Source organism: Thunnus albacares, chromosome 10, assembly GCF_914725855.1.
Source record: "Thunnus albacares chromosome 10, fThuAlb1.1, whole genome shotgun sequence".
NCBI lineage: Eukaryota > Metazoa > Chordata > Actinopteri > Scombriformes > Scombridae > Thunnus > Thunnus albacares.
The window spans coordinates 20,822,703-20,936,393 of NC_058115.1; the positions used below are offsets into that span (position 1 = coordinate 20,822,703).

Consider the following 113,691-nt stretch of genomic DNA (forward strand, 5'->3'; position numbering starts at 1 on the left):
AACACATAAACATATTAGCTGTCAATCCATATCTCCCCACATGTAACTTATATGCTTGTCGCTGCATATGCAGCCTCTCTGAGCTGTGTTGGAATGCTGACAGCACAGAGATATGAATCTTGATTTGATTACGAGTCAGAGTTGAGGGTGTCTAAGCGCTGGAGCCAATATCTGTTCGAGCGGGTGGGCAAGGAGACTGTTGCGAAGGAGGTGAGGTGGAGGGGAAGGGGCAGAGTGTGATGGCAAGGGGGTGGCAGTGGGGGGGGGTTACCTGTGGCCCTGGCTCCAACTGGGAGTAATTTGGAACAGACTGCTCCCAATGTGTTCATTAGGTTGTGATTGGACTGAGTGCAGGTGGGGAGGGCCTGCCCAGCCTGACGCTGAATAGTCCTGATTGTGCCCAGCATAAAACACCATCTGTTTCAATGAGGGAATGAGGGAGAGAGAGAGAGAGAGAGAGGCAGGAGGAAGGAGGAGGGAGCTACCGGTGAAAAGTCATGTTTTATGATGTCTGGACAATTTTGTGTACTAACAAGGGGACAAAAATTAAGAGGATGAAAAATTAATGTACAGCGACATTTGCAACTCTCTTGCTGTCTTAAATTCATTTTGGGGTAGAATTAAAAAATCGGCCATTCCCTTGAATACAAAACAAAGTCAATAAAGTAAATTAATGACCAGGTGTTGAAATTGTTGCCCTGTAACCAAACTTTGTGTGAAAACACAAATGAGCCAAATGAGACTTATTCTAGAGGAGAGGTAAAATGGCGCCCATTTCCAGTCTAAATGGCAGGTTTGAGTCTTGCTGTGGCTTGCCACTGTGAGCAGACGGCTGAAGAGACAAGGGGATTGGAGATGGGGCAGCAGAGTTTATTTATGGGCCGCCTGCTTCAAAGCTGGGATGTTTTTGGTTAATCCTGTACTCATACCGAAAGCAGACGTGCAAATGTTAATCTAGGTGTTTACACGCAAGTTTACACTGTCTATTTCACTGTAGACACAACATTACCCGAAATCACATTCACAGGTCTCATGCGGGTGAAAACACAGAAGACAAAAATATCTTTTTACTCGGTCAGCCTCTCTTTCTCTCTTATTTTTTTCTCTCACTGCAAGGCCCTGGGAAGAAAAAGAGGAGAGCAGAAGAGAAGAAGGCCACTGTTTGCTGCTCGACTTTTGAAGCGTCTTTATCGGGCTTGGCAGCGTGGTCCTGCGTGTCCAAGCCTCGTCGTGCTTTTCATCCTTTGTGCTGTCCAAGGTGTGTCCAATGCACTGGGGCTTTGTGTGGGGAGGGAGACGACACATCACATTCTGTCTTCTGTCCTGAGCTGGGGGATGGGGGGATGTGGGGGGGGGGGGGGGTTGTACAACAGAGGGGGGACAAAAAGCAAACTTATAGAAGGCCGCGGCTCTTCAAAGCTGCGATGCACAAAGGCTTATAAAGCGTTACTTCATGCAGAGTTGTGCCAGATGTAATTGCGGGGTTCCTGGAGATAGAGAATCACATGCAATGCTTAGCTCCGCCCCTGACACCATGAAAGGGCTGTGGCTAAGAAGCTTCAACTGCAAAGGGGGGTGAGCAGAAAACTTTGCTTCACTTTGATGCACAATAAACAAATGAGCAAATAAGTTATCTTAAAGGTTCTGGGACAAATCCACAACTTGCTGTCTCGGAAAGGGTAATTTCATGCGTGGAGCTTGATAGATGCAGGCGGACTGGTTGTCTCCATTAGAAATCAGGAAGGGTGGAAACTGCACAGAGCGACAAGTGAATGCCCTCCCCTTTTTCGCTCCGCCATCAGCTTCGTGGTATAGGCTCTTTCAAGTCTGAATGCTGCTTTCTACAGAAAATTATCTTGATTCATTGTTAATAAGCCCAGAGGTTGGCAGGGTGAGCACAGTGCATGGCAGGTATAGGTAGGCTGTAGTTTTTCTGATCAGCCTGACTAGTCCTCATCTGTTTCCTGTGACCTCCTGCTGAGATGGGACGGGTGTTGAGTGTGCATTGTTAAATATGTTTCAGGGCACAAATGCTGCCACTGTCAGGTACATTTGCACAGCCTACTCCTCTTTTCAGTGTGTGTGTGTGTGTTTGTGTGCGGGTAGGTACGTGCATGTGTGTCTCTTACTGACAGTGAATAGTGATTGCTGTGGAGGAAAGGGTGGTACCATCACTTTAGGCCTGCAGATGGGGTTCCCACAGGAGGGACACGCCCCGGCATTTTCCAAAACAGAGACGAAGGCAAACATGGCGGCAAATCTGTCTTCGCATCTTAAAGGTTCAGCACATACTTGTAGTCTAGTTAAGTTCTTGTTGTCTCTTTATGTGTCATGTGTCACATGTCAAGGCCTCCTGTTAGGGCTGTGGAAACTCAGCTGCCGTATCCACAAGGTTAAAGCTTAGATGTCTTGTATAAAGATATTCTTTTGCAGGCCTCATTTTAAATATAACAGAGAAAACTAAATCATGTAGTGCTTCATCAAGCTGACATAGCACAATAATAGCATATAAATGTACCTCGGTGGCTCTCATCTTTGCAGGATGGGTTTACTCAGGGACCTGTGTTTGTTTTAGACCTTTTTCTTACCACTATGGATCAGACCTTAAGTTTACTTTACATCTTCATTGCAGTAAAAGGGCCTATGTTTGTTCTATACTAGCAGAATTACAATGGCTGTTCATGGCACAGTGAAATCTTACCTGTGATTAGAGTGGAAATGAAGGATCTTGTGTATATCCAAGTAATATTAAATGGCACCTGGCAGAGCAGGGGCGCTAAAGCCTCACCCGGTACTCCTTTGCATATCAATAAGGAAGCACTAGCGCGAAATGGAATAATTCAAACACCAGTATATTGGAGTATAGGAATTGGTTTTGACGGCAGGTCCACAATTTACTTACTGTATAAAATAATCACCAAAAAAATGATTTTTTAAAAAGTGGAACAAATGGACAGAGAGCTTCCAAAAATATTGCCACTTCTTGGCTTTGTCTAAAATCATTCAATCAATCAATCAATCATTCACTCATTGATTAGTTATTAATAGCTCACTTGATAGGGAGCAGTAAATTAAGACACCGACACTACTTTTTTCATTCCATTATTGGATTTCTGCACTATATGGTGGATACATTTACATACTCCGACATATTCAGAGACTGGCAGACAGAAAATATGGTGCACTATATAGGCTGGTGAATAGGGAGTGATTTCAGACACAGCTTTTGTTTCATTAGTGCAGATGACATTGGAAAGAGGTAAAACATTTCATGCAAATACAGAGAAACATACTGTAACAACGTTCATAATAGCTCTAGTAATAATGCCAAGGTAAAGTGAACAAAGGTGCGTGTTCAAGAATCATTTGGTGGCTCACCACTGCAACCTGATGAAACTTTTGGATTAGCTTTAAACTGGCCTGTATCTCTCCACATGTACGCACCATTCTCAGGTCACAGAACAAAGCACAAGGGCCAGCGAGCAGGTGTCAGGGGTCACGGTATCCCAAGGGTACCTTGAGTCTCATCCCAAAACCTCTAACATTTTTCAAAGCCCTCCTGCAGCCCAGCCCCTCATCAGAGAGTGCCCCCAATGGCCCCTTGCACATATGCACTACCCCACACTCCTCTCTGGTGGGTGAAGGGGGAACCTGAGTGCATCACCTGAAGCCCCCAGTACGTGACGAACAGGCTCAGTCTGTCCAAAATCAGCCTGAGACCCGGTAGGGGGGGCAGTAATGATGCTGAGGGGGCAGAAACACATACAGGGGGCAGATTTCATTTTCTCCATATTTCACAAAGGCTTTTCGCACATTCTTGTTGGACTCAAAGCCTAGCTAGAAAGGGTTTCACCCCACGAGAGGTAATTACTCATAACCTACATGGCCCTGTTAGCTTGGGTTCATATACACATTCACTCAAATTTCAAATGTTCTATCACCTTATAGCTAGCTAGGTTTACTCAAGCAGAGTCACAACAAAACAACTTCTCAGTTTGCTTGGACTTAGAGAGTGGTCATCTCTTCCATTTCAACTTTTAACCATAGACTCACATAAAAATAAGCCAAACTTTAACTACCACGGGCTTAGGGAGCAGGGAATAACAAAGGACGATCATTTCAAAAATACAGGAATACTACTCATACTAGGCCTGCATTCATTTGATATGTCTGTGAAAGTGTCCACTCGGCCTTGATAAAGTGATGTGGTTGAAACCATTGATGCAGTAAATCTAAACCCCCATCTCCTTGTCTGCCCAATCAACCATCAATATAATCTCTACTCATCACTACAGCAGACAATTACAATACAGGCCAAGCCCCACCTTACATAGGCTAAGAGACTCCATGGCACGTTATGTTACATGCAAGAGGCTGGAAAAAATGAAGGTGTTATATCTTGCAGCAGATTATACTTTATCCGAGATGAAGGGTTGAAAAAGAAGGAGTGTAGTTCAGTCAAACTAGCTAAACGGGTGAGAATTAAGATGTTGTAGCGTGGGATGAGGCAGTTATGCATACATAACATGTTGAGGCTGAGACCCCCTACTGGGGAGAGGCACGACAAAGCCTCTCTAACAGCAATACCTCTGGGACAGCTAATGATTAATTAGCTTGTGTCATTAAGTGAGGCAAATGTCACCCGAGCTTCCTGGGGAAGCTGTCACACCATGTGTAGGCTACTCACAAGTTTCCCCCTCAGGTGCTGGTGAAGGTGGAGGGTGGGGGTTAGTACACTGTTACTAGTCAAATCCTGACATCTAGTGGTCAAATGCAAAACTACATCATTCTCCAGTTGCCATAATATAAGTCTATCCAGAAAACTTTTTTCCTTTTTCTTGAGCAATATAGATTAATGATATAGAAAAAATACTTACATACAACTTATTTTTAATATTTCTAACAATAGGCCTACAACAAAGAGATTATCCAGATTCAGCTTTGGGATTACTCGTTGATCTCTGATCCCTGATCACTAAATTAGGTGAGGTGACCTCTGACCTTTAAGTGTCATTCACCTCATTGACCGTGTCACTGACGTCAAAATTAAAGAGCTAATACTTCCTCACACTCAAGTTTCTGAGGAGGCATGTGCTGGCATACAGGCATGCCTGGTGAAGCAGGCATTTTTCAATTGCCCAACCTGGCATCGCAGAAACACAATCTTAAAAATATCTTTCTCTATGTTAAACTTATAGTTTGTGGTGTTAAAAAACTAAAAGCAAAGTTGTTTCAAATGTAAAAGCAGAAAATTTAATTTTTCTTACCAAAGATCCATGATGTAAGCTGGGTTTGACGACTTTCTTGCAGAGTTTGGGACTAATCCAGACATGAGGGACAGCAGAAATGGTAGTTTGAATCAAGTTACTTACTTTACTTGCGCTATTTTCTCTATCATCTACCACTGGCTTTTCACTGCACACATTATTTCTCTCTCTCTTCATCCCAGGACCAGTTAGTCTGACTCTTGTGAAGGTCAGTACTGAATCCTGGCCTGCTATAAGACCAGACCAAGAAGAAGTGAGAAGGCCCCTCTCTTTACCAGGGAGTGGCAGCACAACGTGGAGAGGCTTAACACACACTCACACATAAACGCACACACATATGCACTTCATGTCTGTGATTATTCACATCCGCAAGCATGCGCACATGCACACACACACACACACACACACACACACATACACAATCTGCCTCACCCTCACATAGACATACGCATACAAAAGCACACCTGTCAGGGCCTTTCCACTATGTGAGCAAAAGCAAAGAAGTCTGGCCCCCCCTCTGTCTCTCTGTATGTGGTATCCCATGTCTGTTATATTAAAGCAAATCTATTCAGTTCCCACTTTCTCATCTGAAATAATGGCATGAGCAATTTTCACATTTAGGCAAGCAAGGCCACATGCAGTCTCTCTCTCTCCCTCTCTCTCTGTTTCCCTCTCTCTCTATCTCTCTCTCTCCCTCCGCTTAATGAATGGAATCGGATCTGGGCCCCTGTGGCTGCAGTCTAATCTGCCTTTGAAGATTTCTACAATTTACCGATAAAAAATAAACCCACAACTCCTTACACAATTGTATTGTTTTGCTTAATACACAAATAAATAAGTCATCTACTCACATCTACTTATACATTTACTCATATCTATAAGTAAATGTGATTTTTGGGTTATTTACAGTGGCCTAAAGGGCCCAAGGCCTTGCCAGGAGCCTCCCGATTGTGCCAGTCTACTGGTGTGTGACGTCCATTTGAAGGGTCTGAAGGAAAGAATCTGTCAAATAGAATGATTGAATTAAAGTGCACTTTGGTCAGGAGTGCTCTCTCTTTGCCACTTTGCACCATAACATGTCTTGTCCTAAAATAATTAGATTGAGGCCTTGGGTGGTGGAGTGGCCGGATCCTCAATGGTCAAAAGAAGGAATGGCCTGGCTTTGAATGGAAGCCTCCCATCTTAAAAAACACTTTATTTCTTTACACTTGAGGTTTGTTGTCTTTTGTGACTATTATCCCCATTCACCATTTGCTTTCATGCAGCTGTGCCCCTCTTAAAAAAGCCTTTGTGCCAGCACGATGAATACAGGGAATGTGTCCATGGCAGGTAGCCCTTATTGCAAGTTAATCTCCTGAAAGAGCCTCATACAAGTACTTTTAAATTCTCCCCGAGCCACAGAGGGCTCATCATCAATCGAGCACTTCTCCCCTTTGTAGGACTGATGAGTGTGGTGCGCGGCCGGTGACAATGGCTGCCAAGTGTGGCGAAGTAATCACCTTCTGGGGAAAACACTAGTAATTACTTCTAAACTGTTTGGGCTTCAGAGACAACTACTATTGTGCAATAAAATGAAAGGCTCTCTTTAGAGACCAGTGCTGTGATGGTTGCTCTCAATCTGTTTGTCATCTGTTTGTTTACAGAGATTTCTCTTTGCAGTTGCCCACAGCAACCATGCTTTATCATATATGTGTGTGCGTGTGTGTTAGTTTATGTGTGTCCTCATGCCAACACACTTTTATGCCTGAATTCCCTACCAGAGAAAGGACGTACTGACACTCATCAGGCATACAAAGACACTTTACATTGTAGAAGCTATAACGTGAGGAAGAATTCATTACAGTTAGACAACTGAACAAGTCTATTTTCCCTCCATTCCTAAAGAATATGTTAATTAAGCACATTCCTGCATTCAACCAGACACATATCCTCTATTGAGCTCTGGATAAGAGTGATGAGAGAATGTCTACGACTATTTCCTGAACTGCACTGGGGAGACAGTATAGTTTTTGTTGATCAAGCATTACTTCTGTTATCACATGACATGTTCATTCTGTGTCCATTTGAACTCATCTGGATGAGAGCACAACTGGACAACGGCAGTAAGACAGAATATAAGGACAAAAACAAACAAAACAACAACAAAAGACCAATCTGAAATTTCAGGCTACTAAATGATGGATTGTACTTTAGCCTTTTTGCAGTTGAATTACTGTTTATGCCCCTGCCTAAATGATCTAAATATTTACCTTGCTCATATTTTTTCACTATGATTTTCAGTAGCACCAATGGGCAACTCTAACTCTGGTCTAATGCCAAAGATACAGTCACCTTGATGGTTACTTAAACTGCCATACCATAAGAATGTGAAAGTATTGCATTATATCCAGGAATGTTGCTAATTTTGTTTTGACCAGGTGTGATTACAGCTTCTGACCAAGTGGGATTTATCGTACTAGTAAGATTTAGGTCCATAGCTGATAAATAACCACTGCACCCTAGATGGAAAATGAAGTCTTGAGCCCACATTATGCTGTCACAGAAAAGTAACAGAGCATTTATAGATTCAGGTGCATGCAATGCAGGGACTTGCCTCAAAGGTTTTTTAGTTTTAGTTTGCTAACACTGCCATATTCTTCAAACAACTATATATTACACAGCATTTTAAGAATTGCTTAAAGCTTCAGTAGTAAATCTACATTTGTTTTATTCACCTTATTTTGAACAGTCAATTTAATTAATAATTTCCTCCTTAGTTTATGGAGAAGAATACTCTCTTGTGACATCATTAGTGAAATATCAGTGATGACCATGACATAACTTGTTGACCTTCTCTATATATCTTATTAAAGAGTGTTTCACTGAATTATTTAATTATTTAAAATTATTTAATTTACCAGTAATAAAACATCTGTTTATTGAATCAGTAAGGGAAATTGTTAAAATAACTGAAACACTAAGACACAATCTTTTTTAAAAGAAACTGCTCCTATAACCAGAAACTGACTTTAATGACAGGAACTTTATGTTTATTGTGATTCTTTTAATTCCTATAAAATAATCACTCTGCAAATATCTTATTACTTAATTAACTCAAACATTACGTCATATTCACGTTTTATATGTGTTTGTGTGTATGACAGAGAGAGATAGACAGAGAGGTTCAATGAATACAGGGATAATCAATAAATACAGAGAAACTACTTTTCAAATATGATCCAGGTCTTTGTACGGTAACTTTCATTTCACTGTTGAAAGAGAGACACTCTCACACACACCACGAGCTTTTACCTTAGCTTCATTTTAAGCTCATCTTGACAGTTTGACCCAGCCATGCAGGGCCTGAATGAAAAGGCACACTAGGCCATTCAATCTACCAGAAAAATAAATGTAAATAAAATAACCAATAAGAATTTTGGTTTTAATCTATTTTAGACAGCAGTGGAATTTTACAAAGTCTGGTTGAAAGAGTGGTTGCCTGCCAGAGGAAAAATATGCAAACATCATCAGTTAGAACAACATAGAGGATGAGGAGTATTTTACCCCTATTATTGATTATGTGCCATTTGAATCAATGTCTGATTTATGGTTGCTCTCATTTTTTATTGTCATAATGTTTTCGTATATTTGCTCTTGCAACAATGGTTAATGGTCATTCAGAGACAGAGTTGGGACAGAGTTAATGTCTATTTCCTGCTGTAGGTTGAAAATGATTGGTAAATGGGTTAGTTAAAGTCTGTGTCCCTGCCACTAATAAGATAACTAAGAGGGGCTAATTACTATGACTGGCTGGCAGTGGCTGTGACTGTGACTGTATCTGTAGCTGTGATTAGACTACTGGCATGCCTAACGTTAGAGCTATGGGCATTGCTATTGCTGTGGCTGTTATGATTAGCAAGGCAGCAATATACAGATATTGAATGTGTAACACTACCTAACCTACAGTACATGCTCCAGTGTGAACTGATGTGGTTGTGTTGACTATTGTGTATCATAGTAAAGCTATTCCTGAACTCCTGTGGTGTACACATCTGTCATATCTGATAAAGAGCCATTCCTGCCAGGATTTGAACCTGGCAGGAATGGCTTTTCAACACTGTTTTGCTGTCCAGTGTCCTAGGTGCAGTAAAGAGTAGCCAACCAGTCACAATCACAGCCACAGCAATAGCCATTAGCTTCAGCTACAACCATAACCAAAGCCACAGTATAGCTACAGAACAGCCACAGCCACATTCATAGCCCATGACAATGCCAACTACAGCCATATCCACAGCCACAACAGTAGCAGTCACATATGAAACATTGTGTATCTATCAGTTTATTTTGTTTTTCTTCTGCTCCCTAGTTGCCAAACATCACAAAATGCAAAAAAAAAAATAAAATGGCTAACATACAAGCAAATAATTACTTTACTGTCACATTCAGCAGACACAAAGCAACATTAGCATTCATTTGGACTTCTGTTTCTGGTCACTTGACAAATGTAAGCTCAACATTTACTCACCTTTTAGCTCTGTTTTTGATCTCCACCAACTCCAGAGAAAAATATCTGGCTCTTTAGCTGGCAAGATACTAGTTGTTGTGTTCACCGGGCACTGGGTAACTGTATGGATATATAATAAGATATGAAATACATCCATGGGTAAGTGTCTGTTGTTTTGTGCTGACCAAGTAGCAAGCATACAGTGAGTTACTTACTTTCTTTTTTGCTGTTTTCTCCATACCAGCAGACACAGGGGACTGTTTTTTTTTAGCAAATTCTCTGATAAACCCACTGTACACTGAGCCAAACAGCAGAAAATAGAAAGACTGGTTGAAGACCCAGATATTTTTCTCAGGAACACACTTTATTTATTTATTTATATATTGGCAGTGAGTACGAGACAAATGTTTGCTAATACATCAGCCATAACATATTTATCAGGCAATATGCCAGGGCTATGTACCTATCAGCTTGTTATGTGGTTCCTCTGCAAATTCTAAATGGCTAACATGCTAGCAAACAATTACTTTCAAGTTCAGTGGGCACAATGTAGTTTTAGCATTCATTTGGAGTCCTTTTTCTGGTCCCTTGACAAGTATAATATGTATAGTTCAACATTTCAGTGTTCAACATTTGAACTACTTTATATACAGCTAGTTTAGTCTAGTGGTTCCCAACCGAGGGGTCGAGCCCCTCCAAAGGGTCACCAGATAAATCTGAGGAGTCTTGAGATGATTAATGGCAGAGGAAAGAAGAAAAAAACAAAGTTGATACACAAATCTGTTTTCAGTTTTTGGACTTTTTCTCTAATCTTTTATTTTTGGTGAAATATTGGATCATTTGAACATTTATTGAAATGAAACCATGTGAGGAGTTTATAGGGAGAAATCACTATTTAGTGGAGCAGTTAACAACTCATAGACATCTGAAATGTGACCCCAACTACACACTGCTTTTTGTAAGACATCAATAGCCAAAAAGGTTGGAAACCACTGGTTTCAGCTTTAACAATGTGTTGTATCTTAAAAGCTTGTTGTATTATCCATTGTGTCAAATCTTCTGAAAAGTATCTAAAGCTGTAAAATAAATGTAGTGGAGTAGAAAGTATAATAATTCCTTCTGAAATGTAGTGGAATTTAAGTATAAAGTAGAATCAAATGGAAATACTCAAGTAAAGTACAAGTACTTTAAAATTGTACTAAAGTACAGTACTTCAGTAAATATACTTAGTTACTTTCCACCACTGCCTTTTAGGTCTGTTTTAATCTCCACCTACAACTGTGAAACATGTATGGCTCTTTAGCTGGCTGAATACTAGTTGAAATGCTCAGCAGGCACTCTGTAACTGTTACTGCTGTTTGGAGCTGGGAGGTAGCCAGCATAAAGTGAATTAGAGCTTTTTGCTGATACCCTGATTATAGTCACAACATGGAGCTTTTTGCAGGAAGACTGACAGTAAGACAGAGCTCAAGACCCATATTTTTCTTTGGTGCAGACAGTTTTTAGGCAATGGGAACAAGGCATTTGTTTACCAACAAATCAGCTATAAAATATTTACGAAGCAATAGGGATGTAAATCTCTTAGCTTGTTTTATAGGCCTTCTGCCCCTAGTGGCCAATAATCAACAAAATCAAAAAAAACATCTTTATCTAATGAAGAAAGGAATTACTGCATCAGCAGCTACAGTCAGAGCTCAGCTTTCCACCAGGCTAAAGGCTAAATGAGTTATACAAAGTATGACTGATGATCATTGTCACTACGAGATTGTTCTAATAACCTTTGTAGCAATGACTGTGGTAAAGAGCAATTTTATAAATTTTTTCCATTGCCCAATCTATGAAACAGCCAGAGAGAGACAATTTAAGAAATTCACAGTACTTGATCTCAAAAAACTGTATTTCTTGGAAAGAAATCCAATTTATGTCAGTGCTTAAACCAACATTAGATCTATAACTGTATTGTTTATACGCAATATTTTATCTTCATAAAATGAACAATAATTAAAAGCAATGAAAAAGATTCATATGTAATTATGTGTACTACTTTAGCAAATTGTACATTTACAGTCATGTCACTAAAGCACCCATGAACTGAATTTGAAAAGAAAGAGAAGGTTACGCATAGGTTGTGAGCTTGCAGAGCTGGTCCTTCCTGCCCATTGTGTGCTTCATTATGTTGGCCCATAGGTGTCAGTGAGTGACAGCAAGTGAGAAAAAAAAACTGTGCTGCCAGTCTGATAATTCCATGAGGCAGCAGGCCTGTGGGTCTCCCTTTGAACCACAGTCCATTCAACAGAAGAACATGGAAATATCTCCCCACCCTTTTGTGGTCACCAGCATTTCATTTGCAATCTAAATCTAAAACACATGAGTCACATCAAAGGGCTTTTTGATAGCTCGGATAGAGCAAAGACTTGAAATAAAACGGCTAATTACGAGTGTTGATTAGGAGGCCATGTAAGCTACAGACTAATTGGATTGCACAATGCAGTACTGCTTTACTTTTCTGTGCATTTTAATTAAATCTTTTTGCTATAAAAACTGAGATATTCAACCCATTTCTGTGTTTCCAGCAATAAACATTATAGCGTATATGAATATGTATATGATAGACACATATACAAGATATGTAAAGTCTGAGGTTGTGATTTGTTTGTTTTTTACATCAAATGTAAAAGTCTTTTTATAAAAAAAAAAAAATTCCATGTATATACATTTTACCTCAGTATAAGTTCCTCTTTACCCATTCAGTGACTATGGTTAGAGCATATCAAGGTCAGGTTTACAGCTTTATCCTGTCGGAGGTTAAAGACCCCTCCCTGCATGTTTCAAGACATATAAAATACTCTGCATTGAATAATAATTTGTGTCTAATGTGTTTTTTCCACAAAAGTGAAAAATCTAATTGCTTGTATGCACACATGTTAATATGAGATCTTAGGTTAGCACAGAAAAATGTTCTTCCTTCAGCAAATGGATATGAAAAGAACCTTCTAATGTCAAATACATCACTCTGCACAGTGAAGGTCAAACATCCAAGTGAAGTATCAATAAGAAAAGCACACTTTTTAGTGCCTGTAAGGGCTTGCAATAATGAAACATCAAAGAGTTGTAATTATGTGATCTGAAAACAGTTTTCTTTATTTTCTCATTAGTAAATGAAGATTTTAAAGTGAAGACTAATTGCTTGCTTGCCAAGTGCTTCTTAAAAGGGTTTGAAATCTATGAATGAATATGACCTGAAACCAAATCTGTGTATTGATGTGTAATACATGTATTACAGGTCAGAACAGCAGCCAAATGACTAAAACAGTAAATGTAGAGTTAAGATGTGCAGAATGATAAAGTACAGTACTGTGGGATTATTACTGTAACAGTATAGGGAAGGTAAACCAGTGCAATAAAGTACAAAATTTAAAAAAAGTATTCTGTCCTCTTCTGTGTGATTCCCAGGGAGGACAGGAGTTTATCTGGAAGGGTGCAGAGAGACAGATAAAACAAGCATGAAAAATCTATCCTCTGATGAAGATCATATGATACGACTGGAAGGACCACATCAGCTACTAAATGGACTGTGGGGTAAGTTTGTTTTGTCCACTGTTGTTTCCAAAGTCAGTAATAGAAAGGCAACATGGGCATGGAGTCCTTAAAGTGCTCAAAAAAAAAGAAAAGAGAAACTGAACATACAATTCCATGAGCTAAACTCAACCTTATGTGATATACTCAAAAGCTCCAGAACAACTACTAATTGGACCTTGAGTTGTGAGAGATGAGATTACTGTCAACGACTATGTTACTGCTGCTCACCCGAGACTTGAAAAAGAGGAGCAGATGTCATTAATGGCGTGTTCCAGGACTTTTTGAAATAGGTGATTGCTCAAAACAATATAGTAATATGGGATTTTGATATATTGCCTCTGGAGTACAGTAAGGTTTTGAGCTTCAAAGACTGTTTCACCAACCGGGATGTTAAAGCACTGGTACTCTCCTTACTCACATGACATTATAATCTCAAACATATTGCGTAGTATTCTGCAGAGATGCCTGCAATGGAGGTTGGCTTGAGTCCTAATTTGTTCTCTGCCCTGAGAGCCACCCATTTATTCGAGGACCACATAAACAGCCATCTGATTGAATCACTTGTTGTTACTAAGGAGACTGGCTGAGATAGGCTATGAGTAAATGGAAAATCAAGCCTTTTATTGGGGAGAAAATAAAGGACACAATTAATGATATTTATTATTAACTGTTTTCTGCAATGATATAAGCAGGAATATGGTTGCTGAAAGGAGCAAACATTAGGATACATAAATGTAATGGACTATGGTTTTTTTTCCCTTTTTTTCCACAATATTCATAAAAGAAAATGACAGATTGACACAATAAAGACATGGGGATAACGTCTGTATCTTATGATTCTACCTTGTAAAAAAAAGTGTCAGACAGGATCGTGAAAAGCACTTGCACATTCACAACAAAAGAGGATAACGGTATGGGAGGGGGTCGGTGACAACCTCCTGCGGGGGGAGATTTCAGCGCAGGTGTCCTTGGTTTTTTCTGACACCTCGGAGACAAGACCCGACCGTAAGTAGCCTAAGACTGTTGAGGGGAATCAGAGCTGATAAAATAATAAATGTCTGATCTGCCATGAAATCCGAAAAAGAGCAGCAAAGGAGAGATACGCTCGTCTGGATGAGAGACCCCCGCTGGGCGAAGACACGCAGCGTCTGTTAGCTGAGCCGTGAAAGCTCGCTGCCATTGACTGGAGCTGATGGGAGCAAAACGATGAAAAACCGAGCGCAGGAGAGAGAGAGAGCATCCTCAGGCTAGACATCGCATCACTGGTCATTTTAAGGTATAATACATCATTTACAGATTAGCAGTCCGCAATATTTGCCACTGTCTGGACGTTCACAGTCGATGCTGACGGCTTGCACGGTGGCATTTATGGTCGCCAGACAAATTCTTTTTTTTTTTTTTCATTCTGCAGATGTGGGCTGCAAGAAGAATAAGGCCTGTTCGGTGGGTGAAACGTTCAGGGATTAATCACAGATCACGATGATCATCAGCGAATCAGTGTTGATAATCTCCAGCTTTGCAGGTTACTCATGGATGAGTCTGCTGGACTGTTTTCACATGTTATGGATGATATGCATGTTTGCATTTAAAAATAATGTTAGATGCATGTTGAATTTTGCACATGAGATTCACTGAATAAGGAGCACCCATATCTTATTGTTCTGTCATCCTGAAAAGCAACAACATCTGAGCTTGTTTTCTCTCCTGTCATAGCTACCGTTGATCAAGATGAGATTAAACTGACTTCATGTCAACACTGCTGGATGTGAGGTCACACATGCACTCACTGGCACTGGTTTCGGACGAACAATGCCGAGCTCTCAGGTGCAAGGTATGGGCAGAAATTTCAGTGATGATCCCTGGGAGTCTGGCCTCACTGGCTCCAGTCAGGACTCAGTCTGGTCCTCCACTGCTAACAGCGTGGTAAAGATCGTGCTCATATCTCTGATCGTGTGTGTGTCCTTGTTTGGAAATGTGGTAGTTCTCCTGGTGTTCCAGAGAAAGCCTCAGCTTCTTCATGTGGCCAACCGCTTTGTTCTCAACCTCCTCTTGGCAGATCTACTCCAGACCATATTAGTCATGCCCTTTGCCATCGCAGCCACTGTGCCAGGTGTGTGGCCTCTAGATGCCCGACTATGCCAGGCTTTGGTGGTGCTCATGCACCTTTTTGCATTTGCTGGTGTCAATACCATTATAGTCGTTTCTGTGGACCGCTACCTGGCCATCATCCACCCTCTGTCCTATCCTACCCGCATGACCCCTCACCTGGGCACCAACCTAATCATCTGCACCTGGGTGCTCAGCTTCCTTCAGAGCACACCTCCCCTCTATGGCTGGGGGGCCATTGACTTTGACCACCATCACAAGGTGTGCTCAGTGGTATGGTCCTCGAGCCTGTCCTACTCTGCGGTGGTGTCCACCTTTTCTTTCTGGCTGCCAGTGTTTGTCATGCTCGTATGTTATTGGATGGTGTTCAGAGCAGCTCGGAGGCAGAATGCACTTGTGCACCCCATACAGACACAGGCCTACTCCCAGCCCTGCCCACAGGACTTCCAGGCACCTGGCAGCCCACAGCGACAGCCACAGCCCCAGCTCCAGCTCCAGCAGGCAAGTTCACCTGATGGCCCCTACTCGGCCAGGGGGTACCCTGTTCGAGTTAGGCATCGACGTTTCCACTACCACTGCAAGGCAGCACGTGTAGTTTTTGTGATCATGGCCTCATATATCCTCAGCATGGGGCCTTACAGCATACTAAATACTATATCTATGAGCGCCAGAGCAGCTGTACCCCCCTGGTTGTCCTCTCTTGCCCTTGTGCTCTTCTTTCTGCAGTGCTGTCTACACCCCTACATTTACGGATACATGCACCGTAGTGTGAGAAAGGAATTCCTTGCTCTGCTTTGTGGGCTGTTCTGCAAACAGAACCGTCCCAGCCAGAGCTCCGCTGTGGAGAGCTGCTTCACCACTACCGAGGGACGCTCCGGTGCTCATCCTCACCTGCCCAGCCTGGCCGCTCGAGTCTTCCCCCTGCGGACGTGGGAAGAGTGCACCACATCCTCCTCTCCCACTTTTGAGAGGAAGTCAAGGGACAGCCGTAAAGAGACCACATCGACCAGCGTCAGCTCTGAGAGGGAGCTCACAGTCCACAGCAAGCAAAGCACATAAACTGAAACTGCCTTGAGGATTCACTGGATAGTTTAATGGTATTTGCTCTTACTTCAAGAGCTTCTCATACAGTATGCCTTTTTGACAACAGGGTTATTCATTCTGATGTTGCTGGCATTAGGAATAGCTGTATTACCTACTTGATCATCTACATAATGATCTTTTTCTATTTTGTCATAAGCTTGATTAAATGATTAACTTGACATTGAATATATCTCTTTGAAAAATGACATGGTCCATCCATTGTTGCATTATGAATGTAAAGTAGAACTGACTGTGTGAAAGAAATCCTAAACAATGAATATTACTTTGATTTCACTTTATCAAATTTTGTATGTAAATGGGTTTTATATGTAAATGCAGTTTTAAGAGTTACCACATGGGCCAGATAAGTCCGAATGTGTGCAGCTGTTGTATTTTGTCTCTACAAACCATCTGTACTGTTTTAGATGTATGCAATTATTGTACTAGCCACTGTTACATAAAATGGGCATTTAAATCAATCTCAATTTTAAAAAGAAAAACTGAAGTAAAACCAGAAACTACATTTAATTTGTATTTTACATATTTGCCTGCAGGTCTATCATAAATGCCACTTATTTTCAGTGTAGGATTGCTGTGTTAAGATAGAATTTGTTATGCTGGATTAAAAATATTGGTGTTCTGACTACTTTGCTCTAATTATGGGCCATAGATGTCTCTGATAAGGTATTGATATGCAGTATCTGCACAATACCTTGATCTCCTTTAAACTTTCTGTGTGTTGTATTCTGTGTGATCCTGTCTGAGGGTACAGGATCTACTGTCATTGTGTTAGTGCGAGCAAGCTTTGCCTGCAACTAATGAACTCAGGGTATGTTTGTGGAAGAATTTGTAGTGCCCATTTTTGGACAAAATCTTGTTGAGCAAGTGAAAATTACCATGTCTATGTGTCACTGTCATAGTAACTATTCTTAGTCTCAAAGCGCCTTTTAAATAAATGGATAGTATAGTGATATTGTGCCTGTCTGTACAGAATACACAAAGGGTTGGTGACATCCCTTTCCTTGATGGGATGGTCACACATTGAAGTTTGTCTTAGCCTGTTTCCTTTAACTCAAGCTTAACAGAGGTGGAATTTGTTGCCTCTTATTTCAGTGTGCTACTGTATATTTGGATTCAGTATTTGCTGCCTTTGTAAATTCAGTCTTTCTTTGAGAAAGTACAGTATTTCTGTTGAAAAATACTGTCCATAGAGAGCAGGTTGTGATAAAAAAAAAAAAAAGAAAAAGAAAAGATAACTCTAGCGGACTAGCACCAGTTATTCAATGTAGGCTTCATGCCGCAAGATCTTATGTAACAAATTTCTTATATTCCACTGAACACATGTAGGTTTGTAAAGATACCTCCTGATACAGTATTTTCAATGGAAACTTTGTCTGCTTGAAGCCAAGTAGAGGGTGGGTATTTATGCAAGTATCATGTGCTTGCCATGACTCATCTTAGAGAAAGGCAATCAACCGAGTTGATGGGGTGAATGAAGTGTTGCCAAAGGATATCATAGGTGCGTCACATCATTGTGAGCATTATTTAAGTGTGTGAAGTCCCTATTTGTCAAGTTTTTATAATCTTTTAGGAGATAGAAGAAAATGTTTGGGAGAATGAGCCAGAGTGCTCCTGGTTTATTATTATTATTATTATTATTGTTGACTGTGATATAAGTTTTCTGAGAAACCACTCACAACTGATCGCACCTGACCAAACTGGTGTGGACTTGAGCCTTGGTTTATTCAGCTGGTCACTTGTGAGAAATCCATGCTACAGTATTATAATTGACAATCAAACTTGTATAATAAGTTTGTCGGTGTTGCTCTGTAAAGGACAAAGGGGTACGGTTCAGTATGTAATACAATTTATCATCAAATGAGAGAAAACTATGTTTTCAAGTGCTTTAAAACTACATATTTTTGTGATTTCTATTGTGCTTTTGTATTATTTCTGGTTTCATTATCCAACATCAAAAATGTATGTTGTTTAATAAAAGTTAATTATATTTATTGTGCGTAAAAGTGTCAAATTTTCTGTTAAATTTAACAAGTTTTAGCAGGAATATGCTAAAAGTTGCTTGGGACTAAGTCGACTACAGGAAAGCATGTGAGTGTCAGAGTTCTTCCTTGTCCCCATCAACCAATAACTTCATAAATGACAACTAAATCAGCTGCTGTTAGGACTGTTTTAGTTTTTGAATTTTCAGCTAAAAAAGTCATGCTCGGCAGAAATGAAATAATAATCAAACAAAAGCCTGATTTTCTTGAAGGTTTTGCAGTTATAAAGTTCTACATTTTCATAGCCAGGACAAAAAAGAAGAGCTTCTCTTGGGAGAAATTCATGAGCACTAAACTGAAAATGTTTAAAAAGTATTCCTGCTTGTCATCCCTGCCCTCATCAAACTGTAATCCCCGTTAAAATACAAACATCTGGGTTGTGATTGTTATATACAATATGCAGGTGTGAATACTTCTGACTGAGGGAGAATAAGATGTGTGCCCTGCATTTATCTGCATTAGGTCAACAACACTGTTTCCTTACATACTCATCTTGCTTTATGTTATGGTTTCAGCCATGAAAACCTATAGGTATGAACAGAAAACTGAATCTTATTGTATTATGTTGAGACAAAAGTAAGGAACAATATGGTTAAAAGTATTGTTTCAGTATGCGTTCCAGTGGCTCCAAGAAAAAACATGTGGCCTTCATTTTGGAATTAATTGCATTTATTTGTAAAAATGTTATCACCTCGGGTGATGACGCCACACTGCTTGAAGCAAAAGACAGCAGTGTTTTATGTAGTTACAATTCAGCAAACCGCTTATTAACATCTAAAAGGGTGCATCTCAACGGTGCATATGTACTTCATCAGTAAATTCATGGACTGCGTTATGATTAACTAGGTGAGAATCTCCTGTGGCCGAAAAAAAATCAGGCATGTCACTGAGAGATCATCCTTAATGTGCAACATACTGTAGCTGTAGCATATTCATCTATGATACAGATGTGCTTTTTAACCAAGGATACCCTTTGATTTAATTCAAACTTAAATGTAGCCATTAAATACAAGAGAAGGGACATGTATCAGAGCAATGTCAGTGTTTTATATCATTTATGAACTACAATACAGGCTGATATTTGAGGATTTATAGCCCCATCTTTACCTAAAAAAGAAAGAAAAAAAAACTCCTACAGAAGGTTTCATAATGGTGACAATCTTTAAGTAGCATTCTCTCGCTCGCTCACTCTCTATACAATATATGTACACACACATTTTTTTTCATCATTACAATACAGGTAATGAAAAACAAAACCTTTTGCCATAAGGGAATAGAAAAGCAAAATAGACAACATTTTACTTTCTTTAGAAAATTAAAATAAAAACATTTCAGATTTTCTTGTTAAACCCACCAAAACAAATGGTTCACGATGACAACTAGATCACAGGAACCCACGATGATGTTCAAGGTCCCACTCAAAAATATTACTGGTCAACAGTGAACACAAAATTATACATATATTTAAAAAAAAAAAAAAAAAAAAGAAAAATATAGCAACATAGGTTTAAAGCACAAACGAGGACGGGCTCTGCTCTTCAGGTCTTTTCTATGATAAGTGATGGTTTCAGTTCAGGACCGTTCAAATCACTTTCTCACACAACCAGCACTGAGGAGGTCAGTACTGTGACAGCAAGGAGTCAGTCTTTCCCTCAGTCCTCTAGTCCACCTTGACCACACTGTAGATCTTATTTACAAACCAGAAGCAGGCAAAGAAGCCAATTGTACCTGAGAAGAAAAGACAGGTTAAAGGAATGACTTGACAAACACCTAGGTGGGACTAGCTGCGTTTAAAATCTGTTTCTTAATTCGTGCAGCTCAGTTCAAAATGGAGCAACGAGACATTTTAAAACTAAAAAGTCCACAAAGTCCTGAAAGTAATGTATTTCAGGAGCATAGACACACATACACACACAAAAAAAAAAACTGTCAAGTGCCAATTGGTGCAGTCAGCTTGCTGTTGCTGCACAACCAAACTTTATCCACTAAGCTTGACTTTTGACAGTGTTGCGGCTGCAATCTCCACAAGACCGCACAAACACCAGCAGCAGTGCTTCATTTTGTCAAGGAGAAAGTATATTTTCCCCGAGACCCCCTAATGTTGAGAAGCCAGATTGGTCAAAATCCTGGATCAATTCATCTGGGTATAAAAGTCCTATCTGACTGCTCAATGGGGGCCAAGCAGCCCAATCCCGAATTAAGTTGAGATCAAAGTTGGGGATGAGGTGAATAAGTAAGACAAGAATATAAAGACTTTAAAAATGGGAAATGAGAGAGATTAGGATTATTTAGTTCAAAACTGGAAGCAAGGAGGGAATCTGATAATCTTTTCCTTGAATCCTTGGATTATTTCTTGGTGATAATCTTTTGACATCTCGTCCCCTTGCTACTTACAGCTCTGTCTTAAGATAGTGTCAAAAAGTGCTGCAGTGACAAGCAAGGCTACAGGCTAACTTTTATCTGGCCTAATGACAGTGTAACAGCAGAAAGTATGTCATCAACTGACATCATGGTGAGCCCCATATTTCTGGGCGGCATAAAGACTAGGCGTGTATTTGCTTGTTATCTAGTTCTGTACTTTATCCTCTTTCTGCATATATCCCTAGTCTCATCTGAGTGGGTGTGCAATAGAGCAGGTCAGGGCCAGGGAGTGCTGTTACCATGTCAACATGTGTCAATCTTTGTCTCTCTTAACCTATAGAAAAAAACAAGGATCTTATGTTCAGCCCTGTAATGACGCGTGTGGTAGACCTGTACACCCTTAGTCACACGGCTAGATTTTAAGTGCAAGCACAGAGAAATCGCCTTAATAGCAATGGTCAGGAATGCAGGAGTGCATATGGGCTTATTATCAGCCATGGCAACGAGTGAATGTGGTGTCTGTGTCTTTTGATCGACAGAACAAAAGAACAAAAAAAGGAACTCCCTGATAAAACTAGGCTGTGGCTTGTCAGACAGCAAACCACAGACAGTAAAATTGACCCAAATAAGTCTGCAAAACTAGATCTGACCAAGAGGGACTTTGAACGTTCTAGTCTCATTTCCCATAGTCTCTCTGATTTCCATTAAACTTCAAACAGACTAAAACATGACAGTTCAAATGGGACCCTTGCAAATAAATGCTCTTTAACTTCATTTGACACAGTGCTTCGTTACTGCCAGTATAGCAAATGGCCAAGGCTTGGCTTTAACTATATGACAAGCAAACAAATCTTGCGCAATTTCTGAGAACTACTTCCTGGTGTTTCATTTCACAAGATGTATGAACAGGACGGAGATCCTGAATCTACAGACAACTGAATTCATGTTAGGTGTCATTTTACAAATACTGAGCAAACAATGACTATGACTTCAAACTACACACCCCTCTGATGTACAATAACCTATTGAAGCCTCTTCACTGGTCATAAAAAACGTGATTGGATATAATATATTTAACAACCACATGTACAGTGTGCAGTGGTTAATTTTGATTTTCACCTTATATGTTCCCACGACCGACCTGTCTGAAAATACTGGCTGTGCATAGGGAGTTCTGTCCTTGGATATAATATATATTAATGATCATTTGTAATTTTCATGATCTCACCAATAAAAATAAGCACTTACGATATGATGTCAGTGCATTATCAAAATATGCCAAGACAAGTAAGAAATCCCTGTGGATGCTAAAGAGCTCACATGTCACATAACAAAAGGCCTCACCTGTGAAGAGGAAGAAGATGAGGACCATGATCATAGTGTATCCAAAGTAGAGGAAGGTGCTGGCTGCTCCAATTATTTGCAGCTTTGAGAAGAAGTAATGCACAGCATAGATAAACAGATAGACTGCTGTGAAGCCGCTGGTCAGGAAGGAACGCCACCACCAGTGATAGTCCTGGACACATTACAAATGAAAGGTTAGGATCCAGTAATGAGGATATATGAACTGAATTCTGAACCAGATGGGAAAATACAGAAATAAATAAGCTTAATTGATGTTGATACAGTTTTAACCAACACAAAAATAATAACAGCTTCACACACACAATATTTAGGAGCATGATCAAGACTGAAGAAGCTTTTGCTTTTTTTTTGATTGTCTGACATTAACCATAGATCTTTGTTTAGACAAGTACATTGGTATTATAAAAATATAGTATGTGTTATTAATAGTGGATTAATTTTTAAGTGAAAGTTATTCATTGTTGTAAAAAAAAGTTTGATAAATGAGACAAAATTCTCAGAACATTCAGGTACCTCGGCACATAGGTGGAAGTAGCAGAGCAGAATGGTGGCCTCAGAGCAGGTGATGAGTAGAATAATGAAAACCAGGAATAGGAACCCAAACATGTAGTACATCTGATGAGACCTAAGACACAAGCACTCCATGTTAGACACGTGGCTTAGATCACAACTCCTCCTTGCTGTAAAGGCCACAGGTTATTCAAAACTAAACCAGCTAGCCAATCAAGAAAGACAGCATTCCTTTCTTCTTACCAAATGCTGTTCAGGATGAAGAAAAGCTGGATGAAGATGCAGCCAAAGGGCAAGATTCCACCCATTACTATACCAGGGATAGGCTTGGTAAAGAATGACTGCTCAGGAATCTGACGAGGGATCTGGTTTGTTCGCACTGGTTGCTCAATTGCCTATATAGGAGCAGAAAAAGTGATTAAATGATTACAAATTCACATGCGCGCATGCACACACAAACACATCTGCAATCAATTCATTTCAAGTTAGACACATTCCTAAACTAGTGGAGGCTGCACTTACAGGTTTCTTGAATCCAAAGTAGGCACCAATGAAGGTGAGGGGCACAGAGATTCCAAACCACAGGGCCAAAATGGCAACTAGGGTACCAAAGGGGATTGCTGCTGACGAACCCTCCACCCAAAGGATCAGGTTCATCAGGAAGAAGTCTGCAAACACAATCCTAGGGAAGAGTGGTGGATAAAGGACAATGACAGAGAAAGATAAAACAAATGAGAGCGTTAACAGCAGTTTGACAGGCAAAAGAAAGGGCATTAACGTGTCATTCTAGTTCTCCAGGGTAGAAATGAAGTTTGAAAATGACACAGATAAAACAAACTTAAGCAAACATGGTCAGTGAACGTACCCTGGGCACAGGAGTGCTGTCAGCAGGACGTTTGACTTCCACTTTTCACCTCCAAAAGCTGAAAACACAAACACAGATGGATGAAAATATCATGATAAGAAAGACGACACTGTCTGTGTCGACTCTTAAGACTATAATGAACTTTCCTATAAAGTTGTCACAGGACTCTTACTTTTGTAAAGGCGAGCAGACACGTAGCCAGCAGGGGTGCCCAGGAGAACCCAGAGGACCACAGCACACGTCATGAGAGCTCCTCTGTTGGCCGGTGACAAGAAGCCCAGACAGGCCAGGACTACGGTAGAAAAACAGTCATCATCAGTGCACTCATTCAGACATGCCAGCGCTACTGCTCGTGGAGTGCTGAAATATCAACACAGAGGCTGCTTTTAATGCGACTCCATTCAGCTGGGTAGCACTGCTGTCAAATAACTTCAGACCGCCAAACCTAAAATTCAAAAATCTAAACTGGCTTGAAAATGTAAATGCCTTTAAATGTGTCTTCTTGTTTAATAGTGTAGTTTGCTATAATTTGGAGGCTCCAACAGATGAACCCTCAACCTTGTTGTTAACTTTGTGGAAATACTTTGACATAAACTGTTCTACTGCCTTGCCAGCTATAGGGATGTACATTACCATAATGAAAAAAAACTGCTATAGGAATTAAACAAAGTGTGTTGGGGAAGATAACCAGCTAAGCTAAGCTTTATTTTGGAACTTTCAAATAATTTGTTTTATGTTAATTCATTTAATTATTTTAATCTTTTCATAATCACTATTTTGGTTAACAGCAACATGGCAGCCACTTAGTGTAACACTGACAGCAGTTTGTAAGAATGAAACTCTGATTCACTATGTGTAACTAATTGTGATATCGCATATTAGAGCATAGAGCAAAACAATCCTTACAGAGTGTGATGAAGGTCATGATGAAGATCTGGGTTCCCTGTCCGAGGAACACGGACAGCAACATGCCTTTCCTGGGGGGACGGAACACATCTCCGTGCACTTGCTTCCACCCCGACTCCTCCTGAGCGTCCTCCTGTGGAGGTAGCCAGACAGCAAATACAGTAGCAGTCACAATCAAGGAAGTAGGTCACGTTTGCAAATGATAAAAGTAAAAGGTTAACCAACCACCACGCAGTAAATACTACCTCGAAGTCTGACACCTACTAGCAAAGCAAAATAAAGTGAAGAATGAAAACACTTTTACCAAGATTTGTAAAATTTGGTGTGAAAAACTCCACAGTCAATTCATAAGTATAAGCCGTTTTTTTTTTTAAACTGGCAAATTAAAAAAATATCCACACCACATTTTACATTCTTCTCTAACGTGCCTGTTTCCTGCAATCACACACCCAAACCCCTGATTGAATTACCATAATAGGTTTTGCTTAAAATGGCTTTCAATAAGCTTACATAGGGTAGAGAGGATTTTTCCTTGGTCGATGGAAGCTTTATCAAGTCTGCCTGTGAAATGTAACAAAACATTTATAACTCTGGGTACTTTACACCCAGTGTGCTGGGTGACATTTCACACTGCAGATTTAATGCATCAATATAACCCAAATAATATATGGTTATCTAGATAAAAATAAGGATGCTTTCAAAGTTCCCTGGGAAGCTGTTGGCTTTTACTGTTTTATTGCTGGAAATATGACACCTTTACCTTACGACAGAGAAATGGCACCGGCTACTTTGAATAGCTCATTTGGATTGTGACAACATGGTGCTCTCCAGTACACAAATGACACAACTAAGTAGATTGAAACTGTACCCATAAGAGTGTTATCTATTTCTGGTATATTCCTGCACTGCATCTTCAGGAAATCTTCACTAGTGTGCATGTGTATGCAGTGAATTGTATATACACATCTGGATGAGCTCCAATTGAGCTTAAAAACGCCTTTACCTGGTCCACCTGGTTGTATCTGGCAATGTCCTTGTGCAGAGTTCTCAGCATGATCATGGCAACCATGCCAGACAGGAACAGAACAATGACCAAGGAGTTCATGATGCTAGAAAAACACAAAAAACAAACCCTCAGATCAACTAACAAGCATCAAGAGCCAGAGTGTTTCATTATTTTTATGCCTCACAATGTGAAAAATGTCCTCATACCTAAACCACTGGATGTTGGTGTGAGGCATGGAGACCAGGATGTAGTCCCATCTGGACGCCCACTTGATAGCATTGTTTTCCTGTTAAAGGAAGCAAAATTATTGCAAAAAAAAATCACAATTAGTATATTATATCTCACAGTAACATAGAAATGATTTTATATTAGTTAAATACAATTTTTCATATAGTTTGGAGGCCTACCTCAAATGTGACCGAGTAGCTGTAAACTACAGACACATCGCTATCAAACTCCCCAGGGACCTCCATTGGGTTACCTCCTTCACAATTTGGGCTTTTCTCGTCCGCATGTTTGATACTGTTATGCACAAAACACACAAAATCCTTCAGGTCAATTATTCATAATTATGGTGATAGTTTGAATGGGGAGTTGTCATTCTACTGAAACATGTTGAGGGAGATTAGGCCTAAGTCAAAATCATAACTATCATCATCATAACTATCTACTACCAACCGACATTTACCTCTTCGGCTCCAGAGTGGCTGCGACCAGCCGAGCTCCTCTCCATCCTTCTGACGCACCACTATGGTAAGTGATCTTGATGTCTACATGGTTGAAGACGTAAAATGTATTCTTCTTGTTGAACTCAGACTGAAAAAAGAAACCGTATTCAATACCAGGTACAAAAAGATTTGTAAACACACATCTGTATGTTGTTGAGCATTGTCTATACTGTAATTATTGAATGCAAAAAAACAGCTTCACCTTTATCCTACTAATGTTAATTGTACTGTTGTGTATTTGTATGGCCTGGGCCCATCAATTCTGATAGCCATATTTTTAACGATCAAATACTGTTTGAGTTTACTTTATATTTACTTAAATGACAGTAAATTAGCTACTAACTGTAAATTATACTATGTATTAAAAAAACCGAACAAGAATCCTATAAATTCTATAAATATTCACTAAAATAAGCAAAAAATATTACCATTATCAAACTAAAAATTCTCAACTTCCAATTTTATGACTTTTAAGACCTTTTTAATACCTATAAAAAGAAAAAAATAATACCATTTCCACTGAAAAAAAGTTAAACTATAATACAGTATACAATGTTGTTGCATTTCATAAGTTAATTAGGAATGCACTGCTGCCGACTTGAACATACTTGGCTAATACAGAAACTGATTGTTGACGGTATAGGCCTATATATTTAAAAAAGAAAACAGGCCTATATCTGCCAATACCGATAGTTGGTTGTTTATGTCTATGTTATTTGATTTCTTTTTCATCTGCCTAAATATCTGAAGAAACACAATTTCAATGAGGCTACACAACCTCCAAGTGATGTAGCTACCACTAGTGCTGCATTTAGGCTTTATGGTTTACACCGTTTACACCTCCACAATCAAACTTTTGACTCAAACAACGAATAGGGGTGATAGTGAATTTGAAATTATTTCCAAAAGATGTTCAGCTAATTTGAAAAGATGATGACAATGTAGGCCTTGCCCCATACAACTATACAAGCCTAACCATAGCCCAAGGTAATACAAATGTTCTCACTACAGGTCGTTATGTTAGGTATGATGAATATAACATAAGAGATGGCTTCTGCTCAATATGAACATATCTGCTGAAACAGTGGAAGGGTGCAAACAGTCACATCCCTCTTTACATAGGCCTACTTGTATTTTTCCCCCTTGAAATCTTCACAGAATAATTTATAGTTACATAATAGCGCATAGAATCACAATTGTTTATGGTTAGAACAGCTGTTTTGTCAATCACATTTCTATCAAACCATGAAGAAGAGATGCTACGATTATAGACTGTGATGGTATGATTATGGTCTGGGAGGAAAAAATCACAGTTTCATGATTATTATGCATTAATTTACTTCACAAAACTACAGCTGGGTAAAATCACATGAGCATTTGTTCAACCCACTGTTGAAGTTCAACCCACTGTTGCAGGATTCTGCAACAGTGGGTTGAACTCCAACAGTACCAGAGGTAGTCTTAAGTTAAAAGTAAATAAGAAAAATGAAAATAAATAATCCATGCCAAGATTAACTTTTATTGGACATTGCAGTAATGACTTTAGTTGATTTCTAATATTTAAAATATAGTATTTTTTACTATTATTATTATTAATATAAGATTAAAATGTACTTTATTGATCCCCGATGGAAAACTATTACTAAGTTAGGTAATAAACTGAAGTGTTTTTATTATGAACTGTCATCCATGCTTATTTTTAATTCATTTTTAATAATTTATTTTACTAATGAATCTACTTTAAATGTGGCCTGAGAAATTCCTATTATTGTTCTTTTTTTTTGCAGTTTTAGTAAAAACAAAAGAAATACATTTTTATGCAGGTGTTATTAATCACTGAATGCAATTAATTAGATCCCATGGTACAATGCTGGAAGTCTACAAGATCCTAATGTTAAGTTAGTCTTTTACACCGAGCATATTTACCTACCATACCAGTGTTTGCTCAGCACAGATAGAAGAATGCAACAGGATGTGAATGGTCACACTGAAGCCCACTGCTTCTCTTCTGCTGATTGTGAGTGACACGTTTATATTTACTTCCCTACCAACTCAATGTCTCATTAAAGTAATGTTTGCTAACTTAGTTATTACTTAGTGTATCACCTTCACTTAGAGCATGCATAGCTGGATGGTGATCTCAAAGTTAAGTTTGAGGTGTTGAATCCTTTAGCAGTGACTTCTCTTCGGTAAGTTTTAACATTGGGGATCTATCCTCCTGAACAACCCTCTGGCCATTCTTTATGTATCCAAAATACTCCCACACTGACAATTTAAGGTCTTTTAGTGAATACAACGCTACAGTGTTGGGTCCCTCAGCCACTGCCAGGACACTTCTCATCTGCTTTAGTTAATGTAGGCCCCCTCAAACACAAATAAAGGAGTTGCTCTCGAGACAGCTTGTCTAACTTTGCGTACCTGAACTTGTTGCAGCACAGCATTTTAAGCTGGTAAACCAGGTTTGTTTTGGCTCCGCCTGCAGTCAGTTGGTTGCGCCTATGGACTTTTTTTTTTTTTTTTTTACACAACTGTCTAGTTATAATTTTCCTCACAGTACAACTGTTGTTCTGGAAAAATAATGAATCATAATGTCCCTTTTTTTGAGAGTGAGAACAGAAACACTCGGTGTAGCTGAGCCTTTACGGTTACAGAACTGTGACTTTTAAAGAGCGGTTAATAGTGAAATTAGTTCATCACTGCATCCCTACCATGGAGTGCTATACCTCGATTTGTTCAGAAGAATGAGGCCTTTCCAGTCAAATTAATCTTACAAGTAAGTTGAAATATCTAAGAGCATGACAGCTGAAATAAAAAATGCCTGAGTTTTGCTGAATTGGGAGATTTCCTGGGTAAACAAACTTCACCTCCTGCTCCAATGAGCTTGCATCTAGGTGTTATTTTTACATGTCCAGACACGCCTGCCTTGCCTTCAGGTCTTAAGAGGAATAATGAATATATGCATAATGATCATATAATGATAATGGTTGTATAGGTGCGGTCTGATATTCTTTGACATGTAAGCTCTAATAGCTCTGTGAGAGGGCTAGACTTTGTCTTTTTTGTTTTTGTGCTACACTGCTGTTTGGACTCTCTTGCTTCCTCTAGTTGGATAACTGACGACACATTCACAGGTATTTGTTACACAAAATTATATAGGTTTGTCCCTGGTATTATTGGAAATGTTAATATCTATCCTCATTGTTTTTATACCGATCAAAATTTAATGCCACCCCTCCTATAAATTAAGACCAAAAAATTATTAACACGATTTAAGACTTTTTAAGGATCCACAGGGACCCTGAGTGGATATAAAACTTCTAAACTTCACAAGAAGCTGACCAATTAGGTCAAACTTAACATGTGAATTAGAGAACAAATTTGAAGACCAAAACTCACATTGATAACACAAGCATCTTTAGATCTGCCATCTGAGGTAACGAGGCAGCCAATGGGAAAGCCCGGATTGCAGTACTTCTGACCATCTTCCACATCATAGCACCATGTGACCGGCATGTTGTCAATGATCCTGAAAAAATAATTTGTTAACCTCAAAAAGTTTCTTGATAAATAATATCTGAGAAGACACCTGCTTGCTAACAAGTCTTCCCTGCTACTTCCATCTATCTTTCACTCAACGGCTCCAGGCTAAAAATAACTCACTAATGAATAATTACAGTACAGAGCAGTATATTTGTTACTAACCAGTGGTGCTGGTAGTTCAGCTGCATTCCCATCTTAAGAAAATCCAGTTTGGTGGCATCCTCCTTGTTGCCTTTCTTGTAGGTTTTTGTGCATACTGCCTGACATTTCACATCTTGTTTGAAGTTGAACTATAAAAGGCAGATGAGAAGCGTGTTGCATTAATAGAGCACATTCAACATAGAGGGCTGAAATGGAATCTAAAATATGCAACAGAACAATCACCATGCATACTTAGATTTACAGATACCTTGTACGGTGAAGACTCAATTCGTTCACCAAACAGCACCTGTCCAAGGTTCTCAGAAGGCCTCTTTTCCTTTGCATCTTTGCAAAAGTCGAACCTTTAACAAATTCACATTGTCACACACAATGAAAGGATGATTTTGAGCTGGACAACATATATCCAGACATTAAACAACTGACTTCAGACATAAACTAATTGTTACTTACACGTCATACTCATAAGGCAGGACTGACTCCACAGAATCCAAGCGATTGACGAACAGCTGGATCACTGTCTGTAAAGACGCAAAAATAATTTGTCTGTCATTCTATATCTGCCTAAATTAAAACAAACCGGACTTTCAAGCCCAAATTGTGGGCTACAACCAGCCAGAAGTTGTGCAGTTAACAGGTTGTGCATGTTTCGTGTCGACTGATGTAATATAAATAGGGAGTAAATGACTCAGTTGTAACCGAAGATTTGATGATCTGTCTCTCAAAGGTGAAGGAGTGGATCCAAACTTACCTGGACCACGTAGCCGAGCAGCGGCCAGTCAAGCTTACTACAGTGATGGCTATTAGCGTCATCTGTCATCTTTCATTATTTGAATCAGTGTTAATTTGCTAACAATATCGTGCTAGGCTGGTGAAAAAACCCGACAACTCAGTAAGAATGAATATATATTTATATATATGCCCCCTGTCAACGAGGGCATTTACATTTAGCAAGCACTAGAATATGATGCTAGTCCTCCGGCTGCAGGCAATGGAGGAGCCGGGGCCTAAAGAGAGTACTGGCTAGCTAGCAAGAGTGAGTATAACAAAATAACATGCCAATTACATTTTGGGCAGAACATTTACAACACTACAGAGGAACTGTGAGTTTTATTAACTAACCATACCTGGCAATCTTCACCACCTTTGTTATCTTCACAGAAACTCACTGGGGCTAAACCCGGAAGATAAAACGACGAGCACGGACAGAAATGTGAGACCAGCAAGTAGACCAGCACAAAACCAAAGTGTATCCGCCTCTTCATTTTAACGCGGACACGGTTAATCGCAGATTTTGTCTTCTTATGTCAAAGGAGAGTGCTCCTTCTTGTGAGGGAAACGGTTTCTTGACGTTAGCTGTGCACGGTTAGCTAGCTCTTTCAACTCGAGACGCAGTGCCTGACCTGTCTGTCGCAACTAGCTCTGCCAAGCTATGCGGAAACGGATACATATTCACCGGAAGTCAAGTGTTTTGACTTTCAATAGAAAATATGTAGTGTTAAGTATATAAAATAAATACATTTATAGCTGGTGTAGATATACACACAGTCATTGTATATTTTTTTATGATACTCGTGCATACATTTGTATAACAAAAACGGTTACAAACTATTGCATTTTCAAACTGAGCAACACTTACAGTTGCAGTGATTTTATTTTGAAAAGAAAAAAATCGGATGTCATATTGTGTTCTGACCGACTTGACGCCGTCGAAGTAACACTGACGTTGCCTATAGGCTACCTCATTACACCATGGATCCTTGTTTTCTTTATATACATATATACATATAAAATAGTGGAGTTTTGCACCGCACATTAGTAAGACACACGTTTTGTAATAAAAAGAATAGCTCGTCAAAAGGTGGCAGTGCACGAAATGAGAGATAAAAGTATGCGAAGAGAAACTATTTTTAGATAAAAGAGATTATTGTAAGAGGCGGCTGGACAAACCAGAAAAACAAGATGCAGCAAACAGCTGTTGTCATGAAAGTTGGTAGAATTGCATATTTTCGTCCACATCGTCTTGTCCTAAATTCATGTTGGGATATAGTTTACTGTGTTTATTAAAGACTGTACAATAACATAAGCAGGAAGATGTCATAAGAACATACAGGACTAAATACAACAGGCTGAACAAGGAAGAATCAGATGAATGCAAAGAAACTGTTGAAGGAGTGCCTAGTTTAGTCTGTATGGGAGTGGAGTATTGAAAGGTTGCTGTAGATGGCGGATAAACAGAGGTAGGTTTTTTCTTTATTGACATTAAAAAAAAACAATTTTATTCAAAATTATTCTACAGTATAATATACGTCATAAAGTTTTTTGATTCCGGGTTAGTGGCTGTCAGTGTACTTACAGACAACGCAACAACTTCAGAAATATACATAAGGAATGTCTGTAAACAGAAACCGTTTCTGTGAACTGTAAACAGGATACAAATAGTGCAAAGACGTGAGGAGTGCTGAGATAAATATTGGATGATAAGAAAAAAGTGACATGTTACTTTATATACAGAAGGTGGTTATGCACGGTTTATACAGCCTGTTCAAATATACAGCAATGAATGTAATATATTACATTTACAGAAGAAGAAAAAAACTCTGAGTTAGGGGGACTTAAATTCATACAAAGATTTTAAACAAAGAGAAAAAAACGAATCGAGTCAATGTAGTGTTTGACCTCCTTTGTGAAGAAGTTTTTTGTGTTGTTTTGTGTTGACGAAGCTTTTTACCTGTAAATTTGCCTTTATGAATATGAAATTGTCAGCCAATAAAATTAAAAGATCAATGATATACAAATTCTAATGAGTGTCATCTTTTAGTATGCCAGACAGTACATGTTTCCGTACAAATAAAAAATGATAACAATTTTCAATCAATATAGTTGTTGATAAAAAATACACGTCATCCAAAAACAATACTAAAATAAATTAACCGCAGTCTCAGGGATACTATAACAAAATGTACAATTTATGTTCAGTGATATATTTGATCAAATCAATGAATGCGTTTGAAACAGGTACAACATCTAGAAACAGTTCTTGAAGTCATGATGATGTTACACTCCGGTACAGTAGGTGGCGACATGCGCGTTTCGCATTAGTCTGTAGCCCGCCATTAGACAAAAAAGAAGAGGAAGAAGCAGAAGAAGAATACGAAGAAGAAGAAGACGAGGAAAAGAAGAAGGGGAATAGGAACCGTTGTTGAGTTTATTACGGCTGCACCCATCCGCGGCATAGCGGTGTTAATGCAAACTACAACAGTACTATTGTTTTTTACGTTTTAACGGGTGTAAAGGCAAAGTCTCCCGTTAACAGCTGGAATAATAGCGTTAGTCAAGTAACTAGCTAACGGTACAACCGCTGGCACGTTTAACGCCATTTTGCGCATTCAACAGCCCAAGACTTTCGCCAGCAGCAGGTAATAATCACCACAGAAATGTCTGAGTACCGAGAGCAAAATGAGCGCCAATATTATGTATATTCTAATATTGCATACGACCTTTTTTCTTGTTGTTGCAGGTGGGGCGTTTTTGCAGCATGGCAGAAGCAGACCGACCAGGGAAGCTTTTCATCGGCGGGCTGAATACCGAGACCACCGAGAAGGCCCTGGAGCAGTACTTCAGCAAATATGGCAGGATTGTCGAAGGTGTGGATGGAAATTGTTGGCCATTTTCACTTCAGGTCGTATCTTGGTTAAGTGAGGATACAATGTATAAGAAAACAGATATTTAAGAAGGAAAGAAATGCGTTATCAGTTAATGTTACTTCATAAATCACTGTGTGCGGATCCGTGCTATTGATGCACATCAAATATGTATCAAGCAGTGTTTTCAGTTTCTAATTATCAGTTAATGGAATGAATTGTTAATTGATATGAGTATTTTAAAACGTGAAACTGAAAAAACAAACAAATCATTGAAGTAATGTCAACTATCAGCACGATTCTGTGGTCGATTAATGTAATTCATTGTGTCTTCATTCACTTAAATGGGCCCCATTTGTTTTCACGTTCGGTAACGTAAAGCATATTTTGAGCTGGCCTTATTGCTCCTTACTTGCTGTAAAATGTAAGTTAGTGTCTTGCAGCAGGAAATAAGAATATCTTTTGAACCATGAAGGGTACATATTGGTTAAAACCGAAAACAGTGAGTCACAGCTGTAGGTAGCAAAATGGGAGTAGCAATAAGAACACTTTGTTTTCTCCAGCTTAAATTGTTGCAAAAGAAGCTATATTTATACTTTTTGTGAAGCAATTCTGTAAATAGATAAAACCATCAGTCACAAAGCTCATGATCTGTTCTTTCCTCTGTATTTCAGTTCTTACACTATATTTCTTCATTTCAGTTCTTCTGATGAAAGACCGTGAAACAAACAAATCAAGAGGTTTCGCTTTTGTGACATTTGAAAGTCCGGCTGATGCAAAGGATGCAGCACGTGAGATGAATGGGAAGGCAAGTCCTCTCTTTAATCAGGCATAATTTAGAAAAGATCTTTTTTTTTTTTTTTTTTTTTTAAATCATCTTGAATTTGCATTTGTAACGGTGCCTCTTCTACTGTAGTCCCTTGATGGTAAACCTATCAAAGTGGAGCAAGCTACCAAACCTCAATTTGAGAGTGCTGGTAGGCGAGGACCACCACCCATGCACTCCCGCAGTCGTGGTCCACCCAGAGGCCCCCGTGGGTCCAGGGGAGGTCCTGGTGGTATGAGGGGCCCACCATCCAGAGGTAAATTACCAAACTTATTTGCTTAGTTGAGTTTGTGGAATTGTAATAGTAAAATATATTAATTTAATGTATTTTTTGTAATACATCCTTTTGAGTTTATTGTGTTAATATTTGCATTTCTTGTCTGTTATAAGACTACTATGATAATTCAGGGAATGTAGAACCCTTCTTTAAAGGGATGTCATCCAGAGGTCCCCCTCCGATGAAGAGAGGACCCCCTGTCCGTAACGGAGGTCCCCCACCCAAGAGGTCAGCACCATCTGGTCCCATGAGCAGAGGTAAGTGGGAGGGAATTCTGTTTGTACTTATCTCAATTCAGATGCAAGTAATTTAACAAAATTGTACTGGCACAATACCCACTGGTTACCTGCTTGGAAATCCCCTCCAGCACAATATTGTCGAATCAAATGTTTTCATTGTTGTTGATTGTATTTTGTTTCTATATTTATTTCTTTGTTACGCGGACTTAAACTTAAACTAAATGCAATTAGATGGGCTGTGTTCATCTCAGGGTTATTTGGAGATTAATAAGACTGTTTGCCATTACCTTTTGTGTTCCAGCCCCCATGTCAAGGGACAGGGATCCGTATGGTCCACCCCCTCCTCGCAGAGATTCCATGATGTCCAGAAGGGATGATTATCCATCGCCAAGAGATGACCATTACTCATCAAAAGATAGGTAGGATCTACAATATTGAATTACATTGTACAGTGGTGTGAAAACAACCAAGTTTTTATACAATTAGTTGAGCCACAAACAAAGTATTTGTAAAGTGTGTTCTGCTGAATGTCTGCAGCGGTTATGTGAGAAAAGTTCATTTAACTTTAATACAATTACAACAATGGATATGTAAAGTATGTACAACCTTTTTACAGGGCTTAACTTTGTCTTTGTAAAATATTTTCTTCATAGTCAAACTTTATTTTGCTTATGTCTCAGTTGTCCTCTTGCTTTATATGAGAAGGCACAGGGTGGACTTTTACATGAGTCTGAGCTGTCCTATATCTGAGAAGATAAACTCCACCAATAAGTGTTTCATTTTAATGACTTTAATGATTAAATTATTTTGTAAAAAAATGTTCAAAATCACAAGGGACAGTAGACATTAATTGACTAAATTCATGTGGCCCATGTAACTTTGTTTTTGCAGCTCTGAGGTTAATTGTGCTATTTTTGACAGCTACTCCAGTCGGGATTATAACTCCAGAGATTCGCGGGACTATGGACCTCCTCCCAGAGAATATTCATACCGAGAATACTCAAATTCCAGTTCTCGAGATGACTACGGCTCAATGTCAAGGGGATACAGGTAGGAGTTTGCATCGATACAAAAGGTTTAAAAACTTGGATCTGATTTCACCTGGTCACCAAGTAACAACTGTCCTTATTATGTAGTGACCGCGATGGCTACGGCGGAGGCCGGGAACCACGAAGCTACATAGACCGTCCAAGTGGTGGCTCCTACAGAGATTCATATGATGGTTACGGTAAGATATGCCTACATGAGTATAATGAGGACAGATAACCACTGTGGCACAAAGAAGAGCTGCATTAAATAACCAACCAACCAACTAAATCATAGCATTGACTACCGCAACCTCCAGTCACAAGAAGCTGCAGTTTTTCCCCTAACCCAGAGGAAATGGCATTTCAGGCTGCCTCTTAAACTTTTTGTCATTCCATTTGCTGCAACCCTGACCTGCAAACCAAGTTGCAATTTTTCCATCTATTAGAAATGTATACGTATTGGCATCTCAACTGAACAACAGAAATATATTGGAAAGCTGAGCCCACATATCACAATCCATATTACCGCTGTGTTTGTGACAGTATTCAAAAGCATTCAAAAATAATGCAGACTACTTAATGTGCCCCAGAGAGTTGGCAACCATAAGGAATCCCCAAAAATCCTTGGAAACATCCGTTGATCACTCCGTATATGTTGCCTATCAAAGCACTCCCTCAAGGAGTAACCTTCCAAAAACCATCAAGACAACTCTGAATACCTCGTCCTTACCTGCAGTTCTAACACATGGAGCTCTAAAAGGAAAAATGGCTACACAAAAATCAATGGCATGCTGAAACAAATAACATTGCCCTCTTATTCCCTGTACTTGGATATATTACTGCCCATATCAACTAAATATCCAATGTTAAATTTTAAGATTTATTAAATGACGGGACATTTAAACATGTCGTCCATTAAATTTATTTTTTTAGGTTGAATTCTATTGGCAAAAAAATGAGCACTTGACAGTGCAAGCAAATGTGTAAATTGAACCTTGCCAATTACCTGACCCATTGACCCTGCAGGTAACTCTCGCAGCGCCCCACCTTCACGGGGCCCCCCACCATCCTATGGTGGGAGCAGTGGAAGCAGTCGTTACGATGACTATGGCAGCAGTTCCCGGGATGGCTATGGCAGTCGTGACAGTTACCCCAGCAGTCGGAGTGACCCATACCCACCTAGCCGTGGTGAGCGAATGGGCAGGCAGGATAGGGGCCCAGCTCCCCCTGTCGAGAGAGGCTACCCTCCTCGTGATTCATACAGCAGCTCAAGTCGTGGAGGGCCACGTGGTGGCCGTGGCAACAATCGAGCCGATAGAGGAATGGCTCGCAGCAGATACTAAAATGGACATGGAAATCACGTTAAAGCAAACGTTAGTGTTCGTGCACAGTTAACACGTGTTTTGGAAGAAATCTGACAACAAGACAAACTATCCATGTCTGAATCTGTGGAATATGGAGCATAGCTTTGAAATGTATCTTGAGTTTCCCATTTTTTTTATGTGTAAACTTTTTTTTTTTATTAGTATTTCTATTGCTCATGTAACAGTACAGTTACCAAGTGAGTGTTAGTTTTTGTACATTCAGTGCTGTTGGAATCTGCAATGCCCTATAAGTCTGGCTTTCCTACTCTAATAAAGATTTTAGTTGTACCTTGACCACTTCTCATCGATATTCAAAAGGAGACCAGAAACAGTGACATGAATGTTAATTAACAAAATGATCTCCTTTACAAAGTTCTCTGTAAAGCTTAGGTGAGTCTCTGCTCGTGCTTTTATAGTCGAGTGACTTGAGTTCATTCTTAACACAAATGTGCTTCCAACTGGTCACTACTGTCTTTAAGGGTTAGGCAAATGTTACTGTCAAAATGTTCCAATATAGTTTCCTTGGAAATGGATCCATCACCCTAGAGCCATTTGATGGCATGCAACGACAAAACCAAAGGCAACAACAACCAAATGCAAGAGTCTTTTCAACTCGACCGATAGTCAACAGCTGGTAAGCAAAGCAAACCTCTTTGTTTCTCATCTGTAAATGAGTTTCTCATTGTCCTGTATTGCAATCTTCACTCAAAGCGTGATATTCAAGACAACTTTTGCCTCAGAGGACAAAAGGAAAAAAATGGAGGTCAACTGAATGTGCCCTTTTCTATTTTAATCCGTTTTCATCAGCTAAAATTGTCAAAGTGCAGCAACATCCTAAGAAGTTTCATCCCTTGTCAGCAATGAAAGTTTGCCATTTTCCCAGCTGAGCCCTCAAAACGATGGAGAACCTTTTTTCCCTAACCAATCGTCCAACCTGAGTAAGAATGATTGGCAACAGTGCTTTTTAAAATCATAGGTAAAGCTCTCTAGTTATTTGTAAGATTTTTTTCTCAGTAAAATTAAAAGCCATTTTAAAATTAATAGCCATTTTCTCAGTATCGAAACCTTTTCCACAAGCATGCCAATTCAAACACTGGAGACCTCTGGAAGAACCCCACCATCCTAACTGCCAAACTGGAAACGAGCGCTAAAGCGAAATCGCAGTCGGATCAAGGACTAAGAAGATCATTATCAAACATTTTATGAATACATAATTAAGAGAAGGACAGCACGTTAATATTATGTTCTCATTGCAGGATGAACACCCCTTCAAGGCAACTGCTCTTGCAAACGTACCTGAATTGTGTCCTCAGTTTGTTGGACCAAAGAAACCACAGCGCACCAGTGCAGGTATGTACATCAGACAAATTATCATTGAATTATCTATACATACAGAAAAACTTGGGAAGTATTGGTGGTATGAAAGGAAAGGACCATGGAAGCAACTGAAGTTCTTTTGCATGAGTTTTTTCACATACAAAGTGCTGAGAAAATGTACTTTTAAATGACCATCAAGGTTCTGGTATAATGGATTTATATTGCTGTAAAATCAAACTCTTGATACTGTATGTACTCAGTTGTTTTGAATGCGTTCTGTCTTTCAGATGCTGGCGCAGGCCACTGTGGAGGCTGCTGGTTGAATCTTTTCAAGCGGAACATGTTGAAAGTGGGAAGAACACGGGCTGAGGATTTGCTCAAATCAGTTTCTGGTGTTTTCAATAAAGATGAGAAAAATATGTTGTTTACTGTTTTTTTTTTGAGTTGTCATGAAAGATGTTTACTGAAGATTATTTTATTGTAGTTGTATTTAAAGTGAGGTTGAGGTGTTTTTGGTACCTTGTTGCTTTATCACAATCAGTGCAGTTTTTACTCAGATGTACTTTTCAAATGGTCATACATAAGAATTTATCCAGGCGTTTAAGTTCTCAGGCATAGAGCAGTTTTACATTACATATATAATACTTAATTCACTACATTAAACACATTTTGTCCTTGAGAAGTTTTTAGGGTCACATTTTCTCGCTTTTAACCCGTCTACCATAATAAACCCTTACCTTAAACAATCTCATGACTCATTTCCTACTCCAAATACCACTAGGCGTGTATTGCTATCAGGAGAATCTACATGACTAATTTTCAACTCAATAAAAAATGTAAACAATATACATGCAAGAAAATTCAAGGCTTGTATGATAATGAGTGTCCGCAGAGGGCATGTCAGTTTATTACTAACACCCCACGTTAATCACATAGTAGACGGTACATTTTTCTCTTGCGAAATATGCTGATGCACAAGAGATAAGCTCACTGGCGGAGTTTCCTGATCCTTGCTGCAACTTGACTTGTAATGCAATATGAGAAAAAAATGCCCTCTGCCAGCATATGCTACTTTTCAGAGGAAAAAAAAAGAGTGCTGCCTATTGTTGAGGTTCCTATTTGCCAGTAGGGGTGATCATCAGTTTCGCGTGTAGAAACAGCGATCGTCCTTCCCCCCACCGCCGCTTTTTTTTTTTTTAAACTTGTAGCAGAAGTGCGGATGTGAGTTGCATATTGATACGGAACAGGCCGCCAGTTTTTTTCAGCAATGCGTGCTTAGGCAATGATCATTTATTGGAGCTATGAATCCAGAGGAGCAGACGGTAACGTGGTTAATATCACTGGGAGTGCTCAGCTCGCCTAAAAAGAATATAGCAGACCCGGAGGAGTTTTTGAAAACATCGCTGAAGGATGGGGTTGTCCTCTGCAAGCTCACGGAGCGTCTCATACCTGGCTTCACGCCCAAGGTGAGTTGTTGATATAAGTTAACTTAAGTCTACAAATGCCAAATGATCGACGGCTCTTGGTGAAAAGTAGGGAGGGGTTTGTTGAAAATGATACGGACAAGAACTTCCCCTGCAGCAGGCCCTTCATTTTGTGTAGCTAGAAACTTGAGCCGTGAAGTTTTAAGCCTGTTTTTTTTTTTCTTCTTTTGTGTCACGCGGAATGCTGCACATGAAAGCAGTAATTCGCGAACTTTCAGATGTGAGATTTCAAGATGTGGTTTCCTGTGAAGCGAAGAAAAAGCGTTCCGCATTCTTGACATGAGTGAGTCGGTGTGGACACCCACCAAAAACAGAACAAATTGTGTAGCAAGAGTGCCTAAAGTATACATATGGACCCCACATGAGTGCCCAAGCAGGGGATTTCACCGGACTCAACTTTTCTTTGCAGCTCTTTTAACGTGTTGAAACACAACGTGAGTGTAACAGATGCTTAGTTTGAGATGACAAAGTTGATAATGATAAATAACAGTTGCAGAAACTGTTCGTCACTTCCTCCTGAAAGGGACGGTTCTTCCCGGTTGTGCGAATTTTTTTTTCCTAGGATGGCGAAGTCATGACCCGTCCTACTCTGCCTCTGATTGGCTGACCGTGATATTCTTGCCCTATTCTTAACCAATTACATTCCTTATACCTAAACCTAACCAACCCAAGCAACGAAGGCAGCGGGGAGTAGCCAATCAGAGGCAGAGGAGGGCGGGTCTTGACTGTGCGACGTCCTCTCTCTAAAAACTAGCTAGAATAATACAGGAAGTAGTAACTTCCAATTGGTATCATTACTTTTTCTGTCTAGAGTGCCACTTTCTTTGAGTGGCTATCACATGTAACTCTGAAAAGAATAATACGGACTTTGCCTAAAATCAACAAAAAAAAGCCAAAGGTCTTCTTCGCGACCTTTTTAATAAGGATTTTATATTGAAAGATATAAAAGTAAGCGGATGTCTGGCTTAAATGTTGCGAGTTTGACACTTCAGTGCCGCTAATGGTTATGTATGCATGAAGGAGACGCAGGAAGACTCCACAGTTATTTTGTAAACTGTAGGTTATCTCATTCGGATCACTACAACAATGTTACTTTACGCCTTTTCATGTGTAGCTTAAATGACAGTATAGCTTCGGTCCGCAGCGTCTGATGAGTGCTTGTGTCAGATGTCTATCTGACATTACTAAGCTGAGGTTTATATATTTATTTCGCGTGTTTGTGTGTATGTGTGTGTGCTCAGTATTGCCAGGATCCGAGAACTGAAGCCGACTGCATTTCCAACATCAGAGAGTTTTTAAGAGGATGCTCGTCCTTGAAAGTGGAGGTAAGTTGCTTCAGTGTTTCTGTCAAGTTTCATGTAGTAACAAACGTGCAATGTTTTGACATGGGCCGACCTTTTTTCTATCATTATCTCATTACTTAGCCTTCTTCTTAGCCCACTGCAGTTTACAGAGAGGACTTACATAGAGCCTACACTCTTGCTTGTGTTGTGATCTGCTTACCCTGCTGGCATATGTTTTCCTCACACGTCCATGTGGAGTGAGCCACATAAACAGGCATGCTGTCAGTCACTCCCACTGAGCAGACAGGAACGAAACTGTTGTCCTCTGTGACTAGTACCTCTGTTGTCAAAACTTAGTTTTCACGGTGTTTACTTCCTTGAAAATTCCCCATCTCTCTTGTGCTGCAGTGACACTGATATTAGTTGGTTGCTGCAGGTTTAAGATTCTCCCCCAAGGCATACACTACTGGCCTGTATCGCCAAGATATCCAGATGTTCGAAAGGGGCAAATGATTTGCAGATGTTGGGAGTGTTCTCTGTCTCTCTGCCAGCCTGTTTTTGACCGCCACACTGGACAGTAATTTCTCCTCCCGCTTTATAAATAATCTTTTCTGGTCTTGAGTCACATCACTTGGTTTCTTTAAACAGCTAATTGAGTCAGCAATCCTGGCTCACTGCAAATTCAAGCGGTTCAATACTTATGCCCAGCTGGCTTGTTATGTCTGGGAGGTCCCCTTGCGCTTTTATCCACCAATCCTGCTGTAGCCCATAATTAGACCTTTTGCGGCCAGCCAGTAGCTCATGGGCAGCAGCTTTTGGAGAGCCACTGTCAAATGTATCAGCCAGGGGATGTCTGTGGTGCTACAGTGAGCCCAGCCCATCCTTTGGTCAGTGATGTGATCATGTTTAGAGAACTTTTTCTCTCTTTTTTTTTTGCCATAGCAAATAGTGCTTGTTTGTCCTGTGACTGTATAAAGAAAGCAGTCATACTGCTTTCACTTCTGCCCTGAGATGCAGAAAGAGGAAGCGTCAATAACTGCTCAAGGCCTCTGATTCTTTCTGCCGCGTTATGAACTGAGTGAGATGATTTGTGTGCTCAGATTTTATATACCACAGTCATTTTAGAGTAGCATGTATTCATGATCATGGTCAATGTTAGTTATCACTTTTACTTTCTGAGGTCAATAATGTGATGTAAGAGTCACTCAATCTTTCATTTTAATTTATTAATACAAATGTTTTTCTCCAGTATTTTCTACTTTTAAAAGTAGTGTTACAAAATCATTACACATAAAGCTAACATTAAATTCTAGCTATTTTTTATGTGCTGAAAAGCAACCTGAGTAAATCTTCGTAGTCATGTATAACCTGAGCTGATCCCATACCTAAAGATGTGATGGTCACACTTGCTTTAACTCTGAATGAGGCCGGACACATCGCATGAGGCTGTACTACTCAAACTCTATATTTAAGATGTTTTATTTAAAATGCGAAACCTTATCTGCTGAAGGAAAGAAGATAGCTGTCTGACTCTGTGTGTGTGTGTGTGTGTGTGTGTGTGTGTGTGTGCGTGTGTGTGTGAGAGAGCATCTGTGTGTGTGCGCAAGTGCACAGCGAATCGCAAATGAGTCTGGCACTGTCCGTTTTATTACAACCCACTAAGTCACAAAATATGGGTCACGCTCAACATGTCAGTTTTTATCTCTGTCTTGTTATAGGCTTATTCAAATCCCTGTGTGTCTTTCATTGTCTGTGTTTGTGTCTCTCTGTTATTTGTGCTGCAGCCTGAATTGAGTGTGTCTCTCTGTCTGTGTGCGATCAGTAGAAATATTTTTAATTCTGACTTGCTGTCTTGTATGAACAGATTTTTTTTGGGAGGGGATTGGTCTGATCTTATCTCTTCCTTTTCCATCCAGGGGTTTGAACCAGAGTGGTTATACACTGGTGAGAACTTTGGCAAGGTCCTGACCACTTTGCTGGCAGTCAACTTTGCTACTCAAGGTAAGAGTTGTGCTGTCACTCCCTGAACTTCCAGGTTCTCATTTTGGGGACTGCTTGATAACAAGGCCACATGATGGTTTTCATCATCCATTCATCTACCAATTGTTTCCTCAAGTAATCAATTATTCGTGAGGTCTGTAAAATTTCAGCCAATTGTGAAAAAATGTCCAATACAAGTTCCCAGAGCCCATGGTGTTGTGTGTTGTCCAGTCATGTGTTCAACAAAATGATGTTGAAAACTTAAGGAGAAATAAGAGCTGCAACATTTAGTTGATTAATCGATTAGTCGATCAACAGAAACGTAATTGCCTATTTTGATAATCGATTTATCGTCATTCTTTAAGAAAAAATGCTAAATCTCTTGTTCCACCCTCTTAAATGTGAATATTTTGATGATTTTTTTGAAGTGATTGACGTTTTTCGCCATTTTTCGACATTTTATACATCAAATGACTAATTTGATTTAATTTAATCCATTTTTTATTTTAATTAAGAAAATAATCAACAGATTAATTGATAATGAAAATAATTGTTAGTTGCAGCTATAGTTGAAATCTGTATATTAGGCTACGTACTGCATGAAATGTTTCTTCAGTGTTCAACCCTCCACTGTCTTTGTGTAAACTTTCCATTAAAGGCACTTTAAATATCGAATACACTCTACATGTAGCTACATATCAGGAGTGGCCAGGTGAGGCTTTTTGCCTTGTGTAAGTACCATGTTGAAGATGGGTGTCGGTCTATGTCCTTTTTCTCTGGTTTTGTACATTGAGCCCTTCTAAATCGTGATTGGGTGTGTTACCCGTGGGCAGCTGGTATGGCAGTGTGTGTTTGTGTCATGCTGGGTGCCATATTTACTCATGTGCATCCATTGCTCAATATATCCTGACTAATATCCTGCTTAGTAGTTTTTTTTTTGTATTTTGTACAGTCAAATTAAGCTCCAGTATATTTATTAATATGAGTTTATCACTTTTAGACAGGCACCCTTTTACTCAAGTGCATGTCTTCAATAAGGACGCAGCATGAAATGGTTCGCAGTGCAGCAGCTCTACAGCAGTTTGGGGCTAACTGCTTTGCTGGAGAGTCCTTGTTTGAGGGCACTGAAAAGTCTCCCTTCAGTTTCCAGCTCACAGCTGCCAGAGAACCACCAACATTAGAATTATTTAGTCAGCGTTCTGAGGCCAATCCGCTGCCTCTGCATGTTACTGAATGCTTGATAATAGATGCATAATGTTCAGAGCTATATGAGAACATTTATTTGTGACATTCCTGTCCTGACTAGTGTGCCTTAGGTTATGCCAGCGTGACAGCGGAGATGAGCTGTAACTAAACATTATTTCCATTATCATTTAACCTGTAAATTATGTGTCTGATTAATATATTAGTCTATAAAATGTCCAACAATAGTGGAAAATGGCCCGAGGTGCAGCAGATCCTCACAATGTTGGAAACAATCTTTTTCCAACACTTTTCTCTGACTTTTGTTAATGCGTAATCAACATCTTGAGTGAGCTTAAATGAAGGGGATGATGTGTGTCACAGTGTGAGATGTGGACCTGAAGTCTTTGTCAGCGCTGGGCTCTTCTGCTTGATATGCAAATCTTTCATAGGCTGGCTATACCCAGCAGCTGTTCAGCGGTCGTCAGAAGTGAACTTGATTTGAAGTGGATTAGTCACAAGTTAGTAGATGTGTTTAAACATAAGAGGCCTCTGTACTTTCACTCGTGACCCTTTTGCCAGCCTTGCTGTGCTTCCCCGCATTATGTGTGTCTGTGAGTGGCTGCACAGCAATTGTGTTTGTTTAGGGTAAATGGTTCGAGCATAGCCTGCATACAAAAACAAGCAACGGTGCTAACCACAGAGCGTAGCAGACAGAAGGGCCTGTTACAGTAGGCTTGTGTGTGTGCATGTGTCTTTATCATATCAGTTAGCCTTCAGTGTGATGCACCCTGATGTCTCAGCATATGGGAACCATCTCCAGGCTGCCTCTCAAGGATTTCATCATCATAACATACAGTACATAGATTCCAGATGATTTGCTGATAAAACAAGATCACGCAAAAAAGTTTTACCATTGCATATTTCACTGCTTGTATATGAAAGTGCTCTTAAGTGTTTATTTTAAGTGTCAATTTAAGTGTCAATTGTATGGCTTCCAAGTTGAACTCCTTATTGGATTTGAATGAGAGGTCATGAAGGCTAAGGGCGCATATTACACAAGAATTAGACAGTGGACCTGGCTGGCATCCAGCTGGCACTTGTTAGGGAGTCTTCACAGAGAGTGTGTTCCTGCTGCCATGTGTCACCAGTCAAGTGAGTGCTGGCAACAAAATTGATACCTCTGTCAGTGCATCTCAAGGCCTGCACTCACAGAGCAAGACAGCTGGCAGCTACTGACCCTAAATCACTGTTCCTCTGCTGCAGCGGCTCAGCGTTGTAGAGAGGTTGGATGTTAGTGACATAAATATGAATTTGATTTTCTCCACAAGTCACTCGCTGGACTGCATTGCAGATCAGAGACAGGGTAGGAGGAAATTATGTTAATATGTGTCAGTTAGTCAGGGTGGACGTATTTGCTAGGACCAAGAAATTGACTGGATCTGTCATCACTGAGATATACTGTATATTACTTATTTATGTATTAGTTTGCATATTATAAAAAAATACATCTTTTTATGAAAGATTTACTGATTTGATATGTACACAAACACAATATTACCCGCATATACTAAGCAATACATGACTTTAAAGTGAGGAAATGCTTGTGAAGGAGAGGTAGGACACTAAGAGTGTATACAAATACTGTATTATCTGAAGACTACATGTTACCTTCCTTTTTTGCAGCTGCTTGGTGTTATTTTGGAGCAGAGTGCCAGTTTTGGTTAAATCAGATGATTCTATCAGGCATTTAAAAAGTGTAGTCTGTGTGTGCGCGCATCTGTTCACTGTCCTAGGGCTGTGCAGAGCAGTGGACCATACTTGCATGAATTATCATCAGGTTGTCAGCCCCTGTGCACCTGCGTCAGTTGTGATGTGTGTGTGTGTGTGTATGTATGTGTGCGTTTTCAAGATGATGTTATGCTGTTCACCTGATGAGGACAAGACCAGAGAGTCGTAAGTTCCAACAGCATTGAAACCTAGATAACGGAGGCTCCGTGTTTCCTCTGTGTGTGTCCATAGACTGTGCTGCTGAGAGGTCATGTTCGCAGTCCGGTGCCTCCTCTCCTAGTCAGTCGACGTCCTCACACACGCTCTCCTCTGCCAAATCCAAAGGTTCTCTGCGTAGACAATCCAAATCAGTGGTATGGTCTCTTCTATATATATCTAGATTTTCTGTCTTTCTGTTTTTTACACTCTTACATGCTTGAAAATATGTTCACCCCCTTTTGCACATTTTTTTTTTACGTTGAATTTGATCAATTTGTGGGTTGCAGTAGTTATTTTACTCAAGAGGACAGGATATTGCATTCCCTTGCACAAAAATATGTTTATAAAGAGAAGCACAAAACATTTTTACTATTTCTGTCTCATGCACACTTTTATAAGGATTTACCCAAATTTAAATGAAAAATGTGCAAGTCAAAAAAGGGGATAGTTATTTTTTTTTCATTGCACTGTATGTATGCACATCCATACGGATATTCTTTCTGATACTCTCAATGATGTTTGACCTGCTCTAACAGGAGATGTCTGAGAACGGTGGGGGTGGGCAGCTGATGGTGAAGGCCCGCTTCAACTTCAAACAGAACAATGAGGACGAGCTGTCGTTCAATAAAGGTGACATGATCCTTGTGACGCGGCAGGAAGAGGGAGGCTGGTGGGAAGGCACACTCAACGGCAAGACGGGTTGGTTCCCCAGCAACTACGTCCGTGAGGTCAAACCCTGCGGTGAGTTCGGGTGCATGATCGTGGGACTTTTGCTAAAAGTTCACTTCAATCTGCTTTTCACAGTATTTTGGGAAGTGAAATGATGGTTTTATAGTAAGGTATGATGATGCCGTTGTTTCTAAATTGTTCAAGAAAAGCTGCTGTCTTTACAACATTGGATCAGTATCTGGATAGTCAACATAAATGTTATCGTTTTGACAATGATTCCGAATTTGTTATCTTAACCTTGTCACTCATCTCATCTACAGAGAAACCAGTGTCTCCTAAAGGAACTCAGCTGACAAAGAACTACTACAGCGTGGTGAGTGAAAGTTTTGCAGAACATAATATATATTGTTTATGGCACTTCACTTACACACTGTGTGTGTTTTCTATACAGTTCGTATTAATGCTTGAAGCAGAAATCCATATATTTTCATCATATATCAGTTTCTTTTATCTCAACTGTATGATGGAGTTTCTCAAAAATGCAGGTTTGCTTGCTAATCGGAGATTTTGGTTGTTTGAAATCAATTGAAATCAATTTCTTTGGTTGATCATTTAGCAGAGTAAAATGAGCTGAGATTATCAAAAACATTTCAGAGCAGGAGAGCAGCATGTCCTCTTGACATATCCGTTTTCTTCTTTTTGTACATTTTATAGAGTTTTCCTGTTTTTAACTTCAACAAATGAGTAACTTCTCTATTTTAAATCACACTTGATCATCACTTGGTTTTCTCACTGTTTAAATGTACTAAAAATACCCAGAATACTGATGTGGAACTAATAAATCATTCAGATTTTTTTTGATTATTAACAAGTTCTCTGTCCTTTCTTGGAATCTGACCACATCAACATTATATATTCTGCTGATCGTGCTGCTTTTGCAGGTGGTACAGGACATCTTGGAACATGAGCGGGAGTTTGTCAAAGAATTACAAACAGTACTGAGTTGCTACCTACGACCCCTGCAAGCCAGCGACAAGTAAGAGCGATGACAAGGAGAAAAGACAAAGCCATTAATATGCAAATCACATATACATCACCAAAATATATCACTTCAGGAAGAGGGGAAATTGGATTACCTGGAAAATCTCTTTGGTTCACTGGATGATCCAAAAATCTTGAATTTGAATGTATTAAAGGTCCAGTGTGTAGAATTTAGTGGCGTCTAGCAGAACAGACTTGACAGAAATTGAATAAAACATTCATAAGCATGTTTTAGTTAGTGTATAATCCCATTAAAAATAAGAATCGTTTTATTTTCATTACTTTAGAATTAGGGCTGGGCAATTAATCAAATTTTATTTTCAATTTCGATTTTGGCTTCCAATGATTATGAAAACAAGATAAGTGAGATAAAATATGCCACATTCCGTTTCGCAATGATGCTCTCATTTTGTCTTGTGTTAAAAGTCCCTTTACAGCGGTGTACTTTTGCCCTTCCCTAAAAGCCCAAACTCACTGTCAGCCAGGCTGTGGCATGTTTAGTTCAGCTCAGGTCATGTGAGCCATTGTTTGTGAAAACCTGGTCAAGTCAGCTGCTGCATGGAGTTTGATGCGCGGCCATCCGTGCTGTTGCTGTACCAGTGCTGGGAGTGGCCATAAAGGACGAGAGTAGTATTTCAGCAATCCTTTCTCACATTTTGTATACCAAATAAAAATTACATTATAATACACACCATATATTAAAAGTCTTTATAGTATTATTATTATTATTATTATTATTATTATTATTATTATTATAAGACATCAAGTTTTTTTTAAAGTTCAATAAATGCATGATGTTTCGGAGGTCAACGAGTAATCGTGTTAAATAATCGTGATCTCAATCTTGACCAAATAATCGTAATTATGATTTTTGTCATAGCTGAGCAGCCCTCCTTAGAATGAACCCTTTATATCTACATAGGGAGCGGGTCTTCTTCCACAGAGCCCACCGTGTTGCACCGCCATGTTTCTATGGTAGCCCAAAATGGACAAACCAAACAGTGGCTCTAGAGAGGGCTTTTTGCATTTTTCACAAGTTTTATGGCCACTGTAGGTTCTTCTACACGCTTGGATGGGGAGGGTGAGGCGTATTTAGTTGGTTTCTCACCACAAGATGGCACTAAATCCTACACACTGGTCCTTTAATTACTATCACTGCTGCTACTATTACTACTACTACTCTCATCTCGAAAAACATCTTCAGGCAAAGGTGTTGATTTATTTACATTGTAATTAATGATAATTCTTTACTTTATTATCAACTTTCTCTCTTCGTGCATATCATAGAACAGTCATTGTCTTCTACGCTTATTCAAAATGTTTCTATCTTCAGACTGAGCAGTGCAGACAGCGCCACCCTGTGTGGAAACCTGGAGGAGATCCTCACCTTCCAGCAAGGCCTGTGTGTTTCTTTGGAGGAATGTACTAAGTAAGTCATTCTGGACTCGGCCCCCTTTGAAAACATCTGTAGTTTGGACAGTAGAATTCAACCCAGTCTTTCTATTGTAATTTAATCATCTCATTGGTTGGACAGGTGCATCTATGTGTGTGTGTTCTGCAAGACATAATTACATGCTTTTAGAGGACAATTCTAGCTTTCATTTATGTTTTAGGTCTGTTGCAAAACTGCACACACACTATACAGTACATTATTGCTATGTGTTCCTCAAGGCACACCATATTTGATTATATCTCTGCAATCATTTCCTTCCTCCCAGACAACCACCTCTTTCTACAAATTTCTTCATGGTAATAAATAATCTTGCAGAGACTTAAAAAATGCTTAAAATGGTACCTTTAAATTGCTTTTTCCAAATTTCAATTTGCACACATTGATTTGAAAAATCTCCATGTCTTTTGGTGTGTTCATGCACTGGTGGTGAAACTCTGACATCAACAACTGTAGGTAACAAATGATTGCCCTGGGGCAAAGAAAATACATTCATGCATCTTAGCAGGTGTGAGACGTTTTGGAAAATGGCTAATCGAAATTTAAAGTGTGTTTTGTGTAATAATTGCCCTTAAATTCTTAAAATATCTTAAACTATATCATTTGAGCTTGAGGCCTTGAAACTTCATATATTTGTCTTAAATGTTATGTTTTGTGGTGCTCTGTTAATCATGAGAAATCAGTCTGGTGTCAAAGTCCTGCATTCTGCCAGGTTTCAAAATTGCAAGAATGGTCTTTTAGTCCACCTGCCAGTAAAAAGGTCTTCAACAGGATAAAACTCACAGACACCCTGAATAATGACAGTTTTTCAGTTTTAGGGAAACGATTCAGTTTATCATCATTACAAACCTTTCTCTTAGTCTCTTTCTGCATCTCTCTCTCTTTTCTTTCCCAAACCCTTTTCCTCTTTCTTCACTCCTACCACCTCTCTGACCTTGTCTTTGTCTCTCTGGCTTTGCAGAGTCCCAGAGGGCCAGCAGCGAGTGGCAGGCTGCTACTTAAACATGATGTGTCAGATCAAGACTCTGTACCTGGCTTACTGCTCCAGCCACCCCTCAGCTGTCTGCATCCTCACTGACCACAGGTCAGCACCTGCACACACAACAGCACAGCACAGCACAGCCACTCACCACCACAACAAAGAAAGGTCTGATTCTGAACCCTGAAGGTATTTCGGAAATTGGGTTGAATAGTGCAAACGTATTGCAGTGTTGTCACATGACAACCGAGTTAACTCATTTAGCTTAATTTTTCAGGCAGAGATTTCTGTATGCGTTACCAAGGTTCTTCCAAAACAGAAACATCTTTCAACATAAAATACTCAGTCTCAATTCAGTGGTTTCCAACCGGGGGGTTTGTATCCCCACAAGGGGTCACAAGATGAACTGAAGGGGTCATGAGATGATTTCCTGGGTAAGAAATAAGAAAAAACTCAATTCTGCTACACAAAACTTTTCTCTAATCTTTGCTTTTTTTCTTGTGAAATTCTGTATAGTTTCACCTCTTCAAGCCTGTAAAAATTATTCAAATTAAACTATCTGAGAAGGGAAAATCAACCTGAACATTCACCCTCACCAGTATAAATAGTTTTGTTTTAAAGGACAGGTTCACAATTTTTCAACTCTGTCTTAAAACAACAGTCAGGTGCCCAAATGAACATTGAAACAGGTTTTCTTGTTGTAATCATTCCTCCTTTTCATACTAGCTATTAGATGATCCCTTCATAATGCACTTGCAATGTAAGTGATGGGGGGCCAAAATCCACAAGATTTCAGTCATCCAAATTATTCAAAGTAGATATCTCTCAACGTTACAGTCTTATTAGTGCCAAAGTCCCTCTTTTTGTTACTATATTTCCACCATAGCTCAAAGGGAATCACTGTCCGAGGAAACACAAAGAAGGAATGTGATGTTTAAAAAGACTATAAATGTGGCAGAGATCCTCTTGATATGACTAACTCAGACTACTGAAGCCTCATATAAGCTTCAGATTAACTTTTAAATACATTGAGAACCAATAATATAACCAATCTAATGACCTCATAAGTTGCATACTTTGTGAATTCATACCCATGTATTCACAGTTGGGTTCTTTTTTTGTTACAAGCTTACATTGGTCTTTGCTGTGGGATTTGTTTGTTTTGTTTGCAGCTGATGAACTGTAGTTTAGCTTTGAGCCACGAGGTGTCAGGCTTCCCATCTGTAAATGACCAGGAGGCTGAACTTAGTCTTGAGCAGATACACTGAACACAGATACAGTTCCTGTTTGCTCCGAGTTCTTCTTCATCGAAGAAACTATTCAAACGTATCATCCTCATTGAGTGGGACCTGTCAATATTTCATAAATCACAGTGAAATAGCAAAATGTCTATGGTGCAGTTAAAATTGTAGAATCTTGAGTGATGTGTGAGGTGTCTTGTCAGGTCCTACTATTGTGAGCTGCAGAAAAGGTTGAATTACACACAGGAAGCCATCTGTTGACAGGATATATAGACTTGTGGTTATGTTGACAGGCAAGCAAAGCACTTTTTCACAGTAAGCACATTTGAGTTTCAGTTGCAGGACTCTTTCTGTGACATTGACATTTACCCAATGACACCAGTTACTACAGGATACTGTATGATTGCAGTTTTGGATCACGGAAACTCATGAATGGTTTTACTTTCAAAGTACATTGGCAAGTTTGCAGTGAATTCAATGTGTCGCAGTTGAGAGCAAAAGTACAAAATAGAAATTCAAGACATTGTGCTGCCTTTTAAACTTTCAATGCTATTACAGTTGCTTGTGGTCCAGGTGTGATATACTGTGTGTTTTTCACAGTCATCACAGTATGAGTGAGCCCCACAATACTAAGTAATACTGTAACCTGTAAAAGTGGTTTCTTGTTAGGGCTGTTTTTAAGGTTTCATTAGAAAATGGTTTGAGTTTAATTTCATGACTTGACCTGACCTGACCTTTAAAAGACCTGAGAGTTGCAGCAGACCTGCAGTTTTCTTGGAGTTTGTTCAGATATGTGGTGCATAAAAACTGAATGCTGCTTCTCCAGGATTAGTTTTGACTTTGGGAACAGAAAGCAGACCTGTCCCAGACGACCTGAGAGGTAGATAGAGGTGAGGAGGTGAATGATGGATAGTTAGGTAGATAGGAGGTGGATAATTCATAATGTAGCAGAAAATCAGAAATGTATTTTGGCCCTAAACCATTCAGTGCTTTATAAACCAGTATTTTGAATTCTTTGACAGACAGAAAGCCAGTGTAAAGATCTGAGAACTGGAGTTATGTGATCCACTTTCTTGGTCTTAGTGAGGACTCGAGCAGCAGCTTTCTGAGTCAGCTACAACTATCTGATCGATTTCTTAGAGAGACGTCGTTACAATAGTCGAGTCTACTGAAGATAAATGTATGGACATGTTTTTTCAAATCCTGCTGAAACATAAGTCCTTTAATCCTTATATAATATTATATATTCTTAAGTTGATAGTTGGCTGACTTTGTCAGTTTTAATGTGACTGTTGAAATTCAGGTCAGAGTCCATGACTGCACCAAGATTTCTGGCTTGGTTTGTGGTTTTTAACATTACTGATTGAAGCTGAGTACTGACTTTTAATCATTCTTCCTTGGCTCCAATAACAATTACTTCAGTTTTATCTCTGTTTAATTGAAGAAAATTGTGGCACATCCAATTGTTGATTTGTTCAATGCACTTGTATTGGACCATAGTCCGCATAATCAGTTTGCATAATCTGAGCCAATGGGAGTATGTAGATTTTGAACAGAAGAGGCCCCAGAGTGGAGCCCCGGGGGAACTCTGCATGTCATTTGTATCTGCTCAGATATGTAATTACCTATAGACACAAAGTAGTCCCTGTTCTTTGAGTAGGATTCAAACCAATTTAGTGCTGTAGTCCAGTCATCATTTTCATTTACATCTTTTTATTATGGGCCAAATAATCAATATAAAATATACCATGATATGGTCTCTTGCTAGGCTCATACTCTGCATTTTATTACTCAGTAAATTGATTATTAAACATTACTTTTTAAATTATTATTTTTTTTAGTTTTAGGATACATTTTACACTTAACCTACATGGATAACATAATGTTTAATGAATTACTCTCTTGTACTATAGAGCATATGCCAAAATTGACGTCATAGAACAACCATCTTTATTGTATGCAAAATACAGGAATCCCAGCCCAGGAAGGGTACCATCCAATGTTGAAATGGAATTTTAACTCACAGACATATTAAGTGAAAGTCATGAACTTTATATTGAGGCAAATTTTCAATTTACTCTGAATGTTAATAGGGGGGAATTATTAAATAATGGTTATGGTGGCACTAGTGATTTCCTGGTACCATCAAGTCCTCATGTTGTCTAAAATTTGCCTCTTTGAAGTGCCCTTTAACCTTGAAGTCATTATTTTTAACTGTGCATAAAGAAGTGTGTGTTTGTGCATGTTTAACAGTGAGGAACTAGACAAGTTTATGGAGAGCCAGGGAGCCAGCGTGCCAGGGATCCTGACCCTGACCACCAGTCTCAGTAAACCCTTCATGAGGCTGGACAAGTACCCCACACTGCTGCAGGAGCTGGAGAGACACGTGGAGGTACAGGACAAAGTGTCTAAAGTTATACTGAAATAATATTTGATTTAAATATATTTCTTAAATGATCAATAATAATAATAATGTAATATACATACTGTATGTTTGTCCCTACATTATGGACAGCTCTTAACTATTACTGTAACTTTATTTATCTCTAATAAATGAGCAGTAATATCTAGCAGTGTATATAAATGTTAAGTTAAAAACTGAAAATGAAATGAGTCGTAAGCCCTTTCAATTCCTGACTTCCTCTGTATATCACAGTATATCTAGTATGTGCACTTGCTTTAACATTTAGAGGACTCTATTCAGGAAGCTACGTTTTATCTGATGTGTTCTATATTTCTACCACAGGAAGCCCATCCAGACTTTGCTGATATTGTAAAGGCAACAGCTGGATTTAGGAGCCTAGTGGTAAGTCTGGGATGTCCAGGGGGGCTCTGCATGCTTAAACTACACTCAAACTATATCAGCTTTGTTAATCTCTGTGAGGGATTAGGCTGAGTTAAACAGCATGTAAGCCTGTCATGTCAATTCTCAATTATTGGATTGTAAATCCACTGGATTTTTGTTGTCATTTATTTATTTATTTACCTGAAGAAATTCAAGACTCTGTTTTGTGTCAAAGTTAATGTATGGTATTCTACTGATTTTGTTGGTTTTTCATGTTATTTTCGACAGACTTATTTGTTTAGAGTTTGACAGTTTTATGATTGGGCAGTTGTAGTGAGGTGGGGCGGGGAAATAATGAACATGTCTGAGCTTTTCTCTGCTACATGTTTGGTGATTATGTTGTTCCAACAGTGGGTGTGAACTGAAATGCCATTTTAGAAAAGAAGGATTAGAAACAAGCAACCACATTGTGTACCTCAGTGAGCATCACTGTGAGACACAATTTCCCCGGTATAGCTCCGAGTTCTTTGTAAGAATAGATGTGGTGACTCACACATGTCTCTTTAGCACAACTACTGCACAAGAAAGCGGGAAAAAAACATGTCTCATAGTACCGACTATTGTAATTTGCAAGTCTGATTTTCTTTGTGTGTTCTGATTGTGTGGTTGGGTGGGCAGGCACTTAAGAAATGCCAGTTATATCTCTGCTTTACTCCTGCAGATTGTCTTTTTTGTTTGTAATGTGCAATGGAAAATGACATATGTTGCATTGTCATTTTTCTGGTCTAAAGAGGGAGAACCCCTAGCAAGCACCTGAAAATGTTCTATTTAATGTTGCAGGTTACTCCTTTATACCTATGAAAAAGATGTTAAAAATAGAACTAACTTAAGTAAATGGTATCCACACTGGAAAAAAATGTTCTCTGCCACTCATTACTAAATATTTCTAAAGGGCAAGAGACCATGCTATACTTACTTTTACAATTAAGCAACCACCATTTTTTTTTAAGAGTTGGTGTCAATTTTTTTAGATTATGGAGTTTGGAAATCAAATCTAGAAACTGATATGAAAAGCAATAATATTTGTGAAAAGCTGCACTCTGTATCTAAATAATTTTAATGAATTATTATGACACATTTTTTTCATCTTCACTGAATGATGTGTATATTTGCACATGTTTAGACGCAATGCCAGGACCTGCGGAAGCGCAAGAACCTGGAGCTCCAGATCTTGTCAGAACCAGTGCGTGGCTGGGAGGGAGACAGCATGAAGAGCCTGGGTCACGTGGCCTACATGTCCCAGGTCCATGTGAAAAATGGGTCCAGTGAGGTGAGAGACAAAGTGAGGAGACAGCTGATGGAATAAGATTTTGAGGTTAAAGGGGAGGGAGGAATGTAGCCCAGAATGACTTGATAACCAACACCAACTGCCATTTCTTTATTTAATTGTGAGGATTTAGCCGTTTTAGTGAAAGCTGCAGATAAGAGTCCCCAGGGTTCCGTCCAGTCGAAGAGAATAGATAAGCTTTGCAGAAAGGGAAACTGTTAAAGGAATTATTGCATTACTAAGCACAAAACGTGACTCAATATGTGCTGAGAATGATCGAAAAGGACGTCTTTGTGATTCATTTCCATTTCCATGTGTAAAAGACTGGAATAGTTTATAAGTCATTTCTTGTAACATTAAATTAATCATGTCCCCTTTTTTAAATTAAAGCCTGCCGGGCCCCTCCCCTACTCTCCTATAACAAACATTAGCAGTTAGTCATAACTCCAGTGTAAAAAAAATAAATAAATAAATAAAAATGCATTGCCAGTTTTTGTCCTAAAGTTTAGCCTGCAATTCAGACAGCTGCATTGACCTTCATTGGATCAAGACACATGCAATAAATTTTCTGTTCTTCTGTGTCCATATCCTGAGATAAGTGACGCCGTCACCCATCAGCTTTATATTGCATAATATGTGCTAGATTCAGAATGCATTGTGGTGGTTGATGCAGGTGAACAAACGGAGGAAGTGTGAACAACAACATTCTACCTCGAGCTGAAGTGCTCTAGATTTATTTGACTAATGTGAAATCTCACCAACACAAATTAAGGGCGCTGATGTTATCTTAAATTTGAAATACATTGATGTCTTATAATTTCTAAAAGATATAAAGGGTTAATCATTTCCTAAATGTGTCAAATGTGTATCTATAAATCTTGTGTGGTAATTCAGTATTCCCTTTTTAAGTGTCAAAACAGAAACATATGTAGGCCATAAGCAAACTGAAAAGCAAACTGATCTTTTTTGTTTGGTTTCTGTGTAGGGGTCGACTTTGAGTCGGTGGTTGGAAGAAAGCCCAAGATAGAGATTTGGATTCAGCCTCTTTTAATTACTGCCAACCACTTTCCAACCACCATACCAGTCACTATATTTGTTGCGCAACTCAACCTTCATGTCAGCCAGTCTCGTTTTCCATTCATATCACAAGCAACAGTTCTGCCAAACCAGTATCTCGTTAATAACTCGTGTCAGTTCTATCGCTAGTTTCGTATCAGTAGGTTGGGCGTAAACAAGAACAATGGCTATTTAAGGAACTTGTTGCAATACATGTATGCAAAAACTGTATGTCCTTTTATAGATCACTTTGGAACCAAAACTTTTATGTGTCTCTTGCAGGAAAAAGAGGAGCGCTACCTAATGCTTTTCCCTAATGTATTAGTAATGCTCTCTGCCAGTCCCCGGATGAGCGGTTTTATTTATCAGGTGAGCTACTGCATATAAAGTATGTCCTCTACAGCAGTCCTCAATTGGCTTGGGTTAGCCAAATTACAAAAAAACAACATATTTTCTCAGTTATCTCCAGAAGAATCTAGACACAGACTGAATTAAGGTCATGTTTTCACAGGCCTGAGATATCTGTGAGATTTCTGTTGCAGCCTCAGTGCAGTGGCGGTGAATAGAATTTCATTTGTGGTACTCAAAACAAAAAATGTTAACAGCAACATTTAATATTTAAATCATTATCATCAATTGTATTTGGGTAGTGGCAGAAATCTCAGAGGCCTATATCTCAAAACCTGGGCAAATAAAATAAAAAATATCTGCATTGCTAGATATTACTGGAGGTTTAAGCAAGAGAATATATTTACATGGTGAATCTACCTTTTAATTAGTTATATTTCCATTTTTCTCATTTTAATTTTTATGGACACATAATTCCAATTCACTTCATTGATTTCAGGTGATAATGAGATAAGATATATATATATATATATATATATATATATATATATATATATATATATGACATAGTGTCTTATTTTGTGTCTTATTTTGTCTCCCATTTGTTCCTCCCATCCAGGGAAGACTGCCACTGACAGGCACCACAGTAACAAGACATGTGGAAGAAGCAGACAATGTCCACTATGCCTTTGACATCACAGGTTTGTATCCAAATCTCTGGAGAACATTAACACCCTTCTTTAGTTGGCATTAATATTAAGTTAGAGCAGGACTGTATTTTTAAAACTCTGAAGTTTCTCACAGTTGTTGATCTGATCTCAGCTAACTAATTCATATGACAGAGCTGTAGAATATTCATGTGGGTGTCTGCACACTGTCCATAAAAGGATATCAAGCTTGCCCCACTTTTTCTAAAAAAAGGCATTTGCAACAGATATCAAATCAGATAAAGCATTTGATTCAGATAATCCAGTAAATGTGAAGTCTTAAATTAGCAATTTCTTGATGCCCACAGAAGGAAATAAAAGTCTCCTACACGACATAATCTCCAAAACATGTTGCTTCACATATCTTAGACACATCTCATTATTTTGGACACCCTTGTGTCAAACCAGGGCAACAGGTTTGACAATGTGAAGTTTGTTTTTAATCACATATTTGTTGCTATCACACTGTATGAAATGCTACATTTTGGGGGGAATATGAACTACAGTAGACCTAGATAAACCCTATTATCACTGAGAATGACAACTGCATTCCTTGTATTTATTGTTCGAGTAGGCCATATATAACTTTCACTGAAGGAAGTGTGTGTGTTTGTTTCTGTGCTGCAGGAAGCATGATCGAACGTATTACAGTGTTCTGCAGTAGTGCCCAGGAGTTACAGGAATGGCTCGAGCACCTTCAGCCCTTTACCAAAGGAGGCAGCCCTGCAAGCACCATCTTAAAGGTTCGGACGATCACATACACACACTTTGCACAAATACATGTTTACTGTATGTAGTCATAACAATACCAAAAGTGAACCTTGCACCTCGCTTAAGTGTTAAAAACCTTTAAAGACGAGACAGACATGAAAACCATTAGACTCAGCGTGTATCACCCATCTGAAACTCACACATTTCTTTGTCTTGTTTTCTTTGATGGCCCCATGTAGACAGTAGAAGGCAAGCCGCTGAGTATGGTCGGAACCCCCACTCACCTGTCCCACCTGGGCAGCCTCAGCGCCATTAGTCGTGGCCCCCTTGAACCACCAAAGATCAGCAAGCCCTGGTCCCTCAGCTGTCTGCGTCCTGCGCCTCCCCTCAAACCCTCAGCTGCATTGGGATACAAAGAGGTGGGAACTTCTAGAGCCATGCAAGCAAACCCACACGACTTTGATATGCATCTCATACACAGTCTTGCAGTGCATTGTTGTGTCGTAAACCACAAAAAGTCCCACACTACAATCCCACTCTGTCCCCCTTTTCAATCTCTACTTTTCAGACCTGCAGTATGCAGACAACGCTTCACACCTATCATGCAAATACAGTACACCAACAAAATTTACATGCATAACTCCATAACTCATTAATTGGACTACACATACTCTTCAGTAAAATATAAAAAAATATGCAAGTACTCAAAAGGATGAGATTAGATTATCTGGTCCAACCTGATCTCGAGATAGTTTTTGAAAAGCCCCAATTAGCTACACAACACGGGCTTTCAAAACAACAGGAAAAGCCTTTACATATATAGATGAGTGTTTTGCAAAATGCGTAGGCTAGCTAGATAAAGTGCATGGTGATTGTGAAAGGCAGTGACAAACAGTATAACAGAATTATGCAGTTAATAAAATATAGTTAGAAGAGCTGGAGGTGTGGCTGAAACATGACAGGATATGATATTTTTCGGAGGAAGTTAATTACAACAATGGCAGCATAATCACCAAGTCTGATGGGCATGTGCTAGGTGTTAAAAGCTACTGGTGCTCGATGAATGTCATGATGCTAAATCTGTGGTTCTTGTGGGCGGCAGAATCTTTCACACAATTATCAGTCAGCACTTTAAAACTTTCGGTTATCAGGAACTCCCACAGTCTGGTGATGTGTTGTTTTTTGCATATGCATGTATAGTAGTGTCAATAAGTCACCTGAAAATGCGTGACACCTTGCGTCTCTGTAGTTCTTTGGCACTAAATACATAAAATACATTAACTCATTCCTGTCCACTGTGAGGACAGAAACAAGCAAGTGTGGATCTGTCTGGGTCTTTTTCTCTGCTGTGCATAGTCTTGCATAACTTTCTTTTCACCAATTTTCCCATTTCTCCAAATATCTTTCTTTTTTATTTACATGAAATAATCAACCTATTCTGCAAAAAACAAAGAACAGGGGAAGGGCGAACGAGGTGTAAAAATGTTCACCGTTAACTCTCTATCACATCCTTTTCTTATCGTATTTTTCATGCACATTTCCCCTTTTTCTCTCTTTTTTTCATCCTGCCTTCTGTAGAGGATGTCTTATATCATGAAGGTAAGGTTAGATCTCAAGTCTGTTTCTGTTGTGTGTGTGGTAAAGGATGTGGGGTTGGGGGTTGGGATGGGTTTGCCTGTGTGTGTGTATGTGTGTGTGTGTGTGTGTGTGTGTGCGCGTGTGTGTGTATGTGTGTGTGTTTGCTCCAGTGTTGAGCTGGCATGCCATTGCTCTGTTTGCTTCACTCCTCCCTCATAGTCATCCGTTGGTTTCCTGTTTTCTGTGGCCCTGCGTGTCTGCTGTTTTTTTTCTTATTCCCTGTACTGAGTCAAGGTATGGTATCATTTTCTAATAAAGAGGCCTCCTCGTGCAACAGTATAATTTCTGTCATGTGACCTGTTTTTGGAAATCTAGACACAGAGTGAAGTCCTCTGAGAACCTTGATGTCTACTTATAAGTTGATTTTATGTTGCATGAGAACCTGCAATAATGGTGTACAATTTTAACTTCTCATCGTCCACTTTAATCAATCGCCAAGTGAAACTACAAATGAATGCTAACGGTCCTCTGTGTCTGCTGGATGTGTAGGTAATTGTTAAACACTCGAGCCATAATGGCAACTTAAAGCAATATTATATAATGGTTGTGTGTCTTCAAGCTTCTTGTGAAGTTCTTTAGTTCGCAACTGGCTGCAACAATAAATTATGCAGCTTTAAAGTGATGTAAATATCTCAGCGCACGGTGCACTTCGATTGATGTAGCAGGTGTACGACATGAAACGCAGCCAGTCATAGCACCAAATTAGCAGCATTCTACTGAGTCCCCAAAACACCGACCCGATGAGGGGAAAAAAACCTCAGTACATCTCTGGAAAATGCTACCTCACCAGTGCAGAAGTACACCTTGAGCTCTGCGCCTACGTTAAAGGGAATCCCTTGGCCCATTTAAAGGTTTTATGGTTTCCAGAGACATGATGCAGTCAGTTATTCCTCCTGATTCCTATAAAAGAGTTTTATGCATCACTATCATCATCACCATATGGGGTGACGTTTAGGAGTCTGTGGTAAAATTTCAGGATGCCGCATAAATGGGTTTACTATCAGGTTTGCTAATGCGTGTTGGAGTAAGCTGCTCCGTTCCAGCTTAGAGCACAAGGCAGGTGACATAATGTAAAGTATTTTAAGAGAAAAGGTGAAAGTCACAAGTTAGCACCTTTCCTCTGCACTGGTTCAAGCAGATTAGCACTGACTAAACTGTTTCTTTTTGTAAGCAGTAAGTGTTCACACCTCCACTTTTACTGTGCACAAAGACGAAACTAGCATTACGCTTATTTTGAGACCCAAAACCAATCCAGGAGCAAAAAAAAAAAAAAAAAATCATTCATAATTCATCATTTGTAAAACCACAGATTGTAAAATATTATAACACCTCAACTTACCATGGCTTTGTGAACAGTGTATTTCCCAGTTAAATCTTGAACATTTTAAGTATTTTTGCTCCTGCCCTGACTGCGGTTGTAGTGGTTGATAACATGTCTTTGATGAAACCAGCTTACAAAATGTGAAAATCATTTTTACTTTGTGTAGAGGTGGTAGGCAGGATACATACTGTCACCTGGCTGTTTGGTCACAGTCATCACCACACGCTTGCTGCCTTGTCCGTTGATGGAATTTTGTTCTTTGTTGTTTTTGTTTGTTAAGGGATACGCGTCCCTGTAAGCTTTTGCATACTGTTTGGTTTGGAGCCTTGGCTTTACAGGTGTGTGTAGCAGTCTGTGCGAGCGTGTGTGTGCGCGAGTGAGTGTGCGCGCAGAGAGAAATACTAAATTAAATATCTCACTCCATCAGGACTCCAGCAAGAGTCCGCGACCTATGAAGAAGTTCCTGCCAGGCAACAGGAAGAAAGAGCGGAAGCCATCTGATGACGAGGTTCAAACAAGGAAAAGTAGGAGTTTTGTCTCACTATAGAATTAAGTATAATGAAAGGCATAAAAAAAATGGCCCAATATTGTCTTTTGATATTAAAAGTGCGGAATTTGTTCTTGATGATTGTGTCCTGCACCTTCCCTTAAAAAAAAAAAACCCAGGAATGTGTGTGACACCATGACACCGTCTGCTGAATTAAACCTTTAAGTGTGTATTTATTGTAATGCTAATCTCTGGTTTTGATAGGCACGGCTGCGCTGGAGGAGGATGCCCAGATACTGAGGGTGATTGAGGCGTACTGCACAGGAGCCAGCCTGCACCAGACTACCACAGGTTTGTGTTTGTGGAGAAATTATTCTTTATCTACTACCTTCCTAGATTGTACATTCATCTTCAACAGCTCATATAGCCATGAATCAAGTTTTTCCATTAATTTGTGTGTGTGTGTGTCTATGCAGCGGTGCGGAAAGAGTGCGTGCCTCAGGTGCTTCTGCCAGAGGAAGAGAAGATCATTGTGGAGGAGATGAAGAGCAACGGGCAGACAGTTATTGAGGAAAAGTAAGCACATGATTACTTTGGGAAATAGGTTTTTACACTGCTGTCGTGCTAACAGTGACATGCAGGGCTTTGCTGTTAATTGTATTTGGATCTTGGGTCTCTCTGTAATTAGATTCAGAAATATAATATTGATCCCATTCAAGCTGTTGAGACATGAATCTTCCCACAGAATTACCTTGAGTTGGGAGGCCAGTGTAACCTTTGGCCATTTTCTTGTAGACTCCACCCTCTGTAGCCGCATACTAATAATTTTCTTTTTTTTTCTTTCAGGAGCCTGGTTGATGCGGTGTATGCTTTAAAGGATGAGGTTCATGAACTGAAAAAGGTAATTGTTACTTTTATGTATTGAATGTGATCAGGAGTATTCAGCTACACTGTATGTGCAGACATGTTAGTACACGCTAGTTTTGTATTGTTCTTCTTTATGTCCTATTTTTGAGTGCAAATGTGGTTAAATGTACTAACCATTGACCAACACTGATTTTTTTTAGGCCAACACCAATATTTGATACAAGAGTGTCTCATGTCTCTTATCAGAAAATATCAGTTTATGTTAATTTTGTTTTATGTGAACAGATAGCATGTTTGGATAAAACTATGAGTAAAAAAAAAAAAGTTAACAGTTGAACAATAGACTTTACGTGTAGATATAACATTAAGGTCAATTTTGATGACTAAATGTGATTAATGTTTTAATTATTTTAAGGAATAGCTATAGATAAATGAGACTAGCATGTCTCCTGTGAGGCTGTACTTGGGCACTCGATGCTTTGAGCTTAATGCTAACATTGCTAACAGCGCGCTAACATGCTTACAATGACAACGCTAACATGCTGATATCAAGCAGCTATAATGTTCATCATATTCACCCATCTTAGTTTAGTAAGTTAACATTAGCTAACATTTGTAGTTTTGCAGGTATTTGGTCTAAAGTAAAATTTTGACCTGATGATGTTGCTAAATAAAAAGCCAATCCATCCAATAGTTGTTGACATATTTCAATCTGGACCAAAGTCGGGGACTGACCGACACACCGACATTGCCATCCTGAGAGTCTTGATGCTAGCATTATTAAACTTCAAATGAGGAGAAAATAAGTCAAATATACTTTAAAAAGGTGTCCAATAAGGCAATTATTACTGAAGTTTACTGCTCTGAAATTTCTTTTTCATATTATGCCAACATACATGCTGATACAAATATATCGATCTATGATAACCAATATCCACCAATATCAGCTTGGCAATGTATCAGTCAGACTCCAGAATGCATATTTGAGTTTATGCAGACAGGAAGAGTCACACAGTTCTTGAATACCGTTGTCGCCTGTATGTTTTTACAGGAGAATAAGTGGATGAAACAGTTTCTGGAGGAGGAGCAGAAGTCTCGTAAGGAGCTGGAGAGAGTGGTCAAAAAACTGACCAAGCAGAAGAATGATTGTACTTGGGATGACAGCAGCCACTGAACACATCCACACAATCATCCTCATCCTAGTGCGGCTGTGTGTGTGTATGGGTACATTTATGTAAGCATGCTTGTGAAGGGACAGGAAGGGTGTGTGTGTGTGTGTGTGTGTGTGTGTGTGTGTGGGGGTGTTTGTTTGTTTGTTTGTTTATCTGTCTATGTTGTGTCTCCATATTTCAATCACACATAGCAGAGTTAGACTCCATTTCTGACAATGATGCTTGGACTTTCTTCACTTCAAGTGCTGGAACTTGATTTGACATCATGATCAAATCTAATCTGTCTTCCTGATCCAGCCCCAACTCAGCTAAACCAAGACTGATGGAGTGGGATGCTTCAAACATATTGCCTCTTGGCGACTGGCACTGTGAACACTCCCCAGAAAATGGAACAAGTTTGGACAAGTAAAAAGGACAAAACAAGTCCTCCGTCGCTTCTCGTGCTTCAGCTGGAAATAGAAAAGGAGTTTGAAGCCATCAAGTTCAATAGGTGTTCTCTTGCATGCACTTCTGTCACCAAGGGGACTATTTTCTTCTCTTCACATCATGTCATCGTCATATTTTATTTGTCACAAGGAATCCCCAGTGGGAAACAAATTTTTTGAGCTTTCCTAGGCATGTGTGATTGGCATTTTTGTAACATTCAAAACTTCATATCACAACTTTCCCAGCTGTTTTGTTGGCGTTTAAGCAAGTCAAACAGGTTAGCTCACCATGCTACATTCAGTTGTTTCCAAATGCAGCCCTTGACTGTTTATTTAAAAACTGCATGAATGTACAGTGTTTCTACAGTATGAATTTTGCATCAGAAATGTGATAATCACGATATTCAGATATATAGTCCAAAGCTATCAGGGATGCAGCTGCATAATAAAATAGAAAAGGCTTAACTATGTATCATTTATTATACAGAGTATGTGAATAATGACAAAGATGTCACTCCTTCTCTTCTTACTAAAATATACTCAAAAATAATTTTAACATTAATTACATAGCCTTGCTGTATTTTGGATTTTAAAAGATCTTCTTTATTTATTGTTCATCAAAGCATTTAATTGTGGTGTTAGCCTTATAGATATAATTTGCTGCCTTTACATTAGCCCTGTGTGGAATTTTATTAAATTACACTTATGTGTAAAAGCAGAAAAAATATCCTTGTTTTGGCCAAGGGGAAATAGACATTTTTTCTAATCATAAAAGAGGAAAAAATGACTTAAAGAATTGTAGAGAAGTCAGAGGCCTCTGTGGCCTTCCTGCAGAGCTGACGGAGCCAGACTGAAGAAATAAAAAGAGAGAGATTTATTTGTGGGTGTAGAGTAGAGCTCAAGTGCCTCCCGAAGGGGTCGATAAACTTAAGTGAGTTGAAGACCAGACTGGGACTAAATGCATGACATATTGAAAGTGTCACTGGTGGTTTGTTGTAATATTTCAACAGAAAATGGCTCAAGCTAAATGGGTATATATATCGGGTCTGAAAAACACACCGGGCTTTACGTGCTATTCAAGGTGCAGCCTCTTTCCAAGGACCCGCAGCGGTACATTTCCTCATGAGGTTGAGTGTGTGCACTGTCAACACTGTTATTTACTCTCGCTGCACTGCAGAGCAGCAGTGGATGCTATTGAAATGCAATAAGTGACGGCTTTACTGACAGACCAGCGGGTTGGTCATTGTAGAGAAATTGCAATAATGATGACATTAACCCATTTTATTAACCAAAATAGACCAGGCCATGTGATTCAGCCGCCACAAAGTTAGTCTACTCATTGTAATCTATTTGCCTTTATTTAATCAATACTTTTGATATTGAATGTTATATAACAAGGTCCCAATTTTCATCACAAATTATCCAAAATGTAATAATAACACAGTACTGTACAATCCCTGTTTTCTTGTGCACCTTCTCACAGGGAGGTCAGAGCACTGTGTAGGGTACAAGGCAGCACCAGTTGATCTGCAGCAGAGTCAGTGTCTTGCTCAAGGGCACTGCAGCAAAATAAGCGCTTGCTCAGGTGCCGGAGCTGATCTTTAATAGTTATTTCTGGCAGCCAGATTCTTTCCAGCATTACAGAGAGTCTGCTTCCTGTACAGATGTGTAACTCTGTTTCATCATATGTTATATATTAAGATCAACATTATTGCTGTCCCTGTATTTTTGAATTGTCTTTATCACGTATCATATACTGTAGTTTTCAATTCCCAATAGCCTCAGTAAGCGCTTACTGGTGGGAGGGGGTTGAATTCCAGTTTCATTTTGTTTATCTGAAATCACATCTCCAGACCACTGTGTGTATTGTTTTTTTGAAAGGTTGTTCTATGCAATTATTGTTGTTGCAAGTATTGTAATGCTTTTTTTTCTAGACACTCTGTACTTTATGTTTGGTATGGTCGTTCTTTTATTAAAAATTTAATATAATAAGTGTCGTTTTTGCCTGACATCAATTTCATCACACCATTTAAGAAATGGAAATCTCCAAAGATTTAAAATGCAAGTGTGTCAACCACATATACATAAACTCTGTTTCCTTATTAATACTGGAAAATCCATTTCAGGTAGGCTTTTCCATGCAGCTTTCAGCACATGTGTGGCTCAGGAATTTGTAGGTTGTTGCGATTCGGTAGCAAGAAACCCTTTACACGATGGAAGAGGTGACTAGAATAGATGACATCCTGTGAGTGTGTGCTGCCACTTCATCTGTACACACCTCCATAGAGATTCACACTTTCCGTGCTATTCAACTTCACCACTACAGTAACATGTGAAACACGTTGCTAGGGTTTGTGATGTCTGAGGTGCTAACTTTAAACTTGCACTGCATCGTGTTTTGCTTGTGATGGATGGGGTGGGTAGACCTTTTAAAACCTTATATCACTCATCCATTACATCTTTTGGTCACCAAGCAGTTCTTTGTAACTTACCTGTAGGTTATGATATAGTCAGTGGTTACAGTTTTCTAATGTAATGACTGAATCTAAACTACGTGTGCATTTTAAAGGGGCTATTACAGTGATTTTACATTTTTTCGCCCATTTACTACAAATCCTTAAAAGTCAAATACTTCACATTTATGATTACTATTTTTCAAACCATTGTCTAGTGTTTCTGAGTTTTTTAATGTATGTTAAGCCTAAATTCGATAGGGTATGACCATCAAATGGCAGACTCTTACAAGTTGTGTTGATCAGGAGTTGTGTAATCCATAAAAGTAAATGTTAAAGGACCAGTATGTAAGATTTAGGGGGAACTTCTGGCAGAAATTGAATGTAATATTCATAAGTATGTCTTAATTTGTGTATAATCACCTGAAAATAAGAATAGTTTTTTTTTTTATCTTAGAATGAGCCCTTTATATCAACAAAGGCAGGGGGTCCTCTTCCAAGGAGCCCGCCATGTTGCACTGCCATGTTTCTACAGTAGCCCAAAACGAACGAACCAAACACTAGCTCTACAGAGGGCCTTTCCATTTTTCACGAGTTTCGCAGCCACCGTAGGTTCTCCTGCATGCTTGGAACACTTTTGTCAAATAGTGTTTTGAAGTAACACAGTGCACATATTTCAAACAAACCTGCATTTAAACTGCATTACAGCAGAACAATAATGGAACATAGAAATCAGCACATGTCTCCTTTGATGGATTGCACAACTCAAGCTAGCTTCAAGAGTTTAAATGAATGGAAACCAATGATTTCCTGGAAAGGAGGAAAAATACATCACAAAATCTAAAACTACACTTGCTGTGAAAAATTGTCAGCAGCAATATAAGGTGTACATGATTTGTGATTATGGAGCTAAAACTTGCAAAAATAAGCTGTTATTATGTTAAAGCAATAACCATATGTTGATGTTGAGGGTCGTAAGATACATCTGTTCCTGTTTTTGTGGTTTAGCTTCATGAAAAAGGGCATCTTTGGTCTGTGGTTTCTTATGCTCTAGATTTTTAACACCATATCAGTACAGACGGAACTACACTTCAAAATTCAGGTTTTGCGTCCACTTTCAACAAACTCTGCTGTTAGGATATATTAGTTTGCACCTTATTGCTGATTGTTCACCCTCCTTTGATTTACAGAAAATGACTGCACAGCTCTCCAGGCCACCATTGAAATGATCCTGCATTTTCTTTGCCCCATACTGGGACATGCACACAGTATGGTTGTGTAATGCAATACTGAAAACATCTCTTTTACCTCTAGCTAACTCCAGAAACAAGATAGATGGAGGAGAAACTAAGAAAAGAAGAAGAAATATTTTTGGATTAAGTATTTAAACTTCATTTCACTTTCATACAACCCCATTTACATCAATAAATACAGAACAACCATTCACAATACTAACACAGAAATTACATAAAATAACACAAAGTAATCTTTTTTAATAAATTATAGTTTGAAAACGCAGTCTCTTAAATCCATGAAAAAATCTGAAATCATCAGTTTAACTAAGTCCAGTCATTTAAAAGTGTTCTTTGTAGCTTTAAATCCAAATCCATCCACATGACAGAAAGTTCCCACTCTTCAGCTTAGGTCCGTAGATGTGCTCGCATAGGGGTCCTACACTTTGTACATCCCAAAGGCTGTGGCTTCTTCATTGTAGTCCACCAATGAAAGGTCTTGTACCCAGACACTGAGCTGGTTTCCCTTCTCCAGTGTGATCACCTCTCCCTGCGTGGCTGTGCACAGCTGAGGATTGGATGCAGACCTGTTGTAGCTCTCCAGGCTGCAGTAGGCCCGCATCACAGTCTTCTCGTCTCCTGCCTCATTTTTCCTCAGCTTGACCATGCTGGCCAGTGGGAGCTTGGAGTTGCCCTTTGAGAAGGTCACCCTGGAGAAGACGAAGTAGTCACCGGGCTCCAGAATAGTCAACCAACTGTTGCGGTAGTAATTGATGTTCCTGAGAACTGAGTGCTTTGTGTCCCACTGGAGATAATCCGCTGGGGAAACAGATGGAAAAGTTAGAGCGGCATTATTTAGGATACCTTTAAACCCTGAATTGATTTTGGGGCATTTATGATTTTAATGTTCCATTCAGAATTGTGACTTTAATAGTTACTTACATGTAGGGTCCTGTGCTGTGTGCTTAACTATCATGCGTGCCAAGGCTTTGTAGGAAGTTTCCTGCTTTTCTGATAAGAGAAGGGCAGCTGGAAAGAAGAAGGAAAATCTGGTCAGAGACATTGCTGAGATTGGATTTTTGTATGCAACTTACTTATCTGTATATTGAAAAGAAAGATATTAAATGAATTTACCTTTTCCTTCAGCTGAGGCAGGTTTTTCCTATAGGGATTAAAAAAAACAGTGGAATATAAGTAAGAATTAGTACCTTTTCTTTCTATTATACATATTATAAATAATATTTATACATTAAGTAGGTTTATCTTTGTTAACAAAATGCTCCTCTTGTAACATCAAGACACTTTGCTGTGACTATAACACCTCACTTGTGTGTTCAAGAGCATTTCCTGTGATTCGAGACCAGTTTCATTGGTCTAACAGTTATATTTTTAGACAGAGCACAATGTGTGCACCATCAGAAGCTTTAAATGCTTTAACAAAAGCACTACATTGTACATTACATCTGTGATTTTAACCTGTGTTTATAAAGGTAGTTACATTCCTCATTCCATTAGACAGAAGAAGAGATTTTTACCTTTTTGCTGGTGTGGTACAGGTAGATGAATCCTCCGACAGACAGCAATAAATGCAGCAATACTACACCAACCAAAAACCGGATGAGTGACTTGCTGTGGCCTCGTGATGGAAGTGGACCTGGCATGAGGACCGGGATGGACCTGTTGAGGCGTGGAGGCACTGGCGGTGCAGCCAGGCTGGTCTGGTAAGTGTTGATCATGGTGGAGAGGAGTGATGAAACTTAGAGAGGTTTGGCGTCCGTGACATCCCATGCACTTCTGAACCGCTGCTCTCTTAAGCAACTGAGTTATTCTCTAGCTACTTCCTGGAAGATCTCAACATACACATCTGTGAGATATGTGACCTTTGGTACGCAATAGTGTGTTGTGAGAAATGCCTTTTTGCATTTCTTCCCTTCCATACTCAGAATGCCATGTTTCCTTGTATTACTCAGTACTTCTGTTACAGTTTTTCACAATTACTTCAGCACATTTTCTGAAACACTGTTGCGGTTGTCAAAACATTAAGAGCAATCACCACAGCATTTTACACTGAGCAGCACAAGACTTAATTTGTCCCGCAAAAGGCCACCACTCAGTCAAAAAATTTAACTCACATGCGAAGGAAATTTTGTCACTGCCACCAAAATGATATGACCCTTTATCATCATTTAAGTCAAGACAGACTTAAAAATTGTGTCAGTAAAAAAGAAGACATTAAGATATTGAAAACAAAATGTAAATTACCTCCAATATCTCATTCCAAACACATTTCTGTCTGCTCACATCATTTCATCTGATATTTAGACTTACAATAACACACAAAATCTTTTGGTATGGTGCAACTCTCCCCTACATGTCTTCTACACGTCCACGTGTCCTTCTGATTTACATAAATCACATACAGTATACTTTTTTTTCTTCACATCTTTGCGAGTGGTCTGTGTTTCCTCTCTGTTGTTTGTATGGTTTATATTAAGTCATTCATATAAGTCAGTTTCACCTCCTGTGGTGTATATGTGTTTGAGAAATATTAGTTTCACACGAGGACCTGGTTGACAGAGATGACAACAGCAGCAAATAGATATTGTTTAGAGAGACTTCCTGCAAGAAGCAGGAAACAACACATTTACTACGCATTTTCTTTATTTAAACAAAAATGCAATGGCTAAGTGTTCACTAAAGAAAGCCTGGCTGTAGAACCTTGAAAGGTGAGCTCCATGAAGTCCAAAATAGCCAGAATAAATTTTCAAAAATAATCATTTGATTATTAGTCTTTACTTCACAAGGTAAGCAATGAACAAATTCCAAATTAATAAAGTGTGCTGAGAGCTTGAAGTATTCAGTTCAAATCAGTTCAATTCAATTTTAGTTTATCCAAGTACAAGACAAGTTTGTTGTCAAAACAACCGCAGTGTATGTGAACTCTGCTTGGATGTGGTAGAATTAGCTGGAAATGAGACCCACTGATGTTTTTCATGGTTCTCACATCGCCTGATTATGGCTAGTGTGAGATGTTTTTTATGTGGCATATTCAGTAGGTCACAGTGCGGCATGACTAGATAAGGCATCTTTAGAGATGTAACTGTTATCGTCATATGATGGCTCCGCTTGTATGTGGCTGCAGAATTCATTTTTGCTGTCAGTTCTGCACAGTAGCAGGTCAGTGCAGCTTTTCATCTCCGAATTTTGCTAAAAAGAAATTTAAAATACTTTTTTACTTCATTGTTGTGTACTTTTAACATGTTAATGCTGTTTAATACACTTCACATTATGTGTTCTGGATGGCAGTGCACAGTGATAAAATACATTTAATCATTTGTATCAAAGCAGCATCTACCGACACAGATCCGCAGAAGATGCTTTATTTCTTAAAACAGATTTTTTTCACCCCACAACTAGGAAAGTTGATGCTGCTAAATGATGACTCACACACATACAGGCCAGCAAGCTACATAAAATATTCTTATGTGCTTATGTATACAGTTATATATATTTAGGATAATGCAACTAGTATGGGGAGCCTGAAGATTTAATCAGTAAATAACATATTTCACAATTACTCATAGCTTCCCCTAGTGGTTCAAAATATTCTTAACTGTAATCATATACACAAAGTGTATTTATATGTACGTATATAAATACACTGTCTATTCTTAATGTTTAAAAGAAACCCCAGGGTCACCTTAAATTATTTTCAGCTTTGTTGTCCTAACTTGGTACCATGACGACATGTGATTATTTAATTAATAGTACAAAGTTATGGTGCTGTAACAGGTTGATTTCAATCTACCCTTTAAGCTGCACATGACAAAATATTACACGCTAACAGCTTGTTATTGTTATTGTTGTTATTGAACCCAGAAATCCTGTTTGCTGTGATTGTTGTTTATTGTGGGAAAATAAAAAGAGATAAAAAGACAAAAAATGATGATACTTCAAAATCCAAAACACATACAGGTAGTTTTATTTCCAGTGTGACTGATAAGTGAGGATGGATTTTATCTTTATGTAACCCATGTAAAACATTTATTGGTTTGTGATTTTTAATTATTGGCACCAGTTAGACATTCAGGCCAGAGTCTCTCAGAGCAGTGAGGGACTGCTTTAACTTTCAACAAACGGATGGATAATACATTTTTAAAGTATTCATTCAAAACATGTACATTGCCACTTGCATAAATGGAAGGTCAACCACATAACCAAATCAAAATATGCATTTAAGTAGATGCTAAAACTACATGGCACTGAGTTTTACATTCAGACATTAAGGAGCTGGCTTTTGTCTTCTTATGTATAATCAAGTTTGGGTCTTTTTGTTGCACTTTGGATTCAATAAAACACCTATTTTAACTTTCACAGTCTGTCAGATGAAAAAGTTGAAAAATCTTTATGGATTGTAGTGAACAACAAAGGTGTGGCGGTCATTGTGCCGGCTGCAGAGAACAGCGTTTCTGGACCTGCTGGGGATGTGAGGTTGTGAAGAGCTGAGGGAGGCTTGTCTATGGACAGGGAAGAAGCCAGATAACCGTGTCCTTGGGTTCGGGTGCTCCTCTCCTTGAACAGACTGAGGTTCCTCTTTGCACTTCATGAAGGCCACAAAGCATCTATAAAACTGTTTAAAATAAATTAGAAATCATTATGGATTTAAATACAAAATACAGAATGGTCATTTGTAGTATGAGTATTGATTTGGTGATTCGCAGGTCAGAAGACATCTAAATCAAAACTGGGTATGAATTTGGCTGCAAAGTCTTTAGACATCAAGGTTACATGTAGCCATTGTTTCAACATCATTTAAATAACAAATAGTCAAGCAGGACGTGACTACACGTTGAAATGCAGTCACTTGAACCAAAAGTAAAAGCCTTTGAACTATACAATATAAGAGCTCTTGTGGCATCCACAGACTGAAGTACGCCATCTAGTGTGTTGCTTGTAGCAGCTAGGAAGTGGCACTGCAGAGATGTTGAAAGTGACAGTGAAGTAACTGAAATGAGATGCATCTTTATTATCACAAGGTGCCACTGAGTTCTCCTATCTCCTCAATATCACTCTGTTCTCCTCTCCACTTTATATTTAGATCCAGCTGAACACTCATACTGTATGTACTTCAATTACCAGGTTACAAAATTTACTTAAGCCTCATAGAATCTAGTAATAAATGCACAGCCCTGACGCTGGGTCATCCTTCATCTTCACCCTGCATGGCTCTCACCTGGTTGTTGAAGAACATGTAGATGACGGGGTTGACAACAGTGCTGAACTTGGCCAGAACGGAGGGCACCACACTGGCCATGGGGGTGACCAGTCCCAACTTCCCAAAGGTGGCCATCAGGGCCATGATACCATAGGGCATCCAGCACAGCATGTAGCAGGACACCATGGATAACACCATCACCAAAATGTGCTGCTCTCTGCGCTGAGCTGTCAGCAGGTTGATCTTACCCACCTGGACACACAAAAGAGGAGGACAAGAAGAGGTGCACAGGTAAAACACTCAAGGATGACTCAAATGCTACAGTTAGAGAAAAGAAACTTTAACTTGAAAACCTTCTGCACACCTACACTGAGAATGTATTTTTCAGTAGAGGGGACATCTTGTGTCCATGTGTAGTATTTCAACATTTCTTTCTTTGGCGCCATCCCATGGTTATTTTTGACAACAGAAAGCAGAAATGCATGCGGAAACACTCCCCCCTTTCATGAAGATAATGAGGGCCGAGTGCAACAAAAATACTACAAACAAAATCTTATCAAAATTAAGTGAAGATGCTACAATGACATACAAACTGAACACGCATTCAACACAATGCAACATGAGACTCTCTTGTGCAAGCTGCATTTGCTGATGAATGCTGTAAGATATGATTGAAAGCTCTGAAAAAGCTAAAAGTGGTCCTTGAGTTGAGATTATTTCCCCACTCAACCCATGTGGCCTTTAAAATCTATGTTGGATCTTTCTCTGTAGAGTCCTTGAATTCTTTTGCTTGATGAAAAGCTCCAAAAAATATTACTTCTTATTCTTTCATTTTGCCCATTAGCAGAGGACAATATTTTCCAACATCTCACACTATTTCATATGGTAAATAATGGTTGAAAATTATGAAATGATTCAAGGTTACAATGATATAAACTGAATAAGTAAATGATTAGAAAATGAAAAAGACTTGCAGTACGACTTGTCAATGAGTGTTTGATCTGTTAAATCATATCCAACAGAACAGATTCATCATGTAAAAAATATTACTGTAACCAAAGAATCATTCATTAAAAACACTACATGATTTGAAGGAAAGTTTGGTCAGTATATACTCAGTCATCTTCATCTACATGTTTCCTGATGTATTGAGGTGCTATAGCTGTGGGTTAAAATTAGCTCAGACGTCAACTAAACGACCAAATAAGTAATTTGACCATGCACTCCAGAATGACCCATCGGAACATTTTCAGAACGCGTGGTCACCGTCTTGTGTAATTACCCTCAGAAGCTCATCACAGTGCTTCATGAGTAAATGAGCGTGGCTATCTGGTGAAGGAAGCCCTGCAGAAGAGAAATCCCTGCCCTTTCTGTCAAATTACTGCACACTCAATTGCACTTCACCTTGTATGATATCAGGTCATAACCTTTGCTGCTCTGTCTCCTCATGTAATAACTATTCTGGCAATGTTCGATCAGCAGTCATTTCTGCATGGCTGAACTTGTGTTCTGTTTTGAATATTACTCAGAAAAAACCTGAGACGTGTATCAGCTAGATCACACTAGCAACTGATTGGATTTTTTTAGAGAGATATGATTTTTTTTTTATTTTGATAGCAAAAGCATCTTATTTTAACTGAGAGACTAAAATCTTATGGATAAACTTAAGGAATACTGCAGGATTGTGCTTCAGTGAATAACTACACTTTGTGTTTATAAATATGTGCATCCTTTATCAGATGACACACAATTATGGTAGAATATGTCTCCAAACTGTACATGAGTTCACAGAAAAAGCTTTATAGCACTTTGAATGGAATCTCAATGGGCTGCTGCCATGTGGGGAAAAACAAACAAGCTTGATCCACAATGAGCTGTTGATATAAATGTCATCTCTCCTTCTGACGTGTCAGTTTAAGTCACCTTTAAGAAGCCAGCAGAAGGGTCTGCAGACTGATTGCTCAGTTTCTAAGAAAAGCCTAAGGCGAGGCTCTCGGTTGGAAGGCATCTGGTGCATGGATGAGCCCCTGTTCACCAGTACAGTAATCAAGTCTGCAAAGCTTTTCTCTCCTCTGACTCCCTCGGGTGCACGGAGTTTTAAAAAAAATAGGGGTGCTTATATAATAGCAGGTATCCAATAGTAACGGGTTGCTTCCTCAATCTAAAAATAACTTCTAGGTGACTCATTGATAGGAGTAGTGGCAGCGAAGTGCATGGAGAGACCCAACACCAGTTCGGAGCCCTTAATTACCAATTATTTGTGCGACTGGCAGGTTTATGTAAGCCCCAAAGAGGTGGGCATGAGTCACTGGAAACTGAGATGGGTGTCAGTGCACACACTTCCCCGCAGACATTGCCCCCTATTTCTCCTTTTGCCTGTACATTAATTGTAAGATTGTAAACATAGAGCTATTGAGGCTTCTAGGCTTATCTGGCTTGATGCTCCATGAAATTACCTTGAAAATACGTGACCATGTGTTAGTGGGAGTCTGACAGCCATCACTCAACGCTCTGAGCCACGATCTTATGTCCTAAGAACATCTTGACAGCTCAAGAGACACACTAGAGGCTACTTCAGCAGAGCCATTAAGGCTTCATAGCTGAACCGGAGAACGTGGTGAGAGGCGACACTTTGAGCACATTATCCTGAGAAAATTACAGCTCTATGCATGTAATCTGTGACACGTGCGTTTTACACTGAACCTTTGTAAGTGTTTTTGTGTTGTTTTCTGTCAGGGAATTATTACTGATTTGTTGCCACAGATAAGAATGATACAATGTGTCCAGCCATATCAAATACAATGACAATGTTACGTTCACCCCTATATTTTAGTGGGATCATAAAGCAGCAGACAAAGAGGGGACAAGTGAGTCATTATGCTGACTGAAAGGGGGAAAACATGAGATTCAAGGGAAACACCTCTGTCAACCAGAAATGAAAGTCTCTCAGTACCCTTAAGGTGGATTTACTCTTAAAAAAAAAATAGTACATGACAAATGAAACCCACAACACAGACACACAGTTTGCGTATGAGTAGACAGTTATTTTAAATTGAGATTCAATGCCATCTGTGATCTTCTCCTGTGTGCTGTTTTATATCAGGATGTTTCCATTCCCATTCACAGATAAATCAGAAATAGTCATATATAAATAAAACAAGTAAAAACACACAAAACCACTGATCCATGACTTAGAATTTGTGTTATATGAGCTTGCATTATCCTTGTTTAATTTATTTTTATTTGTGAAAAAAACAATAAATTAATCCTACTCTATCCATAAATATGCATATTTTAGCAGACAAAAAGAACAAAATATGCTGTATATACTGTGTGCTGTACTCACCCTCCTGATTGCAACCAGGATTCGGCCATAAGAGTAGACCATGAGTAGAAGGGGCAGCAGCAGACAGAAGATGAACAGACACAACACGTATGAGACACTGGTGGGCGAACGTAGGTGCCACTGGACGGAGCACGTGGTACCAGGACCCTCAGGCCCATAGCTGCCCCAGCCCAGGAAGGGGGGCAAAGTCCAGAGGAGAGAGTAGAACCAGGAGCCTCCGACACACAGCCAGGCCTTCCTGAAGTCTGAAATGTCAACCTGGGAGGAACGCAGCACAGTGGTGTAGCGCTCATAGGAGAGAATGGACAAGGACACCAGAGACACAATCCCTTATAGGGAAAGACAGAGAGAGGTTAAATCTAATGAACACACATTAAATGAAAGCAATACTTTATTCATCCCTACAAGAAACTTCTTTTTTGTCTCACTTCATCGGACGGTTGAAATAAAAGTTCAGCAACAGAACAGCAACTGAAACTGACTTACTCACTGCATGCCAGTCATTCTATATAACCAGCTGACCACCAAAACGTAATTCAGTATAAAATGAGGCCTAAACCTTTCTCAAAAGTGTGAAAACAATTCTAACGAAGGTGTCTGAGGAAGTGAGGAAATCATATAATTGTGAGCAGCTGGTCATTATTTTGAAATTTTAAAAAAAATGAAAAAAAGATGTTTTTCATCTAATAAAGTGAGACTTTGTAATGTCATTCCTAATTTAAACATGCATATGCCTTCTGTCACCTTAACTGAGAGGGAAAATTTTCATCTAATAAAAATGATTTTCTTAATTTTGTGTCAGGCTCATGATACTAGATCCTGATGACAGTTTACAGCCCTACCTACAGTGTATGTGAGCATTATACAATAATATCTTTGCATGTGCCTCCTTTCTGCTGTCAATTCTAGACAGGGAGGTACAAAATGTATAAATCAGTCTGGGCTGATTGCTGGTTACCTGAATGTGTAGAAAATGGTATCTTTCTTCTTTTTAACCCCTTACTTTTCTTCGAGTGCCACCATGAGGTTGACATGTGGTTTTGAGAGAAATTACTTGACAACTATTGGATGGATTTCCATGACATTGGGTTCAGACATTCATGTCCTCCTCAGGATTATTTGTAATTACTTTGATCTTTTGACTTTTCAATCTACTGCCACTATCAGGTCAACATTGAACTTTGTCCATGTGGTGGTGGGGTGTGGTTTGGGCTCAGCTGCAGGGGAGAGATAGGTGGGAGTGGCTCATGGGAGCAGTGCCAGGGTTAGTCTAATTGGCACAGGTGTTACCTGTTACCTAATTATTCTCTCTCCTTTTTATACAGTAGCGTGCTGGACCTGGAGAGACACACACATGCTGGAGCCAGAGGAAGTTGGACGTGCCAACCCTCCGTTATAATTGTATATTGGTTCTGTGTTGTTTGAGAAACTGGACTGTGTGCCCTCTGGAAACACCAGACAAGTGAGCAGAGGAATTAAGAGTGAGAAACACATTTATGTTGTGAAAGTGTGTGTGTGTGGTCAATAAAAACCTAAAGTGGACAGAACTGCTTGTGACTGTGTTTGTGCTGGATAAAGTCCAAATACCCGCAAAACTGATGACATTCCCTTCAGCCTCAGCTGTACTTTTTGTATCGTGATGATTAGCAAAAATTAGCATGCTAACATGAAAAGATGGTGAACATGAACATTATGTGCACTTAATGTCAGCATATTAGCATTGTCATTGTGAGCATGTTAGCATGCTGACATTCAGCTCCAAGCACCACCGTGCTTAAGTGCAGCCTAGTGTCAGTTCTCGTAACTTGTTTATTTGTGGACCCACATCTCCTCTGGGCTATCCAGTCCTACTTCTGTTAGTGATTTCCTACATTTCCCAGAATGCCTCTTGACTGCAGGCAGAGAAAGGACATGAACTTGTTGTTCTCAACTCCTCACTCACAACGAACAGGAGTTGGACATCAAGAATGTGAGAGTTGCTCTGTTAAAAATACTCGTAATACTGATTTTAGGTTGAGTTATTCCTTTAACCTTTAACAGAATAGCTCAGTGTTTGTGAATGTGCATGTGTGTGTGTGTCTATGTATATACAGTATGTGTTAGTTTGTTCCAGCATGAGCTCTGTATATGAGCTCTGTAATATATGCGCATTGTGTGACTCATCATTAGGTGAAGTAAGTTCATCTTTTGTACAACAAGTGCACAAACAGGAAGTACATGTTGAATAAATTAAGTAAGGAATCTCTAACACACTAGCAACAAAGCCTTCAACTTTAAGGCTTGTGTGTGTGTGTGTGTGTGAGTTGTGGAGTAGTGGGGGTGGTGTTCAGGATTCAATAAGAAAATAGGTCAAGGTGGCAAAACTCTATTAAGTCCATCAAATGACATGTTGGATGTGAATCATCCTTACCTTGACATCAGATGAATAGACTCCATCAGTACCTATACGATGCTGCACAGAAGCCAGTGACAATGGCTTTCTGTGCAACATCGTATAGGCCGAGTTGTCTTGAATCTCAGTTATATTTGGTCTCTAAAGTATAGTCTCAAACAGCCAATTGACTGCATTGATAGTGCACTTTAATATTTACATTTTTTTTACATAACATTTTGAAAGTTTGAAAATGTTCCTCCAGTTTATCTTAAATTTGTGACACTTAAAACTGTAAGTCATGCATGTTTGTTATCTAACTAGTGTTGTAAAAACATGTCCTTATTTATTTGACAATTTACAAGTTGCTTTTCAGATTAAGATTTCACATATGATCATACATACATACATACATACATACATACATATATGATGACTATAATGCATTTATAAACATTACCAGTGAAAGGGGCATTTCTGCATGATAATAATTTTAATTTTTATATTTATTTAGCTGATAATACTTCTGTACTTGAACTTAAATGGCGTATAACTCTGAATGCTTTTACTTCTAATGGAGTATTTTTACGCGGTGGAATTGCAACTTTTACTAAAGGATCTGAATACTTCTTCCACCCAATACTTAACTATAGCACGTTTAAACTTTCTGAATTCATCAGAAAACGTGCTAAATTCAACACAAGTGACTCAATATACAGATGTCACTCACCAAAGAGGGAATTGGCGAACCCGTACCACTTGCAGCCGTACTCTCCTATGAGCCATCTTCCGTGCAAACTCGCCGCGAAGCTGAAGGGAGTCCCGAAAACACACACGAGGATGTCGCTCAGGCTGATATTCAACAGGATGAGATTGATGGGCGTCCAGAGGGTGCGAAACTTGGCGAAGATGAGCAGAGCGAGGAAGTTGGTGAGGATGCCTGCCACTAGAATGAAACCGAGGCATACTGCCACCACCGTGTGGCCGGTTCGGCTCAGCCCGCCGGGGGTCTGGGGCGCCGTGGAGTCCCGCAGGGTGGCGTCGGTGCTGAGGCTGGAGCTGAAGAGAGAGCTGTCTGTGGTGCTGAAATTGTAACCGCGTATGTGGACGACCATAGCAGTGAGTGGAGAGAGGCGGCTGAAGAGGAGCTGGACACACATAGAGTGAGGAGCACTAAGTCCTGCACAGTCCCTGTACAGCAGCTCAACGCGATGTGAGGGCCGATCTATAACACAGTTATTAGAGTGTGTGACCTGTGCACTTCTTTATACCCTACAACCCTATAATGTATGTAAGTACCCCACCACCACCACCACCCCCCCACCCCCACCCCACACCGCCACCACCCTCTCTCTGCCTTAACGAGTCCTTTTGATCATAGTAGCCTGTGTAAATGGAATAAATCCCCCAAATTCATTGCTTTCCAGCTGCTAATGCTTTCAAGGCGTTCTGCCGAGCTTATTTTGAGAATAAATAAAGTAAGAATAAAACAATTACACCGACTACTACTGGGTTTTAGAGTTTTGCATGGCAGATATGGGACAGATTAAGTGATTGTCCAAGATGAAGTTGTAATTTTAAAGTCACACTGGAAAGAATTACTCCAGAAATACAAACTTTGGTTTTATGACTTTTGCTAAGCTGTGCGTTTTATATTCACTGCTGCTTTCTGTGCCAGTCTGTTCAAAGTCACCAACAAAGAATGTTTCACACCTGTTCAGCCTTTTCTTTTCTGCACAGCCTCCGATACGATGAACCAACTTCCCCACATGACTTTAAAGGACTATACCAGTGTTTTATCAACATTTAAAATACATTAACCATATCCCAAATTGGAAACAAATGGATGTCTGTAAGTAAAATATATAACAATGTTGTATGCCTTGGAAAATACTTGTGAGCAATGTTAAGTACACGCAATTTGATGTAAATCATCTTAAACATGCAAAAACACCTGTGCCATCCTTCAGTATGAAAGGGCAATGCAGTCACTTTTTGGGGTAGTTACTTCACTGTTGTCCCTGTTTTATTGTTTTTAAAGAGCACAGACAATGACAACATCTATTAAAATCACTTTTATGTTATCTGACACTCCACAAACCTCCTTTTCTCTTTATTCCTGTGTAGATTCCTGAGAATGTGTTTCCAGTGTGTATGCGTGACTGGTGGGACTGACGTCATCTTGCTCTTTGACACTGCCGTCGCAGGGGAGATCTCTGTAAACCTCACTGGTTGCTGGTGTCATCTAGAATCTATACGCTGCAGCCATGAAAACATAATGCCCCTCTTCTTGCTTTGCAATCAGCATTATTGGTTTGTTGAAAGCTCAGTGGACAGTTATCACTGCAGACCCAGTCGCCCCTTCCTCTCTCCCCCCATGTGGGCCTCAGATCAGTCTGATTATGCCTGACACACGGGAAGAAGAGGGATTATGGTTTCAAGCCTGCTGGGCTGCTGAATCCACACCTGATTCCAGGAGATATGCAGATTGTCTGCTGTTCCTCTTCTACACCTGCTGCCAATCTTCTGTCTATTGTAGCCTAGCAGCAGAAAGATTCTTAAATTGTTAATAAGAATACGCTTAAATCCCTAGCAGCTACAACATCTTTCATCCTCAATTCTGTCTTTACATTGCTGACTCTGTGTGAGCCCTTTAAAGTAAGGAAGAATCAAGCATGAGCCTAATTGGCACCTGTCTTTATCTTGAGGTGGAACACTGCAGGGTTTTGTTTCAGGTTTATTCTGTTGGCTGTATTTTTACCCCCTTTTTTAGTCATGTTTACTTCTGTATCAACAAGCCAACAAAAGGAAACTCTGCTTAAAAAACTTTACTGATGTATACTGTATATGTGTGCTTTTTCCTTGTTTGCTTTGTTAGTTGTGAATGTTTCTTGTTCCTGCATAAACATCTCAGATATATGCTAGATAATATTAATTTCCTATTTCCAGCTGCCATGACGGAATATAATAGTTTGAAGGACTTGACATTGTTCCTCAGGTCAGGCAAGGATGACAGGATGATTCCCACATATGTCATAATTGTTTTGTTTGGAACGCATAATCCCCATGAAGCTGTCTGAGTAATGCTAAAGGAGCAGCCTTTCTCTAATGAAGCCAAATGGGGACGACAGAGACTGTAGAGTGGAGAGAAGTCCTTGAAGTGCATGTGTTTGCAAGAAATCTGAGAATCTACATTAATTAAGGAAAAAGCAGTAGTTCACTTAAACTATAACAACAAGCCCTCAAAATCTGAACTTTCTCATTGATTTAAATTAAATCCTTTGTTGATAGTGCACTGAATGGTCATTTTTAAATGCAAGGTCAGTCCTTTGATATTACAATGTAAAGTTAAATTTTAACTGTATCTCCCTTGAAGACAAAGTTCAACTGAAGATGATTTCACTGCACTTCCAACATCAGGAAAAAACACTGTTTCACTGTTTCACCTCTGGCCACAACCAACATCACTGATGTGTATGGCTTGGTGTGGTCAGAGGTGTGCTCTGTGGTACCAGTGACAACATCCAACAGTGATGTCATAGGGTCCTGGAGTCCACCTGTACATCATTGCAACAAGATGAGAGGTTAAACCACTGGAGGTCAGCAAGAACATGATTTTCAGCGGGTGTGAAGTTTGTCTTTAGCGAAGAGGGAAAATGAAACACACATCACAGTCTTTTGCTTACAAGGACATAAATTCAACAAGCTCATCAACCCTCAAATTCATTTCCTACGTTTGTAACCTCTTTACAAAAATATGACTAATCTGGCATGCCCTGGAAGCTTGCTGGTTAAGATGCATGATTCATATCTGCAACGACTGCAGTTCAACTCCAGCAGGGGACCTTTGTTGCATGTCATCCATCTCTCTACCCTCATTTCCTGTCATCTCTCGCTATCTAATAAAGGTATAAATACACACTATATATATATATGTGTGTGTGTGTGTGTGTGTGTGTGTGTGTGTGTGCCGTATATATATATATATATATATATATGTACAGACGAGTGACAAATTTAAAAAAAAACTGGACAAGTCTGAATACTTGACCCCTACAATGAGGGGATCTGGTGGCTCTGTTATGCTGTGGGGGGCATTTTGCTGGCATGGTTTGGGTCCACTTGTCCCCTTAGAGGGAAGGGTCACTGCAAATCAATACAAAGTTGTTCTGAGTGATCACCTTTAAACTATGAAACATTTCTATCCTGATGGGAATAGTCTCTTCCAGGATGACCTCAATTCATAGGGCATGAGGGGTCACTGAATGGTTTGATGAGTATGAAAATGATGTGAATCATATGCTATGGCCTTCACAGTCACCAGATCTCAACCCAGCTGAACACTTATGGGAGATTTTGGACTGACGTTTTGACAGTGCTCATCATCAAAACACCAAATGAGGGAATAGCTTTTTGAAGAATGGTGTCCATCAGCTTTGGTTTGATTCAACAAGTCTCTGGAACTCTTCTGGAGAGATGAACACCATATATATATATATCTATATATATATATATATATGCTCACAACCAATATATATACAGAACATGAAAGTAACTCAACAGTCCAAATTCACCTGACATCAAACACTTGATAGAAATACCAGACCAATAACAGATCACAGTGATCACTATAGCCTCTCTGCTATTCTAAGCTATTTTTGTGCAAAAATCATATCAAACATTCTCAACAGGATGGACATACAGGGCAAATCAATAGAAAGATATTGACTAATACAGAGCGAAAGGTTAGAGAGTAGAGAGATAAATTAATCATTAAAGGACTGCAAGAATTAGATCATTTTTGCCAAATACCAACAGAATACCTAAAGAGTCAGAGCTATGAAACAGCTACTGAGGGAGATGATATCACTGGATTGTTTTGTCAAGCGTATATCGTCTGAACTGGCCCTGAAAAGGCTCAGACTGACACTGGTGTGATGGGATTTGGTTGAAAAACTAGTCCTGTTTTGTGTTAATTATGTCAGTTAATTATAGCGTCTTAATGACAACAATATGTTAAACATCATCTTCAATAGGTTTCCAATATTTCCAATTACCATATAAACAGTGATATGACTAAAACTCTGGAGTAGTGTATGCAATGGAACATAAGGCAGCATACATGATAATGTATGCTGCCTTATGTTCCACAATCACATCATATCAGATGGTTTCTGAATAACAGAGGTATTACAAGGCTTTAAAAAGTTAAGTGAATCATTTTACAGCTGCAAGTCATCCAAGCTAACTCCAGCTTTTTGTCATGTTAGAAAAGTCAATTTAACATCCCAAAATTGTGATTATGCACCCTTTCATCTTTCCGCAAAACATGTGTTAAAGGGCACTTCATATGAATAAGAAAGCTGTAGGTTATTGTCTAAACTTTGATAGAAAAGCAACAGTATATATGTAGCAAAAATTAGAACATAAAATATTGAACATGTAAATCTGAAATTCCTCTCTTTTTGTGTGTGTTTGTTTAACAGGGGTGTGCACAACTTGGACCCCTGAGTGGATTGAGGACACATCAAGTATGATAACAAGAATGTGATAGCCTCTGACTAAGCGTTTCTTGGTGGGACGCCACTGAGGGATGGTGTGCTCGTTGCTGCACTAGTGACTTCTGCTGGTTAGTCGGGGAACCTGCACAGAGGAGAGTGGGAACTGGTATGAACAGCAGGAACCTCCACATATATAACACTATATGGGTGTAGATAATCAAAGGAAAAGCACAGTGAAGTGGCTGCAGCAAGAAGAAACTCACTGAGAACATCCACAAGATAAACACAGAACACACAAATGGAGAATCGAGGGACAAGCTTCTCTGCTCCCATAAAGCAATCTTTGCACCCATCCTGGTTGAATCTGACTACCAAGACCTGTGTTACTGATGCCGTAATTCACACAGCAGGGGATGATTTGCAGGGGAAGGCACATGGATGCAACCTCTAGTCCTGGGGCAACTGTTATGACAGCAACCATCCCCACATCAGAAGCATTAACCTCAAGACCAGAATGAATCGGATGAACCAGAACTTCAGGCCAGTAATCACCTGGTCAGTCTGTGGAGTCCACTAGAATCTGACATGGAGAAGCGATAGCCAGACAGACCTAGTTGGTGATGTATGTCCCGGTGATGCTGTGGCAACCAAGAAACCTTTGGAGTTGGTCAATTGGTCGATTGGTCATTGTCTCACCTTTTTTGGATCCATTTGGATTCTGACTGAAGACACAATGAAACCCAGGAAGGAAACAGCAGATATGTGGACTTTTCAGCCTTGGCAAAAGTCGGTTCACCAAAAAAACTTGCTTTGATTGAGAAATGCCATCAAGGTAGACAAACACAGACTTGTCTATCATATTCCTGGGGACATTAGCCTGAAAGCTTGTGAAGCTAATGGGCATAACCAGGTACCTGTAGAGGCTACTGAGTGTGTTAAATACAATTTTCCTCTCATCTCCGTTGCTTGTGTGCACCAGGTGTTACTTAAGTGAACTGATAAGTTGATGTTGTGCAGGTCTAGCTTGGTAAAATATATCTACATATTGTCTATTATAAAAGAAGTCTATATATAGATTATGTAGGCATCATGTGCTCATATGCTTTTATTCATATTTTCTGCCAACATAGGTGTTACAGTATGCGTGTTTGTTCCTCAGCAATGATGGTTGAGGTGTTTCTTTGCTCTATAGCATGGTCCCATCTTAAACACAGTTGCTGGTTCCCTATTCCACCAGTGCCCACACCTTAGTCCCAGTGCCCAATAGCCCCATTTGTTAACACATCCGTGGTTAATGGCGTACCAGATGGGAAGAAATTACACAGCACAGCATCATCAATAATCCACCCTTAGCATGCAGAGACACCTATTCCTCCATCTGTGGCCATACATGGTGTCTGCAGCGAGATATGGATACTGGCATCATGTTTCCCTGACTGACTATTAAAAAGAGCCAGTTGGTGAGCCAACACATCAGATTAAAAAAAAAACAAAAACAAAACTTAAAAAAAAAAAAAAATTGACCTGTATTTTTTTAGTAAATGTCAACAGTGTAGGGAACTCACACATAACGCATCAAAGCACAAAAAATGTCAATGAGTATATTTATTTTTGTTCTTTTTTCCATTTAAGACTAAATTTAATGACCAACAATATTTTGAATGTATTTTCTTTACTCGGTGTTCCACTAGACTACACTTTTACTGTCATGAACTAATTTTTCTCTTAACTTGCTTCGAACTGAAGTCAGAATAAACTACAACTCTTGGCCACTTCCCACATTAACACCTCACAAAAAGGAGCTTCTAGGTGTAGAACTTTAAGAAAGCTCACAAAGCCTTTAGTACAGTTCTTGTTGACAACACCAAACTCAACACATTCTAGTAAAAAAACAACAACTGTAGTCTCTACAGGTTTGACTAGGCTACTTTTGCACCATCTTTTTCTTTGATTACTGAATGACACAGACCATGTGGGTGTGTAATGAGGGAAACAGGTGAATAGAGCTGAGAAAATTAGGGATGGTGATGATGATGAAAAGTGTGTGTCTACAAAAAAAACAGCTTTTGTATAGACTCATTTAAAGCTCATCTCAGCCTGACATTTTTGGGTGATAAAATTGTTTGAGTGGCACAACGCAGGTCTAATGGTTTTGCTCCACAGAATCCACACAATAGCAGGTCTCTATTCAACTCTAAAGTAACCCACACATTAACATCTGCACTTGGACGGGAATGTGGGAGACAGATTGCTTGAGTGTGAGGAAAAGTCAATTACAAAGACATATAGTCAATATTAAATAAATAAATCTACATGACTTTTTGAAATAGACTCCCATATTAATAAATACAGACAAAATTTGTAATTGTGAAATAATATGATATTTTTTGTCAACTCACTGCTTTTCTGCTTTTTATTTAATAGTGAACATCTTGGTTCAAGACAGGGTCAATAACTAGAAGTAAAGATAAGTTATAAGATGTTTGTATGAAGATGTGTGATAAACTATGTACAGTACAATATATTATTTGAATTGTGGCAACAATTTGGCCATCAGGTGTCAGTATTGTTCACTGTCTGGTGTTCATTATGTTACACTTTTGCTATCACTTTAGAGGCAGTTCACATCATAGAAATGAAGTAACTTAGTTAAACATTGAACTCTGTTTGAGGTTTCCTTTTGCCTGCTCAGATATTTATTTAAACTTGTATATGATTACAATTTTCTATAGTACACACTTTAAAGATTACCTCAAATTAAGGATTACAGAAAACATTAACATTGTAAATTTCATTTTGTGTTCATTTGGTTATGTACAAATATTCTCATAACAACTCAAACTCATCCAGGCGAACTGAAGACAGATATTAACATTAATATTTATACACTCAAAAGGCTCACAATGTTCACACTTTAACTGTAACACTGGTCAATTTACTGGTGCAGCCTGTTAAAGGCACAAGAAAAAGCCCTTTATCCAACTCCACAGAAAAGAGAGCAACAACACAGACAGTACTCTGAGATCTACAAGAGGAATGACAAAGTTGAAGAACAGGTTTGTCAGAGAGTGTTCCCTTTCAGAAAGGTTGTTCCAGTTATTGCATGCTGAAGTACTGAGATCACTTCACTGAGGAATGGAACAGCGCTGCTGTTACTTATATGTATTCTCGCATGACGCTCAGGGGCCTGTTTGATGAGAAAGTGGCTTGACAGAGCCACACGTATGTCGAGGCAAACCTCTGCCTCTGCCGCTCCCTCCACCATCTCTTCAGTACCAGTACAAATCCTTCTTGTCCAGATGCCGTCCTGACAGAGAGGACACAAAGGTGAAGCATTTCTGAGCAGCTCTGTACATGAACATGTTTGTAATAAATGCTGAGTGAATGTAAACTGTAATAGGCTACATTTCATTTCTCAGAATAAGGTGCACATTTTCATGTGTAGTTACCAAGCAACAAGTGAGGAAAATGGGAAATAACTAATAATTAACAAATACCTAACAAGTAGTGCAAGATAATGATGGATTATCAATGTCCAAAGACAAATGATTAGCTCCCACATAACTGCAAATCTGCATCCTGACCACATTCTTGATGAATCACTCCTGATTAACTCTGCATCCGGTGCCATTTGGTACATAATTACACAGCATTTATGTATGCCTTCAGGTAAAGTGTTGTATCATAATGCATCATACTGACTTGTTACCCAGAATGCACCATTGCATCATGATTGCTACAAATAGTTGTCAATATTAATGTAAATGTGTTCTGAACATGACAATTAAAATCTTTTTTTGAGAATTCATCTGTCTCTGTGGTGGTACATTTGTGCTGTGCAGTAAAGACTCTGTTGCTTCTTGTCATCGTTAATGTGATGACTCTACTTTACCTGAGGGGACACAAAAATAGAAAAAAATATGTAAACAATAAGTAAGTAATGGTTAGTTATTTGTTACGTGCCATTTAACTACTGGTTCAGAGAACTACAGCAATTTGGTTTTGCATTGAAAGTTGGGAGAATTACAAGAAACAGGTTTTAAAAATGCTCAAAAATGATGCAGCAGAGGCCAAGATAACTTTTCCTTTAGTTCCTAGACTGCATCAAGATGTAAAAACGTTGGAATCTGCACTTCCCAGAATGCAACTGAATATTGTGTTTTCGTTAGACCCTCCATGCCTGGTCCTGGTACTCCATACCCCCAGTTTGTAGCTGGAACAGAAGCAATCTTCTACATCTTTTTTAACTGTTTGTGTTGTACTCCAGATTGACAGATATCCAGCTAATCAGTAGATACTTTCCATTAGATTAGTATCTAACTGTATGTTTTTCAAATTCACTCATCATTATCTACAATAAAATTATTGATGCACAGTTAGTTCCTTTGTCAAACCATTCAGGATTTTGGGGACCTTATTCCAAAGCACTATCAATTTCCCCATCTAAGGAGCAGTTATTTCCATTTCATTGGTTGGAAGATTTTTTTAAAAGATGCTGTATTACAGTTGAATGCTTACCAGGTTCATAGCCTACAGAGGGGTCCACAGAGTCTCTAAACCCTTGAGGCACCGTCCAGCTGGGAAGCAGTTCTGGCTTGGAGGTGGAGGCCATGCTAGGTCCCATCTCACCCCGGTCACTGTGCAGTAGGTTGAGCAGGGACGTGGCATACTGCTGTCCAGTAAGACTCAACCCATCTGGGGACAGGGAGTATGCGATGGATGGCAATCCCGGGGCTTCTGCTGTCCTGGCAGCGAAGGAGTGCCATGGGCCAGGGGAGTCATCTGCAGGGCTGAAGGTCAGGCGACGACCTGCTACAGGAGGGACCTGTGACTCTGAGTAAGAGTCAGCAGCATTGCCCTGACAGGCGCTGGTCTCCTCTGCAGGGGTAAATAAAGAAGCAGTGCAATGAGAACAAATGAGACTGACTGTCCTGTTTGTAGTCAAGCAAGTCATACACTGTTAATTATGTGCACTTACCCAATTTAATAGGTTTGCGGATTTTCTTTGTCTTCACTGCCGGAGCCTTGGCCTTGCTTACTTTGCTGAGAGCACGGCTGAAGTGAGCATCCACCATGCTGCCGATATCCCCCCGGAAGTAAGTCAGGATGACACACTGCTCCTCCACCTTCACAGCTATCGGACTGTCTGTTCTGTCTTCCATGTGTCAGCTGTGACTGAGAAAAGAGATAAAACAGGATCATTAAAAATACTCAGGATAGATTACGTGTCAAATGGAATGATGAATGAATGAAGTTACTCTGTCTAATTTCACTTGAAGATTTTAAAAGGCTGTACTTACGTATTTGCAATCCCACTTGTAATTGCTTTTCTTTTTTTGAAAATGTCTAACATGTGTCTGTGAATCATCTATGCATCTGTCCATGCTAAACTGTATACAGTACGTTTATTCTTGTACACAGGTCTCTCTTGAAAAAGAGATCTCAATAAGACTACCTGTTTAAATAAAGGATTAACCAAAATAAAATACAAGTAGGATAATAATCAATGCAACTAATCATTAAGTACTCCACAAGATGCAAACAACATATTTGATATTTCATCACTTAAAACTTATTGTGGTAAGTTAAAAAAAAACAAAACAAATCAATGAATAGAAATCAGTGGCTCTCAATCTGCATTAGTGAAAACATCTCAGAATACTCTCTTGAATGCCATTAAAGAGAATAAAGTAAACTAAATATGTGCAAAACTGGGTTCAGAGTCTCATTTTCATCATCATCATCACCATTATTATTATTATTATTATGAGGCTACTCTATGACATTGCAGATACTTTTTCTGCATAATAAACCAAAATATAACTTGACATCAAACTAAAAGAAATACCTTGAACTTAATATGTAGTTTACTGCTATCTAGAAGAATTAAAGACAAGGTGAATTAAAAAAAAAAGTTTTCAGCAAACATTTCTATTTCAACCAATTCCAACAAAAGAACCTAATTACACATTAAACCATCAGTTTGGAAGTATTTTAAGCTTGAGGTGCCCCACATGTCAGGTCGACTGACGTCAACGCCAAAATGATCAATTCTGAGAAACGTCAACATTTGCATGAATTTACTTTGTAGTTACTTCTTCAAAATAAACAACATCTGGTTGGATATTTAACATTAAAAAAGAGTGAAAAAAATTATACTGTATGAATTTTTGCATTATGAATGTGGACTTTCTTATGGAAAATAATACATCAGCCTCCGCAATTGCACTCTGAAGGAGTGAAGTATAAATAATCAGATTTTACCCATCACATTATGCTAATAGAAAAAAAATCTGTTGAACGTCTAATCATGTCACTTATGACTTTAAGTCATTTGCTTCTCTTACCTGACCTGGTGATTGACCAAAGATGAACAAGGAGTGCGTCCTTGCATTGACTGGTTGATTAAAGCTGATGTATCTGCCTGCATGAGCAGCAGCCAAAGTTGTTGGAAAAAATGCTTAGCTTCAGTTTAAACATCTGAGTTTTTGACTCAAAGAATCAATGTGAAGTGACCTTTGTTTCTTCTTCTTTGCGTCTACAGATGAAAAAATTCCCTCACTGATCCTTGATGTGTTGGACTGGGAGGGTGTGTGATGCTTCTTGAACGCAGCCAGCTATGAACAGAATGTCATCCAGCAAGTTTGTCCAGAACCTTAAAGACACCTATAAAAACATTCCTCTGTTACATGTCAAAAAGTTATACACAGTTAAACAGTAACTCTGGACAGATTCATATTAGGTAAAGAAAACATCAATGATGTTAGAATAAAAAAACCTCTTGAGCAGTAATAGTACAGATCACCCACCATTACACTTATCACAGACACAGTCATTCAGAAAAAAATGTTTAGTTCATTTTAAATAGACCTCCACATCTGAAGAATCCATGCAATGATCTTTCTAGCTGTGCTGTTGACTTGCTCTCTTTGTCACCACCGAAATAATATGTTTCATTGTTTCTATGGGTATGTTCACTGTTTTTTTTAAAACTTACTGTAATGATAACAGAGTGGTGAAGTGGTTTTGATACACCTTTTTTCTGCTAAACCCAACTAATAACAAAAGCAACATACAATAGGTGCATTGTTTTTATTCTTTCTTTGTTTCTTTCTTTCTGGAAACTGAAGTGTAATTAAATATTCAGCGTGATCTAGTGTAAATGCAAACACTACATTAGCAATTTAACCTATTTGATAATTGTTGTTTGATAACTTTTTTTTCTATCTGTAGGAGTAATGAATCATTTGGTTCCATCATACTGTATGGACTATTGGTTCCCAAACAATTCCCACCCACTTAATGAAAGTCTTTTTTACACTCAAGAAAAAATACAGATGCTCATGAATAAAAGAGGTGTCAAAATATTGACGTATGCAACGCAAACCTCAGGCACTTACAGGTTTGGGAGTGAGAGCAATACATATTTTACAAAGACAAAAATAGTTGACACAACAACCTCAAGCACAATGTACCTAGATTCCACTGAAGCTACTAATAGACTTGTAGTTTTGCCAACAAGTGTTTCTCAGGTCAAGAGTGAACTTTCAATTTCAAAGACAAAGATATTGCTGGAAAAATAAAATCACAAAAAATCTTTCTACAAAACTGACATGAAAATTATTTATTGTTGATATTATTGCTGAAATGAAAGATATACTTCAAAAACATCTTCAAAGGAAAGAGCAGAAGCAGTGGAAACTTGGTTTTAAACTGGTCTGAAAACTGAGAGATGGTTTCATGTCTTACAATCTGCTGAAATTTCTCATCTACTTGAATACAATTATTGGATACTGATAAATTCCCTTAATATTTAATTACAGAACACATTATACTTTAATTCCATACATTTACATGGAAATCTCTTAACTTACTCCTCTAAACTGTATATTTACTTGTTTACTTTGAGCAAAAGTTTTACAAACAGAAAAATATTTTTTTATCCATCTTTACAAGCAGATGGAGTGAGCAGGAAATCATCATCTTTAATGTAAACCGTGAAGGTAAAACTGTAGTTTGAAGTCTTTTAAACTTTTAAATATTAGATTTTTGTACAAAATGTGTTTTTTTAAGAACACACCTCTTCACTGTACTTTGCAGTATTTAATTTTCCAGGCTTTGACTGATTTTACAGTGATGTTAGCTGTGAGTGTGCAGGTTACATTGTATCTCCTTGAAAATGTGTTTTCTTTCATCTTTCCTTGCTCTTATACACATACAGCTGTTCCATTTTCTTTTTCAACCTCACTGCTATCAGTGTTGTCAGAATTGAACAATGGACAGAGTGTTATGTAATGAAGAGGACTGTTCATGCCCCCTGGTGGTGCTTTGGTCCTGATCCTGTAGAGGAGTCAGAGACCTTCCTGATTGTAGAGGTGTTGTCAGAAGCAACTGAGTCAGAGTTAACAAGATTGTTCTTTTTGCAGTGGCCACCCACACTCACAGAGCGGCTCCAGTCTAAACACAAAGGACAAGAAAGAGAAAACAATGCATCATCCAGTTTGAAAATGTGTCCCATCAATCATCTGGCCCATATCCTGCAATACACCCTTTATTCACAGGCACTGCTATCCCTTTACTACACGTACCTGAGTAGTCATTAAGTCTGAAACATCCACAGCACAAGTGGATTCTCCATTGTTCCCTCACGTTCTCCTTCATCAGACAGTGGAACAAAAAAACAAAGAACCCTGGGACACAAGAGCAGAGATACAGTAGTAGACACACTGCTCAGTTATTTCATCTCTTCAGATTCTGTAATGATGCAACAAGATATATAGATAGCAGTGTTCTTGTTTAGTTTAGTTTTTTCTATTTATCCCTGTACTTGGTTTTATTTCACTGCTATATTTTACTGTATTGCCTTTAATTACATTCTTAAAAGTGTCATTTGCATCACATTTTTGCTACCTCTCAAAAAACCTCAAGGAGAAAACCAAGGGGATAAACTCATTACAAAATGCATTGTAATGATTGCCATAGATTTTACTTTTATGAAGCTTATACATTTTCATTTCATTTTTTGATGACAGTTTCAGAAAGGTGATAATTCTACTTTATGTTTATAAAAGTGTTCCTGATCCCCTCATGTATGTTAATAAAGTGGACAAAATATTAGGAACACCATTCAATATAATGCACTCCAGTACACCACCAACCACTACGACCTCAATAATAAAGATAAAGTAGAATTATCACCTTTCTGACAATGTCAACAAAAACTGAAAATGTATAAGCTTCGTAAATATAGAATTTATAGCAGAGCTGTTGTCTTGGATTGCATTAGATTGCACAGGTGTACCTCATGAAGTGGACGTTGAGTGTACATAAACACATATGCAGAGTCTAGACATGTAAATCATATAAATACTGACATAACTAAGATTTGTTGAAAATGAGACTTTCTTATATGACTAATATCTACTGTATTTCACCAGCTGCAGCTCATCTTTTTACCCTGCAATGTGTTGAAGATGGAGAACAGGTACATCAGGACAACTCTGGCTGGCCCAAATGAAAAAAAGCCCATTGACCACGTTAGGCCTAACAGGACAGTGAGACTGGCCACTGCCCTCAAGTCATTCAGAGTGCTGCGGCTGTTTGCTGATGGCTTATTGGCCCGCATCTGTCTGATCTGGATCAGAACCACAATGAACACAGAGACGTTGCATAACAGTATCAGAAGAACAAATGCCACCACCGTCACGTAGAAGAAGACGTCATTCTGCAGCCAGCAGCTGGGAGACAGCAGGAGGGAGGGAGAGCGTTGGTCATCATGTAATTTACAGTTGGATTTATGATAAATGCCAGCATCTCCCTAAGATAATGGTTGTTGCTGATTCTTTTTCCTGTTTGTTTTTTGCAATTTACTCTCACATTTATCATTCCATAACTTTTATCAAGCACTCATTTGCCCTAATCTTACAACTTCTAGCACACAATTTAAACATGATACTCCTGAAATAGAAACATTCAACTGCAACTCATTGCTGGAGTACTTACAATGGGTCAGTGGACTGAAGCACCACTGCAGACTCTTTACGCACAGCGTTGCCGTAGGCATCTTTATCTATGGCCAGCACCAGGCTGACTATGACCAGAGGAATACCTGTGAGGACACAAAACTTCTCACTTAATGCTGTTTATCAACTACAAACACCCCCATACCAGAATCAACTAAACAAATGTACATACACTACCTACAAAGGTCCAGACTGACTATTAGATGGATTGCCATGAAACATAGTACAGAAATTCAGGATGAAGTGAAAACTTTGGTCGACTGATTTTCCCTGTAGCCCCATCATCAGGTCTAAATTTTAATTTGTTCAATACTTTCGTTTATGACGAAATACCTGCAAAACTAATGACATTCTCATCAGCCTCCGCTGTACCTTGTGTTCAGTGCTAATTAGCAAACTAAGGTGGGAAAGATCAGCATATTATTATTGTTATTGTGAACTTTTTAGCATGCTGATGTAAGCATGTAGCTACAGCCTCACAGAGCTGATTGTCTATACCTTGCTGCAACCTTTGATTCACATTTAATTGCTTGATTGCTAATCAAAGGCAAGTTGATCTGGTCCTAATCCACCCCCTGGACTACAGTGAGGAGCACTTCAAGTTCTACCTTACCCCATCCTGCAACACAGAACTTGAGGATATACGAGGGGATGTAGATGTTGAAGACCTTGACTAGGGCAAGGTACATGTGCACAGCCTCCAGGCCCATCCAGGTGAAAGAGGCCAGCAGGAAGTAGTGGAGTGTTGCTGCAGTGGCGATGCACAGACCGTAATTGAAAAAGGATGAGAGCCAGGAGTCCAGGAGGAATAGCATGCTCATCCCCAGCAGAGCGGCTGACAGGTTGGTAAGTATTTTAGATGGGTGGTCCCGCCGCAGCTGTCTAAAGCACACAATATAATATTGATAGTAAACAAATCCTAAAATGCAATTAAAACAAACTGTAAAAATGACTAGGATCACATAATATTTAAAAAAGGTCTATGATTTAAAAAATTCAAACAAATGAACTTTCATACTTAACATTAAAACTTGTTTTATTGTAAAATATACATATATTAATATTTCTTATTAATTTTAAGAAACTGATCATTTGAACAAAATAAAGGGGAAATTTAAGACATCAAACAAACTGTATCATGTTATTTATGTTTAAATAAGTAGCCTTGCAGCTGCTATATTATAAAGTCTCCAATGACACATTTTCTACGTCCAGCCCCCTCATAGCCATGGCTCATTGTTGCACTAAACATAGTTCTTACAATATAAACCTGACACAATGTATCAGGTATATTAGTGTCAGCCCAAGTGACTCACTCAAAAGCCAGGTAAGTGAGAAGAGTGATGCCTAAAAAGATGGAGGATATACCACAACCAAGATAGGAGATCAATGTCAGAATCTGATTGTCAGCCTCACTGACAGGGGCTCTGGACACATCCTGAAACACAATATAAATACAGAACAAAATTTATATTTAAAGCTTGTACGTGTGGTACTTCAAATGTCCAACTTTGGCAACCCCCTGTGGTAGACACTATGGCAGGCAGCAATGCTAACCCCCGAAATGTACCATCAGAGTGAGTTGAAAAATGTTTTAATGACATAAAATGTTGTACACATAATGGCTTTAACATCATCATGTGTGCATCCTGCATCAGTGGATGCAGGATGCACACATGGAGATCATTGACTCACCAGGAGCACAGCGAAGTGTGTGAGGTGATCACAGAAACAGATGGTCTGATCAGGAGAAATACTCTGGGTTTCACAACCTGTGCTGTTCCAACCACCCTGCCCACCTGACACACACACACAAACAATATTTGATTAAGGCTGCTTATCAGCAGACACCCAACCCCTGCATTTAGGGGGCCTTTAATGACCTCACTGCTTCCCGAAAAGTACTAGGAGGCTCAATCGGTATAAATCTAACTAGAAACATAAAATATAATAAATAATAAACTCACCATTGTTCTGAAAATCCCAAAACATACACTGCACCCTGTCACCTGGCTGTGAAAACAGGGAAGTGAAGAAGGTGTTAAAATCAAATGCAAAACCTTTATTTTTACTGATGAATTAATGAATATTAATTTCTCACCTGTTTGGGGTTTTTATGTCTGTGAGTCACCACCACCGGATCCTTCAGGTTGTTGACATAGCTATCATTGATGCTGGCAGATACTATATAAGAGTTCAATATCCAGCTGCTGTGTATTGCAGTGGTTGTGAGCGGATCCTGTTGAAAATTAAATAGTTATCCCATAAACAGGTAGGACTATGAATCACATTAGGCTATAGTGGAAGAAAAGTTTTATTAAAGTCATTGCTAAATACCACAAAGGGATAGTGCAGATTTCACATATCTAATCTGTTGATTACTTAATCTCTAAATAGTGGAATACGCTAATGTTTCAACAGAAAATACAATCATTTTAATACCACATCTGTTTTGTTGTTGTCACTTTAAGGAATTGTTTGACATTCTGGGAAGTGAAATAGAGAGAAGGTCGATACAACTTTAATATTTTTTCTAAGGCTACTGCCAGTTAGCTTAGCTTAGCATGAGGACTGGAAACAGGAGGAATAAGCTAGCCTGGTTCTGTCTGAACAAAAGCTGCCTGCCAGCACCTCTAAAGCTCACAAACATGTTATCTTACATCTTGTTTGCTTAATTAAACTGTAAAATGTCAAGTTGTGGCTTTATTGGGGGGTTATGTGCGTGACAGATTCTTGGCTAGACACAGTGACATCCTGGAGTCTTCAGTGGTTGCTTTGCAACCTTGAGGTGATGATTTTACCTGTATAATCAGTATTTGTACATATAATATTTGTACATTCTGGGCTACTGTAGAAACATGGCGGTGCAATATGGCAGGCTTTGTGGAAGAGGACCCGCCTCCCTATGTAGATATAAAGGTCTCATTCTAAGATAATGTAAACACAATGATTCTTATTTTAAGGTGATTATATAATAATTAAAACATACTTATAAATATTATATTCCATCTCTGCCAAGTCTGTCCAGCTAGATGCCACTAAATTCTACACACTGGACCTTTAAGTCTTGGCAAGAGAGAGAATAAACCTCTTCACAAAAAACTATCACTTAAAATATCACTATTGTGAGCATTATGTAGTTTACACAAGATTTATGTAAACCTTTCTTCAGTCTATCTGTAAAAAGAGAGAAATGTGAAGAATGACTAGCGAGACCAACTATGAAAACAAGAAAGACAACAAAAAAGCAAGATGACTAAAAGAAACAAGAGATTCTCATGAATATACCTGGAAAAGTTCTTCTGTTCCATAGAACTGAAACTGGACACGAGTTTTATTTCTCTCTGGAAAGAAGTTGTAGAGTGCAGAAGGCAGAGAGATAGTTGCGTCTGTTTCAGGGAGTGGTTCACTCGTAAAGCTCTGGTTAACAAAAGTCTGAAAACCAAAAATAATAATACTAATGGGCAGGGTAGTGTAAAACAATCTTATAGCCTAGATCATGGATATCAACCTACAAACTGTGTTTCAGTTGAAACTCAGCTTCTTTTTATTTACTACCATCTTGCAAATTGCTTTCTCATTGAAGTTAAATGTGCCATGAATGCTTGAGGCTACAATGTCTGTTCATTAACACTTTTTCCTGCATTTCCTGGTTTCTCAAGGACATTAACACAACACAAATTGTCCTTAAGCAGTTGAGTGGAACCAGTTTCTGAGTTAAGAAAACATAAACAGGCCCTTTCTTCTTCCTGTGGATATCTCACCTTTTGTACTCACAAAAGCACTCAGAGTCTCACCTTTGGGACCAGGTTTGAAGAACTGAAAGACACACCAAATGTGAGGCCACTGAATTCATCTGTGTCCACATTGATCATGGACAGGGCCAGTGAGGGTGCTGTCAAATTTACAGAATCACCTTGGAAATTCATATTGGCCCCCATCCTATCTGTCAGATGAAGGACACTTTTGCCAAGGACAAACGAAAGATGGATTAACAAGAAAATCAAGACAAAATGCTATATTCATAACCAGATACATTTCCCTATCCTCTTACATGTTGGCCACTGGAGTGACATCAGTTTTGGAAAGCAGGATATCAGCAACAATATTGAAAATTTTGGCACCCACAGCAGGTTTGACGATGCTGATATCAACCACTTGATTGAGCTTCTCCACCACTGTATCCAGCTCGGAGGACGAGAGCTCTGCAGTGTTACCTAACTGAGCATCTACAAGGTCCTGAATCACGTCCACAACCTCAGCCGCGTTACCTAGAAATCAATAATGCTTGAATTAGTTTTTAGTATGTTTTGATATGTTTTTTTTTTCTGCTGTGGTTTTATTTAGATTCAAGGAGATAGAATAAACAAGAAAGGAAAAAGTTTTACTTCAAGAACTTTGGAAAATTATTATTTTGGAATTACATTTATTGCTGTTATTTATAACTGTTTGTTTGACCAGTCCTCTTACCAGTGGTGACAGTGATATTGTTGAGTTCTAATATGGTCACAACTGGGTTGCAATTTGTCATATCAGGATCAGCCCAGGTGGTTGTGTCAGTTTCAATATCTAACTTACTGAGGAAGGAAGAGAATCAGTGACAGCCAAAAATAACAGAGGCAGAAGACCACAGTACATATAAGTACATTGTTTCTCTCCCATTAATGCCTAACTTGCCCTCATTGGTCATTGTCAGTTTGAGACAAAGAGTGATACAAAATTTTAAAAAACACCTGCCCGCTACTGATGATTATATTTGAGTCTTAATAATAATCAACCCAATGTTTTACTAAGGGACCATAAAACTGATTACCCATATCACTCGGTCATTGCCCCTTGAATGATATAAATTTCAAATTTGGCAGAGAAAGAAGATTGGAGCCCTTCATTACACTAATAATTCACTGATAGGAAATTGATTTTTGTCTGAGCTGTAGGCTGGCAGGGATCCATCAGCATTACATGTGTGGCTTCAGAGCTTGTGTGCAGAGTGGGGGGCTGCATGGAACAGGACATTGTAATTGAGGGAATTTTTTTTGTCTTGCCTGAGCTGTCTCTATGGAAACAGATTGTTCTGACAACAGCAAACAGGATCTGTCCACGTAAATAGAGCAGTATACAAAAGAATCCCCACTTTCTCACCATATTTTATCACCAAAATGAATGTTGGCTCAGATGACTCGGCCCCTGGCTGGTGTGAGTAAACTCCTAAATATTACTTGTAGTGCATTGTAGTGCATGATATGCTTATAGTATTAAAGTGTCATACTCAGTGTTTTGATCCATTTTTGGCATGTATTTAGGTCATAATTTAGCAATCTGCCAATTAAATTGTCATTCTGTCCCTGGTCAAGTATTCACTCCTCAGAGTAAATGGGAGTTGATATCTTACCAAAGCCTGGAGGCTTTCTCTGATTCTGGCTCTTTGCATTTCATTTCTTGGTTGACTTGAGGAAATGCTTCAGGCCAAATATATTGTCCATAGATTGTTGAAGTAGTTTCTTCCAAACAGTTTTCTGGCACTGAAAGAAATTATATGTTTACAACTTTACAAGATTAATTTCTACAACTGACCACATTTGCCTCTCTTTGTTTGGATCAGGAAAGTCACCTTACCTATGTGTTTGATTGCCACATCCAAAGTTTCAATAATAATGGAGCCATTTTCATACTTCGTCATCAAGGTAGCATTAATGAAAGTTTTAATTTCTGCAATACTGTTTATGCTGTGTTCCTGAACATGGAAGGTACAGTGATATCTGTTGATGAAATACTCCATTAGTGGGAGCAACAACATACATTGGTTTCAATTCTGAATTGAAATGCTCATTGAGCTGCGTCACAGTATGACAAAACTGACATAAAAGACAGATTTCAGAATTTCCTTATTCATAGTCACCTACTGTTTGTGTTGGCCATTGAAAAGCTGAAAGAAAGGAAATCAGAGAAGTGTGTTTTTTAATGTAAATTTGCATTGTAATTACAGCAAGACATGAAATTGGCTATTATACTTAGAATACTAACTTCAAATGCCACAAACTGTAAAATGAATGGCACTTTTATGATTTTTATTTGTTGATTTAACCTGTAGTGCCATTACAATGAAGTGAACACTCACCATCAGTCCATCATATTGCTCCATGTACCTATAAAATATTACAGCTGACTACTAACTCAATCGCAGCAATTATATGAATAATGAACAAGATGATAGTTATGCAACAATAAATGAGTCCCATCAGACCCACCTTCCAAAATTCTCCATTATGATGAGATTCAGTACAACCATGGTATCATTCACCTCCAGCTTTTCTTTCACCTTTCACCAGAAGAGATTTTAGTGTAACAAAATGTTGAGTAAAAAGACGAAGTAAAGTAAGAAAAATGTATTTGTATAGTGCTTTTCATAGACATTGGTCACAAATGCTTTACAGAGGAATAATGCAACATACAAAAAAAGAAAGAAATCATGGAAGATTGAGTGACCTGTCACTTCATCAAAGAGCTGTCAAGTGAATTTGTGAGAGTCTCTTACCCATTTCTCAATTATTTCTTTTGGTTTTGTAGGGGTGCCAGTCATACTCAAGGTCAGATTAACTCTGAAGAATGTATCTGGTCCAACTGCAGGGATATAAAAGACAGATAGCACAATGATGCATCTTCACATGTGTATTTCACTATGCTGACAAAATTCAAAGGAATTCTATATCAAATTTGCCAAGAAAAAGAAGGAGAACCAAAAAATACTCTTCTGCTTAAACAGTATTTTTTCTTCATAGGCTCCCCACTGGGTTGTGTCCTGTCTCACTACTGTTTATTCTTTTTACCAATGACTGTATAGAAGTTAATGTAGTACAAGGACAAGCACATTCTAAAATTTCCTGATGACACAGTTGTTGTCAGTCTGCTTCATGGAATGGAGTCATCCCATGGGCCTTTGGTCAATGATCTTGTCACTTCCTGAGCCTGAACATTTCTAAAACTAAAGATATGGTTATTGACTTCAGAAAAACATCACTTCCACCCTCTCAGACCAATGGCTAAGGGCAATAAACGGTGGAGAGCTATACTGACCGACAGTCTCATTGAGATCTAAAGGCTCTCCTGTTGTAGACATATTAGCGGGTCGAGCTGGCAGACTTTGAGTTGGACCCATTTCTGTGAATTAAATGAAATAGTTTACAAGAAAAACCCAAAATACAACAGCAATAACACATTGTCTTACAGACTTAGCTGCAACAATATAAAATATCATTACAGATGAACCAGTGGCTGCATTGTTCCATGTTGCTAAGAACTAGTACAAGTCATGGTTTTATTTTGTCTTGCATGCTTACCTGATGAAGTTACACCAGTGCTGACAGTTGGTGGTGGTTTTGTCATTAAAGAGAATGGATCTGAGTAAAAGACAAGAAATAATTAATTACAAAAGCTTGTAGGAAGAACATTCAAAGAAAAACATTTACATTAAAAATAACATGACGTTTGACAGAAATAGAATTATGGAAATGTAATTAATCAAAAGCAGTCGTCATCAATTTGTTTATAATAAATAGTCATTTCAAGCCATCTGTTATTTTTAGAAACAGAAATGCGTTCTCTGGTTCTTCTGTATTTCTGCAGGTGTGAGATATATTTTTACCTGTTTTCATTAGTGTATCTATGCAGCTTCTTTTTAATTCAGCTAATTAACAATCTAATTGAAAGTGCACCATAATTGAATCACTTCAATGTATTTGCTAATTTTCACACCTCAAGTGAACATTTCCAAACAAACCCAGAGTCAGCTTTGTGTCTATAAAATGCAAGAATTATATGATGATGGAAATACATTTCAGATAAAAAGGTCAACTTCCCGTCTCATGAACAAACATCCTTTTTTCAGACAATAATAATGTTCATAAAAATCTAAGTTCAGTTAATCTTTTACTGATACAGTATTCCACTTACATGACAGTGAGTGTATTGTTCACGTATGTGTGAGAGGACTGATGTATATTGTACAGACTGTACCCACCCATAGGTACTATGCTGATGCTATCAGGGTCTGCTGTCAGGTTGAGGATGTCGGAAGAGAAGGTCGAACTCAGCAAGACAGTAAGGTTCGCCTGAACTACTTCTACACTGGCAGCAGGATCCACATTCACATGGACTTCACAACTGAAGCTGTGGGTAAACCACAATGACTTGGGTTAATTCTACATACATGTGAACTGCAAGCTCACTTCATGTATTATGCAGCCTTCATATACAATTATTATGATCCTTTTCATGTCTTAAATTTTTTGAAGAATGTCTCTACTTGAATTAATCTTACCATTTGTCACAGGGTGAGTTCGATAATGCTCTTGATTCCTGGAAACACATTTTTTAAATATCTACATTAGAAGATTGTATGATTTTACTTACAACTGTTTGTTTTAATACAATTTGCAGCCACTTTGCCTCCGACCTGACCTGAATGCTCATGTACGTCATTTCCTTGGAAAATTACATTGTCTCAATCTAAAAGCCCTTCTGTTCTCTAATCAGCTGGTCTTTGATGACATTGCTGCTTCTTATGGAAAATCAAACTGAGGACTCTTAAAGGTGATGTACCTGAGGTTGTTGCATGTGTAGAGCAGCAAAATTATTAACCACATTGCAGGTATGGCTGTATGGAAACACAGATAACAGAAGGATTGCTGTCATCATCATCACAATATACATTTAGACATATAATGCATGCACCAATCCACCCTGTCAATCACTATCAACACACGCACACACACACACATACATAGCTGAGAGGAGTGTTTGCCTAAATAAAGTTGTGTTACCTCTGAGATGACACAAAGATGTTATGGACAGAAATGTTACGAGGGAAAATGCTCTCCAACTGATGAGAGATGACAACAAAATTATTTTGAATGGCAAATCTGTTTTTTCCACATCATTGCTTTGCCAAATTCCATTGATATATTCAGTGAAGTGCTTCATACCCAGTTTCTTGTGATGTTCTCCAGTGACATTGAACAATTTCCAGGCTTTGTGGAGTGAACAATGGATGTCCACATTTTGATTTTGTAGAGTGACCATGCTAAAAAAATAGGCAAATAAATTTATCAAATAAAGCAAAGCAGGCTGTCAGCTGCTGCTATAAACAGGCTTATACACTACTGAAGTCAGGAATGTGTGGTTTATGTTTTCTCTGACCTTAAACTGTACTGAACAGAAAACTCTGCCCACTCATTCAGCTCTCACCTACAGTACATTGCTTTGTTATATGAATAGGTGAGGAAACCCTGGGAGTAATTCAATTTTGTTATCTAGACAGCTCAAACTGGATGACCATGAAATACAATGAAAATCAGTCATATTTACCACAATGCAGGTTGTTGTCAGGCTCAGGAGGGCAGTTGTATTTCCACTGCCGCAGGTCCCAGCTCAACACATCTCCATCAGCACAGCTCTGCCTCTTCAGCTCCTCGGCGCTCCATTCTCTTGCCCACATCCTGAACAGACCAATCTCACCAAGCAGGTCCTTCCCATTCTCTCGTTGCACTTCACCATTTTTATCTACATAATGAGACACCCCCAGAGTAAGAGTGCCGTTTTGGGCCAATTGCTTGGGTGGGATGGGATTCACAGTGGCCTCATGCTGGCTGTTTCCATTAACATAGATCCTCAGCCTCTGGGCTTTGCCAGACCAAGTGAGACAGACAGAGTGCCATTTATGCAATTTCAGTTCCTTTTTAATAAGCCATTCTTCTTCAAAGAGCCATACTGACAGCTCTGCACCTGTTCCCCCAAGTCCTAGCTCTATGTTTCTGCCCCCTGGAGCTTTGTAGATAAATCCTGTCCATGTTGTTGCATAGCTGCGGCGTAAAAGCACACATACACTCAGCTCCTTGAGGGCTGGCACCACGGCATCTGGTTGCAGTTGCCACACACATGGACGACCCTTGAAATGCAGTGTCTTACCCCACAGGCTGGTACTGGCAGAGGCTAATGCATGAGAAGAAAAGCAACAGACAGATGGAGATTAAATAAGAGCTAGTGTAATCTCATATGAAACAAATATGAGATTACACTGAAAAAAGAGCTTGACATAAAGAAAGTATGCTATCAAAACAATCAATAATAATCTCAGTGCTTTAAAATCATTAAATTGGTCTAAAATCTTACTTGAACCCAGAAGACACAGTGATAGCTGGATACACAGACAGATGGTTAGGGAAGACAGGCTTCTAATGGAGTTCATGGCAACAAGAAGAAATATCTGGAATGTCTGTACCAGTCAAGTGGTCATCAGCTGAAAAGTTAGAATGAGACAAACATTATCTTTTTCATTTGCATTCACCTTGAAGAAATAGCAAAATAGTTATTAAATTATATTCATACGTCAAAATATATGACTGAGACTTACCATTGTAATCATTAAATCTGAAATTAAGCAAACGATATGTGCTCATGAGAAGCTGGCAAGTGTGACTTTACTTAAGATTTCCACGCCCTCTCCGTTTAGTTCCCCGAGTTACTCATTAATCACTGGCAATAAACATAACTAACAAGCACGATAATGTTAAAACCATGACTTTGAGGAACCTTTTTAAAAGTGAATGTCTATATTTTCCCACATTGCAATCCTTTGAGTGCAGTATGACTGCACCTTGCTGTAGCGTTTGAGTTCCAGTGGCTCAGTGAGAGTTTTAATGGTAATATCTTAACCAAGGTTTAAAATTAAAAGAAAGATTGAAGGATGTTGAGAAATACACTGTGGCAGCTAAAAGTAGGCATGATTTGGCATCTAAACACAACAATCATCTGCATAGGTTACAGTTGCTTCTACAAATCTAAATTATCAGATTCAATTTCAAATTCATTTTAGTGTAAATATATTCGTGGAGCTGCCTGAGACAGCAGGTGTGTGATGGGGTGTGTGTTTGTGTGTGTGTGTATATGTGTGTGTGTATGTGTGTGTGTGTGTGTGTGTGTGTGTGTGTGTTCTATATGTCTGTTTACCATCGTACATTTTCAGCAAACAGTCAAAGTAATATTCTTGTACTACTCTTGTGCTTTACAATTATCCTCAAGTGATTACTACTCAAACAAATCTAATTGGTTTTTCTGTGTGATGTATGATGGCCACGTCTGCTTGTCTACTTGTCTGCCTGTCTTGTTTTTTCAGCTGGATAGACCTGAAAGTGAGACAGGCCCATACCAGGCCAATTTAAACAACTAATGTCTGTCAATAACTTCACCTTTTTTATACCCATAATATCCTCCTGTCAGGGTTTGAATGAGAATGGAAAGTTTTTGTCTGTTTTTTGGCTCCATATTACCACCTAGTGGTCAAAGAGCATACTATAACTTTATGATCTTAACATGGGAAATGAACCCTTTTATGATATACAGTATGTATCTTGTGAACATGGGTCTCACTTTGAGTTTCACCCTCTTTGGGTTAGTCAGTATGTAAGTCAACAAAAGAATAGTGGTATGAAAGATTTTATTATAACACATTCATATGCACAACGTCTTTTTGTTGGAAATAGGTTCATTGACAAGGGTCTCATTCATGCATTTTAATTCCCCCTCTTCTTCCCTCCTTTCCCTCGCTCCTGAGAAGGCAGAGCCAAAACAAGTGGGTTCCCCAGAGGGAATATGAGAAGACCAAGTGTGACGTGAGGTGCCCAGGTGGGGGACCTGAAAGTATTCATTGGTCCATTGTTTGATAGTCTGTTTGGGAACCTCTCCTGCGTCACAAGTGAGGTAGAATGAGGGGATTCCCAAAGATCTCTCCCACCACCCCTGACTACCCCTGCTGAGTTGGAGTGAGAAATTTAGCAAGTACTATAAGAACTTGCTGTGACTGAACAAGTAAGGTTTTTCTTGGCATTTTTGTCTTAATTTATATCATTTGCTTGAACATTGGAAAATTGAAGTAAGTTTTTAAAACTCTGTTCACATGAGAACATTATACTTTTTAGGGTTGCAGTTTCTGTGGATCAAGGGAGTAAAGAGGAACTTTGGAGAGTCTGTCAATGGAGGTTTTTCACTATGCTGCCCTGCTCATGGTAGGTCTGTATGTTTTTATCGGACTTTAATAGTTGTAACCCACAGAAGAATCCACAAATGTGTACTATGATCTACAAATATCTCACTATCCACAAACTAAAATACAGGGCAATTTGCAAATATGCATGACTTACTCTATAAACATGTATTTTGATTTTGACATAAAAATGATAAGTTTTACAAATGTAAATGCTTTTCACCACAAAAAAATACATGTAAAGTGAAATTTATGCATTTGTGGATCCATTTGCACATGTGAAATGGGTTTTGCACATTTGTGGATCGCTTCTTGTCAGTGTGTGGGCCATGTGACACTTGTGACTTCCCAGCTATGTTTTTTTTTAAGCATTTTTAAGCATTCTTAAAAAAAGACTAAAACAATTACTCACTTTTTAAAATAGTTGCCAATTCATTTTTCTGTCGATAAACTTATCGAGTAATCAACTAATCATTGCAGCTCTACCTGAGGGTACTCTTTCCTTACTAACAGTATTCTGACATGTTACTTAACAACTAATAGGACACTAAACAAAACATGTAAATGTAGGGGTAAAATACCCCTTCTAGGATAATATTTACGTATTTAGAATTATGAAAAAACTTAAGCTTATGAAAAACCTCAAATTGTTGTCTCACTATGGTAATGTATGATTATGTATTCGAAGAGTACATAAACCTCAAATCTTTCACAGGTATCGAGCTGCAAATCTCTTTATCTCGGATACTCCTCAATGTCATGAATATGATACATTCATATCGCTTCCAGGACGGGTAGACAATACAGCAGTGCACATAAAATAAAAATGTCCACGTACTGTAAATAAAAAGGGGAGGGGAGAAATACAATTGTGAGACAGACGGAACTGGAGAATCATCAACACAGAACAAATGGTCCTCTCTGTAAATGCTGTATTACGTGAAATTACATGAAAATACAGTGATCACAAAACAAAAGCTTTACAATAACATAACACTGCCAAAGGCGAAATCTTCAGTTAGACATTTGGAGAGACCAAGTCGGTATGGGATGGGGTGATAGTGGTAGTGGGGGGTCAACTAGTTACTCATAGTCGTCAGGTACTGACTTCTGACCTGTATCTACAGGTCAGATCCCTTCTTCCAGTACGAGTAGGATCTATCTGCAGTCTTGCAGACCTACACGACACGCCCACTTTACTACATGACACACACCTCCGACCCCTAACCCTAACCATCCCCCTCCTCATGCCCAAACCTAACCAAGTGGGTGTGTCATGTAGATACTGCAAGTCCGCAGATAGACTTACTTGTCCATTACAGACTGTATTCCATCAACTCATGTGAGGGAATGTCGCCACCTGCTGGTGTAGCTAGTAACTGCATTTCACATTTGTGGACGTTTTCTACAGATCTTCTGCAAACAAATAGGGAAGTCACAAATGTCACATGGCCCACAAACTGATAAGAAGAGAACTGTAAAACCCATTCCCACAAATGCATAAATTTCACTTTACATTTATGTTTGTAGTGAAACTATTTATATTTGTAAAGCCTATATCATTTTTTATGTGAAACTAAAATATATGTTTACAGAGTAAGTTGTAAATCACTCTGTATTTTATGAATATGACTTTAAACAACACAAATAAAAATTACATGCATGTTGACAGCAAGATATTTGTGGATCATGGTGTACATATGTTCATTGTCTTCTGTGGGTTACAACTATTATAGTCCAATAACATCTTCCATATGTCTGACTTTTCAGCATTTTTATAGCTTTATAACACTTATTCTGTATTATTGTCCAGATAATCATGATTTAACATGTGTATTTCCTCAGGTTTGGTGTGTGCTGGTACAATCTGAGCCCAGCTGTGATCAGACAGAGTTCTTACACCCTAATGGCAGTTGTGTTTCGTGCCCTGTATGCGGGCCAGGAGAACAGCTCTCAGAGGTAACAAACATTTGTTATTATTCTGGAAGCACCATTTTTTCCCTTCAGCTTTCCTTTCTTTGGTGTTCCTGCCATCTTGCTCCAAGTGGATAATTTGCATCACCCTCAGGACTGTGGCTTTGGGGATGGCGGTGAAGGTGTCTGTATGGTGTGTAAAGAGGGGAGATTCAGCACAGATACAGACGTGGCTCCTTGCAAAAGATGCACACAGTGTAATCTGCTGAACCGCCTGGAGAAGACAACTTGCTCATCCACCACAGATGCTCTGTGTGGGCAGTGTCTGTCAGGGTGAGTTACATTAAACACTAGCCAGCTGATAAGTGTGTTTTTGTGTTAAATATCTGTTTGTGTGTGCAGGTATTATGAACTCAGGAGCATCACTGGGGAAGTGGAGTTGCCCTGTGTGCCTTGTTACAACCGTGACACAGTCCATAAAGAGTGTTTGCTTTTAACAGCTCAAGGCCCCAATGCAGGTAACATCCAGAGATAACGCAGTGACTGGATGATAATATAATGACAATAAAGTTGTATAAATAGTTTTACTGATTGGTGATTTCCCAGAGATGTCAAGGAAAAGTTATATTTACTGTTCTCTGACAGAGATTGCTGTCACCGTGCCCAGGGGAAATTACAAAGAACCTAAAGAGAAAAGTGAGTAACACTAACAATTTTCATGGTCAACTCTTTCATTTGAGCTCTTGTATTCAATCTGACATCTTCTGTTTAATCAAGGGGTTAAAGAAGAAACATTTTCAATGGTCCTGATTGGCTCAGCAACGGCTTCTTTGATTTTTCTCATTGCTCTGCTGCTTTGGGCTTTCCTTCTGACTGCTGAGAGATTCAGTAAGTTACACACTTTTAATATTCCAGCCATTTCTTTCCATCTATCTTATATTTGCTTCATTAAATTTGACTCATATTCACTTGCAATGTTCAGAGCAGGTTCCTGAATACTGTCCAGGGCCTGAAGGCCTGTTCTCTGAAGCAGATGTTCAACTCCCACCTTTGTCCAGCCCCAAACCAGCAGAGCTCCCATCGCAGACACCTGCTCTAGCTGAAGATCCCCCGAGGTACTTTGAAAATACCGCTTCATGGAGGAGCTGTTTGATTATTTTGCTACTTTCCTCATGTAATTTAGTATCTTTACAATTATTTACGACATGAATTACCTCTCCACCCAGATGCCTGGGCTCACTTAGCCATGAGAATGAGGTGCATCCTACTTCTATTGTGATTAATGTCACCACCAACATCAAACCCTCCAGTCAAAAAAAAGAGATCTCTGACATCTCACAGGAGGAACAGCAAAGCAGCTGCTATTCAATGGAGGAGGTATAGTGGTCTAATGTATGTTTTTGTTAAAATATTGGTGTTAATAAGTCACCCAGTGCAGCAACTGAATTATGTGCGCAGAGATAACTTCTGTTATGATTTGGCACTATATAAACAAAATTGAATTGAATTGTGATATCAGCTGCTCACCAAAAAAAGTATAATGTTGTTGATTTAAAAAAAACACTGCTTGAGAATTATAGTTTGACAGTTGATTGTAACTTGGAAGTCAATACTTAAACTTAACTTTCAATAGTTAAATTAATGTGGTCTACATGGTCATAACACAAACTATTAAGAACTGCACTATGTATAGTATAGTATATTCATCCAAATCAGTCAAAAAAAAAAAAAAAAGCAAGTCCCAGTAACCCACAGGTAGCCCATAGATAACCCATAGTTTAGCAGTTTAATAGAGTTTTGGTTTTATTTATTTATTTATTTATTGTTTGCTGTTGAGACTTCTCCCATCACCCCCAGTTACAACTGGAATGAAAGGAATTTCATTTGTGGTGAACAAAGCAGTGAAAAATTACATTTGAAAAACTAAATTGAAATGTTCCTTTCCAGAAGTAGATAATCCCAGATAATTCACAGACCTCTCTGTCAATAGCCTTGATGGAAACTATTTTCTCTATGTAAAAAAAGAAAAAGAAAAAGAAAGAAAAAAGAGAGAGAGTTTTTATTAGTTAAAAAATTGAAAAGCTAATATACCATATGAGATACCAATATGAGAGGAGGCAGTTATTACTTGGCTGTGCCACGTGTTTCCATCACTCTACATTTCTGCCTCCATAATGCATAAAGCCATTAAGGCTGCAACATTTTTTTTTTAATTAATGAGTGCATATTGATTAATATATGAATATTAAAAATGTCAGTGATAATAAACCCCCAAGGTATTTAATTTATAATGATATGAAACAGAGAAGAGCAAGCATATATTCACATTTCAGATCCTGCAACCAGGAAATACTTTGTATTTTGCATGATAAATAATGTAAATAATTGTCACAAATAAATACTGATCAACTAATTAATTCAATCAATCTCCATAATAATACCCCTTGTAGTGTCCATATGATTGTTATCTTGTACTGTCAAAATATTTGGAGAAATTATATTTTGATGCTTTGGCAACATTGTTCTCAAAACGTTCATGCCAATAAAGCCCATTGAATTGAATTGAATTGAAACTGTGTATATTAATCTATTTTTGCTCCTGTAAGAATGGTGTGAGAATCAGTAGAACCTTTTTCTTACTGTCCTCTTTTCTTTGTCATCATCAGATGGAGCAAAAACTGCAGAAAATATGGGAGATGGCTCAAGGTACATATGATTTCCTCCACTCATATCAACTGTGCAATACACACTCATTGGACTTTAGTTTAATGTTGTCACTCATTTTTACCTACTTTGAGGACCTTTTTTAGAATCTACACACATCATAGTAAATTGTTTGTGTAAAAGGTTTTCTTTTGGCAGGTTTATGGAGAAGTTCAATTTTTGACAGAGATTCCTGTGATTCATGTTGGTGATTTTACTTTTCTTCTCGGTGCAGGTCAGGGCATTGACATGCTGGACTATGACTCAGTTCAGGACCTATCCCTGCTGCTGGACTCTGCTGACAACAGGAACTTGTTGAGAAGACTGGGGCGATCTTTAGGTGTCCCCCCTCAGGTCATCACTCATTTCCAAGGCTTCCAGGATCTCTTTCAGTACCTGCGCACCTCCACCTACACACTGCTCCCCCAACTGGCCCAGGCTGCTGCTCTCTTGCCTAATCCTGAAGTTGTTGCTAGGATACACCGTGCTGTGGTGAACAAGTGACCACTTAAACCCTCGGGATGTGTTACCATGACTCCAACTGTTATACAGCATTTCTGACCCACTTCATGTGATGACAGTTACCTAACTGGAACACCCAAATGAGTAAAATGCGATATTACTGTAAGTGGAAATAATGGGCAGTAAAACACCTAAGGGATTGACTTTTTTGTCCATTGTTGTACTTTGTATGATGAATGTTTGCTTTACAAGTTCCATCTAAATACATTGATCATGTTTTAGTGACAAAAAGATCTCGATTTGTGCTTTGAGTGTTAAATAACATAATATTCAGGTCATTGCAACTGAACCCTGCATGCGGTGTTACTTCCTGTTTACCATGTAAAAAAGATGAGAGGCCCTCTGGCTAAAGCATGTGAGACAGACCCAGACAGAGGATGTAGTGTTCACGGTAAGAGAAAGAGCATAGAGTCCTGAGAAAATGTGTTATTCTCTCATTGGGAGGAGTTTGCCAACGAACCATTTTCCTTATTCTTTAGTTCTGCGGATTCCTCAGCACATTCAGTCTGGTAAGGTTTTCCATTTCTTTTCTTTTTTTTCTTAAATCTCCAATCTGTAATTTTCAACAAATATCAGTGAGGTCAGGGAATGAAAGCTATTTTAAGAGTAAATGATGAACAAATTCTCAATTGGCTTCTATAAAGTTTGCTGTCTTGTTTAATGCATTCTCCTCTATGAATTCTAGAAACCAGATGTTAAAAAAATTTTATAGTATGAAAGTACTCTATTTGTGTTACTGAGCCTTGATGTTTCATGAAAATGTCTTGCCTATTTAATTAATTGACGTCAAAACATAATTATTGATGTTGTCTGCATCGCCTGTGGATTCACTTTCAATTTATTAGCATGCAACAACCATTACATAGACGCTAGGGGACGCTGTTGGCTACCATAGCAGTTCTAACAAGTCTAATATTTTTCTGGTACCCCCTTAGATCGTCTATTGAGGACGAATCACTACTGGTCATTAAAATTGAACACTTTACGGTTCGTTTGTATATACTCTGGTTTTATGTTACTAAGTACATTTACTCATGAACTATAGCCTACTAAAGGAATAATTTTGAGGTACTACTACTACTTTATATTTCTACTCCAATACATTTCAAATTTAATTTTTTAAAATTTTTATTTTACTACATTTATTTGATAGCTTTAATTATTAGTCACTTTTCAGGTTATTTTTTATGTTAAGATTACCTAGTTTCCCCTCTAAACTTCTCACATGGTTTCATTTCTTTTAGAGGCCCAAAATCGAAAAAAAAAATTACAATTTGTGTAGCAGAACTTCTTTCTTCTCCCGTTAATCATCACACGACCCCTCAGATTTATCATGTGATTCTTTGGATGGGGTTTTACTTGTAGTGGAGTATTTTTACTTTGTGGTATTGGTAGGCCACTTTTACTTAAGTAAATGATCTGAGTACTTCTTCCACCACTGCAAGTAGCACTTGAGATCATAAAAAACTACTTACAATATTGTATTCTTATTCACATACAAAATTTTGTATGTGATTTTT

The 113,691-nt window shown here is 38.9% G+C and overlaps 8 protein-coding genes across 14 annotated transcripts; 3 read left to right on the forward strand and 5 right to left on the reverse strand.

Annotated features, from left to right (window-relative positions):
- Positions 1-14,287: 14,287 nt before the first annotated feature.
- gpr101 (G protein-coupled receptor 101) lies at positions 14,288-18,530 on the forward strand. Its single transcript, XM_044363788.1, has 2 exons — positions 14,288-14,605; positions 14,741-18,530. Exon 2 carries the CDS (start codon positions 15,139-15,141, stop codon positions 16,492-16,494), a length of 1,356 nt encoding a protein of 451 aa, XP_044219723.1. The 5' UTR covers positions 14,288-14,605; positions 14,741-15,138; the 3' UTR covers positions 16,495-18,530.
- Positions 18,531-19,225: 695 nt separating this feature from the next.
- On the reverse strand, positions 19,226-31,474 carry LOC122989997 (transmembrane 9 superfamily member 2). Of its 2 annotated transcripts, XM_044363073.1 has the most exons (18): positions 31,146-31,474; positions 30,472-30,539; positions 30,269-30,362; positions 30,022-30,149; positions 29,716-29,845; positions 26,280-26,407; positions 25,999-26,113; positions 25,798-25,877; positions 25,589-25,694; positions 25,096-25,146; positions 24,586-24,718; positions 23,852-23,971; positions 23,680-23,737; positions 23,337-23,496; positions 23,058-23,209; positions 22,818-22,929; positions 22,284-22,455; positions 19,226-20,306 (listed from the first exon to the last, which is right to left on the reverse strand). In XM_044363073.1, exons 1-18 carry the CDS (start codon positions 31,281-31,283, stop codon positions 20,239-20,241), a joined length of 2,013 nt encoding a protein of 670 aa, XP_044219008.1. In that variant the 5' UTR covers positions 31,284-31,474; the 3' UTR covers positions 19,226-20,238. The 2 variants fall into 2 exon arrangements, with proteins under 2 accessions (XP_044219008.1, XP_044219009.1); XM_044363074.1 differs by lacking the exon at positions 25,096-25,146.
- A 1,686-nt stretch (positions 31,475-33,160) lies between these two features.
- Positions 33,161-39,132, forward strand: rbmx (RNA binding motif protein X-linked). 3 transcript variants are annotated; one of them, XM_044363076.1, is made up of 11 exons: positions 33,161-33,437; positions 33,539-33,665; positions 34,364-34,470; positions 34,579-34,744; positions 34,879-35,022; positions 35,306-35,423; positions 35,926-36,054; positions 36,141-36,232; positions 37,059-38,030; positions 38,653-38,746; positions 39,001-39,132. In XM_044363076.1, the coding sequence occupies exons 2-9, from the start codon at positions 33,557-33,559 to the stop codon at positions 37,373-37,375; spliced, it is 1,182 nt and encodes a 393-aa protein (XP_044219011.1). In that variant the 5' UTR covers positions 33,161-33,437; positions 33,539-33,556; the 3' UTR covers positions 37,376-38,030; positions 38,653-38,746; positions 39,001-39,132. The 3 variants fall into 3 exon arrangements, with proteins under 3 accessions (XP_044219011.1, XP_044219012.1, XP_044219013.1); XM_044363077.1 differs by having other exon boundaries at positions 34,906-35,022; XM_044363078.1 differs by lacking the exon at positions 37,059-38,030.
- A 743-nt stretch (positions 39,133-39,875) lies between these two features.
- On the forward strand, positions 39,876-66,844 carry arhgef6 (Rac/Cdc42 guanine nucleotide exchange factor (GEF) 6). 4 transcript variants are annotated; one of them, XM_044363509.1, is made up of 22 exons: positions 39,876-40,179; positions 41,439-41,522; positions 43,397-43,481; positions 46,665-46,786; positions 47,168-47,372; positions 47,621-47,673; positions 48,242-48,336; positions 49,675-49,770; positions 50,753-50,875; positions 54,265-54,403; positions 54,758-54,817; positions 55,980-56,138; positions 57,462-57,548; positions 58,147-58,228; positions 58,862-58,977; positions 59,185-59,364; positions 60,524-60,544; positions 62,332-62,428; positions 62,656-62,742; positions 62,868-62,967; positions 63,238-63,292; positions 64,310-66,844. In XM_044363509.1, exons 1-22 carry the CDS (start codon positions 40,015-40,017, stop codon positions 64,430-64,432), a joined length of 2,334 nt encoding a protein of 777 aa, XP_044219444.1. In that variant the 5' UTR covers positions 39,876-40,014; the 3' UTR covers positions 64,433-66,844. The 4 variants fall into 4 exon arrangements, with proteins under 4 accessions (XP_044219444.1, XP_044219446.1, XP_044219445.1 ...); XM_044363510.1 differs by having other exon boundaries at positions 39,877-40,179; positions 55,980-56,126; XM_044363511.1 differs by lacking the exon at positions 60,524-60,544.
- Positions 66,845-68,038: 1,194 nt separating this feature from the next.
- cd40lg (CD40 ligand) lies at positions 68,039-70,892 on the reverse strand. Its single transcript, XM_044362783.1, has 4 exons — positions 70,076-70,892; positions 69,675-69,702; positions 69,483-69,569; positions 68,039-69,359 (listed from the first exon to the last, which is right to left on the reverse strand). Exons 1-4 carry the CDS (start codon positions 70,274-70,276, stop codon positions 68,980-68,982), a joined length of 696 nt encoding a protein of 231 aa, XP_044218718.1. The 5' UTR covers positions 70,277-70,892; the 3' UTR covers positions 68,039-68,979.
- A 1,424-nt stretch (positions 70,893-72,316) lies between these two features.
- tmtops3a (teleost multiple tissue opsin 3a) lies at positions 72,317-80,757 on the reverse strand. The gene is made up of 4 exons (XM_044362782.1): positions 80,203-80,757; positions 77,102-77,430; positions 73,774-74,007; positions 72,317-73,170 (listed from the first exon to the last, which is right to left on the reverse strand). The coding sequence occupies exons 1-4, from the start codon at positions 80,630-80,632 to the stop codon at positions 72,946-72,948; spliced, it is 1,218 nt and encodes a 405-aa protein (XP_044218717.1). The 5' UTR covers positions 80,633-80,757; the 3' UTR covers positions 72,317-72,945.
- Positions 80,758-87,643: 6,886 nt separating this feature from the next.
- Positions 87,644-91,592, reverse strand: vgll1 (vestigial like family member 1). The gene is made up of 4 exons (XM_044364215.1): positions 91,321-91,592; positions 89,952-90,148; positions 89,492-89,851; positions 87,644-88,280 (listed from the first exon to the last, which is right to left on the reverse strand). Exons 2-4 carry the CDS (start codon positions 90,133-90,135, stop codon positions 88,243-88,245), a joined length of 582 nt encoding a protein of 193 aa, XP_044220150.1. The 5' UTR covers positions 90,136-90,148; positions 91,321-91,592; the 3' UTR covers positions 87,644-88,242.
- Positions 91,593-93,056: 1,464 nt separating this feature from the next.
- On the reverse strand, positions 93,057-105,460 carry adgrg4a (adhesion G protein-coupled receptor G4a). Its single transcript, XM_044363775.1, has 29 exons — positions 105,404-105,460; positions 105,163-105,289; positions 104,359-104,982; positions 103,977-104,074; positions 103,815-103,873; positions 103,594-103,648; positions 103,313-103,350; positions 103,013-103,161; positions 102,333-102,392; positions 102,070-102,153; positions 101,531-101,616; positions 101,244-101,314; positions 101,114-101,141; positions 100,899-100,921; positions 100,612-100,754; positions 100,388-100,517; positions 99,466-99,572; positions 99,050-99,266; positions 98,793-98,958; positions 98,284-98,430; positions 97,097-97,234; positions 96,963-97,008; positions 96,691-96,794; positions 96,312-96,433; positions 95,609-95,877; positions 94,976-95,081; positions 94,430-94,710; positions 93,562-93,663; positions 93,057-93,430 (listed from the first exon to the last, which is right to left on the reverse strand). The coding sequence occupies exons 2-29, from the start codon at positions 105,236-105,238 to the stop codon at positions 93,282-93,284; spliced, it is 3,678 nt and encodes a 1,225-aa protein (XP_044219710.1). The 5' UTR covers positions 105,239-105,289; positions 105,404-105,460; the 3' UTR covers positions 93,057-93,281.
- Between the last annotated feature and the right edge of the window lie 8,231 nt (positions 105,461-113,691).

Bases quoted from the DNA above. Each gene is read 5' to 3' on its own strand.
- adgrg4a (XM_044363775.1), bottom strand. From the start codon at position 105,238: ATGAACTCCATTAGAAGCCTGTCTTCCCTAACCATCTGTCTGTGTATC. The intron at 101,315-101,530 runs GTAAGAGACTCT...TTCTGGTGAAAG, and splicing joins AAGAAATAATTGAGAAATGG to GTGAAAGAAAAGCTGGAGGT. The intron at 99,573-100,387 runs GTAAGATATCAA...TTCCTTCCTCAG, and splicing joins GAGAAAGCCTCCAGGCTTTG to TAAGTTAGATATTGAAACTG.
- rbmx (XM_044363076.1), top strand. From the start codon at position 33,557: ATGGCAGAAGCAGACCGACCAGGGAAGCTTTTCATCGGCGGGCTGAAT. The intron at 35,023-35,305 runs GTAAGTGGGAGG...TTTGTGTTCCAG, and splicing joins ATCTGGTCCCATGAGCAGAG to CCCCCATGTCAAGGGACAGG. The intron at 35,424-35,925 runs GTAGGATCTACA...TATTTTTGACAG, and splicing joins CATTACTCATCAAAAGATAG to CTACTCCAGTCGGGATTATA.
- cd40lg (XM_044362783.1), bottom strand. From the start codon at position 70,276: ATGATCAACACTTACCAGACCAGCCTGGCTGCACCGCCAGTGCCTCCA. The intron at 69,570-69,674 runs GTAAATTCATTT...TCTTCTTTCCAG, and splicing joins TGCCTCAGCTGAAGGAAAAG to CTGCCCTTCTCTTATCAGAA. The intron at 69,360-69,482 runs GTAAGTAACTAT...CTGTTTCCCCAG, and splicing joins CACAGCACAGGACCCTACAT to CGGATTATCTCCAGTGGGAC.
- gpr101 (XM_044363788.1), top strand. From the start codon at position 15,139: ATGCCGAGCTCTCAGGTGCAAGGTATGGGCAGAAATTTCAGTGATGAT.
- LOC122989997 (XM_044363073.1), bottom strand. From the start codon at position 31,283: ATGAAGAGGCGGATACACTTTGGTTTTGTGCTGGTCTACTTGCTGGTC. The intron at 25,878-25,998 runs GTAGGCCTCCAA...TTCCTTTAACAG, and splicing joins GCTACTCGGTCACATTTGAG to GAAAACAATGCTATCAAGTG. The intron at 22,456-22,817 runs GTACCTGAATGT...TAATGTGTCCAG, and splicing joins ACTTCCACCTATGTGCCGAG to GACTATCACTGGTGGTGGCG.
- tmtops3a (XM_044362782.1), bottom strand. From the start codon at position 80,632: ATGTGTGTCCAGCTCCTCTTCAGCCGCCTCTCTCCACTCACTGCTATG. The intron at 74,008-77,101 runs GTGAGTACAGCA...TTGTGTGTCCAG, and splicing joins TCCTGGTTGCAATCAGGAGG to GTGGGTAAGATCAACCTGCT. The intron at 73,171-73,773 runs GTGAGAGCCATG...TATTTTAAACAG, and splicing joins ACATGTTCTTCAACAACCAG to TTTTATAGATGCTTTGTGGC.
- vgll1 (XM_044364215.1), bottom strand. From the start codon at position 90,135: ATGGAAGACAGAACAGACAGTCCGATAGCTGTGAAGGTGGAGGAGCAG. The intron at 89,852-89,951 runs GTAAGTGCACAT...TTACCCCTGCAG, and splicing joins CCGCAAACCTATTAAATTGG to AGGAGACCAGCGCCTGTCAG. The intron at 88,281-89,491 runs GTAAGCATTCAA...CCTCTCTGTCAG, and splicing joins CTCTGTAGGCTATGAACCTG to GACGGCATCTGGACAAGAAG.
- arhgef6 (XM_044363509.1), top strand. From the start codon at position 40,015: ATGAATCCAGAGGAGCAGACGGTAACGTGGTTAATATCACTGGGAGTG. The intron at 49,771-50,752 runs GTAAGTCATTCT...CTGGCTTTGCAG, and splicing joins TCTTTGGAGGAATGTACTAA to AGTCCCAGAGGGCCAGCAGC. The intron at 63,293-64,309 runs GTAATTGTTACT...ATGTTTTTACAG, and splicing joins AGGTTCATGAACTGAAAAAG to GAGAATAAGTGGATGAAACA.